This window comes from Macrotis lagotis, chromosome 5, assembly GCF_037893015.1.
Source record: "Macrotis lagotis isolate mMagLag1 chromosome 5, bilby.v1.9.chrom.fasta, whole genome shotgun sequence".
Lineage (NCBI taxonomy): Eukaryota > Metazoa > Chordata > Mammalia > Peramelemorphia > Peramelidae > Macrotis > Macrotis lagotis.
The window spans coordinates 238,535,198-238,679,376 of NC_133662.1; the positions used below are offsets into that span (position 1 = coordinate 238,535,198).

General features: G+C 40.4%; 4 protein-coding genes and 2 pseudogenes across 5 annotated transcripts; 3 read left to right on the plus strand and 3 right to left on the minus strand.

The window, feature by feature from the left end:
* Positions 1-4,981: 4,981 nt before the first annotated feature.
* LOC141488714 (galectin-9-like) lies at positions 4,982-31,293 on the plus strand. 2 transcript variants are annotated; one of them, XM_074189017.1, is made up of 11 exons: positions 4,982-5,147; positions 13,635-13,726; positions 15,984-16,185; positions 16,747-16,857; positions 21,499-21,594; positions 23,363-23,404; positions 24,716-24,763; positions 26,115-26,156; positions 26,818-26,906; positions 28,406-28,568; positions 30,346-31,293. In XM_074189017.1, the coding sequence occupies exons 1-11, from the start codon at positions 5,118-5,120 to the stop codon at positions 30,490-30,492; spliced, it is 1,062 nt and encodes a 353-aa protein (XP_074045118.1). In that variant the 5' UTR covers positions 4,982-5,117; the 3' UTR covers positions 30,493-31,293. The 2 variants fall into 2 exon arrangements, with proteins under 2 accessions (XP_074045118.1, XP_074045117.1); XM_074189016.1 differs by lacking the exon at positions 21,499-21,594 and having other exon boundaries at positions 5,023-5,147.
* A 3,158-nt stretch (positions 31,294-34,451) lies between these two features.
* LOC141488716 (4-galactosyl-N-acetylglucosaminide 3-alpha-L-fucosyltransferase 9-like) lies at positions 34,452-43,963 on the plus strand. Its single transcript, XM_074189018.1, has 2 exons — positions 34,452-36,908; positions 37,139-43,963. The coding sequence occupies exon 2, from the start codon at positions 37,863-37,865 to the stop codon at positions 38,937-38,939; it is 1,077 nt and encodes a 358-aa protein (XP_074045119.1). The 5' UTR covers positions 34,452-36,908; positions 37,139-37,862; the 3' UTR covers positions 38,940-43,963.
* A 5,485-nt stretch (positions 43,964-49,448) lies between these two features.
* On the plus strand, positions 49,449-70,006 carry LOC141488717 (galectin-9-like). Its single transcript, XM_074189019.1, has 4 exons — positions 49,449-49,626; positions 63,502-63,593; positions 69,007-69,208; positions 69,797-70,006. Exons 1-4 carry the CDS (start codon positions 49,594-49,596, stop codon positions 69,905-69,907), a joined length of 438 nt encoding a protein of 145 aa, XP_074045120.1. The 5' UTR covers positions 49,449-49,593; the 3' UTR covers positions 69,908-70,006.
* Positions 70,007-85,762: 15,756 nt separating this feature from the next.
* On the minus strand, positions 85,763-87,724 carry LOC141490145 (4-galactosyl-N-acetylglucosaminide 3-alpha-L-fucosyltransferase 9-like; annotated as a pseudogene).
* Positions 87,725-96,157: 8,433 nt separating this feature from the next.
* NOS2 (nitric oxide synthase 2) lies at positions 96,158-139,163 on the minus strand. The gene is made up of 26 exons (XM_074189020.1): positions 139,002-139,163; positions 132,198-132,282; positions 131,363-131,485; positions 129,665-129,813; positions 125,277-125,439; positions 124,208-124,299; positions 122,825-122,966; positions 122,543-122,682; positions 121,474-121,648; positions 120,786-120,887; positions 115,376-115,570; positions 114,455-114,537; positions 113,906-114,050; positions 111,518-111,622; positions 110,336-110,385; positions 110,053-110,227; positions 108,859-108,991; positions 107,983-108,061; positions 107,121-107,302; positions 104,600-104,763; positions 103,122-103,329; positions 102,376-102,463; positions 101,866-101,987; positions 100,815-100,963; positions 98,516-98,710; positions 96,158-97,962 (listed from the first exon to the last, which is right to left on the minus strand). The coding sequence occupies exons 1-26, from the start codon at positions 139,100-139,102 to the stop codon at positions 97,879-97,881; spliced, it is 3,429 nt and encodes a 1,142-aa protein (XP_074045121.1). The 5' UTR covers positions 139,103-139,163; the 3' UTR covers positions 96,158-97,878.
* On the minus strand, positions 96,472-96,588 carry LOC141490283 (U6 spliceosomal RNA; annotated as a pseudogene).
* Positions 139,164-144,179: the final 5,016 nt, after the last annotated feature.

A 144,179-nucleotide genomic window follows, 5' to 3' on the forward strand; every position in this document is an offset into this window, starting at 1 on the left:
CAGAATGATATCACAGTTCTTTGAAGAGAGTAGATAAGAAATAAAAATGGCCACATTGTCCTCATGGTTCCAAGTCCACCCTGAAAAACTGAGCCACTTCCACAATGGTTTCTGAGTGGAAGGAAATAATTGAAACACAGGTCGGGGGTGGAAAGAGATCCTTCCCAGAGGACAAATGCCAAACACAATATATGGTCATTATCATTTTAACACCTTTCCTTTGGTTAGAGAGTCTCATCTAATACTCTATTAAAGATCCAATATTGATTAAAAATTAGAAATAGGAAGTAATAATTGTCAAGGAGTTAAGAGTGAGCTAGAGACTTAGAGAGTGGCTTTTTACCAGTTTTGACCTTGTTTCTACATTTGCCAAAGGAAACGGGTTTCCTTGGAAACCCTGAATCCCCTGACCTAATCCCCTTCAAACTTATAACCAGTTAAACTTGCTTCTTATCAAAGACTTGTACCTTGAACCCTAGGAAGAATGAACCCTGTGAGGTAAAGGAGAGCTGTGGAAATGACTCAGTGTATCAGCCTGAGGTTTCTTTCCCCTATTGATTGTTGGAAGCCAGATTGCATAGCATTATTGGGAGAAATGCACATGGTATTTGGAAAGGAAAAAGAGGGAACAATTGAGATGTCACTTCCTTTATGGAAGATTCTCTGATCTCCCTGGTCCTTAATGATCTTCCCATTGTCCCCAAGGAAATGAGGCATTTATTTCTCTGCAGAGTATTGGCCTCAAGACCAATAAAAGTGGGATAAAGACTAATTTGTTATTTTTTAGTTGTTTCAGTTCTGTCTGACTCTTCATGACCCCATTTGGGTTTCACTTGGCAAAAATACTAAAGGATTTTTATTTTTATTTTTTGCCATTTCCTTCTTTAGCTCATTCTATAGGTGAGGAAACTGAGGCAAACAGGGTTAAATGATTTGCCCAAGGTCATAAGTGTCTGAGGTTAGATTTGAACTTAGATCTTCCTGATTCCAGACTGGGTACTCTATCTACCATACTACCTAGCTCCCCCTTTGTAAATTCAAAGATAAAAAAGGAAAAACAGACTCTGCCCTTAAGATAGCAGTTTCCTTTATAATTCTTGTATTTTATTTTGTGCCTGAGAAGAGACTCATAGGTTTCAATAGATGCTCAAGGGGGTCTATGACACAAGCAAGGTAAAGAGAGCTTACTTCTAAAAATACCCTTTCTTGATTTGTATAAAGCTATGGACATGTATTATCATTCAACTGATGATAAGCACAGTTCTATTCACTTTGCCACCTAGCTTCTCCTTCAGGGCATGTGCAAACTCACTTTGTGACTCTGGATAGGTCACTTAAATTTTCTTTTTCTTTTTTTAATTATATAAATATTTTATTTGTTTTCCAATTTTATACAATAGTAGTTTCCACCAGTCATTTTTTTTGCAAGGTTTTGAATTTTATAATTCCCCCCCTTCCTACCCTCCTCTCACCTCCTCCCTCTCCCTCAACAGAAGGCAATCTGATTTAGTTTTTACTATCAAAATTGATCAAAATTGAATGTGTTGAGAAAAATAACAGATGCATAAGGAAGAAAGGATCTTAAAAGATAGCAAAACTATGGAATGCATAAGACAACTTTTTAAAAATTGAAGATAATAATCTTTGTCTTTGGATAAACTCCATAGTTACTTCTCTGGATACAGATGCTATTCACTATCATGGATCCCCTAAAATTGACCCTGATAATTGCACCGATGGAGTGAGCAAGTCCATTATGGTTGATCATCACACCATGTTATCGTTAAGGTATATAATATTCTTCTGGTTCTGCTCACCTCACTCAGCATCAATTTATGAAAGTCTTTCCGGGCTTTTAAAAAAATCATCTTGTCCCTCATGATTTATTATAGAACAAAAAGTGTTCCATCACATACATATATCACAGTTTGTTCAGCTATTCCCTAATTGATGGACATCCCCTCAATTTCTAAATCCATGCCACTAGAAACAGAATTGCTATGAATATTTTTGTACATATGGAGTTTTTATATGATCTCTTCAGAATACAGACCCAGTGGTATTGCTGGATCAAAGAGTATGCATATTTTTATTGCCCTTTGGGCATAATTCCAAATTGTTCTCTAGAGAGGTTGGATCAGTTCACAGCTCCACCAACAATACATTAGTGTCCCAGATTTCTCACATCCTCTCCAACCTTGATCATTACCCTTTCTGGTCATATTGGCCAGTCAGAGATGTGAGGTATACCTCAAAGATGCTTTAATTTGCATTTCTCTAATCACTAATGATTTAGAGCAGTTTTCATATGACTATAGATAACTTTGACATCCTCATCCAAAAATTGCTTTTGCATATCCTTTGACCATTTGTCAATTGAGGAATGACATGTTTTTTTTTTATATATTTGACTCAGTTCTTTATATATTTTAGAAATGAGTCTTTTATCAGAAACACTAGTTGTAAAAATTGTTTCCAAATTTACTACATTTCTTTTGATCTTGGTTACAGTGGTTTTGTTTGTCATTAAATTTTCAATATCCTCAGGAATCTCTCTGATTATAAATCTTATATGTATTTTATAAATCTTAGAAAAGGCATCAACCTCTCAGTAGAGGAAGTTTCCTCATCTAGGTGGGAGGAGTCTTCAAAATATTTAATTTTGATGAAGTTTCTCATAGAAGATATTCTGGACAGATTGTTTTTAAGATCTTCCCATTCTTCAGGGCCCCAACTCAGTTTTACTCAGAGTTAGAATATCGCCCCCAAACCCTCTTTTGATTCTCTCTCCACTGCTTATTCCAAACAATGACACTGTTAATTCTGTACCTGGCCTGTTCTTCCTCCTCATCCTGCTCCTTTATTTTCCCAACTTCCTTCAAGATGGTTCAGACCCCTCCTTTTGCCCAAGGCCTTCTCCAACTCCTCAGCTGCTAGTGTTTTGTTCTTTGAGGTTGTTTTTATTGTTGCTTGGACATTTTAGTTGTGTTTAACTCTTTGTGACCCCATTTGGGGTTTTCCACTTTCTGGAATGGTTGTGTAACTTCACAATGGGACTGACATTTTAATATGTGAAGTACCATCTCTTCTATGAAGCCTTCCAAGAATTCCTTGTGGGAAATTACTGGTTCTGGAGTCAGAGAATCTGGATCAGAGGATCCTGACTCTACCACTTATTGCCCGACTGACCTTGAACAAACCATTCTGGGCCTCAATTCTTCACCCCCCCCAAATAAGGGGGTTAGACTTGATGGCCTCTGGGTCCCTTCCAGGTCTAAATCTAGGTTCTTCCAACTCATCTCTCCCTTATTAAATGCTTTATAACACTTCTTCATACCCAAATTATTTTATGCATGGAAGCATTTCTTTTTTGTTCCCATCTAAATTGCCTGTTTCTTGAGGGCAATGATTATGGTTTGTATTTCTTCTTCATCTCCATTTACAATAGGGTCAATCACATAGCAAGTGGGCTTAGTCATACAAATCTGTCTGTTGAATGACCAACAAAGTCAACAGTGTTGTCATAAATACCCCTCCCGAATAACACATACCCTCAGTTAGATTTAGAAATTTATCATACCCTTTGGGTATTATGGAGGGAAAAGGAGAAATAGGAAAGGAAGGATTGATAGAAAGGTGGAAAAGAAGAAGGAGAAAAGGGAAATGGGGGAAAAAAAGATGGTGGTTGAAGGAAGGGGGAATAGATTGAGGGAGGCGGTATTCAGAAACTAAGCACTGGTGAGGAGGAGTAGGGTGAAAGGAGGGGAAAAAAGTCCAAATGGAGAGAACCATGGAGGGTAACAAGGAGCTAATAATTATAGCTGTGAATGGGAATGGAATGAGCTCTTCCACAAAATGGAAGTGGCTAGCAGTGTGTGGATTTAAAACAGAAACAATATACTGTTTACAAGAAACACAAATGTCCTTCCCTTCTCTCTGTTCCCCCTGGCTCCTTTTTCTGCCTGTGCAAGCCTCTCTAGACTTGTTGTTTTTTTTATCGATTTCCTTCTTTGACATCTCTGTCCTTCCCCCCTCTTCCTAACTCTCACTGAAGCTAGAGTTGTGCCCTAAAGGGATGCAATTTAGAGGGAACTAGCCCTATTTGTATATCTATGGCAACCCAGAAATGATGGGACCTGGCACCCAGTTACCCTCTCCCTCTATTAGAGTAGAAAGGTGCCAGATGACAAGCTTGTACCACACCTCTCCCCATATCAACCAGTGACAAGCTTGTACCACACCTCTCCCCATATCAACCAGATGACAAATGGCCAGTCAGCAGTCTCAATAGTCTGATATCTTGCCCTTGAAGATAAGCATTTGAAAGTTTCTACCTCCCCATCAAAGAAAAGACACCATTCCCAGAGAACCTGTCGTCCCAAGGTCTTATCTTTAATACCCACTTCTACATCTGAATCTGTCTTAAAAATTGATTTGAGAACACATTTGAGTCTATTCGTCTCACCCCCAAACTGCCAGTTATGACTGCATTTCTAACACTGACTATACTCCCTAGTCTTTTCAGATAACACAAGGGGATGTAAGAAGATATGACCATTTCCATTGGTGTGGCATTGGGCAAGTAGTTTAATTTCTCCACACCTCAGTTTCCCCATTTGTAAAATGAAGGGGTTGGACTGGCCACCCTCTAGATCTAGAATGTTCTAAGATGAAACCCTTGCCCTTCAAGAACTTGCAAGCTAGCACATTTCATCCAGTTATATCTGACTTGGAGATCATTTTCCTCTGTCATTAAATGAGGGAGCTGGACCAACACAGCTAGGAGAAGGTGTCTCCATCTATGAGTGGCTTCCTTCAAGCATAGTTCTGATGGCTCCCCAGCCCATGGTCTGCATTTATGGAGGCTCCCATTCTTTGTCTCTGGAAATGGCTTTGCATTTCTGGACTTGTATATATGTTATAGATACGTAGGTGCCAGATGTAGAATGGCATGCACAGTGTGCTTTCACAAATAGTTTTCTGCCCTGCCCCCTTTGGCCCCACCTTCAACAGCAGCCAGCTTAATACTTCAGTTTCTGTTTCTTGGTTGGAACTTCCCCTTCCCAAGCCTTTGCTTTAATGAAAAGAGCAGCAGCAGCAGCAGCAGCAGCAGCATCATGTCTTCCAAACAAACCTACCAGAATCCGGTGAGTCTTCTTGGAGTGGGCACAATAGGGAGGAAGTGGATTGTAATGGAGTGCAGTGGATTATTTCCATGCATCCATAAGAAGCTTGCTCTGTGGACATGCATCTAGGGTACTAGAGGAAACAGTCAGAGGAGAATGGATTGTTTTAGAGAGGATGGGGACAGAGGGGGAAAAGGAACCCTCTGCCTCCACAGAGAATGTAAAAAGGTCAGAAGTTTGAGATGATCCAATCCCATGGCCATTCAACCCAGAGATGCATCCTTGATAATGATCATGCCTTGAGACCCATGGGGATGATTAAAGATGGTTCAGCTTGGTAGATGAGAAATTCCAGGGAAGAGATTGAGGATATGTGAAGCATCTAGCTATCAGCCTCAACTTCCCTCTTCTATCTCAAGACTGTCTTCAGCTTCCTTTCCTTCTGCCTTTCCTGGTCTCTGATATGGATGACTACATTTTCCCATGAAATATCCCAGAAACTTAGAAGAATCATCAATCACACTTTCCAATTTAGAGCCCCATGTCATGGCATCACCTTCTTGCTGTCAAAGTCCTTTTGAAGAAGGAAGATCAAACAAACTAAGGGACCTTAGAGATCATCTACATAATAAATGGGGTTGAATTATATCTTTGGTTTGCAAACTGTTGGTCTCAGGACCCCTTTACACTCTTAAAAATTATGAAAGATCCCAAAGAGTTTCTGTTTATGTTGGCTATGGATTTTTTTTAAGTTTTTGCAAGGTAGTGGTGTTAAGTGACTTGCTCAGGGTCACACAGCTAGGTAATTATGATGTGTCTGAAATCAGATTTGAACTGAAATCCTCCTGACTCCAGGGCTGGTGCCCTATCCACTGCCCACTGGGCTATGGATCTTTTTTTTTTTAGATTTTTGCAAGGAAAATGGAGTTAAGTGGCTTGCCCAAGGTCACACAGCTAGGTAATTATTAAGTGTGTGAGAACGGATTTGAACCCAGGTACTCCTGACTCCAAGGCCGGTGCTTTATCCACTACGCCACCTAGCCGCCCCAGGGCTATGGATCTTAATAGTTATCTTATTAGAAATGAAAACTGGTCAAATTTTAAAATGTTTTTGAATTCATTTTCATTCAAATTAATTCAGCAATTCATTTTTAAAATTCAACAAAATCCATTTTCTATTAACATAGTTTTAATGAAAAATACCTATATTTTCCAAACAGAAGTTTTTTTGAAGATCTCTTTAATGTCTTTTATTTGTTTCTGCATTCAGTCTGTTATGATACATTCTTTTGGTTGAAGTATATGAAGAAAATTCAGATTCACAGGATCTCAGGAATTCCTCCTTTCTTTCCCCCAGCCAAGGGGCCTCACACCACATTTTGAGACCCATTTGATTAGATAAACTCTAAGATCTCTCCTACCTCTAAATCTATGACCTAGGTTAAAAAATTCTCTGTCTCTCTCTCTCTCTCTCTCTCTCTCTCTCTCTCTCTCTCTCTCTCTCTCTCTCTCTCTCTCCAAATGAGGAAACCTAAGTCCAGAGGAACTGAGTGATCCAAGGAGAGGGAAAAAAAAGACATGAGATCATAGACTTTGAATGGGAAGGATCCTTAGAAGTGTCTATTCCAATTCCCTCATTTCATAGATTTAGAAATTGAGTACGAGAAAGGTGATGTAATTAACTCCAGGTCACATAGGTAATAAGTAACAAAAGCAAGACATATATATGAGTGTATGTGGATGTGGATGTGGATGTGGATGTGTATGTGGATGTGGATTTGTTTCTGTGTGTGTGTGTGTGTGTGTGTGTGTGTGTGTGTGTCTTTCCCTGCCGCTACCATTGCTTCTCCTCCACAGCTATTAACCCTCTCTGGGCCTCAGTTTCCTCATCTGTATAGGAATTAGACTAAGTGCAAGCCCTTCCAGTTTTATGAACTGTGAGTCTCTGGATCTAGGCTCCTCCCATATTCTGGGGTAGGTCAGTCTTATGCCTTCTTACCCAGGTTTCATGTTTGCCATGGACTGGACTGAATCTCAATTAAAGGAATTCTCTAGGAAGTGTTAGCTGAAGATCATGTCAGAGAATCTAATCCTAGAGGACGGGACTTGGGCAAACTGCCAAGGGGCCCAGATGTTGCCCTAACTTGGTATGCTAAGCACCCACTGCTTTTCTTTGTTCAGCTGGGGGACTAGCAGGCCATTAGGTAAGTGGCTCTCACATTTAGAAAATAAAGGTGAAAAGAAAATCAGAGCATCCAGTGATGATCTAAGGTCTGAAAAATAGCTACCTGAGCCTAGAAGGATTATGATATTGGACCTGATATTCTTTATGTGGGCTGTACTCTGACTCACCCCTAAGATTATGGCTGATGATACCAAGGTTCACAGATACTGAAAACTAGTAGTGGAATAATTGAGAACTTTCCGTTTCCTGCCTTTTCATTCATTTATTTATTTATTTTGATTTTTTTTTCTATTAACTGACAGGTGCTCTGAAGCCAAATTTGACCTTCTCTTGGTCCCAATGTACATAGCAGAGGTGGGGTGGTATTATGGAGAGTGCTGGGTTTAGAATCAGGGAGAATTCTTAAGCTCCATTTCTGAAACTTGTCAGGTGGACAGATCACTCCCTTCCTGGGCCTGACAAAGGAAGGGATTGGCCTAGATGGCTTTTCCAGTTTTCCTTTTGGACTTGAAGTCCTCTAAGTCATGGCTGCCTTATACAGAAGTAGAGATATCCCCAAGACACTTCTCCTGTGCCTGTCCTCACAATAAAGCTGTGTGAGGAGTATTGTACTTCATGGAATCATAATGTGAAGAGCCCAGTGGTCACAAGTCCAACCCTTTCAATATTCATTTATAATTGAGGAAACTGAGGCTAAGAGAAAACGATAGGTTCTTAGATCGAGGGTTGGAAGGGACCTCTGGAGTCATCTAGTTCAACTCTTTCAATGTCTAGAGAAGAAAATAGAATCACATGGAGTTGAAGCAATTTGCCGCCATCACACAGCTAGTAAGCATCAAAAAGAGGATCTGAATCCAATTCTTGCTGTTTTTAGTTCCCCCTGACTCTACACACTATTCACTGCCTCTCTGCCCCTGTTACCTCTCATTCTATTGGCTTTAGGATAGGTTAAAGAGGAGGTCTGATCAACTCCTGAGACCCCAGTTTAGACTGTGAGGAGGTGGCCTTATAGCTAAGCTCTCAATGCTGTGGGCTCTACCACTGTTTGAAGGTTGGAGTTTGAGGTCTTTGGCAAAAAGGAAAAAGTATGGAGCCCAGTTATGGAACTTTCAGGAGGGGATGTCACTTCTAATGAGGCCGACAAGGAGTATTCAGGTTCCTTGCAAGAGTGTACTGGTGGGGGGCAGCTAGGTGGCGCAGTGGATAGAGCACCAGCTCAGGAGTCAGGAGGACCTGAGTTCAAATCTGGTCTCAGACACTTAATAATAACCTCACGGCGTGGCCCTGGGCAAGCCACTTAATCCCATTGCCTTGCAAAAAAAAAAAAAAAAAAAAAAGAGTGTACTGGTACTAGCAAGTGAGTTGTTCAGTCATTTGAGTCCTGTCGATTATTCCTGACCCAATTTGGGGTTTTCTTGGCAAAGATCCTGGAGTGGTTCACTATTTCTTCCTCTAGCTCATTTTATAGCTGAGAAACTGAGGCAAACAAGATCAAGTGACTTGCCCAGGATCATACAGCTACTAAGATTTGAACTCAGGAAGATGAACCTTCCTGATTGCAGGTCTGGTGCCCTATCCACTGTGTCAGCAAGCAGCCACATGTTCTAGAAAGCAGAGATTCAGAGAGGTAAAGTCATTTATCTTGGGTCACACAGCTAACAAGCATTAAGCACAATCTGCAACCTGACTCCAAATCCATAATTTCATCCATTACTTTAATTTTTGCCTGTGTTCAAAAATGCTCAACTTCTCCTTCTCCATCCCCAAGGCTGAAATTTAGTTTTGAGCTCCTGCCAGCAAATTCAACTTTCTTTTTTGTCTTTCAACTTGACCATTTGGCCGTCATGGTCAACTTCTTACGGAACTCCTTACTTAGAAGACCTTCTGGATGATGTGAATTATTGAGAAATCAAAATAGAGACATGGGGTGAAGTGGAAGACCACAAACGCTGGGCTGAGAATAACTGCTGATTGGGTTCCTGTAAGCTTATGACCTCTCCTGCCTGAGAGTTGACCACCAGTTCCTCCTAGACTACTGTGGGCAAAGTGCTTCAATATACTGAGAGAAGAGAAGTAGAGATGGGAAGGAAACTGGCACCTTCCATCCCAGATCACTGCTAAATCTTGTATCCCATCATTCTATTCTGTTTCCTTACATCCTGCTTAAAATGTCTCCAAGGATGCCTGGAGACAGAAGTTCACCTAGCTGTGGCTTCAAAGTCACAGTTGAAAAGCTTCAAACACAAACAAATCCACACACACACACACACACACACACACACACACACAGACACAAACAGACAAACACACACAGACATATCTATGTAATAACCACATCTTGGAAGGTTCAGCCTTGGCCCCTAAAGAGGTAGGGGCTGTGTGGTATTGCAAAACCCAAAGCTTTATGACAGACTACAGATGCTAGGGTCAAAACACAATTTTGAAATGGAGGCAGGGATACTCAGGGTCACACGGCTAGTAAGTCTCTGAATTTGGCAGATTTGAACTAAAGAAAATGAGGCTTTCTAGAGCTCCATCCATCCACTGTGCCAACCACCTGTTCCAAGAACCTCAGAGGAATAAATAAATAAATAAGTACTTATCCTAGATTATCTAAACAAATCTCTAAAAATGTCTCCCATTTCAAGAACCTGCGAGAGTTGGAGGCATAATGAGCTATACTGGACTCTCTTTGCCTAGCCCCAGCCTACTTTCTGTGGGTAGAAAGCAACAAAAAGAAGTTCAGGAGATAGAAGTAAGAACATTTTGTTATTACTCTGTTACCTTCATCCAGGAAATGAGCCAATGCCTGTTCAGTTTAAACTCTAACCTCTTTCAAGAGTATTTGTGGTTTAAACATAGACTCCAGTAGGAGAATGAAAAATTTTCCTGACTGTTAGTGGAATTTTAGGCATCAAAAAACAGCTGTAGAAACTATTTCTAGGTCTTTCCAGAACCCCTGATATCATTCCATAGGAGTCTTGCTCCATTTAGCTGAGGCTGCATCTGCTCACAGTTTTGAGAGGCAGATGACATGAGTTGGTTTTTTTTTTTTAATATCAGTTTTAAAAAGAGGAAACTGAGGTCTTGGGGAGTGAGAATTTGACAGAAGTCAACAAATAGTAAGAGGTAGAATAAGGACCAAGTAGAATAAGGGGTGGCAAGCACTCCCCTCTCTCAAATATCTGTATGTTTGTGTGTTTGTGTGTGTGTATGTTGTGTGTGTGTGTGTTGTGTATCTGTATGTATGTGAAGGGATTTGACAATAATCTTCTCTAGATGAGGAAGGAGTGACAGGTCAAGGCTTTCTAGAACCTGGGTTCAAATCTAGCCTGACACTACCTACGTGACCCTGAGCATGTCATTTAACTTTGTTTGTCCGTGACCCTTATCTGTAAAATGAGCTAGGGAAGTTGACAAACTATTCCTGTATCTCTGCCAAGAAGACCTCAAATGTGTCATAAAGAGTTAAATGAGACTGAAAAACAACTGAACACACATATCTCTTCTGATTCTGATAAAAAAAATTTTAAATTTTATGGCAATAAATTTGTGTTCCCAAGGTCACACAGCTAGGTAATCATTAAGTGGCTGAAGTCACATTTGAACTCAGGTTCTCCTGACTCTGGGGCCAGTGCTCTATTCCTGCACCATCTAGTTGCCCTGTAAATTTCTTTTTTGCCTAACTTATTTCTTGATTTTGATTTAGAATAATAAAACTATTCATCCACACAAACATACAGCAGAAAATGGTATGAGAATTTTATGTTCTCTTGTTCAGAGATGGAAATTCAATTAAAAATTTTAGTCACCTAACCTAATGAAAAAGAATATCTAGTTATGATATGAAATATTTACCTTTCTACAATCACCATATTAAATGATAGAAGTAATTGAAGTGCAGTTAGATATCTTGCTTTACTTTTTTTTAGCAAACTAGAATAGTTGATAAACTAATACATATACATTTATATTATAATAACTAACCTTCATAAGGAAAGAATTCTTTCAGAAGTGACATTCAGTCCAATCGACATTAATTCGTGCCAAAAGTGGGATCTCTGGTTTAAACAACTTTTTCCAAGGAAGGACTTTTAAAAACAATAATTCCTATCATGGCATTATTAATCTGGTTACCTTTGGCATTTTAAACCCATATTAAAGTCATCAGGAATAGAACAATCACATTCAATGAAAGAGACTATAATCATGTAGTGCTCCTGAATGACGCTGTCAACCGTCACTTCATTGGAAAATCTCCCAACTAGAAGAATTGTTACCTGAGCAGAGGATAAGTTTAAATTGGTTTGGGGTGGATTAAAGATATCGAGAAAGTGCACGCCCAGAGTTTTCAGATAATCTGACATCTGTGTTGCAAGACTGCAGAAGTTAGAAACATTTTTATCACATGATTACATGGCTGATGAGGAACAATTATAAAGCAATAGGGGAAAAAGGGAGTTATGCAAGTGGAGTGTAGACAATAAGAGCATGTACATAGGTCTTATTATTAGCTGGAAGTCTTTTTTCAGTAAGAATCTTTTTTTTTTAGGTTTTTGCAAGGCAACAGGGTTAAGTGGCTTGCCCAAGGCCACACAGGTAGGTAATTATTAAGTGTCTGAGGCCGGGATTGAACGCAGGTCCTCCTGACTCCAGGGATGGTGCTCTATCTACAGCACCACCTAGCCACTCCTTTAGTAAGACTCTTAAGAGATCTGTGACTCTAGTGACTTTCTATTACTCTAGTAAAGGCAATGCTTATTCTAGAACAATGGGTCTCAAACCTATTAGTCTTAGGGTCTTTTTATGCTCTTAAAATTATTGAGGACCCCCTAAAGAGCTTCTGTTCAAGTGAATTATAGAAATCAATATTTATCATATTAGAAATGAAAATATCTTGGTATTATTATGAAAGTATTTTTTTTCCTCATATACTCCCTGAAAGAGAGTCCTAGGGGTTGCTGAATGACATTTTGAGAATTCTGGTCTAGTAACAGCTATGCATATTTGTTCACCAAAGATATGATGGAAAAGGAGATTGAGCTTGCTAGTTAAAAGTAACAGAACAGGGACAGGTGGGTGGCACAGTGGATAGAGCACCAGCCCTGGAGTCAGGAGGAGCTGAGTTCAGATGAGACCTGAGTTCAAATTTAACCTCAGACATTTAATGATTACCTGGGAAAGTCACTTAACCCCATTGCCTTATAACCCCCACCCCCAAAAGAAGTAATGTAACAACAACTGAGGACTTTTATTTTGCACAGCAGGGGAGGACTACTACTGAGGGATATAGTGATAATATTATTTAAAAAATGAAAACATTGTAAAAAATATTTTTTAAAAAAGAATTGAATTAAAGCATTTAAACTTTTAAAAATGCCCAGAAAAGAACAGAAGGAAGTACAGAAAGGAATAAAGAGAAAAAAAGGATGTGTTGAAACTGTGATGTGAAATTTAGAGTGGCATTTTTTTTGAGGTTTTTGCAAGGCAAATGGGGTTAAGTGGTTTGCCCAAGGCCACACAGCTAGGTCATTATTAAGTGTCTGAGGCTGGATTTGAACTCAGGTCCTCCTTACTCCAGGGCCATTGCTCTATCCACTGTGGCACCTAGCCACCCCATGATGTGTAATTTAATACACACTTTTACAAAAAAACAAAAAGGCTCATAATAGAATTTCATAGTGTGATGGGTGTCTGATATATGGTGAACTCCATCAGTTTTCTAAGATGGTGCACAAGAGTCCAATCCCCATTTCCATAGTTTCTTATATAATTCCTCCCTTTTCTGCTCTTCTTTGTATATTGAGCTATTCATGTTTGCTTATGTTTATTAAGGTCATAAAAAACAATAAAATGGGAACAATAAGCAATAAAATGAACAAGGCAGAAGAAAAGCAAGAAGTTCTGAAAAGGATATAAATAGGACCATTTTACTGCCATGTTAGATTTAATCTAGACTTTTTGAAAAACAAATTGCAAGAGAAATTCATGGTTTCTTATTCAATTTTATTTTTTGTTGTACGTTGAAATACACACATTTGCTAATGATTGTTAAGTTCACAATAAAAGTGAAAAACCATTTTTAAATGATTATAAAAATAATAAGAGGAGAAAGTCATGGTTGAGAGAAAGACCCCCTCCCCACCATTCCATTTGGTGCTGGTGATGGAAACTAATAAAATCTTGGGGAGCCATCTTGTCAGGTTCTGGTCTTGGTTTGTTTCACCTTTGACTCCAACCTTGGTCTTCAGAAAATAGGACCTTCCTGAATTTTTTGCTTTATGGCCTACAACTGACAATTATATCCTTCCTCTTTTCTGCAGCTCATTCCATTTTCTGGACCTATCCATGGAGGACTCCAGGATGGACATGAAGTCATTGTGAATGGGTCGGTCCTTCAAAGCGGAGGGACCAGGTACTTGTTTCCTCTTACATACCTTGTCTCTGAGTAGGCCAGGGCATCCATCAGTAGGTAGAGGCACAAGGATCCAGTTCCAGAAATGTCTCTGGCAACTGCTTCGACCTCTCAAGTTATTTTACCTGATTTCAGGAACTGAAGAAGCCCATGGGTTGGAAAGCCATATGATGATGGCATATGACAATGATATACTGGCTGACCCTCTGCAAGACATAGATTTACAGCCATGATCTAAAGAGGGGAATGCAAAAAAAAATGCACTTTCTTGGCTAAGCTTCTGGACCTGATCTTATCTGAGCCATTAAGGGAAGGGAGGAAGGGAGGGATTCAAAACCTTGCAAAAAAAGAAATGATTGGTAGAAACTACCATTGTATGTAATTGGTAAACAAATAAAATATTTGTATAATTTTTTAAAAAATATATCTTGCTAGGAACTAGGGATAACAAATGTTTTGCTTTTGTTTTTCCTAATAAGCATCTCCCCTCAGCGTGCTTAAATTATAATGGAGGAAGGGGCACAGAAACTACAGAGAACTGGATAAATACAGCATAAGGTATAATGAAATCAGAGGACACAGCTAGCAGGGGCTCATTCTAGGAAGAGTGGACTACCTTAAAGTGAATACCCAGAAATGGGAAATAGCAGGGAATGGCATTTTATTTGGTCAAACTTTGACCCTAGACCATGTAAGAATAGAAGGTGATGCTTTAGCCTCATTGTTTAGTCATTTTTCAGTTATGTCTAACTCTTTGTGATTCAATTTGGGATCTTCTTTTCAAAAGTACTAGAGTGGTTTAGCATGTCCTTCTCCAGCTCATTTGACAGAAGGGGAAACTGAGACAAACAGGATTAAGCAACTTGCCTAGGCTCACAAATTAAGTTCCTGAGGCCAGATCTGAAGTCAAGAAGATGAGTCTTTCCAGATCCAGGGCCAGTACAATTTTTTTGAAAAAAAAATGATTTACTGAAGGCAATGGGATTAAGTGACCTCCCTAAGGACACATACTAGGCAATTATTTAGTGTCTGAGGCTGAATTTGAATTTAGGTCCTCCCGACTCCATGGCTAATGCTCCATCCACCACACCACCTAACTGTCCCCCATTGAATCTTAACTACTGTGACTCCTTACCTCATTACTTGTCTACTAATCTGTAAAACTTAAGGACTACATGTATTATATGTGATCTTTATTTTGCAGTTTCCCCAGAATCTAGCTTAATAAATATTAATGAACCAACTTTGTGGGCTCCCCTAAGATACTCAGCTATTACTAGCTCAAGCTAAACTAGGAATATGAATCCAGAACATTGCCAGGACAAATAAACCATGCTATTAAATTAATTAAGCAACATTTATCGAACTTGACAAAGTGCCCATGTGGAATTTGAAGGATTTTGGAAATAATATTCTGGGTACAGAGTAGGAGGTGCTAGGTTTGGAACCAAAAGACTTGGAGTCAAATCCCAGGTTTTTCCACTGGCTACCTGTATAACCTCAAGAAAGTCACTTCTAGTCAGTGAACCTCAGTAGTCTCCTCTGGAAAATGAGAGAGTTGGATAAGATCAGAGTCTCTTAATCTAGATTTCAGGGAGTCTGTGAAACTGGATGGCAAAAAATATATCTTTATTTCATTGTATTGAAATGCATTTAAAAACAAGATCCTGAGAAGTAGGCCCACGGGCTTCATTAGACTGCCATAGGAATCTATACCTAAAAAGGTTAAGGCCTTCGGTACTAGGGGATGGCTAAGGAGAGCACTGCATGGGGAGTTAGGGAACCTGGGTTCAAATCTCAGTTCTGCTGCTTTCGTCGACTACTGGAGGAGACATTCTATGAGGGCAGGAGCTGTGTGGAGCTAAAGTGTACATCTTCCCTTCCATCTACTGCATACAACATCCCAATGGATGGAGCAGATTGAGGGAACTGCATGGAGGAGGTGGGACTTGAGTTTCTACTCAAGCTAAAAATTAGTGGACATTCCCTTCATTTACCATCTAAAGGAATAACAGAATTATGCCCCTAGAGGCAATGCAACATATTTCTAAATGCAGGTATTTGAAATAAAGAAAAAAAAAAGGGAAAAATAGCACAAAGACTAAATGGAGGAAGGAAAAAGTGTAAAGAAGAATGAGAGAGAAAGCAAAAGATTCTAAGAAACAGGATCAGCTTCTAGAAACTAGACAACATCTTACTGATCACCAGAATATACTGCATCCACCAACGGCTCTTATTTTTTTGGCTCTGGCACTAGATTTTCTGTGAATTTTCAGCATGGGTTTGATGGAAACAACATCGCCTTTCATTTCAACCCTCGGTTTGAAAATGGAGGTTTGGTAGTGTGCAACACAAAGCAGAATGGATCCTGGGGACCTGAGGAGAGGAAGATGCAAATGCCTTTCCAGAGGGGGGTGCCTTTTGAAATTCGCTTTCTGGTCCAGAGTACAGCCTTCACAGTAAGCAACAGAATCATCCCTCCTAAGTCACTTTCCTCTGAAAAAGAGAGCACAGTGGGTAATAAGTTAGAGGGCCTAAGTTCAAAAGAGTCAACTTCAGATGTAAAATCGAGTTCATTTGAAAAAGATCAGAAGGTTTTAATGGTCCACATGCTCAATGTGAATCAGTAATGAAACACAGACACAACAGTAGCTAAATGTAACCTTAGGCTTCACTGGGAGGTAGACAATAATCTTGATGTATTCTGCCCTACGCCAACTGTATCTGGAGTACCATGCTTGGTCTCTGGCATCACAATTTTTAAAAGTCCCTGATAAACTGGAAGTTTATAAACTCGAGTCCATGCCAAAGGTAGATGAAGCAACAGGAAAGGGGATGTTTAGTCTTAGAAGGAAGTGTCAATGGGAAAAACCCAATCCTGGGTTGGGGCTTGATGTTGGTCATCCTCAGTGACTGGAGACCTGATGTTAGGTGGGGGAAGATCCAATCTCAAGGACTCATATTTGTGGCTCCAAGGTCCCTCTGGTCTTTTTGTTAATGCAGCTTCCTCTTGTTGGCAGGTTATGGTGAATGGGAATTTCTTTCTCCAGTACCAGCACCGGCTCCCTCTCTACCAAGTGGACACCATTTCAATTCAGGGCGAGGTGCAAGTGTCCTTCATCAACTTCCAGGTCAGAACGGGTGGCACAGGTCTCCTCCACTGTCCTATTGAATGGGCTAAAGTCTGAGATTTCTTCAGTAGAATATTATAGATTAGAAATAGTTAAGCTGTGTGTTATGTCCCTTCTGCCCCTCCTCCCCTGACAAGCAATTTTATGTTACCTTGACCAGAATGTGGAGAGTAAGCTGACCCTGTCTTATCTGGACAAGTCCAGATGGTTCTACATTCCTTGTCCTGGAGGGGGAGAACCTGCCTCTGAATTATAGACTTTTTCTTTAGAGTAATTTACACCTATAGATTGTGAAGACCACCTTCCTCACTAGAGGATGGTTCAGTGGGGGGGGGTTCCCACTAGGACAAATGGATCTTGGATTTCCTGCTCTTTACCCCCTTTTCTCTCTCTCCCTGTTTAAGATGGAGCAAGGGGGTCCAATTCTCAAGAATTGAATCAAACTTTTCTCTTCATACCTTGAGAAATCTCTGAGTTTCCTTTAATTGCGTAAACACATCCCACACTCTATCTTCTATCCCAAAGGAAGGGTGAAGATCTAACTGAGCAGCAGCTGCCACTACCAGCAGCCATAGGCAGGGCTCCCACTTCCCTTGCTCCCTCTCCTGTATTTGGAGGGGAGAAAATCCCTGTAACTCTCCCCAGGGCTATCTCTTTGCCTCCCATTTGGCTTTGTCATTTTCCCTTCCTCCACGGGAATGATTTGCCCTTGATCTGTGGCAGAGCAGTCCCAACTCCCCTGGGGCTGACCAACCACAGTTGGACAAAAGTTCCTTTTGCCTCTAACATAGTGATGGAGTTTTGATCTTCTCCAGTAATGAACAACAAGAACCAAGTAGGTATTTAATCAATATTTGTTAAATTGACTCAGACTGAACTGGACCGAGCTGAGTTGCATTTTTGCCCCTTTGTTGGACTCTATACATCCCATTCCCACTGTCCCCACCATGTCTGTCCCCCTAAGTCCATGCTGTTACTTCTTTCTCCTTCACTGATTGGGAGGCAAAATGATAGAGTGAAAAAACCTGAATTTAAATCCTGACCAATGTTTCTGATCTCATGATCTCCTCACCTTCACTGTCTGAGGACCTTAGTTCATACCCTTGTCACCTCTCTTGAGATGCTTAAGTGAGAGATGCCTTTTGAGTTTACTCTTCACTCTAAGTGCTTTGAACTTGGTTTACCCCTCAGGTCCTTTCCTCTCCCTTAAAATTTTTTTGTTTTTGTTTTTTTTTTTTGCAAAGCAATGGGATAAAGTGACTTGCAGTTGGGTTCAAACAGTTGGGTTAATTATTAAGTGTCCAAGAGCAGATTTGAACTCAGCTCCTCCTGATGCTAGGGTCTGTTGCTCTATACACTGTACCATCTAGCTGCTCCTCTCTTAATTTTGGTGACCCTAGTTGACATTTCTCCTGACGGTCTCCCTTGTCTTTACCTCATCTCCTTTCTGTCCTTGTTTTTAATACTATTCATCTGTCTCTTCTCTTTACACCTGCCTTTTCCCTCCCATCTGGTCTTGTCTCTTTCATAAACATCTCCTATCCAAATACAGGAAATCATTAGAAGAGCTGGCAAGGACTATTCTTTCCTATCTTTTCTCTAGGTTGGTACTTCTCTAATCTAATTTAGTCATGATTCAATTCATTCACCAAACATTTATTTCTTAGGTACTTCCTAAAGGCAGGTCACTGGGCAAAAATATATGATTTCTGGCTTATTAGTAACTTACATTCTACTGGAGCATACAGAGAAATAGATACAAAACGATTTTAAAATGAGAGAGAGAAAACTAATGACTAGAGACAATCAGGGAAGGTTATCCACAGGAAACCATGTCTTACTTGAGAGATGAGGGAAACTAAGGATTCTAAGAGACAAAGGTGAGGAGAGAGGAGAGGTAAAAGGCTGGAGATGGAAAACTCAGAGTTGAGAAGGCCAGTTTGGAAAGAGACTGATATGAAATGAGATTGAAAGGCTGAGGAGGGTTTTTAGTGCCAGCAGGAGGAATTTGTATCTTATTCTAGTGGTGACAGGAGGTCCTTGAGGCAGCAATATATAACCAAACGACTGCTGATCTTGCAGCACTGACCTAATAGTCCAATTTGACCAGAGTTCAAATCTTGGCTGCGTTACTTATTATTTGTGTGACTTTGAATCGATTCATCTGTATGGGTATGAGTTTCCTTAGCTGTAAAATGAGACAATTGGAGTAGTTGAGCACTAAGAAGTATTTTACCTCAGAAGTTCCTTTCAACTGTAGATGTATGCTTCTAATATATAAAGGAACTGAAATTTTATGAGTAGGGTGTGCCATGATTGGTCCTGTGCCTTAGGAGACCTCTTTGGAACCTTTGGGGAGGATGGATTGGAGAGGGGAGCAGTTGAGGCAAGAAGTTCCATTAAAAGGTTACAGCAATTTCAGTAACTATCCAGGGGAAAGGTGAAAAGAAAGTAAACCAGAGGGCTGTTTATGTGAACAGAGAAAAGGGAGATTTGAGAGAAGTTTTAAAGGTAGACTCACCAAGATTTAGCAACTGATTGGGGTGTGAGAGAGAGAAGATTCAAAGATGGCCCTGAGGTCAAGATAATGGTGTTCTCAATAGAAATGGGAAAGTTTGAAGGAGGAGGAGTTTTAATATGGAAAATAGTGAGTTCTGCTTTGGATATGTTGAATAGATTTTGGACATGTGGTCATGCTGATGGAGCATCCAGGTGAAGATGTTCTAAAGATGTCCCTTGTCAAGATATTAGGAGACACCCTGTTTTCTAGCTAAGGCCCAACAAGGAAACTATTCCATGAGCTTGGGATAACAACATTTTTTTGTGGTCACTCTCTGGATGGATCTCAACCTCCGGCAAAATCACATAATTATTGTACTATTTTAACCAATATCAGATGTTCTCTGTTTTGGACAAGCACTGGACAAGTTTGGACAAATTCTGGTCATGAAGTATTGCTATGAATCAAACTTATATCATTGCTTTTGTCCCCTCATTGTCAGGACTACAGCTCACCGTGTAGACTTTAGTATAAGTATTAAGAACTACCTACACTAAAGTGGGTCCCCTCAGTAGGGATGCGGCCCTGGCACATGTGTCTAATTTGTGTTTTTACTTGCAAACCATTTCTGTCATTTTGAAATTAAATTTCTGTTTGATTTCCATCTCTCTTGTTTCTAGCCTGCTCTGTTTGGCTCCATTCATCCACAGGTTAGAGGTGGGTTCCGTCCAATTGACATTAATTTGTGTCAGAAGTGGGATCTCTGGTTTAAACAACATTTTTCAAGGAAAGACATTAAAAAAAGAATTCCCATAATTGCATTATTAATCTTGTTACCTTCAGCATTTTAAACCCACGTTAAAGTTAATCAAGCATGGAACAATCACATTCAGTTAAAAGAGATTATAATCATGTAGTGCTTAGCATAGTATTTTGATCCTTATAATAACACTGGAAGATGAATGCCATTCCTTATAGATCAGGAAACTGGGGCAAATGGAATAACCTGCTTAAGATTACATGTTGTGTGATCCCACTTCTGACGCCAATTAGCGGCAACTGGACTGTACTGGCCTCTAACCTGTGGATGGTCAGAGCCGAACAGAGCAGGCTAGAGACAGGAGAGTTAGGAATCAAATAGAAGTTTAATTTCAAAGTGAGGGAAAAGACTTGCAAGCAAGGAGGCAAATTAGATGCCAGTGCCAGGGCCCCACCCCAGCCGAGGAGTCCTACTTTAGTATAGGCAGTTCTCAATACTTATATCAATACTTATATAGTGAGTTAGCCCAGACAATGAGGGGTGACAGCAACAAAGTTGATTCATAGTAGGATTTCATGACTGAAATATGGGCTTTTGTATGGGCTTCTCCAATGCTTGTCTGAGCTTAGAGAACAACCGGTGCTAGTCATAGCAATGTAATAATTATATGATTTTGTCAGAGGGTGAGATGATTCAGAGGTTGAGCACAATGCATTGTTGCCACCCCAAGTTCAGGGCACATCTTGCTTGCTGGATCTTAACTCTGGACAACAGCGTGTCTCCTAATGATATCTTGATACCCTCAAGCAAGGAGATTCTCCTACTCTCCTTCACCCAATTCCAGGTTCTTAATAGTTGAGGTTGGAAAGTAAATCATGTTTCATCTAATCTTCTCTCATCACAAGCATCAGAAAAGATTCTCAATAACCAAGGTGTCCAGGAAGGTACCCTCTCTGTCTTTACCAGACAGGTTGGGGACTGAATGGATTAAAAATATAGACCAGAAAGATATTTTCAGGTATAAGGGTTATTAGCTGAGTCTTGAGCATGGGCAGTTGGGAGAATGGAAATTTTCAGCCTTGTGATGCAAGTTCATATGCTAGGCTTGCTATCCTAACCATAAGCAGCCACCTTCAAAAGAGGGAGGCTTTACTTAAACTAATCCAGCTGCTACCTAAATGTGCCTGCTCTTTGCCTATTTCCCCTCCAAACTTGTGTAACTTTCATTTTCCAAGGAAGTCCCACCTCTCTGAGGTTCCCTCACCTCTACCCTATTCCCTGACCCACCTCCAGCTTTTTCTCTGCCTTCTTTTCTCCTATTTTCTTCCTTACTCTGTTAAAACTACTAATCCAAATACTGCTCTTTTTTCTTTTTTAACAGAACAGCAGACCTGCTCCCATTCAGTCTTCCTGCTATGTCGTGCAGCATCACTTGAAATCACAACCTCCTCATAAACCCAGGGGGGGCAAACCCCAAGTGAGTTAATGAGTGAGAGGCCTAACCCTTCACTCTGTCCAGTCTGGACCAGATGTCTGTCAACCAGACAGAGCCATCTACTGGCTTAGTTACAACAGAGTCAGGCAAATCATAGAGACAAGATGGAGGTCAGTTAGAATAAAGAATCAGACTGTCCTCTCAGAAGTCAGTCACTTTGACTAGGACATAGAGCATGCCAGTTCACACAGAAGGGGAGTTGGTTAGGGGAATTAGAACAATAGGAAAGGCAGTCTGCACAGTTTAAATAGGGAGATGGAACAATTAGACAGTGGGAATTGAGTTGGAAGGAGTCATTCAGGTAAGCCCTAGCCGGGAAAGCATAAGATCACTGAAAAGAGGGAGTCAAGATAGAATATTCTGACAGCAGAACAGTTTGAGCAGTGAGATCAACCATCAGAACAGTCAGATAATCAGGACAGTTTGAGCATCAAGAACAACAATCAAAACAATTAAACAATTGATTACATCAGTTAACCATCATTCAGTTAGAATAGGGAGTTGGTCATTGTCTCTCAGGGCTGTTGAACCATGGGTGAATAAATATTTAGTCAGCAGCTGTTTATTTAACATACTAGGAAGCCTCATTGGGTGAAGGTTCTCTGAAATGCCAAGGAGTCAGCTGCCAACAGGAGAAGGCCTGAATCCTTAGGATCACCTTACCCTGGCAAGATGGATGGCATTTGTTTCTTTTAAGGCCTTGTTGGGAGAAATCCCCCTCTCTGCTTCTTAAAGGAAACTGAAATTGCTTTGAATGAAAGAGCAATTTGAGATTTGATCTCTTTGGCCCCTTCCAATTCACTGCCACCCTTCTACCTGGGAGGGTGAAGGGGCACCTGCACCAGAAATCACAACTTTGGCATCTGACTGCTTAGAGAAGCATCTGAGATTATCCCTTGGGAAAAGAGGCATCTTCATTGCTGGATATGCCCAGGATGGAGGCAGGGGAGACCTGGGGGAATCTTCCCCCAAGATTGGGGAATGGGAGTTCTTTAAGGGCTTGTGGCTTTGGGTAAGCAGAAAGGAGATGAGCAGATCCACCTTGTAGCCTTTCTAGAGTACTTTACTCTTCATCTATTTCTGTGTGTCCTGAATCCCCTGCTCAGTTTGGTGAAACCTATGGACCCCTTCTCAAAATTAAAGTTTTTAAATGTATAATGTAAGATAGGGACTATAAAGATAATCAAACATGTTGAAATAAAGATGTAATTTTCTGAAGACCCTTTAGGGTCTGTATACTCTCAGGTTAAGAATTTCTAATTTAGGTCAATCCCTGATCAGGGCCTTGGACAACAGACTGAGGAAGTCTATGAATCTCTTTCTATTTGTAAAAAAAATATTAAATTTAAGGCAATGGGGTTAAGTGACTTGGCCAAGGTCAAACAACTAAGTAATTATTAAGTGTCTGAGGCTGAATTTGGACTCAGGTCCTCCTGACTCCAAGGTCAATGCTCTTTCCATTGAGCCACCTAGCTGTTCCTATGAATCTCTTCTTCAAAGAAGTGGAATTGTATTGTTGAATGTACAAAATAAAATGCATAGGTTTACTAAGTAACTCATTATGGTGAAAGACTGCTATCAAATTTTTTTGACACATACATTCATGAACCTAAAGTTAAAAAACTCTTGAGAGAGACAGAGTGATCCCTTCAAACTCCTAGGATTGTTGGTTTCTTACTAGCTGGGCTTTGGGGTTCAGCTCCTGTTGATGCTCCAGTAATGGCATGGTTTTGTTTTTCATTCCTTTCAGCGTACTCAAAAAATCTGGCAGAATGCTGGCTCTGCTGTCATCGTAAGTCTAGTCTTTTGGGATTATTTTATTTCTGTTTCTCATTTTGGTCAGGTTAGGACCAGAGTGGGACTTTCCCCAGAGAACTGATTCAGGAATTACCTGAAGGAAATTATCCCTTTGTTGGCCATGAATGAGACTCTGTAGCCTGGTCTGTTATATTAGTTCCTGAAGGGCATGTTATCATTCATACAGCACTTTCAGATTAGTGTCATGCCTCATACACATTATCTTCTTTGAATCCCCCCCCCACAACCCACCGAGACAGGTCCTACAAGTGACATTTATCCCCATTTTGTAGATAAGGAAAGCTGAGCTGTAGAGGTTAAGTGCCAGAAAATATCAGAGCTGAAATTTGAATCCAAATCAACTTTTAACTCCAAGTCCAAAGTCTTTCTTAGAGTCTAGTTTCCTTTTTAGGCACAAGACTAGCTGAATATTGCCTCCATCCCAAACTCCCAGGCTCCCAAATCTGTCAAGAAACACCTTCAACTCTCACTCCATTTGCATTGGGAGTCATAGAAGACAGAAGTTCTCTTTTCATACTTCCTCCAATATTTGCATTCTCTTTTAAAATAATTTTTCAGTCATGTCTGACTGTGACCTCAGTGGGAGTTTTCTTAGCAAAGCTATTGGAGTAATTGCCATTTTCTTCTCCAGCTCATTTTACAGATGAGGAAACTGAGGCAAATATGGTTAAATGATTTATTTGGCCAGGGTCACGTTGCTAGTAAATGCCCAAGACCAGAATAATGTCTGTCAGTCTGTCTAAAAGTCTAGTTTATGTACCATGTCACCTAGTCATTACATTAAAATTAATTTATATTAATTTATTATCATATCACCTTCATTTAAAAATATATCCCAATCCATCCCCTACTAAGAGAGCTAGCTCATATGACAAAGAATAAAAAAAAAGAAAAAAGTCAATTTAGCAAACCAAACAATAACATGAGTTGAGGCTAACAGAAGATATAGTCAATGTTCCACACCTGTAGTCCCTGGCCTCTGAAAAGAAGATAAAAATTCTTATTTTTTTTCAGGAGATGGGGGAAGGAAGAAATTTAAAATTCTGGCATATTTGAGTGATTGAGAGTAATTTTCCCAAAGTTTTCTCAGATGATGAGGAAGAGGGCATGGTCTAAGATTTCTTAGCTCCCCTCCACCAAAGTAAAAATCCCATTGAAAATGCAAACAACCATTTCTAGCTAGTGAGTCAAGATTAACATGTGAGGTTGTTACCATGGAGGCACAGTAGGTTTTCATGGTTGATGCATTAATTGAGATTTTTTTCTCTCTTGTTTCTCCTTTCAGACTCAAACTGTTTTCCCAGGAGTCAACTGTGTTCCGCAGATGCCCAGTGTAAGACTTCAAATGCTAACCAATCTTCATTCTATGGGCCCATCCATCCAGTTTTCAGCATTCATTTGTTGAAATAGCCTGAACAGTCTAAATCATGAGGCGGAAGGGCCTCTCAGCCAGGGCCTGGGAATGCTAGACACAAGGCCATAGCTCTGGAACTGGAAGCATTCTCTAAAGCTCACTAATCCAATCATCTAAGTTAATAAACATTCATTAGGGACTGTGCTAAGTGCTAGGAATTCTACAGAGGAGAGAGAGAGAGAGGTCTAGAAAGCTGGATTCCTTGATCTCTAGGGTTTCCTCCAGCTCTAAATTTATAGAGAGGAACCATAGGGAGAGCGGAACTCAAAATCAGGAAGTCTTGGGTTCAAATCTAGCTGTGTGAGTCTGGGTAAGTCACTTGATCCCTTCATACTTCAGTTTCCTTCTCTGTAGAATAAGGGCGTTGGACTCTCTGGCCTCTAAGATTCCTTCCAGCTCTAAATATATGAGCTTGGGTTAATATGACTGGGTTTAGGTCCTATAGATAGTAAGTTTTAATGGTGGAATCTGAGCTCATTCTCTGATTACAGAACCAGTATTCTTTCCTTTTTCCTAGGGAGGAATGACCTGAGAGGCTGGAGGTGGGGGCTAAGGGCTGAGGCACTTGTCTTCCTTTCGAAGGGGGGAAGGAGGAATAGTAACATCTAATACCAAAGAAGCCCATGTCCCATATACTTTTTGTTCTGAGCGTCAAAGTCTTAGGATCATAGGAATCGGGCTGGAAATAGTAAGTGACTATCTAGTCCAATAAACAAGGAGACTGAGGCTCATAGAAGTGACTTGCTCAAGGTCACTCGGGTAGAAGGGATGATGTTTGTGCTCTTTGTCTAGCCCTATATGCCCCCCTAGTTCTGGCTTATTCTCTCCTGGCTCAGTGGTAAGTGGGGAGGTTGGGGAGATGGGTGCACATGTTCAGGTCTCAGGCAGGCTGTACTTGTGAGCAGGGGACACTGGAGATACAGTTTCTTTAATGATTTAAAGAAATTGTGAAAAGAAAGGAAAAATCTCTCCACAATACAACTCCCCTTCAGTAAGCTGGACAATAGAGAACTGACCAGCAGAGACAGGATTTGGAAGAATTTCTGTTTGAAGTTCTAGAACTGAATTGAGATTATCCAGTTTGTAAAAGGAGGGTGTGCGTGTGCATGTGTGTGTGTGTGTGTGTGTGTGTGTGTGTGTGTGTGTGTGTCTACTTGTGTGACAGGATGTGTCTGGGTGTGACATGTGTCTGTGTATGATTGTGTTTCTGTGTATACGAGACTGTGTTTTGCTGATTCTGGGTGCTTTTATTGCTTCTTCTCTTTTCTAGGCACCTGTTTACCCAACCATAGTGTTCCCCAACCAGGTGTATGTAAGTTGTTGTTTTGTGTTCATGGTGAAGGGCAGTGGGGAGGATGGTGAGAGCCTCAGGCCCTGTGATTTAAGAGAAGGTCTTCTTGGGATGAGGGGCCTGAAAACCTCAGAAAACCAAAGGTAGTCACACACTTGGTAGCCCACCAGCTCTCACCTGGGCCATGTTCCTGATCTCTTAGGATGGCCTTCCAACCTTACATTGCATTTCACATCAGCACTTCTTGTGGCCCATGTGACCAACTTCCTTTTCTTTTTATTGAGGTTGTCTTTGGCATCCTTCTCTCTAAAATGAGAAACAGTGTGGTATGGTGGATAGAGAGCTGGCCTTGGAGTCAGGAAGACCTGGGTTCAAGTTCAGCCTCTGATACATACTAGTTATGTGACCCTGGGCAAGTCACAATCCCTCTGAGCTCTAGGAAACTCTTTTAGACTCTAAGTTACAGAAAAGGTACTCGCCTGTATTGGTAAGAGGGAGTTTCTTCACCTAAGAGTTCCCTATATCAATGAAATCCCAGATTTAGTCCCCTCCTTAGCCTTTCCCAAAGGCATCAACTGTTTCCCCAAACCCTCTGTCAATTGCCCAAGTTGCTTATTTTCAGACTTACCCTTCTTGCAAAAGAAACTGCTTGTTTAACCCTTTGTCTCTTATTTCACTGCAGCCCTTACCTTACTCTACACCGATCTTTGGAGGACTCTTCCCATCCCGGAACATCATTGTATCTGGAACCATTCTGCCTACTGCTGCCATGTTAGCACACCAATCCTAAATTTACAGGGATAGCAGTTCCCTTTATCTAGTATTTTTCTCATCCCTACCTTATCACTAGTCAGTCAATAAATAAGAAGTTATTAAATATATCTATGTTGAGCACTGGAGATACAAGGAAGAACAAAAGACAGTCATTGCCTTCAAGGAGCTTACGATCTAATAGGGGAGACTATTGCAAACAACTATGTACAAACAAACTCTGTATAAGATAAATTGAAAATAATCAATAGAATGAAGCCTCTAATGTTAAAGGGGATCTGGAAAAGCTTCCTGTAGAAGGTAAAATTTTAGCTGGTACTTGAAGAAAGCCAGGAAAGTTGGGAGGTACACATGAGGAGGGAGGGTATTACAGGAGGAGGACCAGGAGATGATAGTGTCATAAAAACCTAAGGAAAAGAGAGTACAAAGATGAAAAGGGTGATTGATAGTGCCAAGGCTGCAGAGAGGTCAAGAAAACTGAGAACTAGGGAAAGATCAATGGATTTGGCATTTAAGGGATCATCAGATTTATGAAGATTGCACATATGTAACCTATATCTGATTGCTTAACATCTCATGGAGGTGAGAGGAGAAGAAGGGGGAAGGAATAGGATTTGGAACTCAAAACTTTAAGAAATGGTTAAAAATTGTTTCAATATGTAATTGGAAAAAATAATATTAACATTAAAATAACATTGAATATTATTTAAATTAAAGATTAGTAATAATAATCTCTTATGCTTTTCCAGATACCTGTTTAACATTTAATTTTGGAGAGAGCAATTTTATTTGAATGGGGACAGAAGGGAATGATAGGAACAGTTTTTCAACTAGATGTTAGGGAAGAAAAAGTGAATTCATCATCCAGGATAATCTACAGAAACAATTAGATGAACTTTAATTTGCCATTTATGCAAAGAGGTTCCTGGCACTAGAGATAGATATGACCTAGGCCCTTTTGTTCAGGGAGCTGACAATCTAATGGGGAGAATGACCTGGATACACAAAATGCTGTTACAAGGGAGAGTGACACATGGTGGTTGCATATATTCAAATCTATACATTTTTACATTTGAAGTTACAATTATATAAATGACGATGTCGTTGATTCTAGTCCAATAGAAATATGAATTATGAATTTAAATAATGTAACCACTTCATAGGATTTCTTATTCGAATCGATCAACTAGCGGTAGGCACAAAGGAGAGATCCAGGCAAAGTGAGAAGTAGGAAGGAGAGAACCCTTTCACCTGGGTTGGGTGGGTATCTTGGAAGGGTTCCAAGAGGAGGGTTTGGAAGGAAAAGGAGAATTTCATTAAAAATTGGTAGGGTGGAGGAGAGAGAGAAGAATTGATTGAATTAATCGCTCCATAAGTAGCAGGTACTCTCCTCCATGGTGGGGGCACAAAGATAAAAATAAAACAGTGCCTGTCTGCTAGGAGCTTGTACCCTGTCAAAGGAAATAACACATACGCATCTTGTTGTTCCTCTCCTTCAGGTTCACAATCAACCTGAAGTGTGGAAATGACATCGCCTTCCATCTGAACCCTCGATTTAATGAGAATGCTGTGGTCCGGAACACCAGGATAAACCTCTCATGGGGACGTGAGGAGCGCAGTCTGCCCAGTTTTATGCCCTTCTCCCTAGGCCAACCCTTCATGGTAAAGCATGAGGAGAAATAGAGAACTGGGTTGATGGGGAGAAGGTAGACCTTGAACTCTGGAGGTTCTTTCAGAATACAGTGAAATGGGAAGGAGTTTCATGACCCAGGGCACTAGATCATGCATTTCCCAGGGGTGAGAGCAGATTGCTCTCAGTCTTCTGTACCCAAAGGAAGATGAGAAGTAGGAAAGGCCTAATGTGTTATGGTTCCTGGAGCAAGTTCCAAGAGATGTTGCTATGTATGCTTAGAATGCCACAGAATGGTCTTGGCATGACTTCAAGACTACAATGATCAGAGATTTCCTCAGCCTAGATTCTCCTTCCACTGTTACAGACTACATCATTATTGGTCTCCTAGAGGTGGTGGGAGGGTGAAGCTGAACTGAAATGAGTTTTTCTTTAGCTACAGATCCTCCAATGGTGAGTTTTAACTCACTCTGTCACTGGTCACATACAAACTCTTCCAAATTTGGTAAGGGCAGTTTGTAGTTTACTATCATGGATTTTAACAAACATAGGGTCTCCATACCACCTTCAGACTTGGAAGAGGACCAAAGTAAAGGACATGTAGAAGAGCAGAAAAAAGTGTCTTTAAATACTGTCTTTAACTAGATGGATCCCTTCTTTAAATTAAAAAAATATTTTGATTTATTTTTAATCTTGAATTAAAAAAATAAGTCTTGCAGGAGCTGATGCTGAGTGACAGAAGAATCCTTTTAAGGGCATTCAGCACATGCATAAACAAATTACATTTAGAAAAGAAAGCTTAGGCTTAAAAAAGATGTTACTTTGGCCACTTCCTTTAGTAGATGAAGGAAGAATTGTCTGGTTGGGTCATAGGGGTCACCTAGTTCAAGTTCTGTCTTTTGCAGATGAGAAAACTAAAACCTAGCAAACAGAAGGTAACCAATCTCCTCCCCCGACCCCCTCCACCTTCCGACACACACATACATAGGGTGTCAGTAGAGGAGCTTGGACCTCAGTAAACTCAGATTCTCTGACTCCAAATGTAGTGTTCTTTCAATCTATCGCTCTTTCTATTGAATGATAAAGGATTATATCACCTCTGAGGCCCACTCTGTCCTCCTCCAAATCTGTAAGCCTGTGATCCTAAGGCAAGCTCTTGTAAAGATCCCATTCCAAGATTTCTGTGAAGTAATACATAATCATAATCAGTATTTATAAAGAGTTTCAAGGCTTGCATGGTCTTTACAATTATTATTTCATAGGAACCTCACAACAATCTTGGATGATGGGTGCTATTTTAGTATTCCCATTTTACAGATGAGGAAACTGTTACATGACTTTTCCACATGGCTAGGGTCTGAGATCAAATTTGAATTCAGCTCTTCTGGATTCCAAGGCTAGGACTCTATCTGTCTGCTGCCTTTGTTTATGGTTAATGATCAAATCCTAATCTGTCCTTGATGCAGTCAATTCTATTTACCCCATATCACTCCAGGATACTACAGCTTGTTGCCATCATAATCCAAAAATGATTCTTTCAGAACCCTATGTCAGAGAAACTTTTCTTTCTTGAGCTCTGAACAGTCTGAAGGAAGTAACAAATGGTTCTATATGAATGAACGCCAGTACTGTAAAGGGATGGTGCCTCACATCTCCTTTACTTGGGTTTGGTATAAAGTATACAAGTCTCCTCTGATAGGAATTGCCTCATTCTCATACTTTGGATCCCCAGTGCTTAATATGGGCCTTGGAATACAGTAGGTTGTTAGTAAATGCTTGCTGTTGATTTATTGTCCCTTTACCTTCCAGGTTCAGATCATGTGTGAATCCCACCGCCTCAAGGTGTCTATTAATGGGCAGCACCAATTTGACTATAATCACCGAATGAAAAACCTATGTTCTATCGATCAGCTGGAGGTGTCTGGAGACATCCAGCTGACCCATGTACAAGTCTAAGGAAGGCTCTCCCACCCAGGTGTCCCAATCTGAATCTTTCTTCTTATCCTTCCCATCTTCACTTCTCCGTAGTGATTGTCTTCTAAGCACCAAGCTTTCCTTCCACCCCAATCAGGGAGGAATTGGCATATGCTGCTCTCTTCTCTGGGGGAAGGTAGGGAAGGGACTTTTCCTATCTTCCTAAGGCAGGATTGTTTACTTCTCAACAACTGCAGAACTTACTTCACCTACAACCTGGTTGCTGTTACTCCAGATGTGATATTTTGATATTTCTATATGAAACAAAGGGTCCATAGATCACTACTCTCACTCCATAATGGGAGTCCCTGCCTCAATGTCTTTTGAGATTTGAACCGCTGTCTTTCTCCTATCTCCACCTGGAGTCAATTGCTTTTCTCTCATACCTTGCTACTGCTGTGGCCCCATCAACATCCCCTTTGCCCTTTCTGGTCCCTCTTAAGATCTTGGCCTACCTTAGGGCCTTATTATATGTCCAGAAAAATTTCCTATTCCTTATGAAACTCCTCCAGGGAGTACTCTCTGATAAGCAGGAACCAGCTATAGCCTCCTGCCTCTCTCATTCTGGGGGACTCAAGTTACCCTAGCCCAATCTATGACCCTATTATTAAAAAAAAAACTGTGAAATAGTACCTGCTCAATTTTTTGTATGCTCCAACTCCTGCTGTTTGGGTTCTTCTTCCCCAGGCAGGGGTTGTGTCTAACCTATACTTTGTACCTCTCCACTGCCCAACTCAGTCATATGTACACAGCAGGCGCTTAATAAAATTCTGTTATATGCAATTGAGCTCAGAACACTTGTGATTCATTAAAGTTATGCTGGGGGATCAGGGGTTGGTGATATTCTTTACTTAGAGGGTGAAACAGGGGTGGGTTAGAATTGGGGCTATGTAAAAATTAGTAAAAATATGAACTAATTTACTAAAGTACTCATTGGCGCAAGTACTTTAGGTAAAATGCTTTTTTTTTCACCATCACCTTCTTTGAGTCTCATTAGAGTGTGGGGAGGCAGGTGTGATTGACCTCACCCCCATTTTACAGATGGACAAATACACTCAGCAAAATGAAAAGACTTGCCCTAGATTACACAGCTAGTATATGTTTGAAGAAGCATTTGATTGAAACCAGAACTTCCTGACTTTGGTCCCAGCCCTCTAATTCAATAGCTGTGCAGAAAAAAGACCAAAGACATTTATATTAAACTCTTGATGCCTTTGTCCATTGGCAGAATGATGAAATGGCAGCTTCTTGGATGGGTTCAAATCTGGAAAGGGATTGGGAAAAAGAAGTGACCTGCAGAGCTGAAACTAAGGTCTGGTGCCTGGGTCTTTGCCCTAGGGTTTCTCAAGATATAAGACCCTCACAACTTATTTAACATGGCTACAAACAACTGACCTTAGCACCTGGTTAGCAAGAATAATTAGTTAAAATAGGAAGCTACTTCCCTTGGCTGTTGTGCCCCTGCTGAGCTCTCCGTGATACTTCTCACCTCTATAAGTTACACTCCTCAATTGAATTTATCTTAATGCGTTCAAGAGTAGTTTGTGAAACTAGTCTGAGTTGCACAAATGTGGTTTGTTGTTCAATTTTGCTGAGGTTAAGGGTAAGGGTAAACACATTCTTAGATGGGGTTGAAGTTGGGAAGAGTTGAGTTCAAATGCTGCCTTGATACTTCTTAGTTATGTAACTGAACAAATCATTGGCCGCTGCCTGCCTCAGTTTCCTCATCTGTAAAATGGGAATAATAGTAGCAACTACCTTCCTGGGTTGTGGTGAGGATCAAATAAGATATTTGTAAAGAATTTTGCAAACAGGTGGAGCAGTGATAGGTGGATAGAGCACCAGTCCTGGAGTCAGGAGGACCTGAGTTCAAATGTGACCTTGGACACGTAATAATTATCTAACTGGGTGACCTTGGGCAAGTCACTTAACCCCACTGCCTTGCCAAAAAAAAACCTAAAAAAAAGAATTTTGCAAACTTTAAAGCACTATATAACTCTTAGCTATATTATTACTATTGCTACTATTACTACTATTATTATTATCTTTCTCATCTGTGTATAGTCCTTGTTGTGTTGCCCTTCTGTTCTTTTCTCCCTGACACCCTCCCTCACCCTAGACATAAGCTTTTACAAATGACACCCTGAGTTCAGAGTACATTGTGCTTATAGTCAGCATACATTCAAAAAATATAGTTTGAGCCCTCATCAATGTGTTTCTTTTACCAGTCAATAATTATTTGTTCAAAATAAGGAACCCTGAAATAGCAGTGTGCATAGCTGAGAAAACTGAAGCAATTCCATTTTGTCTGCAATTCTCTTATTTCTGTGTTTCCATTGCAGCTCTTGTCTCTGCAATCTTCCTGTCTGTTGAAACATCAAGTCATGGGAATGGTCATGTCAGGTAGGTTTAGAGTTCCTTTACTGTAACATTTACCCAATCTTATCCCCCAAACCCCAGTAACAAGTTCTGTCCAAAGAAGAGGTGCTCAAGTTACTTCCTACCTAACTGAAATTTATAGAAATCTTATCAGTGCTTGTGGGTAGAAGCTACCTTGCTGGCAAACTGTCACTATACTCCCATTGGTTCCTAAACTTGGTTCTAGTTTTGGTTTGATATGGCGCTTTATCATTTTACCCCCAATCACAAGATAGTGACAAGAAGATCCCCCTCCCCGATATACTCAGGAATACATTCTTTCACAGGTTACCACAAGGGGATGAGATACATAAGAAACACACGTGACCAGGAAATATATATGGAAAGCCACATAGGTTACCACAGGGGGAGGAAACACACAAGGAACATATGTGACCAGGAAACATATGAAAGGCCACATACATGAGAAATCTCTGCTCAGTGCATTTATGTGGCTAGAAATACTCATTTTTTGGACACTGCAGAGCTACTATTATCTCTGTTGATGTCACAGAAGAAGTTGTTCTCTCTGTCCATCTGGAGTTTTTTCTTGATCTCTTCTTCCTGTCACAATTTTTTCTGCTGGGCATCTCCATGTCTGTTACTTCTAATCTTCAGTTACCCTATGGTCCCTTCCCCTCTAGGAAGAAGGGAAGCTGCTCTTTAATGGGACATCACCAAGGATCACCTTCTGTTCTTCTGGGATACAAAAGTCTATTCAATCATCTTCAGGCATATTTCTGGAAGAGCTCTATCATTTTATTTTTTTTTAGGTTTTTTTTTTTTTTTTGCAAGGCAAATGGGGTTAAGTGGCTTGCCCAAGGCCACACAGCTAGGTCATTATTAAGTGTCTGAGACTGGATTTGAACCCAGGTCCTCCTGCCTCCAGGGCTGGTGCTTTACCCATTGCGCCACCTAGCTGCCCCAGAGCTCTATCATTTTAAATGTTGTCTCTATTTTTGTTCTCTTGCTGTTCTGGGCCCTTGAGCAATGGTCCATACTTCCTCTTTGATTCTAACCCTTTCCTTTGTTACTGGACTGGTTGCTTTGCAAATTCTCCTTGAGATGTCACCTGGCAAATGTGCAAAACTGGGGTGCAAAAGAACACACACACACACACACACACTTCCCCATAATGCCTGTGGTTCTTATGCAAATTGATTTGGAAAATAAGATTGAAAAGGTCTTGAATGGAGCCAGCAACCTTAGCCTAACTTTCTACCCATAGGCAGAATTAGTCATAAATCTAGTAATCTAGTAATAGGTCGAATACTCAATCTTGGCATTATACTAGGTATATTATTATAATATAAAATATTGGTTTTGGGGCAGCTAGGTGGCGCAATGGGTAAAGCACCAGCCCTGGAGGCAGGAGGACCTGGGTTCAAATCCAGTCTCAGACACTTACTAATGACCTAGCTGTGTGGCCTTGGGCAAGCCACTTAACCCCATTTGCCTTGCAAAAACCTAAAAATAATATATTGGTTTTTATACTAGGATCTTATCATATAATCCCACAGTATGGGTGCTTGAATTGGAATTTTTTTCCCTCTTGGTGGTCTAGAACATCTCTTCTCCTTTCTAAAGCTTGAACCCTTCCATTTCTAGATTTAGGATTCTCTAATATCTCATTTAAGCTCACTAAGCTGTGGTTTCCTCATTTATAAAATGGCACCCATCATATTTGTCCATGTTATCTCCCATGATGGAATGTAAACTTCCTCCAGGCAGAAGCTTTCTTGTCTGTGTAACCTTAGTGTTTGGTGGGCACATAATAGCTACTTAATGAATGTGTATTAATTGATGGAAGAGCATTTCCATTTATAAGCACCATTCCCTTTTCTCCATCCTTTGTTGATCATCCCTTGTTCAATCTCCATTAGCTTTTCTCTCTGCTCCCTCTGACACTCAGGCTAGACTTGGGCCTCTGGATACTGAAAATCAGAGGGTATCTCATCCAACTCATGCCCCTGTATCAGCACAGAAAGGACTGAACTTAGCATCTCACTGGCTCCAGGTGGCACAGTGGATAGAGCTCCATACCTGGATTCATTGATTAAACCTGCTTGACCTGGAGGATGAGAGGGTGAAGAAGAAGGATCACCTGAACAAAGTGCTACAGTCTGGCTTAGCTTCTTGATTTCAAATCTGACCTCAGATTCTTAATAAATTGGGTGGCCCTGGGCAAGTCACTTATCCTCGTTTTTTTCTCAGTTTCCTTACCTAAAAAATGAGATGGAGAAGAAAATGGCATCTGTGACCCCAAATGGGATCAAAAAGAGTTAGACATGACCAAAACAACCAGATAACAACAATAGCCCCTAAAAGCAGTTAGACTAAGACGGTGTCAGATTGGTCCATCTCAACATCTACCCTCATCTTTGTCTGGCAATAATTTCCCTGGAGGCAGCCTCAGGAATTCTGGGGTCTCCATTTCCCTATCACAGTGTATTCCCAGGGACCCCACAAAATTCTCCAACCTCCAGAGCAAGATTTGTCTTCAAAAGTTGCTCTGAGGTGGGGCAACTAGGTGGCATCGTGGATAGAGCACAGGCCCTAGAGTCAGGAAGCCTGAGTTCAAATTTGGCCTCAGACACTTAATTACTTAGCTGTGTGATCTTGGGCAAGACACTTAACTCCCCATTGCTTTGCAAACCCCCCCCCAAAAAAGGTGCTCTGAGGATCATTTGGGTGCTACTTGCCTCTGGTTTCAAAGCCACTCTCTATGATTCTGCTTTACCAAGATATGTCCTATGTTTCTTAGGCTTCTCTAGATATCATGTATGGATATAAGGATGAATAATATGCAGGCCCTGTCCTCAGGATGTTAAAAATCTATCTGGAAATATAATGTGCCCAAGTGTATAACAGACAAGGAGTGCTCTGCATGTGGAGGTAGAGATAGTGTGACATGTGGCTAGGGCTCTGGATTTGGAGTCAGAAGACCTGTCTTTGAAACCCACCTCTGTCACTTAGTACCTAAGGACCTTTTCAGCTTCGGATCAATGATCAGCTTCCTTCAGAGCACTGATTTAGGACCTCCTCCCACATGAGGCTGGTCCTAATCCCATCCAGGTGAAAACACCACCTCTTCCTAGAAATGTCTGTATATATTGTAAGCATTCTCAAACTTTTTAATTCCAAACCCCACTTTATTTTTGTTTTTGTTTTGGCAATGGGGTTAAATGACCATATTCCATTTTGAGGCCCACCCAAAGAGCTTAAGATGGGTTATATCTATCAATATTTACCATATTAGAAATATAAACATCTTATTATTATTTTGAAAATAGTTCAGGTTTTTTTTTTTACCCTTATGGAAAGTGTTAGGGATCCTGGAGTCCTGATTATACTCTGACAACCCCTAGGATCTAGGATAAATATTGTACCTGTGACTTGTGAGGTTACAATACAGGAATTTCTTTTTTCCCTCTTCCCTCTCCTTGCTCCCCAAATGGCCATTCTTTCTACCATGAGGATCCATACCTGAAAAGGGGGAATTGAACCACATCTCCTTGATTTCAAGCCCAGAACCATGGTCACTCTTGTATCACATTGATCCATGTGGTTCAAGTCCCTTCTTTGACCTATACTGGTTGTGTGACTCCCATGCAAATCTTTGAATCTCTTGAGAGTTAATTCCTCATCTATAAAATGGTGGATTGGACTCATCGATTTTTAAGATTTCTTCCAATTATAAATTTATGATCACACATTTTCATGTATTGATTTATGTCTAAATTATGCCCCCACCTCCATGTATAGAAAGTAAAAATGTCTTGTCCTCCACTGTCACAAGGTCCTTTCCCCACCTTCTGGCTCAATTACCCACAAACCCAACACTTCCTTCCCTTTAAACAACCATCAGTCTTTTTTTTTTTAAATAACATTTCCCCCACCTCCTCTTTCTCATTTGAAGCTTCTCTCTGGATAGCTCAGGTTGTTCTGACTGAAACCTTTAGCAGCTGCATCAGGAACATGTGAGTCTACTTGGAGTGGGTATCATGGTGGAGGGGGCCTGGGAAGGACTACTACTTCCATGATCCTGGAAGGAGTGAACTCTGGGGAAGGTAGAATAAAAAAACAGCAGTGAATGCTTTACTTAGCTTGTGTTTTGGAGAGATGGAGAGAGCAGGAATTCTACCCCAGAATAGAAAAAGAAAAAGCAACTATCTTAGAGTGGATCAGTTCCATGGTCTATCCATCCTAGGGCTCTCTGATATTGATACTGAGGACTGTGCCTTGAAAATCACTGATTTAACCTGCCTAACCTGGAGGATGAGAGGGTGAAGAAGAAGGACCACCCAAGCAAAGTGCTACAGTCTGGTGTCCACAGAATCTGTGAAGGTGGGGAAGTGGTAGGTGGAACTCTTGACAATTGACCAACATTTCCTTGCCTTCCTTCTCTGTTATTATTATCTCCAAACAATCTCATTCTCCCTTGACCAATTACTGCCTGTGGGTGACTCCATTGTGCATCCAACTTTCCCAGAAGGACATCCCTCCTCCTGTGGCCCCCCTTCTGCCCCTTCCTCCTCCCACAGTAACATCTGCTTCTCAGGGCTTGAAGACGGTCAGCAAGAGCAAACACAGCAGCAGCACCAACTCTGCTGGCGCCATCGCTGAATTCCCCTTTCCTGGGGGCTGGGCTTTATGCTTTCCTTAGCACATCAATGCCTCACAGCCCTCTCTCTCTCTGAGTCAATGGCACTTCCCCCCAGGACTGGTTTATAATGTCAGAGTTCAAGGACTAGATAGCAAATTCGCATCACATAAAAACCAGCCCTCTATTTCTATGTACTTAAATAATCCATGATATGTTCTTCAAATTGGTTAATTCTTGTATACTTTTAGTTACCTCCAAACATTAATGGGTAGATTGGGCATGAATAGTCTTATGGCATCCCTAAAGTATACCTTTTGATTAAAAAATTATGGCATCGACATCCAAAGGAATTTGTCGCCCACTTTTAGTCATCTGCATTATCCTGTGTTGTTTCATGGCTTATCTGCTCATTTACATCAAGCCTACCAACACTTGGATCTTTGGCTCCTCAGAGACAGCCAGTCCTCTGAAAATGAAAAATTTCTTTCCCAGCAAAGCTTATGATTTGAATGAAACCATCCTATTGATTTGGTTGTGGCCTTTTGGGCAGACATTTCAACTTGTATCTTGTCAAGCAATGTTTAACATCCATGGGTGTCTTCTTACCACGGATCGAACCCTCTACAACAAATCCCATGGTGTTCTGATTCATCATCGAGACATCAGTTGGAATCTCATTAACTTACCCCAACAAGCTAGACCACAATTCCAGAAGTGGATTTGGATGAACCTGGAATCGCCTAGCCACACCCCCCAGAAGAGCGGCATTGAGCACCTCTTCAATCTAACTCTGACTTATCGCCGTGACTCAGATATACAAGTGCCTTATGGCTACATGACAATAAGCACAAAATCCTTTGTATTTGAAGTACCCAGCAAGAAGAAGTTGGTGTGTTGGATTGTTAGTAACTGGAATCCTAATCATTCAAGAGTTAAGTATTATAGTGAGCTGAGTAAAAGCATCAAGATCCATACCTATGGACAAGCCTTTGGAGAGTATGTAAATGACCAAAGTTTAATTCCCACTATATCTACTTGTAAATTTTACCTTTCCTTTGAAAATTCAATCCACAAAGATTACATCACTGAAAAACTCTACAATGCTTTCCTGGCTGGTACAGTACCTGTGGTGCTAGGTCCACCAAGAGAAAATTATGAGAATTTTATCCCGGGGGATTCCTTCATTCATGTGGATGATTACAGTTCTGCCAGTGAGTTAGCTAAATATCTTAAGGAACTAGACAAAAATGATAAGTTATACCTCAGTTACTTTAACTGGAGGAAGAGCTTCACAGTCGGGCTCCCACACTTCTGGGGAACACATTTTTGTTCTGCTTGCAATCATGTGAAGAGACACCAAGAATACAAATCTATTAGCAATCTAGAGAAATGGTTTTGGGATTAACTTTTATCATCTCTTGCACACTTAGTAGAAGATTCTGATGGAATCTATTTCAAACTGTGATAATCAGAGGAGAGACACCAGTCTGCGTTTCCTGCCACAGATGACTCAACCATCCTGTTTTGGGCACCTAATTTAGCTTTATGAGATCAACTTTAGCAGTCTTTAGCTCTTGATTTTAGAGTATACTGTAAACTAATTATCTGCACTGAGGCATAATTTATTGTTTACCATCATTTTAAATCAATGCGGGGCTTGTTTTTCTTCTACATTTTGATCAGGTTGTTGGACATCCAGATTTATAATTTGGTTGTTGGGGTTCTATATTGATCGACTACTTGATCTATTTTGGAAAATGAAGGCCCAGATTATTAGGGTTAGCTAAGTGGTACAGTGGTTAGAGCATTTATTGAAAAGAGCCTTATGTGAAGATAGTGGGGGTAACAATGTAGTGTCTTCTCACCCCGATCATGCGGTATTATGAAGAATTTCCATTTAATTTTCTCCTCTGTTGTTTAAATTTTCCACAATGTAGCAAGGAAGGTGTGTATCACAATTGAATTAAAAGTAATCTTTTTGTATTCCCAAACTTAACAAAGGGTATAGTTACCTCTCCTTTTATCCTATTTGCATACTATCTTTGTGAAAGCAGAGTTATTAATGTATTAAGAAGAGGAAAAAGAGCAAATTCTAACATAATATTAGTGTGTTATCCAGAAAATCAACTGACCTACCATTTGTTTCATTATAACTTGTCACTGTACATTTTTATTCTCATTATCTTCACATGAGGTTCTATCCACTGTGCCACTTAGCTGATCCTAAATGTTATCTTAACGTAAAAAAAGTTATATACAAACCAATATATTTGTATAGTAGCATATGTGAACAAAATCTGAATAAATTTCAAGATGTGTGTCAATCTAGCTAAATTATTTGAACGGGGATTATCTTTATTGTGAATAGGCCTAAGAATTGGAGCAAAAATTCTTCCATGTTTCATTGTAGCCAGAGTTTCTAATTGTGTATAGAATTACAGAGATGCCTGAGAAATAGGAGTCAAATGTAATCACATGATATGGTTCATCATCTTCGAGGTTTATAAGCAAGGAGAGAGAAAGAAGCCAAAGCAAGAAAGGATGGATTGCAGAGGAGGGACCAAAAGAATGTGTCACTGGAAGGCTCTGCAATGCTCTCATTTCATCAGTTGTCCAAAAACAGAAATGCAACTGCCACTGAAGATTCTGAGTTCTCCATCACTAGAGATCTTCAAGTAAAAATTGGATGACTTCTGGTCAGGGCTATTGCGTCACAGATGTGGCTTGATGGGACTCAATGACTTATTGTCCTTTCCAGTCCTTGGTTTACAATTCACACAATTGTATGTACTAGTTTTTGATATTTATTTTCCAATTATATATTAAGATTTTTAGCATTCAGTTTGAGTTCCAGATTTTTCTCCCTCCTCCCTTCTTTCTTCCCTCACTCCCTTCCCCCTCTTCTGGTAGGCAGTTTGATAGAGTCTATACTTGTGCTATCATGTAAAACATATTTCCATAATAGTCACAGCTGTAGAAGAAAAAACAAAGCGAAAGGAAAAGAAAAACTTGAGAAAGAATAAAGCAAAAAAAAAAATTGCTTCAAATTGCTTCCAGCCAAGTCTATTGGTTCTTTAAATATGGATAGCATTTTTCTTGATGAGTCCTTCGTACTTGTCTTGGCTCATTGTATTGTTGAGAAGAGCTGATCATTTTAATGTTGTTGATACTGTGTACAATGTTTTCCTAGCTACCCTATTCCACTTTGCAGCAGTTTGTACAAGTCCTTCCAGCTTTTTCTGAGGTCTCCCTGTTCATCATTTCTTATTGCAAAATTCTATTTCATTACATTCATATACCACAGCTATTCCCCAATTGATGGATATCCCCTCAATTTTCAATATTTTGCTTCTATGAAAAAGACTGTTACAAATATGTTTGTATATGCATTTCTTTTCTTCCTTTTTGGGAGTTTCTTTGGGATATAGACCCACTAGTGGTATTGCTGGATTAAAGTGTCTGTCCAGTTTTATCACCCTTTGGGCATAGTTCCAAATTTCTCACCAAAATGGTTGGATAAATTCACAACTCCACCAATAATTCAATTATTTTCTCAATTTTTCCTACATCCTTTCCTTATCATTTTCTGAAGGGTATGACAGGGGTCAGAATTGTTTAAATTTGCACTCCTCTAATCAAAAGTAATTTCAGGTGCTTCTTCATATGTCTATGGATGTTTTAGTTGTTTATTTTTATTTAAAAACTCCCTGTTCATTGGGGAATGAATTGTATTCTTATAAATTTGACAAGGCTCTCTATATATATTGAGAAATGAAGCCTTAGGAAATGCCTAAGAAATGTTTGATGAATTAATTGAATAAGTAATAAACCAGATTTAAGTAGGGATTATCTAAAGGGAACCTTCACCATGACTGTTTAATGATTTCCTTTGTTTGGGTCTAAGGTTTAGGGAAAAGGAAGGAACCAGAAAGGAGGAAAAAGGCAGATGAAGGGAGAAGAGACAGATGAACAGGATAAAAATATGGACAGAAAGAAGAGATTAAGAAAGGGGGAGACAAGGAAAATACAAACTAGGGTCACAAATATGAAGAGACAGGAAAGAAACTGGGGAGGGGGAGCAAACCAAGTTCAAAGTATTTAGAGTGAAGAGTAAACTTAAAAGGCATCTTATTCAAGTCCCTCAATTTATATCAAGAGAGCTAATAGGGGCCTGAACTAAGGTTCTCAAACATTGAATGATGAGAAGGATATTTATGAGGTCGGAGACATCAGTCAAGTTTTGAACTCAGGTCTTTTCACTTTATCACTTTGCCTCCCAACCAGAAAGAGGAATAGGAGTAACAGCGTGGACTTAGAGGGACAAAGACATGGTGGGGAGGGTGGGAGTGAGAAATATGGAGCCCAACAAGGGGGCAGGAATGCATTTCGGCTCAGTTCAGTTCAATTCAATTCAATAAATATTGATGAAATGTCTACTTGGTTCTTGTCCTTAATTATTGAAGACGATCAAAATGACAACACTGTGTTAGAGAGAAGCTTTACAGTTTGTCATTCTGTGACTGATCAGACCAATACAAGCTCAGAGTCTCTATCACAGGCACAACTAGCCCATGCAGAGAAGGGGAAATGACAAAGCCAAATGGGAAGAAAAGGAGACACCCTGGTGGGGGGAGGCAACACGTGTATTTGCCTTCCAAATTCAGGAGAGGGAACTAGTGAAGAGGGAGCAAAAGAGAGAAGGTGAGGAAGGGACTCCCTCCTAGCCAGTCTCTAGCCCTGACTTTGTAAGCTGGTAGTGGCAGTTCCACCCTTCCTTTGGGATATGACATAGGACAGTGGAGGAGACTTGTGCTGCCTATTTAGCCCTGGAAGTTGATGCAGAACACCTTCACTGTCCTCTTGATTGTAATGGTGTCCACTTGATGGAAGGGGATCCAGTGCCCATAATGGAGAAAGTAATTCCCATTCACCATCACCTGCCAATAGGAGGAAGCTGCATGAGCAAGGAAGTCAGAGGGAACTTGGGAGCCACAAACTGAGTCCTTGAGAATGGGCATCATGAGCATCAGGTCTGCAGTTACTGAGGATGACCAACATCAAGCCCAGTGCCCCTGGTTCTTCCCACTGCCACTAAATAGAATAAAATGGTCAGCTAGATGGAGCAGTGGATAGAGCAGTGGCCTAGGGATAAGGAAGAAGGGAATTCAAATCCAGTCTCTGTCACTTACTAGCTGTGTGACCTTGGGCAAGTCCCTTAACCCTGATTACCCTGCATCCAGGGCCATCTCCAGTTGTCCTAATTCATATCTGATCATTGAACCCAGATGCCTCTGGAGGAGAAAGTGAGGCCGGTGACTTAGCACAGTCCCCTTCCCTCCATTCAAATCCACTTCATGTGTTTGTCATGGCATGACCTCCCTGATGTCAAGGTCTTCTTCAAGAATGAGGGACAAACACTATTAAACAGAATAAACCAAATCTTTCCTCAGCGCGACAGTCCTTTCAATAGTTGAAAGCAGCAATCATATCCCTCTTAAGTCTTCCCTTTAAGGCTAAACAATCCATTGACTCCATTCCAGTTTATCAGGGACCTTTTTGAACTGTGATGGCCAAGACCAAGCACAGTTCTCCAGAGGACGTCAGAAGAGGGCAGAATACACCAAGACTATTGACAGCCTCTCAGTTCAGCTTAAGGTCACATTTAGCTGCTGTTGTGACTGTGTTACACTGATGATTCACATTGAGCATGTGGGGCGGTGGGCCATTAAAACTCTCTGATCTTTTTCAAAAAACAGTTGTCCCCAAACCATGCTTCCCATATAGTGCACATCTTAAGTTGCCTTCTTTGAATGCAGACACTCTGTCTTGTAACTCACTGTGATTTCTCAGAGAAAGAGGGATGATTCTGTACTTACCTTGATGGTTTCACTCTGGACCTTGGAAAGGTACTTGCATCTTCCTCTCTTCATCCCCGCCAGGAACCATTCTGTTTTGTGTGACACACCACATAACCACTATTTTCAAACCGAGGGTTGAAATGAAAGGTGATATTTTCCATGGACCCACACTGAAAATTCACAGCCATCCTAGAACCAGAACCAAAAAAATAAGGGCAGTTAGTGGATGCAGTGTGTTCTGATGATCAGAAACAATGATGTCTAGTTCTCAAAAGCTGATCTCTGGCCTTAAGAGTCTTTCCTTTCTCTCTCACTCTTCCCTCTTTCCTTCTTCCTTTCAATCTTCATGGCATTTTTCCCCTCATGTATTCCAAATTCTTCTCTTAGAAATTTGTTGTCTCTTAAGTGTGTAATCCTGTGATTCCTCAGATGAGAGGGATATCCACTTATTCTTAGCCCCTTCCTACTCTCCACTCAAGTCCCATCTCCTCCATAGCCCCCTTTGCTCCAGTTCACAAAGATGTTCTATGTACTAGATAGAGAAGGTTGGGATGGGAAACTGATGCCCAATTAAGACTACATACAGGGGTGGCTAGGTGGCACAGTGGATAAAGCACCAGCCCTGGAGTCAGGAGTACCTGGGTTCAAATCCGGTCTCAGACACTTAATAATTACCTAGCCGTGTGGCCTTGGGCAAGCCACTTAACCTCATTGCCTTGCAAAAACCTAACCCCCCCCCCCCAAAAAAAAACAAACAAAAAAACAAAAAAACAAGACTACATTACAGTCCCTGCCCTCATGGAATATCTTCTCCAGTAACAGGTGAAAGTAGCAAAACTGGGGGTAGCTAGGTGGCACGGTGGATAGAGCACCGGCCCTGTAGTCAGGAGGACCTGAGTTCAAATGTGATCTGAGACACATGATAATTACTAGCTGTGTGACACTGGGCAAGTCATTTAACCCTAGTGCCTTGCAAAAAAAAAAACTAACAAAAAGTAGTAGAACTGAGATTTGAGCCTCTCATGCAGTACTCTTCTTAGACATCCCCTGGTAATAGAGTTTTTAACCTTTTTCTGTAGAGATTCTTTTGGTATTATAGTGAAGTTCTTGGGCCTCCTTCTCAGAATCATATTTTTAAATGCATTTCATTATAATTCATCCAATTTCCCAGAAGCTCTGATCATTTATCTCCCTCATTTTCTTTTTTCCCCCCCTTTTCTGATGAAATAATTAAGTGACTTGCTCAAGGCCACACGGCTAGGTAACTATTAAGTATCTGAGGCTGGATTTGAACTCAGATCCTCCTGACTCCAGGTATTCTATTCACTATGTCACCTATCTGACCTTAATCTCCATCATTTTCCAAAGGAGAGTACTGAGGTTCAATGAAAATGAGGTTATATAGGTAACCAGTGGAAAATTTGGGATTTGAGTCCAAGTCATTTCCAAACCTTTTCTTCTATACCCACAATATCATCCTTCTAAAATAAAACCCTTCTAATTCCACATGGGCACCTCATCAGGTTAAATAAATATTGCTTGATTAATTTAATATTATGCTTAATTTGCCCTGAAAGTGTTTTGGATTCATATTCCTAGTTTATCTTGGGCTAGTAATAGCTGAGTCGTTGAGGGGAGCCCATAAAGTCAATTCATTAATATTTATTAAATGAGATTCTGGGGAAACTACAAAATCAAGATCAGATATGGTACCTGCCTTACTTGATTTTGACAGATTAGTAGACAAGTGATGAGGCTAAGAGGTAGCAGTGGATAGTGTGCTGATCCTACATCTGGGAAGACTCGTCTTCCTGTGTCAAAATCTGACTTCAGACATATAATAATGTTTGTTTTTTTGAAAGAGACCATGACATCTGGGAGGTGATGGAATGACATGACCATGAATTGGATTTGAGTGGGGAGGGGGCACTTTCTCCTCCAGTGCCAGATAGGAATCAGGATGACTGGAGATGGTCCTGATGTGAGGCAATCAGGGTGAAGTGACTTGTCCATCCAGCTAGTAAGTGGCAAGTGTCTGAAGCTGGATTCAAACTCTCATCCTCCTGACTCCAAGACCAATGTCCTATCCACTGTGCCACCTAGCTGCTCTCTCAGACATATAGCTGTATGACCCTAGTCAAGTAGCTTAATCCTGTTTGCCTCAGTTTCCTCATCTGTCAAATGAGCTGGAGAAAGAAATGGCAAACCACCCCAGTGTCTTTGACAAGAAGACTCCCAAATGGGGTCATGAAAGAGTTGGACATAACTGAAAAATGACTCAATAATGAGGCTAAAGGGTCACTTTCTATTCTGACTAGTCTAGGGTCAAAGCTTGATAAAATAAAATGCCTTCCCCTACTAGTTCCCATGTTGGGGCATTCACGCTAAGGTTTTCCACTATTCCTAGAATAAGCTCCTGCCTCTTCATCTCTGCTTTTTATATGCCTTATCTTTTTACCTTAAGACTCAGTAGAAGGATCTGCTCTCTCAGTTCATGACCTCTTTCTCTGCACCTCTCTTCTAGTATTACCTTTTTTTTTAAACGTTTTTGCAAGGCAAACAGGGTTATGTGACTTGCCCAAGGCCACACGGCTAAGTAATTATTAAGTGTCTGAGGCCAGATTTGAACTCAGGTACTCCTGACTCCAAGGCTGGTGCTTAATCCAATGCACCACCTAGGCACCTCTAGTAGTACCTTTTTTCTAGATATCTCCTCTGCTTTCATTACACTCTATGCTATATTAACTCAACTCTGGGTGGCATAACGTTCTTACACTACTCTTCCATTATAATATAAACTCCCTCATTAAAATAATCTTGCTAACCCTATTTCCTAGCAAAGTATCTGATACATTATAGGCATTTAAGACAAGTTAGTTAATTTGAATTGAAAAACTGTTTCTGGGCTAGACCACCTTTAATGCTGACCTCTCAAATAAGATCAGGTCCAGAAACTGGGTCAAGAGAGTGCTTTTTGAAGCATTCCCCTCTTTGGATCATGTATATAAATCCATGTCCTATGGAGTCAACCAGGGTAGCATTGTCATATGATTTGTCATCAACATATGACTTTTCTGACCCATGGACTAGTTCAGCCTCTCAAGACAGGAGAAATATTTCGAGAGATTGAAGCAATTGCCAAGGACAATTCTGGAACTGGCTTCTTGTACCTCCACTTGCTGATGGATGCCCTGGTCTTCTCAGAGAAAAGGTATGTGGGAGAAGAATGAAAGAAATAAGTATCTCCTCTCTGTCAAAAGGAACATGCCTTTGGCAACGATCTCTTGTCCCTCCTGGAGTCCATCATGGATAGGTCCAGTGAATGGAACCGCAGAAAGAAGGCAGTTAATCTTTTGGTATCCCCAAGGTTAACAAAGGGCATGCTTGCCTCTCTTTTCATATTATCGGTATTTTTACCAAAAGTATCCTGGCTGGGGTCATGAAGAGTCAGACACAATAGAAACAACTACCAGATGGCAAGCTTGCACCATACCTATCCCCATCCCAACAAGATAGCAGATTTCTGTTTAGCAGGCTCAATAAGCTCTGATGTCTTTGCTTTTGAAGATTGGCTTTCAAGGGGCTCTGCCTGCCCACCACAGAGCACCTAGTGCTACCATTCCCACAGAGCCTGTTGGCTAGAAGCCTTCCCTTTTGTACCCACTGCCGCACCTGAACTTGTCCAAAATAGTTTGAGGGAACATCTGGGTGCTGCCTACCTCCTACCCCCAAACTGCTAGTTATAACTCCATCACACTGGCTGTGCTTCCCTATAGCCTTTGCAGCTGTGATATTTTTACTGTGAATTGTTTACTCAGTGTTAGAATATCAACCCAAAACCCTCTTTTCATTCTCTCTCCACTGCTTATTCCAAACAAATGACACTGTTAATTCTATACCTGGTCTGTTCTTCCTCCTCATCCTGCTCCTTTGTTTTCCCAACTTCCTTCAAGATGGTTCAGACCCCTCCTTTTGCCCAAGGCCTTCTCCAACATCTCAGCTGCTAGTGTTTTGTTCTTTGAGGTTTTTTTTATTGTTGCTTGGACATTTTAGTTGTGTTTAACTCTTTGTGACCCCATTTGGGGTTTTCCACTTTCTGGAATGGTTGTGTAACTTCACAATGGGACTGACATTTTAATATGTGAAGTACCATCTCTTCTATGAAGCCTTCCAAGAATTCCTTGTGGGAAATTACTGGTTCTGGAGTCAGAGAATCTGGATCAGAGGATCCTGACTCTACCACTTATTGCCCGACTGACCTTGAACAAACCATTCTGGGCCTCAATTCTTCACCCCCCAAATAAGGGGGTTAGACTTGATGGCCTCTGGGTCCCTTCCAGGTCTAAATCTAGGTTCTTCCAACTCATCTCTCCCTTATTAAATGCCTTATAACATTTCCTCATACCCAAATTATTTTATGCATGGAAGCATTTCTTTTTTGTTCCTATATAAATTGCCTGTTCCTTGAGGGCAATGATTACGATTTGTAATTCTCTTGCATCTCCATTTACAATAGGGTCAATCACATAGCAAGTGAGCTTAGTCATACAAATCTGTCTGTTGAATGACCAATAAAGTCAACAGTGTTGTCATAAATACCCCTCCCGAATAACACATACCCTCAGTTGGATTTAGAAATTTATCATACCCTTTGGGTATTATGGAGGGAAAAGGAGAAATAGGAAAGGAAGGATTGATAGAAAGGTGGAAAAGAAGAAGGAGATAAGGGAAATGGGGGGGGAAAGGATGGTGGTTGAAGGAAGGGGGAATAGATTGAGGGAGGCGGTATTCAGAAACTAAGCACTGGTGAGGAGGAGTAGGGTGAAAGGAGGGGGAAAAAGTCCAAATGGAGAGAACCATGGAGGGTAACAAGGAGCTAATAATTATAGCTGTGAATGGGAATGGAATGAGCTCTTCCACAAAATGCAAGTGGCTAGCAGAGTGTGGATTAAAAACAGAAACAATATACTGTTTACAAGAAACACAAATGTCCTTCCCTTCTCTCTGTTCGCCCAAGCTCCCCTTTCTGCCTGTACAAACCTCTCTAGACTTGTTTTCTTTTTTTATTCGATTTCCTTCTTTGATATCTCTGTCCTTACCCCCTCTTCCCAACTCTCACTGAAGCTAGAGTTGTGCCTTAAAGGGCTGAAGTTTAGAGGGAACTAGCCCTATTTGTATAACTATGGCAGCCCAGAAATGAAGGGACCTGGCACTCAGTTACTCTCTCCCTCTATTAGAGTAGAAAGGTGCCAGATGACAAGCTTGTACCACACCTCTCCCCATGTCAACCAGATGACAAATGGCCAGTCAGCAGTCTCAATAATCTGATATCTTGCCCTTGAAAAAAGCATTTGGAAGTTTCTACATCCCCATCAAAGAAAAGACACCATTCCCAGAGAACCTGTCGTCCCAAGGTCTTATCTTTAATACCCACTTCTACATCTGAATCTGTCTTAAAAATTGATTTGAGAACACATTTGAGTCTATTCGTCTCACCCCCAAACTGCCAGTTATGACTGCATTTCTAACACTGACTGTACTCCCTAGTCTTTTCAGATAACACAAGGGGATGTAAGAAGATATGATCACTTCCATTGGTGTGGCATTGGGCAAGCAGTTTAATTTCTCCACACCTCAGTTTCCTCACCTGAAAAATGAAGGGGTTGGACAGGCCACTCTCTAGATCTAGAATATTCTAAAATGAAACCCTTGCCCTTCAAGAATTTGCAAGCTAGCACATTTCATCCAGTTATATGTGACTTGGAGATCAGTTTCCTCTATTATCAAATGAGGGAGCTGGACCAACACACCTAGGAGAAGGTATCTCCATCTATGAGTGGCTTCCTTCAAGCATAGTTCTGATGGCTCCCCGGCCCATGGTCTGCATTTATGGAGGTTCCCATTCTCTGTCTCTGGAAATGGCTTTGCATTCATGGACTTGTATATATGTTATAGATACATAGGTGCCAGATGTAGAATGGCATGCACAGTGTGCTGTCACAAATAGTTTTCTGCCCTGCCCCCTTTGGCCCCACCTTGAACAGTGGCCAACTTAATACTTCAGTTTCTATTTCTTGGTGGGAACTTACCCTTCCCAAGCCTTTGCTTTAATGTAAAGAGCAGCAGCAACAACAGCACCAGCAGCAGCAGCAGCAGCAGCAGCAGCAGCAGCAGCAGCAGCTGCTGCATCATCATAGCATCATGTCTTTCAAACAAGCCTCCTACCAGAATCCGGTGAGTCTTCTAGGAGTGGGCACTATAGTGAAGAAGTGGATTGTAATGGAGTGCAGTAAATTATTTCCATGCATCCATAAGAAGCTTGCTCTGGGGACATGCATCTGGGGTACTAGAGGAAACAGTCAGAGGAGAATGGATTGTTCTAGAGAGGATAGGGGACAGAGGGGGAAAAGGAACCCTCTGCCTCCACAGAGAATGTAAAAAGGTCAGAAGTTTGAGATGATCCAATCCCATGGCCATTCAACCCAGAGATGCATCCTTGATAATGATCATGGCTTGAGACCCATGGGGATGATTAAAGATGGTTCAGCTTGGGAGATGAGAAATTCCAGGGAAGAGATTCAGGATATGTGAAGGATCTAGCTATCAGCCTCAACTTCCCTCTTCTATCTCAAGACTGTCTTCAGCTTCCTTTTCATCTGCCTTTCCTGGTCTCTGATATGGATGACTACATTTTCCCATGAAATATCCCAGAAACTTAGAAGAATCATCAATCACACTTTCCAATTTAGAGCCCCATGTCATGGCATCACCTTCTTGCTGTCAAAGTCCTGTTGAAGAAGGAAGGTCAAACAAACTAAGGGACCTTAGAGATCATCTGCATAATAAATGGGGTTGAATTTTATCTTTGGTTTGCAAATTGTTGGTCTCAGGACCCCTTTACACTCTTAAAAATTATGAAAGATCCCAAAGAGTTTCTGTTTATGTTGGCTATGGATGTTTTTTCAGTTTTTTTCAAGGCATTGGGGTTAAGTGAGTTTTTCAGAGTCACACAGCTAGGTAATTGTTATGTGTCTGAAATCAGATTAGAACTCAGATCCCCCTGACTCCAGGGCTGATGCTCTATCCACTACCCACTGGGCTATGGATCTCAATAGTTATCTTACTAGAAATGGAAACTGTTCAAATTTTAAAATATTTTTGAATTCATTTTCATTCAAATTAATTTCACAATTAATTTTTAAAATTCAACAAAATCCATTTCCTATTAACATAGTTTTAATGAAAAATACCTATATTTTCGAGACAAAAGTTTTTTTGAAGATCTCTTTAATTTCTTTTATTTGTTTCTGCATTCAGTCTGTTATGATATGTTGTTTTGGTTGAAGTATATAAAGAAAATTAAGATTCACAGGATCTCAGGAATTCCTCCTTTCTTTCCCCCCCCCCCCCCCCCCCCCCCCCCCCCCCCCCGCCAAGGGGCCTAACACCTAATTTTAAGACCCATTTGATTAGATTAACTGCAAGATCTCTCCTACCTCTAAATCTATGACCTAGGTTAAAAAATTCTCTCTCTCTCTCTCTCTCTCTCTCTCTCTCTCTCTCTCTCTCTCTCTCTCTCTCTCTCTCTCCAAACTGTGTGTGAGGAGTATTGTACTTCATGGAATCATAATGTGAATAGCCCAGTGGTCACAAGTCTAACCCTTTCAATGTTCATGTATAATTGAGGAAACTGAAGCTAAGAGAAAATGATAGGTTCTTAGATCCAGGGTTGGAAGGGACCTCTGGAGTCATCTAGTTCAACTCTTTCAAAGTCTAGAGAAGAAAATAGAATCATATGGAGTTGAAGCAATTTGCCGCCATCATACAGCTAGTAAGCATCAAAAAGAGGATCTGAATCCAATTCTTGCTGTTTTTAGTTCCCCCTGACTCTACACACTATTCACTGCCTCTCTGCCCCTGTTACCTCTCATTCTATTGGCTTTAGGATAGGTTAAAGAGGAGGTCTGATCAACTCCTGAGACCCCAGTTTAGACTGTGAGGAGGTGGCCTTATAGCTAAGCTGTCAATGCTGTGGGCTCTACCGCTGTTTGAAGGTTGGAGTTTGAGGTCTTTAGCAAAAAGGAAAAGGTATGGAGCCCAGTTATGGAACTTTTAGGAGGGGCTTTCACTTCTAATGAGGCTGAGAAAGAGTATTCAGGTTCCTTGCAAGAGTGTACTGGTAGGGGGGCGGCTAGGTGGTGCAGTGGATAGAGCACCAGCTCGGGAGTCAGGAGGACCTGAGTTCAAATCTGGTCTCAGACACTTAATAATTACCTAGCTGTGTGGCCTTGGGCAAGCCACTTAATCCCATTGCCTTGCAAAAAACAACAACAAAAAAGAGTGTACTGGTACTAGCAAGTGAGTTGTTCAGTCATTTGAGTCCTGTCGATTATTCCTGACCCAATTTGGGGTTTTCTTGGCAAAGATCCTGGAGTGGTTCACTATTTCTTCCTCTAGCTCATTTTATAGCTGAGAAACTGAGACAAACTAGATCAAGTGACTTGCCCAGGATCATACAGCTACTAAGATTTGAACTCAGGAAGATGAGCCTTGCTGATTGCAGGTCTGGTGCCCTATCCACTGTGTCAGCAAGCAGCCACATGTTCTAGAAAGCAGAGATTCAGAGAGGTAAAGTCATTTATCTTGGGTCACACAGCTAACAAGCATTAAGCACATTCTGAAATCTGACTCCAAGTCTATAATTTCATCCATTACTTTAATTTTTGCCTGTGTTCAAAAATGCTCAACTTCTCCTTCTCCATCCCCAAGGCTGAAATTTAGCTTTGAGCTCCTGCCAGCAAATTCAACTTTCTTTTTTGTCTTTCAATTGGACCATTTGGCCGTCATGGTCAACTTCTTATGGAACCTCTTACTTAGAAGACCTTCTGGATTTTGTGAATTATTGAGAAATCAAAATAGAGACATGGCATGAAGTGGAAGACCACAAACGCTGGGCTGAGAATAACTACTGATTGGGTTCCTGTAAGCTTATAACCTCTCCTGCCTGAGAGTTGACCACCAGTTCCTCCTAGACTACTGTGGGCAAGGTGCTTCAATATACTGAGAGAAGAGAAGTAGAGATGGGAAGGAAACTGGCACCTTCCATCCCAGATCACTGCTAAATCTTGTATCCCATCATTCTATTCTGTTTCCTTACCTCCCACTTAAAATGTCTCCAAGGATGCCTGGAGACACTAGTTCATGTAGCTGTGGCTTCAAAGTCACAGTTGAAAAGCTTCAAACACAAACAAGTCCACACACACATGCACACACACACACACACACACACACACAGACACACAAAGATATATCTATGTAATAACCACATCTGGGAAGGCTCAGCCTCAGCCCCTAATGAAGTAGGGGTCGTGTGGTATTGCAAAACCCAAAGCTTTATGACAGACTACAGATGCTAGGGTCAAAACACAATTCTGAAATGGAGGCAGGGATACTCAGGGTCACACGGCTAGTAAGTCTCTGAATTTGGCAGATTTGAACTAAAGAAAATGAGGCTTTCTAGAGCTCCATCCATCCACTGTGCCAACCACCTGTTCCAAGATGCTCAGAGTAATAAATAAATAAATACATACATACATATACTTAATTATCTAAACAAGTCTCTAAAAATGTCTCCCATTTGAAGAACCTGCGAGAGTTGGAGGCATAATGAGCTATACTGGACTCTCTTTGCCTAGCCCCAGCCTACTTTCTGTGGGTAGAAAGCAACAAAAAGAAGTTCAGGAGATAGAAGTAAGAACATTTTGTTATTACTCTGTTACCTTCATCCAGGAAATGCACCAATGTCTGTTCAGTTTAAGCTCTAACCTCTTTCAAGAGTATTTGTAGTTTAAACATAGACTCCAGTAGGAGAATGAAAAATTTTCCTGCCTGTTAGTGGAGTTTCAAGCATCAGAAAACAGCTGTAGAAACTATTTGGAGGTCTTTCCAGAACCCCTGATATTATTCCATAGGAGTCTTGCTCCATTTAGCTGAGGCAGCATCTGCTCACAGTTTTGAGAGGCAGATGACATGAGGTTTTTTTTAATATCAGTTTTTTTTTATTTTTTTATTTTTATTAAAGATATTATTTGAGTTTTACAATTTTCCCCCAATCTTGCTTCCCTCCCCCACCCCCACCCCCACCCCACAGATAGCACTCCATCAGTCTTTACTTAGTTTCCATGTTGTACCTTGATCCAAATTGGGTGTGATGAAAGAGAAATCATATCCTTAGAGAGAAGTCTAAGAGGTAACAAGATCAGACAATAAGCTATCTGTTTTTTCCTAAATTAAAGGGAATAGTCCTTGTACTTTGTTCAAACTCCACAGCTCCTTATCTGGATACAGATGGTACTCTCCTTTGCAGACAGCCCAAAATTGTTCCCAATCATTACACTGATGGAATGAGCAAGTCCTTCAAGATTGAACCTCACTCCCATGTTGATGTTAGGGTGTACAGTGTTTTTCTGGTTCTGCTCATCTCACTCAGCATCAGTTCATGAAAATCCCTCCAAGTTTCCCTGAAATCCCATCCCTCCTGGTTTCTAATAGAACAATAGTGTTCCATGACATACATATACCACAGTTTGCTAAGCCATTCCCCAGTTGAAGGACATTTACTGGATTTCCAATTCTTTGCCACCACAAACAGGGCTGCTATAAATACTTTTGTACAAGCAATGTTTTTACCCTTTTTCCTCATCTCTTCAGGGTATAGACCCAGTAGTGGTATTGCTGGGTCAAAGGGTATGCATATTTTTGTTGCCCTTTGGGCATAGTTCCAAATAGCCCTCCAGAAGGGTTGGATGAGTTCACAGCTCCATCAACAGTGTAATAGTGTCCCAGATTTCCCACAACCCTTCCAACAATGATCATTATCCTTCCTGGTCATACTGGCCAATCTGAGAGGTGTGAGGTGGTACCTCAGAGAAGCTTTAATTTGCATTTCTCTAATAATTAATGATTTAGAGCATTTTTTCATATGGCTATGGATTACTTTGATCTCCTCATCTCTAAATTGCCTTTGCATATCCTTTGACCATTTGTCAATTGGGGAATGGCTTTTTGTTTTAAAACTATGACTCAGTTCTCTGTATATTTTAGAAATGAGTCCTTTGTCAGAATCATTAGTTGTAAAGATTGTTTCCCAATTTACTACTTTTCTTTTGATCTTGATTACATTGGTTTTATCTGTGCAAAAGCTTTTTAATTTGGTGTAATCGAAATTATCTAATTGGTTTTTAGTGATGTTCTCCAACTCTCCCTTAGTCATAAACTGTTCCCCTTTCCATAGATCTGACAGGTAGACTAGTCCTTGATCTTCTAATGTGCTTATAATATTGGTTTTTATGTCTATGTCCTGTAACCATTTGGGTCTTATCTTGGTAAAGGGTGTGAGGTGTTGGTGTAATCTAAGTTCCTTCCATACTAACTTCCAATTATCCTAGAAGTTTTTATCAAAGAGGGAGTTTTTATCCCAATGGCCAGACTCTTTGGGTTTATCAAACAGCAGATTACTATAATCATCTCCTGCTTTTACATCTAGTCTATTCCACTGGTCCACCACTCTATTTCTTAGCCAATACCAAACAGTTTTGATGACTGATGCTCTACAATACAATTCCAGATCTGGTAGTGCCAAGCCACCTTCGTTTGCATTTTTTTCATTAAGCTCCTGGCAATTCTTGACTTTTTATTTCTCCATATGAATTTACTTACAATTTTTTCTAACTCATTAAAGTAATTTTTTGGAATTTTGATTGGTAGGGCACTAAACAGATAGTTTAGTTTTGGTAGAACTGTCATTTTTGTTATATTAGCTCTCCCTATCCATGAGCAGTTGATATTTGCCCAGTTATTTAAATCTGATTTAATTTGTGTGAGAAGTGTTTTATAATTGTTTTCAAAAAGTTTCTGAGTCTGTCTTGGCAAATAGACTCCCAAATATTTTACACTGTCTGAGGTTACTTTGAATGGGATTTCTCTTTCTAGCTCTTCCTGCTGTTTCTTGCTAGACATATATAGAAAAGTTGAGGATTTATGAGGGTTTATTTGATAACCTGCAACTTTGCTAAAATTGCTAATTGTTTCCAGTAGTTTTTTAGATGATTTCTTGGGATTCTCTAGGTAGATGACATGATGATGTCATCTGTGAAGAGTGAGAGTTTTGTCTCTTCCTTCCCAATTCTAATTCCTTCAATTTCGTTTTCTTCTTTAATTGCTGATGCTAACATTTCTAATACAATATTGAATAGTAGTGGTGATAATGGGCACCCTTGTTTGACCCCTGATCTTATTGGGAATGCCTCTAGCCTCTCCCCATTGAATATAATGCTTGTTGATGGTTTCAGATAGATACTGCTAATTATTTTAAGGAACAGTCCATTTACTCCTACACTCTCTAGTGTTTTTAATAGGAATGGATGCTGTATTTTGTCAAAAGCTTTTTCACCATCTATTGATATGATCATATGGTTTCTGATAGGTTTGTTATTGATATAATTGAGTATACTAACAGTTTTCCTAATATTGAACCAACCCTGCATTCTTAGAATAAATCCTACTTGATCATAATGTATTATCCCAGTGATGACTTGTTGTAGTCGTTTTGCTAAGATTTTATTTAGGATTTTTGCATCTATATTCATCAGGGAAATAAGTCTATAATTTTCTTTCTCTGTTTTAACTCTTCCTGGTTTAGGTAACAGTACCATGTTGCTTTCATAGAAAGAGTTAGGCAGAGTTCCATCTTTCCCTATTTTTCCAGAGAGTTTATATAGGATCGGAACCAATTGTTCCTTAAATGTTTGGTAGAATTCACTTGTGAATCCATCAGGCCCTGGAGAATTTTTTTAGGGAGTTTATTAATGGCTTGTTGAATTTCTTTTTCTGAGATAGGGTTGTTTAGGCATTTAATCTCTTCTTCATTTAACCTGGGCAACTTATATTTTTGTAAATATTCATCCATTTCACTTAGATTATCAAATTCATTGGCATAGAGTTGGGTAAAATAATTTGGAATTATTACTTCAATTTCCTCCTCTTTGCTGGTGAGTTCACCTTTTTCATTTATAATACTAGCAATTTGGTTTTCTTCTTTCTTTTTTTAATCAAATTGACCATGGGGTTCTCAATTTTATTGGTTTTTTTCATAATAACAACTTTTGGTTTTATTTATTAATTCAATAGTTTTTTTGCTTTCGATTTTATTAATTTCTCCTTTAATTTTTAGAATTTCTAATTTGGTATTTGATTGGGGATTTTTGATTTGTTCTTTCTCTAATTTTCTTAGTTGCATGTTTAGTTCATTGATTTCCTCTTTCTCCAATTTATTCATATAAGCATTTAGAGTTATAATATATCCCCTGAGAGTTGCTTTGAATGAATCCCATAGGTTTTGCTATGTTGTTTCATTATTATCATTATCTAGGATAAAATGGTTAATTCTTTCTATAATTTGTTTTTTGGTCCACTCATTTTTTAAAATGAGGTTATTCAGTTTCCAATTTGTTCTGGATCTATATCTCCTTGGCCCAGTATTGCATATGACTTTTATTGCATTGTGATCTGAGAAAGATGTATTCACTATTTCTGCCTTTCTGCAGTTGATCATTAGGTTTTTATGTCCTAGTACATGGTCAATTTTTGTATAAGTTCCATATACTGCAGAGAAAAAGGTATATTCCTTTCTATCCCCATTCAGTCTCCTCCATAAGTCTACCATATCTAATTTTTCTAACAATCTATTTACCTCCCTAATTTTTTTCTTGTTTGTTTTATGATTTGATTTATCTAGATCTGATAGTGGGAGGTTGAGGTCTCCCACTAGTAGAGTTTTGCTGTCTATGTCTTCCTGTAATTCTTTCAGCTTCTCCTCTAAGAATTTGGGTGCTGTCCCACTGGGTGCATACATATTCAATATTGAAATGACTTTATTGTCTATGGTACCTTTTAGGAGGATAAAGTTTCCTTCCTTATCTCTTTTAATGCTATCTATTTTTGCTGCTGCTTTGTCTGAGATAAGGATTGCTACACCTGCTTTTTTTACTTCAGCTGAAGCAAAATATATTTTGCTCCAGCCTTTTACCTTTGCTCTGTATGTATCTCTCTGCTTCAAATGAGTTTCTTGTAAGCAGCATATTGTAGGATTCTGGTTTTTAATCCACTCTGCTATTTCCTTACATTTTAAGGGAGAGTTCATCCCATTCACATTCAAGGTTCTGATTACTAATTCTTTATTGCCCTCTGTGCTATCTTCCCTCTGTTTGTATTTTTCCCCCTTTCCCCCCCCTTTTATCCATATTACCCAGTATTTTGTTTTTGAATATCACCCCCTTCAGTGTGTTTGCCCTCCTATATCACACCCTCCCCTTTCTTTCCCCTTTCCCTTTTTCCCTTTTCCCTTCCCTTCCTTTTGTTATTTCCCATTATTTCCCCCACTCCCCTTCCTTTTCTCCGTCCCTCCCTCCCCTTTTCCCCTTTTAATACTTGAAAGGTTAGATGTTTTATAAGTTAACTGAGTCTGTGTAGGTTGACTTTAAGCCAAGTCTGATGAGAAGAAGATTCAGGTGTTTCTCCTCTTCTCCCTTCTTCCCCTCTATTACCATAAGTTTTTTGTACCTCTTAGTGTAATGAGATTTGTCCCATTCAGTCCCCTCCCTCCTCCTGTCTCTTTCCTGTCCCCCTTTTGTAGGGAGGTAGTGTATTTTTTTAGATCGTTCTTTCTAGGTCATAGAAAATTCTGAGTGTCTGTCCCTTTTAGTTCAGTATATTCTATTGAATAGAGTCAAAATTCCTGAGAGTTGTTAGAGTCTTTCTCCCAAGTGGGGTTAAAGCCAGTTACATCCCATTAGATAGCACTCTCATGGATAGGTCATGGATGTCCATCATTTCTGGCTAGGTATATTCTTTCTGTTAGAGTTATATTTCTCAGGATTTGTGAGAGTCTCTACCCCCCCCCCCCATGCTGGGATATAGCCAGTTTCAACTTACTGGATCGCATTTTTTTCCTTTTACTGCCCCCTCCTTTTTTTACCTTTTCATGTGTCTCTTGAACCTCCTGTTTGATGTCCAAATTTTCTGTTTAGCTCTGGTCTTTTCATGAGAAATTTTTGGAATTCTTCCATTTCATTAAATGTCCATCTATTTCCCTGGAAGAGAAGGCTCAGCTTTGCAGGAAAGTAGATTCTTGGCTGCATTCCAAGCTCCCGTGCTCTTCGAAATATCTTGTTCCAGGCCCTTTGATCCCTTAAAGTTGATGCAGCCAGGTCCTGCGTGATCCTTACTGTGGCTCCTTGATATTTAAATTGTTTCTTTCTGGCTGCTTGCAGGATTTTCTCTTTTATCTGATAGTTCTGGAGTTTGGCCACAATATTCCTTGGTGTTTTCATTTTAGGATCTTTTTCTGGTGGGGATCAATGTACTCTTTCAATAATTACTTTGCCCTCCAATTCCATGATATCAGGGCAGTTTTCCATCACTAGATCCTGTAATATTAAGTCCAGGCTTTTTTTCTCTTCAATGTTTTCAGGAAGTCCTATAATTTTCAGGTTGCCCCTCCTTGATCTATTCTCGAGGTCAGTGGTTTTGTTGATGAGGCATTTTACATTTGCTTCTATTTTTTCTATTTTTTTGATTTTGTTTAACTGACTCTTGCTGTCTCATGGAGTCATTAGTTTCTGTAGACCCCGTTCTTTTTTGGGGGGAGGAGTTTTCTTCATTAACCTTTTGCAACTCCTTTTCCAATTGGTCAATTCTACTTTTGAAAGAGCTTTCCATTTGACCAATTGAGGTTTTGAGAGAATTAATTTCTTTTTGCATTTGCTGATTTGAGGATCTGAGAGATTTATTCTCCTTTTGTGTTTGTCCAATAGTACTTTCTAAGGTTTTGTTTTCTTGTTGCAAGGTATTAATTGTCTCTCCCAAATTTTTAAGCTCCTTCCTTATTTCTTCAAGGAAGTCTTTCTGTGCTGGAGACCAGATTGTATTCTCCTCAGAGGTTCCAGGTCTCTCTGAGTTGGGGTCTTTCCCTTCCAGGAATTTTTCTATGGATCCACCTTTCCACTGACCCTTCTTCATTATGCTAAGACCTTGCGTTGGGGGTGGCTGGTTCACCTGGGCTTGGGATCGCCAAAGGCTTTACTGAGTGCAGTTTCTCTGGATGCCCAGTAGGAGGTGCTGGTTGCTTTCTCCGGAGTGTCTGTGACCTTGGTTGAGAGGCCTTCTCCCTTTGCTTGAGGGAAGGAATTGGAGCTATTGAATTTTTTTGCCTCCAATCAATGGTGGGCTTTACCCTGGCCTGAGGTTATTCCTCAGCTGGGCTGGTTCTTTTGCTCACAAACCTGGGCCTGAGGAAGAAGTAGTTTGCAATTGTTTGTTTTGGAGGAGGCCTCAGTGCAATGGAGGGGCAGACTCAGAGTTTCTCAGACCTGAGGAGCCCAGGGATGGCGTCCGCAGCTCTCCTGCACCAGACCTCTCCCCGCGGCCCCTTCCCCAAGCTCCAGGGGGACAGCACCAACACCAGCACCTCTGCTTCCCCACGGACACAAGCCCCTTTCATCCAGCCCCACTGCTGATCCAGCAGGTCCGGCTCTCGGGCCCTCAGACTCCTGGTTCCAATTCAGCTGTTAATCTGGCTGATCCCGGGCTGATCCTCCCTCAGAGCCCAGACTCCCCTGCCCATACTCAGCCAAGGCTGCTGTGGGAGACAAATCCGGAGGTAGATGTTCCTCTCCTGGCTTTTCTTTCTGGGTTTCCTGGTTTGGATTTCTTTTAAGAGGTTTGTTTCATGTGATAGATGGGGAAGAGATCAGGAGACTTTAGAACTGTGCCTGTCTTCTCTCCGCCATCTTGGCCAGAACAATATCAGTTTTAAAAAAGAGGATACTGAGGTCTTGGGGAGTGAGAATTTGACAGAAGTCACCAAATAGTAAGAGGTAGAATAAGGACCAACTAGAATAAGGTGTGGCAAGCACTCCCCTCTCTCAAATATCTTTGTCTGTTTGTGTGTGTGTGTGTGTGTGTGTGTGTGTGTGTGTTGTGTGTGTGTGTGTCTGTATGTATGTGAAGGGATTTTACAATAATCTTCTCTAGATGAGGAAGGAGAGGCAGGTCAAGGCTTTCTAGAACCTGGGTTCAAATCTAGCCTGATACTGCATGTCATTTAACTTTGTCCTTGACCCTTATCTGTAAAATGAGCTAGAGAAGTTGACAAACTATTCCTGTATCTCTGCCAAGAAGACCTCAAATGCGTCATAAAGAGTTAAATGAGACTGAAAAACAACTGAACACATATATCTCTTCTGATTCTGATAAAAAAAATTTTAAATTTTATGGCAATAAATTTGTGTTCCCAAGGTCACACAGCTAGGTAATCATTAAGTGGCTGAAGTCACATTTGAACTCAGGTTCTCCTGACTCTGGGGCCAGTGCTCTATTCCTGCACCATCTAGCTGCCCTGTAAATTTCTTTTTTGCCTAACTTATTTCTTGATTTTGATTTAGAATAATAAAACTATTCATCCACACAAACATACAGCAGAAAATGGTATGAGAATTTTATGTTCTCTTGTTCAGAGATGGAAATTCAATTAAAAATTTTAGTCACCTAACCTAATGAAAAAAGAATATCTAGTTATGATATGAAATATTTACCTTTCTATTAGCTAGTGATGATCATCATATTAAAAGATAAAAGTTATTGAAGTGCAGTTAGATATCTTGCTTTAATTTTTTAGCCAATTAGAATAGTTGATAAACTAATACATATACATTTATATTATATTAACCAACCTTCATAAGGAAAGAATTCTTTCAGAAGTGACATTCAGTCCAATCGACATTAATTCGTGCCAAAAGTGGGATCTCTGGTTTAAACAACTTTTTCCAAGGAAGGGCTTTTAAAAACAATAATTCCTATCATGGCATTATTAATCTGGTTACCTTTAGCATTTTAAACCCATATTAAAGTCATCAGGAATAGAACAATCACATTCAATGAAAGAGACTATAATCATGTAGTGCTCCTGAATGACGCTGTCAACCGACACTTCATTGGAAAATCTCCCAACTAGAAGAATTGTTACCTGAGCAGAGGATAAGTTTAAATTGGTTTGGGGTGGATTAAAGATATCGAGAAAGTGCATGCCCAGAGTTTTCAGATAATCTGACATCTGTGTTGCAAGACTGCAGAAGTTAGAAACATTTTTATCACATGATTACATGGCTGATGAGGAACAATTATAAAGCAATAGGGGAAAAAGGGAGTTATGCAAGTGGAGTGTAGACAATAAGAGCATGTACATGGGTCTTATTATTAGCTGGAAATCTTGGGGTTTTTTTAGGGTTTTGCAAGGCAGTGGGGTTAAGTGGCTTGCCCAAGGTCACACAGCTAGGTAATTATTAAGTGTCTGAGTCTGGATTTGAACTCAGGTCCTCCTGACTCCAGGGCTGGTGCTCGATCCACAGCATCAACTAGCCACCCCTTTAGTAAAACTCTTAAGAGATCTGTGACTCTAGTGACTTTCTATTACTCTAGTAAAGGCAATGTTTATTCTAGAAAAATGGGTCTCAAACCTTTTGATCTTAGGGTCTTTTGATGCTCTTAAAAATTATTGAGGACCCCCTAAGAAGCTATTGTTCATGTGAATTACATCAATCAATATTTATCATATTAGAAATGAAAATATCTTGGTATTATTATGAAAGTATTTTTTTTCCTCATATACTCCCTGAAAGAGAGTCCTAGGGGTTGCTGAATGACATTTTGAGAATTCTGGTCTAGTAACAGCTATGCATACTTGTTCACCAAAGATATGATGGAAAAGGAGATTGAGCTTGCTAGTTAAAAGTAACAGAACAGGGACAGCTGGGTGGCACAGTGGATAGAGCAACAGCCCTGGAGTCAGGAGGAGCTGAGTTCAGATGTGACCTGAGTTCAAATTTAACCTCAGACATTTAATGATTACCTGGGAAAGTCACTTAACCCCATTGCCTTACAACCCCCCCCCCCAAAGAAGTAATGGAACAACTGAGGATTTTTATCTTTCAGAGCAGGGGAGGACTACTACTGAGGGATATAGTGACAATATTATTTAAAAAATGAAACCATTGTAAAAAATATTTTAAAAAAAAGAATTGAATTAAAGCATTTAAACTTTGAAAAATGCCCAGAAAGGAAAAGAAGGAAGTACAGAAAGGAATAAAGACAAGAAAGAATGTGTTGAAACTGTGATGTGAAATTTAGTAGTGGCATTATTTTTTTTAGGTTTTTGCAAGGCAAATGGGGTTAAGTGGCTTGCTCAAGGCCACACAGCTAGGTCATTATTAAGTGTCTGAGGCCGGATTTGAACTCAGGTGCTCTTGATTCCAGGCTGGTGCTTTATCCACTGCACCACCTAGCTGCCCCATGATGTGAAATTTAATACACACTTTTATAAAAAAAACAAAAAGGCTCATAATAGAATTTCATAGTGTGATGGGTGTCTGATATATGGTGAACTCCATCAGTTTTCTAAGATGGTGCACAGGAGAACAATTCCCATTACAATAGTTTCTTATATAATTCCTCCCTTTTCTGCTCTTCTTTGTATATTGAAATATTCATGTTTGCTTATGTTTATTAAGGTCATAAAAACAATAAAATGAGAACAATAAGCAATAAAATGGACAAGGCAGAAAAAAAGCAAGAAGTTCTGAAAAGGATATAAATAGGACCATTTTACTGCCATGTTGCATTTAATCTAGACTTTTTGAAAAACAAATTGCAAGAGAAATTCTTGGTTTCTTATTCAATTTTCTTTTTTGTTGTACGTTGAAATACACACATTTGCTAATAATTGTTAAGTTCACAATAAAAGTGAAAAACTATTTTTAAATGATTACAAAAATAATAAGAGGAGAAAGTCATGGTTGAGAGAAAGACCCCCTCCCCACCATTCCATTTGGTGCTGGTGATGGAAACTAGTAAAATCTTGGGGAGCCATCTTGTCAGGATCTGGTCTTGATTTGCTTCACCTTTGACTCCAACCTTGGTCTTCAGAAAATAGGACCTTCCTGAATGTTTTGCTTTATGGCCTACAACTGACAATTATATCCTTCCTCTTTTCTGCAGCTCATTCCATTCTCTGGACCTATCCATGGAGGACTCCAGGATGGACATGAAGTCATTGTGAATGGGTCAGTCCTTCAAAGCGGAGGGACCAGGTACTTGTTTCCTCTTACATACCTTGTCTCTGAGTAGGCCAGGGCATCCATCAGTAGGTAGAGGCACAAGGATCCAGTTCCAGAAATGTCCCTGGCAACTGCTTCAACCTCTCAAGTTATTTTACCTGATTTCAGGAACTGAAGAAGCCCATGGGTCAGAAAGTCATATGATGATGGCATATGACAATGATATACTGGCTGACCCTCTGCAAGACATAGATTTACAGACGTGATCTAAAGAGGGGAATGCACTTTCTTGGCCAAGCTTCTGGACCTGATCTTATCTGAACCATTAAGGGAAGGGAGGAAGGGAGGGATTCAAAACCTTGCAAAAAAAAATGATTGGTAGAAACTACCATTGTATGTAATTGGTAAACAAATAAAATATTTGTATAATTTTTTTTAAAAAGATATCTTGCTAGGAATTAGGGATAACAAGTTTTTTGTTTTTGTTTTTCCTAATGAGCATCTCCCCTCAGCGTGCTTAAATTATAATGGAGGGAGGGGCACAGAAACTACAGAGAACTGGATAAATACAGCATAAAGTATAATGAAATCAGAGGACACAGCTAGCAGGGGCTCATTCTAGGAAGAGTGGACTACCTTAAAGTGAATACCCAGAAATGGTAAATAGCAGGGAATGGCATTTTATTTGGTCATACTGTGACCCTAGACCATGTAAGAATAGAAGATGATGCTTTAGCCTCATTGTTTAGTCATTTTTCAGTTATGTCTAACTCTTTGTGATTCAATTTGGGATCTTCTTGTCAAAAATACCCGAGTGGTTTAGTATGTCCTTCTCCAGGTCATTTGACAGAAGGGGAAACTGAGGCAAACAGGATTCAGCAACTTGCCTAGGCTCACAAATTAAGTGCCTGAGGCCAGATTTGAAATCAAGAAGATGAGCTTTTCCAGATCCAGGGACAGTACAATTGTTTTTTAAAAAATTATTTATTGAATGCAATGGGGTTAAGTGACCTGCCCAAGGTCACACTCTAGGCAATTATTTATTGTCTGAGGCTGAATTTGAATTTAGGTCCTCCTAACTCTGCAGCTAGTGCTGCATCCACCACACCACCTAACTGTCCCCCCATTGAATCTTTTTTTTAAAAAGTATTTTAAATTTATTTATTCTCATTTTGTACAAATTTTTTTTATACATTAATATAATATTCTTGTTTAAGAGTAAACAAAATACCCCCTCCCCCCAAAAATATAGACTCGCTTGAGCAATAATGTAAAGGGGAGAGAAAAAAATTAAAATTAAAAAAATAATAGTAATAATTATAGGTATGGTCAGGTGGCACAATGGATGGAGCACCATCCCTGGATCCAGGAGCACCTGAGCCCATATCTGGCCCCGTACACCCAACAATCTCCCGGACATGTGACATGCAAGCCACCCCAACCCCACTGCCCTGCAAAAACCAAAAAAAAGAAAAAAAAGCCCCAAAATAAAATAAAATAGTAATAATAGTACCGGCGGCTGTGTGGCAGACAGAACATTGGCCCTTGAAACAGGAGCACCGGGTCTAAATCCAGCCTCAGACACCTAATGATCACCCTGCTATGCGGCCCCAGGCAGGCCACCCAGCCCCATTTGCCCTGCACCCCCCCCACACAATAATAATAGTAATAAAAAATGTGCTTCAGTCTTTGTTCCAACACCAACAACTCTATCTCAGGTGGAGCACATTCTTTAGGATAAGTCCATCACAAAAGTTACTTCCATATTTTTCCACCTTTGCCATTGCTGATCACAACTCCCTCCTTTTGTATTTCTCCACTACCATGTATTATATTTTCTCTCTCCTTTCACTCTGACTCTGCTGTAGGGTCACTGAGTGGCTCAGCAGACAGATCCCTGGTCCTGGGGCCAAGAGGCCCTGAGCCCCCCACTCCCACCCCTTAAGCCCAGCATCCACCTGGCCCTATGGTCCTGGACAGGTCATCCAATCCCAGCCCCTTGCAAGAAGTAAAAAAGAAAATGTGTTATATCTGACCACTCTCCCCCCCATGGTCCATCCTCTCCTCCATCATTCACATCCCCCCCTTCCCCCTGTCCCCCACTTCTTACTCCAGATGTCTATACCCCATTGAGTATATTTGCTGTTTCCTCTCCTAGCCACCTGTGATGAGAGCGAAGATTCCCTCATTCCCCCTTGCCTTCCCCCCTTCCATATCACTGCAATAGCTCATTGTAATGAAGAAAAATCTTATTATATGAAATATCTTGGCTTATTCCCCCTCTCCTTTTTCTTTCTCCCATTACATTTCCCTTTTTTCTATTGACTCCATTTTTATACCAATTCAGCTTTCTCCTGTGCTTCATCTATAAAATCTCCTTCTACCTGCACTGTTAATCGAGAAGGTTCACATGAGTATTATCAGTGTCATTTTTCTGTACAGGAATACATGCAGTTCATCATCAAGTGCCTCATATTTTCCCCTTATCCTCCATTCTCTATGCTTCACCTGAGTCCTGTATTTGAAGATCAAACCTTCTGTACAGCTCTGGCCATTCCAACAGGAACATTTGAAATTCCCCTGGTTCATAGAAAGTCCATCTTTTTCCCTGGAAGAGGACATTCAGCCTTGCTGGGTAGTTGATTCTTGGTTGCACTCCAAACTCTTTTGCCTTCTGGAATATTATATTCCAAGCCCTATGAGCTTTTAATGTAGTTGCTGCTAAGTCCTGTGTGATCCTGACTGCAGCTCCACAATATTTGAACTGTGTCCTTCTGGCTGCTTGTAATATTTTCTCTTTGACTTGGGAGTTCTGGAACGTGGCTATAATATTCCTAGGGGTTGGTTTTTTTGGGATCTCTTTCTCAGGGGGAATCTGTGGATTCTCTCCATTTCTATTTTGCCCTCTGCTTCTAGGATATCAGGGCAATTTTCCTGTGGTAATTCTTTGAAAATGATGTCAAGGCTCTTTTCTTGATCATGACTTTCAGGTATTCCAATAATTTTTATATTATCTTTCCTAAATCTGTTTTCCATATCAGTTGTTTTTTTCAATGAGATGTTTCACATTTTCTTCTAATTTTTCATTTTTTTGGTTTTGAAGTAATGAGTCCTGATTTCTCATAAATTCATCAATCTCTCTGAGTTCTATTCTTTGTCTGATGGATTTGTTTTCCTCAGAGAGTTTTCTTATCGCTTTTTCCATCTGGCCAATTTTACCTTTTAAAACATTCTTCTCCTCAATAACTTTTTGAACTGTTTTATCCATTTGACCTAAGCTGGTTTTGAGCATGCTATTTTCTTCAGCATTTTTTTGGATTTCCTTGACTTGGTTGCTGACTTCATTTTCATGTTTTTCCTGCATCTCTCTCATTTCTTTTCCCAATTTTTCTTCTAACTCCCTCATTTGATTTTTCAAAGTCTTTTTTGAGCTCTGTCATAGCCTGAGCCCAATTTCTGTTTGTTTTTTTTTTTTGGAGTCTTTAGATGCAGGAGCTCGTGCTTCCTCATCTTCAGACTGAGTATATTGACCCTTCTCGGGATCATAGATAATGTATTTCTCAATGGTGTTCCTCTTGTTTCTCTGCTTGCTCATTTTCCCAGCCCAAGCCGGCTTTGGGGTGCTTCCTGAGCTTTTGGGACACTCCCACAAGGGTCTCAGTGTGTGAGGCTCTGTCCTTCCTCCTGGTCTGTGAATGACCGTATGGTGGGGGGCTGTTCTATGGGGGAGCCTAGACTGCAATAGGATCTGAATGTGTTCAGAGCCCCAGAGTCCTCTTCTAGAGGCAGAAGATAGAGCTTGGCAGTCTCTGTCTCTTCACTCCCCTCCCTCAGCTCAGTGGGCTCATGCCCTGGGGGCTCCTGCTTACCTGCTCTGCCTGCTTCTGTTCCTGGACCTGGGCTGTGGTGGCCACTGCTTGCTGTGTGCCCTGAGGGCTAGGCTTCATGTGCTTGCTCTGGCAGAGTTCCCCCCACTGTTCCCCCAATTTGTGCCAGGTGCTCCCCGGGGACAAGCTCAGGAAACTGCCCCACTGCTGTGAGCCACTGCTCCCAACACCCTAGGGCTGTCTCTGGGAGGCTGAAGTTCTTTTGCTCTGGCAAGCTGCCCCTCTGGTGGGCCACCCCTCCAACCCCAGGGAGCAGAGTCTTTCTGCTCTTTTCCAGGTTACCTTGAGTAGGAGAATTGCCTCACTGTGTCCCTCTGTGGGTTCTGTCTCTCGAAAATTTAGTTAGAGTCCTTAGTTTCAAAGATTTATGAGAGAGCGCCTAAGACATGATCTCTCTTGTCACCATCTTGGCTCTGCCTCCCCCTCCATTGAATCTTTTTTTTTTCCCATTGAATCTTAACTACTGTGGCTCCTTACCTCATCACTTGTCCATTAATTTGTAAAACTTAAGGACTACATGTATTATGTGTGATCTTTATTTTGCAGTTTCCCCAGAATCTAGCTTAATAAATATTAATGAACCAACTTTGTGGGCTCCCCTAAGATACTCAGCTATTACTAGCTCAAGCTAAACTAGGAATATGAATCCAGAACATTGCCAGGACAAATAAACCATGCTATTAAATTAATTAAGCAACATTTATCGAACTTGACAAAGTGCCCATGTGGAATTCGAAGGATTTTGGAAATAATATTCTGGGTACAGAGTAGGAGGTGCTAGGTTTGGAACCAAAAGACTTGGAGTCAAATCCCAGGTTTTTCCACTGGCTACCTGTATAACCTCAAGAAAGTCACTTCTAGTCAGTGAACCTCAGTAGTCTCCTCTGGAAAATGAGAGAGTTGGATAAGATCAGAGTCTCTTAATCTAGATTTCAGGGAGTCTGTGAAACTGGAGGGCAAAAAAAATATATCTTTATTTCATTGTATTGAAATGCATTTAAAAACAAGATCCTGAGAAGTAGGCCCACAGGCTTCATTAGACTGCCATAGGAATCTATACCTAAAAAGGTTAAGGCCTTCGGTACTAGGGGATGGCTAAGAAGAGCACTGCATGGGGAGTTAGGGAACCTGGGTTCAAATCTCAGTTCTGCTGCTTTCACCGACTACTGGAGGAGACATTCTATGAGGGCAGGAGCTGTGTGGAGCTAAAGTGTACATCTTCCCTTCCATCTAGTACATACAACATCCCAATGGATGGAGCAGATTGAGGGAACTGCATGGAGGAGGTGGGACTTGAGTAGAAGGGAGCTAAAAATAAGTGGACATTCCCCTTTATTTACCATCTAAAGAAATAACAGAATTATGCACCTAGAGACAACACAACATATTTCTAAATGCAGGTATTTGCAATAAAGAACCAAAAAAGGGAAAAATAGCACAAAGACTAAATGGAGGAAGGAAAAAGTGAAAAGAAGAATGAGAGAGAAAGCAAAAGACTCTAAGACACCAGAATATACTGCATCCACTAACGGCTCTTATTTTTTTGGCTCTGGCACTAGATTTTCTGTGAATTTTCAGCATGGGTTGGATGGAAACAACATCGCCTTTCATTTCAGTCCTCGACTTGAAAATGGAGGTTATGTAGTGTGCAACACAAAGAAGAATGGATCCTGGGGGCCTGAGGAGAGGAAGATGCAAATGCCTTTCCGGAGGGGGGTGCCTTTTGAAATTCGCTTTCTGGTCCTGAGTACAGCCTTCAAAGTAAGCAACAGAATCATCCCTCCTAAGTCACCTTCCTCTGAGAAAGAGAGCACAGTGGGTAATAAGTTAGAGGCCCTGCGTTCAAAAGAGTCAACTTCAGATGTAAAATATAGCTTGTTTGAAAAAGATCAGAGGGTTTTAATAGTCCACATGCTCAATGTGAATCAGTAATGAAACACAGACACAACAGTAGCTAAATGTAACCTTAGGCTTCACTGGGAGGCAGACAATAATCTTGATGTATTTTGCCCTATGCTGACTGTATCTGGAGTACCGTGCTTGGTCTTTGGCATCACAATTTTTAAAAATCCCTGATAAACTGAAATGTATCCACAGGAGGTCAACCAAAATGGTGAAGCATCTCGAGTCCCTGCCAAAGGTAGATGAAGCAACAGGAAATGGCATGTTTAGCCTTAGAAGGAAGTGTCAATGGGAAAAACCCAGTCCTGGGTTGGGGCTTGATGTTGGTCATCCTCAGTGACTGGAGACCTGATGTTAGGTGGGGGAAGATCCAATCTCAAGGACTCATGTTTGTGACTCCAAGGTCCCTCTGGCTTTTTTGTTAATGCAGCTTCCTCTTGTTGGCAGGTTATCGTGAATGGAAATCCCTTTTTCCAGTACCAGCACCGGCTCCCTTTCCAGGAAGTGGACACCATTTCAATTCAGGGCGAGGTGCAAGTGTCCTCCATCAAATTCTAGGTCAGAAAGGATGGCACAGGTCTCCTACACTGTCCTATTGAATGACCTAAAGTCTGAGATTTCTTCAGTAGAATATTATAGAAACATTATAGAAATAGTTAAAGCTGTGTGCTTTGTGTGTTATATAGAATATTTTAGAAATATTATAGAATATTATAGAAATATTATAGAATATTATAGAAATATTATAGAAATAGTTAAAGCTGTGTGTTACATAGAATATTATAGAAATATTATAGAATATTATAGAAACATTATAGAATATTATAGAAATAGTTAAAGCTGTGTGTTTTGTGTGTTACATAGAATATTATAGAAATATTATAGAAATAGTTAAAGCTGTGTGTTTCGTGTGTTACATAGAATATTATAGAAATATTATAGAATGTTATAGAAATATTATAGAAATAGTTAAAGCTGTGTGTTATGTGTGTTATGTAGAATATTATAGAAATATTATAGAATATCATAGAAATATTATAGAATATTAAAGAAATATTATAGAAATAGTTAAAGCTGTGTGTTATGTGTGTTATGTAGAATATTATAGAAATATTATAGAATATCATAGAAATATTATAGAATATTATAGAAATATTATAGAAATAGTTAAAGCTGTGTGTTATATCCCTTCTGGCCCCTTCTCCTCTGACAAGCAATTTTATGTTACCTTGACCAGAATGTAGAGAGTAAACTTACCCTGTCTTATCTGGACAAGTCCAGATGGTTCTACATTCCTTGTCCTGGAGGGGGAGAACCTGTCTCTGTTTGAATTATAGGCTTATTCTTTAGAGTAATTTACACCTATAGATTGTGAAGACCACATTCCTCACTAACGAGGATGGGACAGTGGGGGGGGGGGGGGGTTGGGGATTGCCCTAGGATAAATGGATCTTGGATTTCCTGCTCTTTACCACCTTTTCTCTCTCTATGTTTAAGACAGAGCAAGGGGTCCAGTTCTAAAGAATTGAATAAAACTTTTTTCTTCATACCTTGAAAAATCTCCGAGTTTTATTTAAGCGCGTAAACACATCCCACACAGCTGGGGGCTCATTCGGGATTATATGCCCATTGAAGACCATTGCTCTCTCAGAATCTGGCGAAAAGGCACTGCTGCCCAGAATTTGGCAGTTTGTCATTTTCTGGGAGTCTTAGTTTCCCCTCTGTGCAAGTGACCTGAAGCAGAAAGACTTGGTTAGAAGAGAAAAGTAAATCCGCAGCCCAAACTGATCGATCAGTGGGACAGCAGCAGTTGGTAACTCTGTGCGCAGGCCCGAAGGTACGACCTTGGAATCTACTAGATTCCTGGAAGGTCAGGACTATTTGGGTGACTGAGGGTTGGGGGTGACCCCACCATATTGGGTGTAAGAGACTTGGATCTAAGGGCACTTGATCCTGAGAGGTCTCTGTCAATATTTAAAATGGGAAGAGCTCAGTCCAGGCCTTCCCCCACAGAAAATAAGGGAAATAAGGATATAGGAGATGGAACACATTTGGAGGGCCTTTGGGAGGGAGAGACTGTTGGACACAACACTAAAATCTCCCCTCACAGCATTCCTGAGAAGTCAGGAATTTGCCATTGGCCAGTGTTTGTTTATATGTGTTGAAATTGTCAGTTTGGAAAATTCTGTTGTGTTTGTGTGATCTGTGCTTGTGCCTTGTCTGTCTTTATGTGTACAGATTGTCTATTTACTTGTGCGTTTGGTTCCTCCATTGAGTTGTTAAAAGGAGGGAAAAGGGGGAGTCAGTGAGTTCCCCTAAAAATTTCCTGGGGTTGCCTCATTTAAATTGCTGCTCTTTATTTTGGGGCAGTATTCATCTAATGCCCTCACTGGCTCTCCCCTTGAGCCTGCTTTCTGCCTCTGTTACAATGGGTAATATGATCCCTCCCTCCTCATCCCTGCGTTGTCTCTTGAGCACTTCCAAGAGGGATTTTTTAAAATTTTTATTTAAAAAGGAATGGATTTTGGTGTTAAATTGACTGAGGCCAAACTACTCATCCTGTTATTTTACTGTTATGAGAAGGGCCCCCCCCCCATTCCTTGTTTATGTTTCCTTCTCTTTCCTGTTCTCCTAGATTCTGGGCTGCTAGAGTGTTTCCCCCTCCCTCCCCCCTTTCAGGAGAGAGAGTTACTTCATGAAGAATTAGTAAGATTAAGTGTTAAAAGGGATCTTATTCTGAAGTTAAAGAAACTGGAAAGAGAGAGTGAGAGAATTAACAAAAATGTAAACAAAGAAATCATAGAAAGAAATGCTATTTTAATTTGAAAAAGTTAGGGGAAAATAAAAGTCAGAATGACAAGAGAGTCAACTTAATCCTAAAGCATATAATGTGGTTACCAAGATATGCCAGTATAGGGGAAACTAAATAGTTAATCTTTTTCCAGAATGATATGGCATCATTAGAGTTCCAAGAGTTTATCAATATAGATTCAGATATTGTTAATTAATACAGAAAATTATGGGACATGTAAGGATTGAAGAATAGAAGACCAACCCCCCCCCCCCCCAAAGAATCTAGGATGATCTCTCTATAAAAGTTATTCAGTTTACTCTATTTGAAGAAGGGGGGGGGGCAGGGAATATTCTGATTAGGTTAAGGGATTTTTGAATGACTGTTTGCCTTCTCCAGGATTTTAGCAGTTATAATCAAGAAATGTTAAATATTAAAACCTTGGAATGGAAAATGTATTGTGAAAAGTGGAATCCGATCTGTGATTTATATAGCTGTATAAGCTGTGATTCTAGTTCAGAATAATATGAATTAAAGTCAAGAAGAGCTAATGAAAAAGAATGGTGAAACAGTATATCAAGGGAAAATGTGAGTTGTATAGTCTGAGTAAACAGGTTTTGAACTGGAAAGAAAATCCAGACATAGAGACAATTGGGATTTTTTTTTGAATCATTTGTTAAGTATGGAAATTAGTAAAAGCCTGTAGACAGAAGGTTTGAGCAAGTTTGACTTTGTACACCAAAGATGGATTTGGGAAACTTTGGAAAATGGTTTACAAATCATTGTAAGAAAAGAAGAAAGTATAGAGCTATATAAGTCTATAGGGAGATATGTGTTTACATGAGTTTGGGGTGATTTAAACATTGCATTAAATTGGTACTTTTTGCAAGTTTGGCGGTGAATTGATTGGAGAAGTAATAAACCCTGCAAAATGAAAAGTTTGATAATATGCTAATTTAAGGATACATGTAAATTGAATTAAGGGGTTTGTAAAAAACTGTTTGAGGTTGAATTCTGATGTTTTATGGCCCCTCCAGAATCATGGGAGTCAGAACAGACTTGTGAGTTAGCTTTAAAATAACTAAACAAGGGGAAGGTAATATTTGACACTGATTGGAATGTAGTTCATGTATTTGGGGAAAATCTGGAGTGAGTAAGTAATGATAAACAGTAAAGGTAAAGAATTAGTACATATAACTTTGATATCTCAAATTGTGGGGAATCTCCAATTCCAAGAACATAGAATGTTCTAATATTAAGAAATGTTGGTCAGTGAGGATAGAAAGCTCTTATAGGTGAGAGCATTGAGAAGTTAGAATTGTACTGTTTAAGATAAGAATTTGCAAACTTATTTAGGCTTTGAAAAGAAAATGATTTAAAGCTAATTTGAATATGACTTTTGGAATTTAAGAGAAGTATGAAGAAGGGATATTTTTTAGCAAGAATTGGTCTTAAGAATTCTTTGTATTGTAAAGTTTTAGGGAGTAAAGAAAACATACATGTAATTGAAATATGCTTTGTACTATTTAGTAAACTTTGTATAAGAACAATTTAAGTTATACTTTTTGAGATTTTAATATTGTTTTGTAATAACAAATTAGGAATGAATTGAAGTTTCATCTATCACATTCGTAAAGATTTTGTTATGAGGGAAAAAACTAGAGAATATCTTGCCAATGGGTTATAGTTCTCAAGGTCTTTTTGGCCCAGAAAATTTGTGAAAGGCTTTGTTTTGCACCTCCTGTTTATGAAAGGGAATACTGATAGGTGAGATCAATGTAGTTTATTTATTACCTGTAAAAAGAGGAAATTGTGCATATAACTGTAACACTATCATGGGTAATAAATGTACATTGGGCTTTTGAAATTATTGTATAAAACTAACTTTGATAGAGGATCTTACTTTCCTTGAAAATAGAAATGTATTTGGAAGAAAAGATAAAATAAGTTATAAAGCAAAAATTTAGAAGAGGTTTGCATGTAAAAGGTACTTAATTATAAGGTTAACCTTAAGAACCCATTGTTTTATGTTGCTTTAAGAGAATGAGATGTCAGCATGTTCTGTTTCATGGAGGTTAAAAATTTAATGTTTACATTATCTCTTTTTTTTTATTTTTTGGTTTTTTGCAAGGCAATGGGATTAAATGGCTTGCCCAAGGCCACAGTTAGGTAATTATAAGTGTCTGAGGTCGGATTTGAACTCAGGTCCTCCTGACTCCAGGGCTGGTGCTCTATCCACTGCACCACCTAGCCACCCCTACATTATCTCTTAACTACAAGATACCCTTTCCAATTATATTGAATAAACCTGAGGGGCTTCGGGAAATGATTAGGAAATTAAAAATTATGTAACCCTAATTAGATGACTTCTCAATAAGTAAGACTGAAGGGTGGTGTCAAACATGTGATCTTCTTTTGGAAATGTAAACTATCTTACTGTAATGACGTCAAAGCTGAAATTAATGATTGTTAATGAGGGAAATTATCAAAGCATGACCCCTGGGTTCCCTAAAATTTTAAATGATGTGTTGGACCTTGCTCCAGATCTGTAGATTCAGGTATAAATGTAATAATGGAAAGATTATTTTGTGAAATCTAGTTCTTAATGTGTTACACTTAAGACTGTTTTGTTAAATTTAGAGCCCTCAGCCCCTGAATTTCCAAACCCCATCCCCCCCTCCACCCCTCTGTTCCCCCTCAGAAGATTCCTTCCCTGAATAAAACGGGGAGAGGAAGGCAGCAGGAGGATGATGGGGAACTGGCAGGAAAATCCTTATCTCAAAAACAATAGAAAGAGTAAAAAGCCTGCAGCAGGGTTTGAGTATCTCTTGGTTTTTGTTGACACATTTTCAGAACAGGTAGAAGCTAATGAAACAGCCTTGGAAGTAGTTTAAAAATTCTAAATGGGCCCCTCCCAGATTTGATCTGCTAGGAATCAGGTCAGACAATGGCCCTGCCTTTACAGCTAAAATTTCTCAAGGAATACTCCAGATCCTGTGAGAACTTGACTGCTTTTGAATGTTTAGAAAGTAACCCTATTTAATTTATTCTGATGACAGGAACAGTCAGAGTACATATTTGTGGTATATGTTTAAGGAAGGGAGCTGATTAATTATGACCCCCCCCCATCTAAATTGTGATGTGGATTCACTTGGAGATCTAATTAGGTAAAACAACTAATTTAGATCATGGGACTTTTAATCAATTTTCTTTTTATATCAGATACCAGGATGGTGAGAAAAGGAAATGCTACTGGGTAAATGTCGTGTTCTTGGAACCAAGGAAGCCAAGATGTCAGGTGACAGGAATGTGCAGCCAAAGGAGCAGTTTCTCAGTATGGCTGAGGTTGGACCGTTTTGACTTGATTTTCCCAAAGTGACATTTGTATAATGTCTCACTTGGAAGAATAAATCTGGCCTAAGACATTTGACTAGCCACATGACCTCTGCCTGGACACTGATATTCAGTACCTATAAGGGAATTTTCCTTTGATGTCCTGGATCTCTATGGCATACTAAGCAAAACAGAAAAAGAAATTTTAGGTGAATTGGATCTAATAGTCAGAGATAGGCTAGGTGTGTTAGGTATGTGGCTCTGACACCTGCTAACAGCTACATGTTAAGACAGGAATTAAGTTTCTTTAGTTTTATTTAGAAGGGATATTTAGGGAAGAAGAAGAAAGGGAAATTCTTAGGATAATTACAGTTTTAAGACCTAGCTTAAGGAAAGGAATGTGAGTCAGATAAGTATAACAGGAAAAGGAAAATCAATGATACATTTGGAAATATTTTGAAAATTTTCATTTTGGTTAAGGATGTTTTATTTTTGTATTTTTAAACCATGTTTAAAATGCTGGGTACTCTGAACTAAGGTGATTGTTGAATGTATGTTACAAGCTTAAGTCAGTATGATCATTCTCACTGGGAGTTTGCTCATAGAGTAAAACACTAGTGAAAGTTTATTGTGTTAAAGTGAAGTATGTGCATCAATATGGCAATAAGGCAAAATGTAAATTGCAATAAGCTCCAAAATCTCATTGTCTCGTGAAGAAAACATGTGCTTTGATCTGAGTAAAAATGTTAAGCAGTTTCTTTACCAGAAGACAAAGTCTCAACCAGTCACCTGATCTGGAGAGGACTTTTTGGAACAGATTTAATAGTTTGAATTATAGGCTTTTTCTTTAGAGTAATTTACGCCTATAAATTGTGAAGACCACTTTCCTCACTAGAGGATGGGTCAGTTGGGGGGGATCCCACTAGGATAAATGGATCTCGGATCTCCTGCTCTTTACCCCCTTTTCTCTCTCCATGTTTAAGACAGAGCAAGGGGGTCCAATTCTCGAGAATTGAATAAAACTTTTCTCTTCATACCTTGAGAAATCTCTGAGTTTCATTTAAGTGGGTGAACACATCCCACACTCTATCTTCTATCCCAAAGGAAGGGTGAAGATCTAACTGAGCAGCAGCATCCTTCTCTCTAAAATCTAAGAGGAGAGACAACATGCAAACAATTATGAACAAACAAACTGTATGTAGGGTAAATTGGAAATAACAGAAGGAAGTCATTGATGTTTTAAAAAAAAAGGATCTGGAAAAGCTTCTTGTAGAAGGTAGGACTTTAGCTGATATTTGAAGGGAGCCAAGAAACTCAGGAGGTGCAGATAAGGAGAGAGGGCATTTCAGGAGGAGGACCAGGAGATGATAGTGTCATAAAAACCTAGAGAGAAGTGAATACCAAAGAGAAAGGGGTGATTGACAGTGTCAAAAGCATCACAGAGGTCAAGGATGAGGATTGGGGAAAGATCAATAGATTTGGCATTTAAGGGATCATTAGGTTTTAGGGGATTGCCCATGTCTAATCTATGTCTGGGGTAGAAGAGGGAAGTTGAGCCCAATAACAAGATCTTTCATATATCCTCAACCACTTCCCAGGATTTCTCATCCATCAGGCTGAAATATGTTTACTCATTACCATGTGTCTCAAGGCATGACTGTTATCAAGGAGACATCGCTGGGTTGAATGAACTTTGGATTGGATCATCTTAAGCTTCTGACCTCTTTACCTTCTCTGTAGAGCAGGGTTTCTATTCCTCTTCTGTTTCCTGTCCTCTCTAAAATAAGCCATTCTCCCCTATTTCCTCCACTGGCCTAGATGCATGTCTCCCTGCTCTCCATTGCAGTCCACTTCACCCATATGATGCTCATCACAAGAAAACTCATCAGATTCTTGTCGTTGGGTTGTTGGGAGACATGCTACTGCTTCATTAAACCAAAAGATTAAAAAGGGGAGGATCCAACAGAGAAATAAAAATGATACCAAGTTAAGCTGGCAGCACTTCAAGGGAAGTAGATGGAAGAGGGGAGCTGTTGAGAGGGAGTGAGCAGTTAGGTGGCCATGAGCACACTTTGCTTTCCATTCTGCCCCTGAATAGAGCACCTCCCTGTATATAACATGTACTTAAGACCAGAAATCGAGAGTCATTTCCAAGGTAGAGAATGGGAGCTGGGCTGGGAAGTCATCCAAACTGTTTGAAGAAAGCTTCTCATAGATGGAGTCATGGAAGGAACTTTCTTCTAGTATCCTAATCAAACACCTCATTTGACAGTAGAGGAAACTGATCTCCTAGTCAGATATACCTGGATGAAACCAGTTGTTTTGAAAGTTCTTTGAAGACAAGGGCTTCATGTTAGAGTATTCTAGATCTAGAGGGTAGCCAGTCCAATCCCTTCATTTTACAGATGAGGAAACTGAGGCCCAAAGAAATTAAACCACTTGCCCTAACACCACACCAATCAAAATTATCATGTCCTCTTGTGTCACCTGCAAAGGCTACAACCCCCTCTTCTTACCATCCCCCCACTTCTTGCCCCCACTATAGACAGCTGGGCATCTCAGTGGCTAACTTGCTGGACTTGGACTCAAGAAGATCTGAATTCAAATATGGCCTAAAACAATTATGACCCTAGGAAAGATTAATTAATCCAGTTTGCCTCAATTTTCTCATCTAAGAATGAGGTGGAAAAGGAAATGACAAAACAAAGCCTTCAATATTTTTGCCAAGAGAATCCCAAATGGATTCTAACTCATCTAACAAATTAGTCTTGAACCCAGGTATTCTTGATTTTGAGGTCACTGACTATTATCTTCAGAGAAATAAAGGCTTTATTTCCTTGTGGACAGTGGGAAGACCATTAAGAATCAGGGTGATCAAGGAGTCTTCCATATAGGAAGTGACAACTCTACTGTTTCCTCTTCTTCCATTTCAGTGTCCAGGATGGTACAGTGGGTCGTTTCTCCAGCCCTCCCTCATCCCTCAGGGCCCATTCTGCCTAGGTGGACTACCTAGGTAGTCTGAGTCTGTTTTTGAGATACAAGTCCATAATAAGAAGCAAGGCCAAGAGCTATCATTTCCATGAGAGCTGCTAAGGCAATGTGGGGGACTCACTTGTAGTCATTGACTAAGAATTTCTGAGTAGATATCTCAAGGAAAGAAAGTCAGGACAGTGGAATTTTCTGAAACCCATTTTCTTTGACAGATGTAGATACAAGATTAAAACTGGTTACAGGCCTATCTCTAAGTCTTTCTTCTCAGTAACCATTGTGGGGGAATGGCTTTCTTTTTCAGGGAGAAATTTGTACTGTGGGGAGAATGTGACTATTTTTTATTTGATATCTTCTCTGTATAAACAATGTGATAGCATTCTAGGAATGCTAGCATCATTACCAACTCTTTGAGATCTCATAGACCATTTTGAACATGGGGTTTTCTTGGTAAAGACGCTGGTGGTTTGTTAAGTAAACAGTTGCAGAGGGCCACAAGACAGTAGTAGATGTCTGAAGCTAGATTTGAACTTAGGTCTTTCTGACTCCAGTGCCAGGAAGCTAACCACTGCAACCCAACTGTCTGTGGTTTAGGGTGAGAAGAGTGGGAGGAAAGAGGTTTGTGGAATGTTGTATGCACTTTCAGATAAGGTCACTGTATTGTTATTGCTGTTCAGTTGTTCAGTCTTTGGTTTGCCATTTCCATCTCCAGTGTGTCCTCATTTTATTAATGAGGAAATGAGGCAAATAGGGGTTAAGTGACTTTGCCCAGGGTCATACAGTTAATAAATGTCTGAGGTAAAATTTGAACTCAGAACTTCTTCCTAATTTCAGGTTGGATAGCACCTGTCTTCTCTAGGAATACTATGGGCAAAAAAATGAATAACAAACTCTGCCCTCAATATAATAGCTTTCCTTTCTAATCCCAAGTATTTTATTTGGGGAATTTAAAACCATTATTTCGAGCAAAGGCTCATAGATTTTACCAGATTGCCCAAGGCTGTCTATGACACAAACAAGGTAAAGAACCCCTACTTTTAAAAGCACCTCATCCTGATTCCCATAAAATTATAGACATGTATGGTCATCAACTAATGAAAGATAAACAAATAAACTAAAGAAACAAATGACTTTGAATTGAAGTGAGATGGTCTCTTCTGAGGACTCAAATGTGAAACTGGTATCTATCATTTCAGTCTTTTAAATCTATTCTACTTCTCAAACCAATTTCGATTTTGATTCACTACTCAATCTCAGATAGGGTGCTCATTTCCAGGAATATCAAGATAAATGGAACCTTGCTCTTGTCCTCAAGGTACTTACTTATATTAAAGCTCATAAAGACATTAGGGCTCTGAGTCCCCCTTTTTTTCTTTTTTCATATTCTTTTTTATTTTTGGAATATATGTTGCCAAAGCAAGCATCTCCCTCCCCCCCCTTAAATATAGAACTAGTTGTGATCATCAGATTTCATATTAAACTTTCCTTGTGTTTAGGGAAGCTAGCCCCTCATCATATCTCTGATTTCTAATTTGCCTCCCTATTAGCTCAGGAGAGAATTTTTCCATGGGTGAAGTCAAGGTCTCTCTTGTGGGTTCTAAGTCATGGAAGGAACTTCAAACTCCTCATTTGACAACAGAGGAGAAACTGTATTTCTCTCTCAGAAGTCATGAATCAATCACTCACTACAGGTCCCCTGTGGCATGGCTTTCAGTAGGCTCTCTACAAATTAAGAGTACTCTTCTTTAGGATAGACATCCTCACTCAAGTTTGGTTGAAAACCTGTTTCCATGGATCATCTTTAGTATTCCTGTTTTTGTTTTTTTAGATTTTTGCAAGGCAGTGGGGTTAAGTGGCTTGCCCAAGGCCACACAGCTAGGTAATTATTAAGTGTCTGCGGCCAGATTTGAACTCTGGTACTCGTGACTCCCAGTGCTTTATCCACTGTGCCACCTAGCCGCCCCAATCTTTAATATTCCAAAAGAAATTGGGGCAACTTAGGTGGCACAGATGGAAAGAGTGCTGACCCTGGAGTCAAGAGGATCTGAGTTCAAAATTGTCATTTGATACTTAGTTGTTATATGTCATAATGCTTAATCCCAATTGCCTCCCAATAAAAGAAAAAAAAGAAAGAAATCTGTGGAAACTTTATGACCCTTGTCCTTGGAACTTTTTATTTTTTTTTAGAAGTTTAACCTAAGCTTGGACAATATCAGTTATTACATTGTCAGGATAAAATGGGTCCTGGGGGACAGACACACCTCTAAACCTACTTAGACATAAGCAACCCAGGCCAGGTTTCTGAGCCTGTAACATCTATTACCTAAGTGATCTGGGGACAGTCACCCAGGCCTTTGTTTTATCATTTGTAAAATGAGGACGTTGGTCTCCATGGCCCATGAGGTTGCTTGAACCTGAGGAGGACCCAAAGAACCTCCCCCTTCTGAGGCTTAGAACTCTCCTCATTTGTTGATTATTTCCCTCTCCACAATGCTTCCTATTAATAGTCTGAAAGGTTATATTGACAAAAGGTAATTTGTATCCACTATTTCTTCCGAGGTGTACATCAATCATGTTAATCATTGGTGCAAATATCATCACAATTATATTTCAAAAGACCTGCAATTTCAATTGTAATTATACTCCTAATTTTTTTATTAAATAAAAGCTTTCAAAAGCAGGAGAGGAAGGAGTCTGCTGCACTTAAGGGAGTATTATATTGTCCGTAAGCTTTTCAATTGAGCTAATTATTATAATAGAGTATGGTTGATTGTTGTTTTTCCACTCGTGTCTATTATGTTTCAGTGGAAGTGAAAAAAAAACCAGGAGTAGCGATCCTGATCTTAGACAAAATAAAAACAAATTAAAAGAGTTAAGGAAGGAAACTACATCTTCCTAAAAGACACTATAGATAATAAAGCGATATCATTATAGTGTCTCCAATAAAAGTTTCATTTATAAAAGAAAAGTATCAAATTTATAAGAGTACAAACCATCCCCCAATTGATAAATGATCAAAGGATATGAACAGGCATTTTTCAGATGAAGAAAACAAAGCTATCTATAGGCATATGAAGAAGCACTCAAAACCACTTCTGATTAGAGAAATGAAAATTAAAATATCTCTGGGGTACCATCTCATACCTTTCAGATTGGCTAAGATGACAAAAAAGGTAAAATAATAAATGTTGGAGAGGATGTGCAAAAAATCAGGAAAATAATTGAATTGTTGGTAGAGTTGTGAACCAATCCAATCATTCTGGAAAGCAATTTGGAACTTGTCCCCAAAGCAATAAAACTGGGCAGACTCTTTAATTCAGCAATACCACTACTAGATATGTATCTCAAAGAGATCATAAAAAAAATGGAAAAAGATGTACAAGTGCAAAAATGTTTATGGCAGCTCTTTCCATGGTGGCAAAATATTGGAAATTGAGAGGATGCCCATCAATTAAGGAATGGCTGTAATATATGAATATAATGTATAATTCATAATACTATTATGCAATAAGAAATGATAAACAGGCAGATTTAAGAAAAACATGGAAAACGTGCACAAACAGATGCAAAGTGAAAAGAACAGAAGTAGGAAAACATTATATGTAGAATCAACAACATTAAAATGATCCAGCTCTTCTCATTAACACATTAATTCAAGAGAAATACAAAGGATTTATAAATTAAAATGCTATCCATATTCAGATAAAGAACTGCTGAACTCTGAATGCAGATTGTAGAATTTTTTTTTTTGCTTTATTCTTTCTCATGATCTTTGTTTCTCTGGATATGTTTCTTCTTCCTTAACTGTAACCACTATGGAAAATATATTTCCTATGTTTAAACTATAATGAACCATCAAAAGAGGGGATGAGAGGGAGGGAGGGAGCAAAGGAGCAAAATCTGGAACTCAAAATCCTGTAAAAATGAATGCTAAAAACCTTCTTAATTTATAATTGGAGAAAAATTCTCTCAAAAGTAGTAAAATTTTTTGATAATATCAAAAATACTATCCAAAAATAGTGAACTAGACCAAGATGGTGGTGTGAGGGCAGGAATTCCCAGAAACCCATCTTCCAAAAGTTCCAAAACCATAAAATTATGACTCTAGCCAAAATTTAGAGGAGCAGAACCCACAGAGAGACCATTTAATACAATTTCCCATTCCAGGACAACCTGGAAGATCCAGGGGAAAGGTCTGTTTCACCATAACCAGGGGTTGGAAAGTGCTACAGCGCAGCCCTGCTGCAGCCATGAAGCTCCAGTCTTCTAGGAACAGGCTGTGGGGCTCCTGGGTCCCTGGGGGTGCCTGGGTCCATGACAAGGGGAGCAATTTCCAGATTTCTTGGCCCAGGGATCTCCAGGGACAGCTTGAAGAGGCAGTGAGAGAACTCTGCCACACCAGAATGAGTACAGAGCCTGGGCCAACACTGGCCCTGGAGCAGCCCTGTGGCCGGAACCTGCGGAGTCAACTAGTAGCTGCTTCCAGAGCACTCAGTCCACAGATGATAATGGAGTGGGGAGAGACTGCCATATCCTGGGGCAGATGATAATGGAATGGGGAGAGACTGCTATTTCTGGGGCAGATGATAATGGAGTGGGGAGAGACTGCTATCCCTGGAGCAGGCCTCTGCTGCTTTGTCCATACTCAGATCCAAGTTGCAGTCTGGACCCCATACTATCATAGAGGAGTAGAGACTCCCCTCACAACTCCAGGGCAGAGGGGAGGGCCTGTGGTCATCCACAGGTTAGAATACAGGCAGGAGAGTAGTCAGAGCCTCTCATTAGACATTGAAGGAATTGGGGTCCAGGGAGATATCCCCCCAAAAGACCCCAAATCTTTGGAAGTGTGGTAAATCAGTCTTAGGTTGAGGAAATGAGCAAACAACAGAAAAAGAAGAAAATTACTTTGGTTTCCATGGAGGAAGAAAGCACACACTCAGAAGATGACAAAGTCAAAGCTTCTGTATAGAAATCCTCCAAAAGAAATAAGAAATGGGTTCAGGTTGTGGAAGAGTTCAGAAAAGATTTGAAAAGCAAGTAAGGGAGGTAGTAGAAAAATTGGGAAGAGAAATGAGAGCAATGCAGGTAAGTCATGAAAATCAAGTCAGCAGCTTGTTGAAGGAGATACCAAAAAAAAAATGCTGAAGGAAATAACGTTAAAAAACCAGTTCAGGTCAAATGGACAAAGCAGCCCAAATGACAAATTAGGAGAAGAATGCCTAAAAAGCAGAACTGGTCAGTTGGGAAAGGAGATAAAAAAGCTCTCTGAAGAAAATAACTCCTCCAAATGTAGAATGAATCTGAAGGAAACTAGTGACTTTGTGAGAAATCAAGAAACAATAAAACAAACCCAAAAGAATGAAAAACTAGAAGAAAATGTGAATTATCTCATTGAAAAACAACTGACCTGGAAATAGATCCGAGACAGATAATTTAAAAATTATTGGGCTTCCTGAAAGTTATGATCAGAAAAAGAGTCTGGACTTCATTTTTCAAGAAATAATCTAGCAAAAATTGCTCTGAGATCCTAGAAGCAAAGAATAAAATAGAAATTGATGGAATCCACCGATTAATCACCTCTTGAGATTCCCCCACACACACCAAAAAAAACTTCCAGGAATATTATAGCCAAATTTCAAAACTCCCAAGTCAAAGAGAAAATATTACAAGGTACCAGAGAGAAACAATTCAACTACTGCTGTGCTTCAGTAAGGATTATTCAGGATTTGGCAGCATCTACATTAAGGGTTTGTAGGGCTTAGAATATGGTATTCTGGGAGGCAAAAGAGCTTGCTTGACAACTCAGAATTAACTACCCAGCAAAACTGAACATCCTCTTCTGGGGAAAAGATGGACTTACCATGAAATGGGAATTTTAAACTTTCTTGTTGAAACTACCAGAGCTGAACAGAAAGTTAGATCTCCAAGTACAGCACTTAGGTGAAGCTTAGAGAGGGTGGATGGGAAGGGCAAATTATGAGGAATTTAATGATGCTAATATGGGAAGAAGATACTGATAATTCATATGAACCTTCTCACTGATAAGAAGCCCATAAATTTCACATACAAAAGGAATATTTGAATGAAACATGGAAGAATTTTGCTCAGATTCTTAGCCTAGTCACAATAAAGATAATTCCCATTCAAATAATTTACTTACATTGACACATATCTTTAAATTTATTCAGATGTTATAAAATATATTGGTTTGTATTTTTTTTACATTAAGATAATATTTATCAGCAGCTAGGTAAGCTCAGTAGATAGAGCCCTTACTGAATATAGCCTTATCTGGAGATAATGAGGGTAAAAATGTACAGTTACTGTGTTGTCATAATGAAATAAATGGTAGATCAGTTGACTTTCTGAATAACATACTGTGTAACATTATGTTAGAGTTTATTCTTTTTCTTTACTTAATATGTTAATAACTCTGCCTTCATAAATATAGCATGTAAATAAGATGAAAAGAGATGGGGCAGCTAGGTGGCACAGTGGATAGAGCACCAGCCTGGGAGTCAGGAGTACCTGAGTTCAAATCTGGCCTCAGATACTTAATAATTACCTAGCTGTGTGGCCTTGGGCAAGCCACTTAACCCCATTGCCTTGCAAAAAAAACAGCTTAAAAAAAGAAAAGAGAGGCAACTATGCCCTTTGTTAAACTTGGGAATTCAAAAAGATTGCTTTTAATTCAATTGTGACACACTTCTTCCTTATTACATTGTGGACAATTTAAGCTACAGAGGAATTAATTAAATGGAAATCTTTTATGATACAATAATCTGGGCTTTCATTTTCCTAATAGATTAAGCCATTGATCAGTATAGAACCCCAATAACCAAAATAGCAATTTATATTTCTGACAACCTAACCTGAAAGGGGAATAAAATATTTCATTGGGGTGGTTAGGTGGCGTAGTGGATAAAGCATCAGCCTTGGAGTGAGGAGTACCTGGGTTCAAATCTGGTCTCAGACACTTAATAATTACCTAGCTGTGTGGCCTTGGACAAGCCACTTAACCCCATTTGCCTTGCAAAAACCTAAAAAAAACTTTCATTGATTAAAAATAATAGACAATAAATTATGCTCCAGTGCAGATGATTGGCTACATACAGTGTAATTTAAACATGCCAAAGACTGCTGATTTAATCTCTTAAAGTTCTGACAAAATATAAATAAGATACCAAAGACAGGATGGTTGAGTCATCTGTGGCAAGGAACACAGACTTGTTATCTCTCTTTTTTAGAGTCACAACTTAAATTCTATTAGAATCTTGTAAATGTGCAAGAGATGATAAATATTAATCCCCAAACCATTTCTCTAGATTGCCATCAGACTTGTACTCTTGATGTCTCTTCACACGGTCACAAGCGGATCTAAAGTGTGCGTGCCAGAACTGTGGGAGTCTGACTGTGAAACTCTTCCTGCAGTTAAAGTAACCGAGGTACAGCTTATCAGTTCTGTCTAGCTCCTTAACATATTTCGCTAACTCATGGCAGATCTGTAATCTTCCACATGAATGAAGGTGTAAATATGTAATGGAGAAAAAATACTATCAAAAATAGTAAAATATTTTGATAGTATCAAAAAATACTAGCAAAAAATAGTAAACTACCATATTTCCCCAAGTATAAGATGGACCCTTTTTCAAAAAATTTGGGGTCTAAAAACTGATAGCATTCTACATTGTGGTTGCAGATTTTTTTACTTGCATTTCCTGCTTTGCATTCATTGTTTTGCATTTGTTACCGGTATATTAGCTTATGTTTTGCCATGTTCTGCCCAGAAATGGCTTAGAAAAGATTTTTGTACAGTGCTGAATTCAAATTCAAAGTGATCCAGTTTGCAAAAGTGAATGGAAATCGTTCTACTGAGCATCAGTTTGGTCCTCCTCCAACTGAGAAAACCATCTGAGACTGGCTACCAGAAGAAGAAACCCTACTGAAAATGCCATGACAGAAGAAGGCCATGAGAGTTAAGTCAGTCAAATGGCCTGGTTTTGAGAGGGAATTTGGAGAGATGGATTGAAGAGCAAAGGACAGTTGGAATTCCTGTGTCCACAAAGATGGTTCAGCATGAGATAGTAAGAATTGCTGATGAAAAATAAGTGACTAATATATGTGAAAACAAGGGAGTGGTTAGGTGGCGATAATTACCTAGCTGTGTAGCCTTGGTCAAGCCACTTAACCCCATTGCCCAGCAAAAACCTTAAAAAAAAGTGACTGATTTTAAAGGAGGACTGAATGGATTAAGCATGTGTCTATGCACCAGACTTGTCCTAAAGATGCCTGAAAGCTATGAGCAGAAGGTCCTTGAATTTCATGATGAATAAAACTTGAGTTCAATAACTTTATTTGATGAATTTTTTTCAAATTTTGGGCCCAAAAGTAAGGTGCATCTTATATCCATGGGAATGTCTTATACATGGAAAACACAGTACTATCAAAAACAAGATAAAATTCTCAAAGTTTTCTCTTGTTGGTTCTAGCACAACAAGTATTGTACCAGTCAGGAAAGCATTGTAGAGTTTTTCAGTGAAGGTGGATTGAATTTTCAAAGGAAACGTAAGACAAAAAAGATATGAGGGGAATCAAACCTTTGGCATTTACAGACTCTCTAAAGGTTTGTCCGTGGATATGGGTCCAGTGCTTTTACTCAGTTCACTATCATATTTGACTCTTTCAAAAGTGCTTAGGATTCCAGATTCCAACCCACCAGCTTCTTCTTGATGAGTACTTCAAATACAAAGGATTTTGTGCTTATTGTCATGAAGCCATAAGGCACTTATATATCTGAGTCATGGCAATAAGTCAGAGTTAGATTGAAGAAGTGTTCAATGCCGCTCTTCTGGGGGTTGTGGCTAGATGATTCCAGGTTCATCCAAATGCACTTCTGGAATGGTGGTCTAGTTTGTTGGGGGTAAATTAGTGAGATCCCAATTGATGTCTCGATGATGAATCAGAACACTATGGGATTTGTTGTAAAGGGATTGATCGGTGGTAAGAAGACACCCATGAATGTTAAATATTGCTTGACAAGATAAAAGTTGAAATGTCTGCCCAAAAGGCCATAAGCAAATTGATATGCTGGTTTCATTCAAATCATAAGCTTTGCTAGAAAAGAAAATTTTCATTTTCAGATGAGAGATGACTGTCTCTATGGTGCCAAGGATCCAAGTGTTGGTAGGTTTGATGTAAATGAGCAGACATGCCATGAAGGCGATTAAAAGTGTGCAACAAATTCCTTTGGATGTTGATGTCATAATTTTTTATTCTACAAGGTATACTGCAGGGATACCATAAGACTATTCATGCCCAATCTACCCATTAATGTTGGGAGGTAATTAAAAGTCCCAGGGGGAAAGTGTCATTGACTCAGAGAGAGGACGCTGTGAGGCACTGGTGTGCTAAGGAAAGCCCCCAAGGAAGGGGAATTCAGTGATGGTGGCCACAGAATTGGTGCTGTTGCTATTTGCTGCCCATTTCCAAGCTCTGGGAAGAAGATGCTACTTGGAAGAAGGAAGGAGCAAAAGGGGAGAACAGGAGAAAGGATCTCCTTCTGGGAAATCTGGATAGCAGATGGAACAACTACATGTATCAATATGTCAAGGGAGAATGAGAATTGTTTGGAGAAACTAATCCAGAAATGGTGAGGAAATATTGGGCAGCTATCAAGAGTTTCACCTACAATTCCCCACCTCCACAGATTCTCTGGACATCAGACTGTAGCACTTTTTTAGGTGGTCCTTCACCCTAGGTTGGATAGACCATGGGATTGGTCCATTTTAAAATTGTTGGGCTTTTCTTTTTGTCTTCTGGAGTAGTATCCCTCCTGTCTCCATTCCTCCAAAACACAAGCAAAATGAGGCATTCTCTGCTGGTTGTTTATTCTACTGTTCTCAAAGTTCACTCTTTCCTGGGTCATAGAAGTAGCCTTCTCCAGGCCCCCCTCCACCATGGTACCCACTCCAGGTACACTCACAGGTCTCAGGTAGGGGATCTGACCACCCCTGAGTTTCATGTTGCTGCTGCTGCTGTTGGAGGTTTTCAGTTAGAATAACATGAGTTGTGCAGAGAGAAGATTCAACTGAAAGAGAAACTGATAAAAATAAACCCTACCAGTCATTCAAGGAGAAGGAAGTGTTGGGTTCTGCCAGTAAATGAGCCAGAAAGTGAGGAAAAAGCTTGTAATAATGAAAGACAAGTCACTTTACCCTCTATTTGTTGAGGTATGAGGCATGAAAAACACATAAACAAATACATGTAAATGTGTGATCATAAATTTAGTGGTGGAAAAACCCTTGAAGACCAATGAATCCAACCCACCATTTTATAATTGAAGAATTTACTCTCAGGAGTTTAAAAGATTTGTTTGGGGTCACACAACCAGTATAGGTCAGAGGAGGGACTTGAGCCAGGTTTTCCTACTCCAAATCAACATGGATCAATGTGATCCAGGAGTAGCCATGGTGTTGGACTTGAAGTCAAGGAGAGAGGGTTTAAGTACCCCCTTTTCAGGTTCAAATCTTCATTGGTAGAGTCTTTCACAGGTTCCTCAAAAATACCCACTTATTTTCATAATTTCTAATATAGATATATTTCTAGATATAAACATAAACAAAAGTCCTTTGGAATGGTGCTCAATAATCTTTAGGAGTAGTCCCTGGGATCAAAAAGTTTAAGAATGACTACATTGTACAAAGACATTTCTAGGAGGAAGTGATTCTTATAACTGGGGATATCAGGACAAGCCTCATGTAGAATGAGGGCCCTAATTTGTGCTCTGTAGAAAGCCAGCTATTGATCTAAAGCTGGAGAGGTCCTTAGGTAGCAAGTGATAGAAGTGGGTTTCAAAGGTAGGTCTTCTGACTCTAAAGCGAGAGCTCTAGCCACTATGCTGCACTGTCTCTACCCCACATGCACAAATCCTCAGTGTCTGTTATTCATTTGGGCACATTTCACAAAATCTAACTAGTCTAGGAGACTCATATTTCCAGGTAGATTGTTAACCCCTGAGTACAGGGTCTGTATGTTAATCATCCATATAGCCACACACAATACCTAGAGAAGGGTAGGGAGCACAGGAGATGTCTTAGTAAAGCAGAGCTGTAAGGAATGATTTTGGTGCCAGAGGCAAGCAACAATCAAATGGAGCCCTTGGAGCAACTTTTGAAGGCAAATTCTCTTGTGGGGGAATTTTGGAGGGACCTGGGAATTGGAAGACCACTCTGTGATGGGGAGATGGAAACCCTAGAACTGTTTGAGACAGCTTCTAGGGAAGCTGTTGCCAGGTGAGGATGAGGGTAGGTTTTGAGGGCAAAGCACCCTAACACTTTCCTAGTCTAATTACTTTTAGGGGTTATTGTTTTTCAATCACTTTAAACATGTCCAACTCTTCATGTCTCCATTTTGGATTTTCTTGACATTTCCTTCTCCATATCATTTGGAGAAGGGAACTGAGGCAAATGAAGTTAAGTGACTTGCCCAGGGTCACACAGCTACTAAGACTCTGAGGTCAGATTTGAACTCAAGAAGATGGACCTTCCTGGCTCCAGGCCTGGGACTCTATCCACTGTATCACCTGGGGCTAGTGAGGTGCTAAGTTCAGTCCTGACTGCTGATAAAGGACTATGAGTTGTATGAGGCACCCTCTAATTTTCAGTATCCAGAGTCACAAGCCTAGTTTGAGTATAAGAGGGATCAGATTGGATTCTGAGGCAAAGAGAAAAGCTAATGGAGATAAACAAGGGATGGTTTTGGTCAATGGAAATGACCTGTCAATCAGTAGGCATTCATTTGACACCTACCATATTTCTAACTCCAAAGTGAGTACTAAGGATACACAGACAAGGAAATGGGAGCTAGCATGAACAAATATGATGGGTGCCATTTTATAGATAAGGAAAATTAAATTAAATAAGATATTCTAGAATCAAAGATCTAGAAATGGAAGGACACAAACTGCAAAGAGGAGCAGAGATATAGCTAGACCACCAAGAAAAAAACCCAATTCCAATTCAAATCCCCTTAATGCTTGATTGTGTCATAAGATCCTAGCATCATATCACAGGATTTAGAATGAATCTATATCTTAGCCTCTGTCTTATTGTGGGGAATGAGGCCATTCTGCTTACTGGTGGAAAATTAGGCAAAGGTCACCAGTCCTTTTCAATCATATTTCCAGATTTATTTGGCTAACAACCCATAGCATTATGGGTGTGTGTGTGTGTGTGTGTGTGTGTGTGCAATCCCTTCACCTCAGTTCTTTTGCAAATTTGCCATCTCATCTCAAGGAGAACTTGACTACCAGACTACCAGACTAGCAACAATGGAGAAGGTTAGGATCAAAAAGGGGTCATGAACTATGACTCAAGCAAAGGGTTTAAACCAAGAGAAAAGTAAGAGAGGCAAAAAAGACCAGTTTTAAGATTCTTAAGGTTCTCCTATCTGGGGATAATTGGTAGCCTTTTGTATCTCAGAATAATTAAAGATGAGCCTTGGGGCCATTCCATTAAAGAGCAGTTTCTCTTCTAATAGGGAAAGAGGTTATACAATAATTAAGCTAAAAAGAGGGGGAAAAAAGAGATGGGGAAAGGAAAAACTCCTTTCCGTATGGTGAGGTTTTGTTTCCATAATTATAGTGGATGATTAGAGATAACCCTGACTATGATCCTTCTCACTGTAAGCCATTGTCCAAATAGTTGAACATATATTTTGTTATATAATTAATGAATTATATAGCCAATAGCATCAATATTTAATTGTCTTTGAGATGAGAGAAGGAAAAGAATCTCCTCTGACCACCAAAAACACACTTGCATTGACTAACTTGTCTCATTTTCTTAGCTCCTGGACCAAGAATCAATTCTATGTGGGTTTATGGTGTGGGAACAGGGGAAATGACCGTGCCTTCCAATTCCTGGTTTCAAGATGGCAGCTATGTAGAGTGCCACACAAAGTAAAATGGTTCCTAGGGGAGGGAGGAGAGGAGGCCGATGTTTTTTCTGGAAGGGGCTACCTTTTGAAATGCGTTTTCAGATCCAGGGTACAGTTTTCAAATCTAAGTAAAGCACCCTATGAAATCATAGGGCAATTCTGTAAGGGAAAAATACCTCAGGCTACAAGTCAGAGTACCTAAGTCCCTACCAACCAAAACCCCAAAAATCAGTCTAGGAAGAATAGGTCAGGAAATGCCTGACTTTATTCAGTAGTTCTTTTATATGCATAAATATATATATATATATATATGTATATGTAAATAGAAGAATGATGTATATATGAATTTATATATGTGTGTATTTATGAAGATTTATGTATATATATTTACATATATAAAAGAATGATGGCAGCCAGGGAGGGATTTGGTTTGGAAAGCAAATCAGAAATGGTGAATGGAGTCACAGGACAGATTTTTTTTTTTTCTATTCCAGTGGCAGCATTGCTTTAATTATGGTTCCACGGCTGAACTGGAGGTAGAAGTAGGGGTGGGGAGAGATGAGAAGGAAGCATCAGCAGCTTGCTGACAGTCAAGAAATATAGGATATGCACTATGTAAATGGAAACAGTTTCAGGGTTACTCATCACTTGGGTTCATCCATGTCATTGTTGCTATCCATTGGTATGGATGCTGGAGGCTCAATTACACTTCTCCTTTCATGAACTGACCTACAAGTCAGAGCTGCTTTTAGGACTTAGAGGAACAATGAATATTAGATTCAATCTCTAGGACTCATCATTTTGGCTCGTATGGTCCCACTGGATTTCTAACCAACGTAGCTTCATCTGGTGGTAGGTGACTGGTGAATGAGAACCCTTTTTATCAATGATCAGAACAGGATCCCTTTTCTCAATGTGCAGACACCATTCTGGTCAATGGCATAGTATGACATGAGCTTCCAAGTAAGAACAAGTAATATCAGACTCCCCCATGCTCTTTTTTCTCTATTCAAGCTGAAAGGCCATTGGGTAGCATCCATCACTACTAGTGGTCATTGCCCTATGTATTTCAAGGCTGAGTTTGGGACTAAAGTCTGGCCAGACAGAGTTCCTTACCAAATTTTATTCCTCCAACTCCATCAATTGACTTTATATCAAACACAGGGTTTCATGGACGAAGGTTGCATAGACCAGGTATTTTCACAGGTTCATTTCACCTAACAAATATCTCTACTCCAAGGAGCAAGGATTGGCATATCAGGTCATTCATCCAGAGGTAGATGTCCCACAAGGGTTTCCTTTCTGATTCTTGCTTCAGACAGGATTTCTGCCAAAGTAGTTTAACCAATTCAGTTCAGCAAGCATTAAAACCTACTGAGTATAAGGACTATCCTTGGCACTATGTATACAAAGGCTAAACCCAAACATTCCCAGTCCTCAAGGAACTTTTCTGGGGGGGGGGGGGATAAAATATGTTTGTAGACAAGTAATTAGAAAATAATTGAGAAAGGCAAAAAGAACCACTAACTGAGAGGACCCAAGGGGGCTTCCTAATGAGTTTATAAGGAAACTAAGGATTCTAAGAGACAGAAGTGAGGAGAGAACCTATTTCCGGTGTACAGTCAACATGCTGGACCAGTTTGGAAAGGCTTGATATGAAATAAAGTTGGAAAGCTATATTAAAGACAGGCTATACAGGGCAAGAAACAGCAGGTCAATAAACCCTAGAAGGGAATCAGGAATCATGATACTGCCAGACCGAGATCTCTGTCTTAGCAAAATAATTTTGGTAGCTGTGTAGAGAAGGGGTTGAGCTCCACCCTGTTTTATGATGCAAGCTGAATAAGCTACTTTTTTCCATATGATTTCACTTGACCTCTAAATTTTAAATTCTCTCATCTCAAAGACAATTAAATATTGATGCTATTGGCCATATATTTCATTAATTATATAACAAAATATATGTTCAACTATTTGAACAGTGGCTTACAGTGAGAAGGATCATAGTCAGGGTTATCTCTAATCATCCACTATAATTATGGAAACAAAACCTCACCATAAAGGATGGTAGTTATTCAACAATTCTCTTCAAGAATCTTTTCACCAGATGAGTTAAATTCCATATCTCAGAAATGAAGCGCTCTTGGACCCTTCTCTCTGCTTTCAAATAGTCTTTGGCCATGATAGTTAATCTCTATGGATGATGATTAAATTGTCTATCCCAAGATTCTCTTGTTATGGTTGTTTAGTTGTGTCCTGCCTTTTTGTGACTCCATTTGAAGTTTTCTCAGCAAAGATGCTGGAGTAGTTTGCCATTTCCTTCTATAGCTCATTTGACAGAGGAGAACTGAGGCAAATAGAATTAAGTGACTTGTCCAGGATCACACAGCTAAATAATTTGATTTCAACTCTGGAAGATGAGTCTTTCTGTCCCCAGACCAGCCACTTGATCCATCACAACTCCCAGCTGCTCAAGATTCTATTCCAACTTAAAGATACAATAACATTATCCATGTCCATTTGATTGGGAAGAACAGGAATTCAGGCAGTCACTAACTGAAGAAGAGATATGTCATTTTCCATCTCTGTCACCTACTGGTGTGACCGTAGACAAGTTATTTAACAAATGAAGACCATGATGTTCAGGAAGGAGAAGTAATTTGCCAAAGGTCACTTAACTTACTGTCAGAGGTGGGATTTGTACCAAGGTCCTCTGACTCATATCACATTTTCTCTTCTTTTCCACTTGAATCCTCCCCTGAACAGTAAGTTATTTCCAGGTGGAAGGAAGTGTGTGTGTGTGTGTGTGTGTGTGTGTGTGTGTGTGTGTGTGCAGGAAATGAACCCTGTACTTCAGTAGTACTGCTACAAAGTACAATGAGCTGTGAATCAGGGTTCAGTGAGACAGCGATTCTTCATTTTCTGCAGAGACCCTTTCAGGGATGAGGAAAGAGTCCTCCCAGGCCCTCTGTACCTTCAAGGAAAGTGTTCATTGATCAGATCAGATCCAGGGGAGCTTCTACGCCTAGTGTGAGGAGCAAATGCTAAGTAGTGACCTGAAGGACATAGATTGACCCGAGCATGACTTCAACACGATAACATTCAGGGATTTCATAGATCGGACTACTTCCACTGAGCTAGCATATAATCAGTAGGCACGATAATTGATGTGAAAGTGTTATCCTGAGCTTATGTTTATTGAGTTTTAAATTCATACCTACAATTATTGATGTTATTTTTTTATTTTTAATTTTAATTTTTTTTCTCTCCCCTTTACTTTATCACTCAAGTGAGTCTATATTTTTGGGGGGAAGAGGGCATTTTGTTTACTCTTAAACAAGAATATTTTATTAATGTATAAAAACATTGTACAAAATGAGAATAAATAAATATTAAATAAAAATATTAAAATTAAAATTAAGAAAGAGCTCTCCTGCCTACAACTGTGGGAGGCAGGTCTCGAAAACATTATATTAAAGAGAGCCAGTGTGGCCAACTACCCAGAGCTAGGGAAAGCTGACATTTACTATCTGTGTGACTGTAGGCAAATCTTGTGACCTCTCTCTCAACTTCAGGTACCCTACCTAAAAGAGGAAATGATAATAATGCCTCTGCACCCCTCTCCTAAGGCATCTAGGAAAGCTCAGATGAGAGAATGGATCTAGGGACTTCCCCCATTTTAAAGCATGATTTTCAGGTTAACTGATAGAGGCATATCCATAGAGAATTGAGAGCCAGCTTCAAAAGTCAAAAGGACTGGGTTCAAGTCCTGCTGGAAGCCCTGGGGAAGTTATGGAACCACCTAGGGTGCCCTTGGACAAGCTTCTCTGACTGTATAGAGCAGCACTACACTGGGACAAGTAGATACCATAGGGACTTCCCTTTATCATTGAAATCAAAGACTCATTTTCCATCTCCTCTTTTCCAAAAATAAGGTCGCATTTCACAGATGCGGAGACTGAAGTACAGAAAAGTGAAACCATGCCAATGTCAATCTCTCTTTTTTTGAGCCCTGCCCAGAGGGTGGTCTGAATGGTTTGTGGGCTTGAACTTTTTGTCTTCCAAGGTGAGGATTACCTTGGAAGCTCACTGCTTCAAGGTGACTGTCAATGGGCACCACCACTTCCATTGACCATCAAATGAAGGACCTGACATCTTTCAACCAGCTGAGATGACTGGAGACATCCATGTGAATCTATTTGATTCCATGAAGCATCTTCCACCTGTTTTGTCCTTGCCCTAAGATGCCCCTGTTTTCTCTACCACCCCTCATTCTCCCAGGCTCATCCCCATGCACCCTAAGGATCAGAGATCCTTACCCCCCAATTTTCCCCACTAAATGCTCAACAAGGAGTTGCAAATGCACCTCTTGTTCTAGGGGAAAGTAGGTCAGGGACAGATCTTTATTTCTCCTCAAATGTCTAGTAATGGACATAGTATATAGTAAGTGCTTAATAATTGCTTGTTGTTTGATTGGGGTTTGCTTCCATTCTAGTAGAGTGGAAGATATATGAGGACAGGCACTGCTTCATTTCACTTTGCCTATAAGCTCTGTATAGAACAGTGTCTAGTGTGTAGCAGGTGCTTATTCAATGCAAGGCAGTGGTTGAATGGATGGACAGTACCATTCTCACAAGTAGGGGAGTCTAGATAAATTGCTTTCAGACATTCGTTAACAAAGATTAATGTACTGATCAGTTCAAGGCCCATCCACCCACCTTCAAAAACCACTACGCAGACCTTTGGTTTTTTTACCTAAGTGCAAAGTCATTTATTGGTAAAGTGAGAATCCAAGCCGACTCCATTTCATTCGTCTTCTTCCTTAGCATTGGCATTGTAACAGAAAAGAAACTACCCATTTAAAAAAAGATTAGAAAACACTGTTTGGTGAGAGACAAAACCCATTTCTCAACCACATCGCAAATAAACCCAATGTTTCCTCTTTCTCACCCTTCCCCCTCCTTCCTCCTCATTTCTCAGGGTTCCATTTCACAGAGACTTGACCTTTCTCTCTTCTGATTCCATATATAGCAGTTACTTCAGCACTGCAGAATGAGTCAAAGGTCCCAAGTTCAAGTACAGGTGATCTCCTGCCCGCCATTCTCTTCACGAATTTACGTGTCATCCTTGCACAGGGGCCGTGCTAATCTTCTCTGTGTCATTTTGGTATATGTGCTGCTGAAGCGAGCACCTGCCTTCCATTCTCAAAGTCCTCTTCTCTAAAATGAGGGAGTTTTTTGGATGACCTTCAAGCTTCCTTGCCACTCTAAACAGAAGCTCCCATGATAGGGATCCCATGATAGCAAGTGGCCTTGAGAATGACATCTCTGTCCCAATTGAACCTGGTGCTGGTTGGGACCCAGCCCAACATCAGTTGTCATATGAAGGGTCTGAATAGCCACACAGGTCACAATTATCTGAGATTCAAGGTGAACTAACTTATTCTTCCCACAGTTACATAGCTAGGAAGAGGTGGGACTTGAACTCAGGTCTTATAGCCTGAGTTCCCTGTACCTCCCTTGTTCCTCTATATAATGCCTAAGAGATAGAATGAATAGATAGATAAGATCAATAGATAAGATAGATAAATAGATAGATAAGAGAATGAACCTAGGATTCATTGAAAGAGAGAGTTTGCAGGGAGTAAGTTCCTTCCATAAATGCATGCTAGCACCTTCTCTACAGATCAGTCTGAAAGATTTGCCCAGAGCAATGAGAGGTTAAATGACCTGTCTGCATCATACGCTATGGGTCAGAGATTGGACTTGTCTGAGTATCCAAATTTCATTTTTTTTTTTAACAAACTATCTTTATGGATTATTCTGAGTAAGCCCAAGAGTCACTTAGGAGCAGAGTTTCTCCCGGGTGGGGTTAAGGGATTTTAAATAAAGACAATATAAATAACTGTACATACTAGTCAGCTTGCCCTCAGCCCCTTACAGTAGCATAGCTCTCGGCCAGTCTGAGGATTACAGTATAATGCACCCATTGTAAACAGAATAACCTTGTTGGCCCTAGCCAGGACTACAGAAAAAACCTGCCTCCCTTTTTGTAATCTTCCTGGCCAGTGTGGCCACCTAGTCTAAAAGGGTACAACAGTTACTGCCCAGTCTTTGCCCAAAGACTGGGGAATGAAGATAGCCAACTCTCAATTATCTGGGGTTGGGGGAAGGGGTGAGCCGTGGACTTGGTTTAAAGGGGTGGTGGGGGTACAATCCTTCTTTTCTCCATTGCCCACCTTCACTGGCAGGTTGGCAACAATCAAAGGGGGCAGGTGGAGCAGGAAGAGGAGATGCGGAATGAGCCAACCTCAGTCTGTTCCCCCAATAGCAGACAAAGGTCAGTGGAGGCAGTAGTGTGGGGTGGGGGAAAGGATAGGAGGAGGAGGTCCAATCTTCCCTTTGTGGCCACAAATAATGAAGAAATGGCTATATCCTTCACGGCAGCTCTGACTGTGTCCAGCTTTAGGGATCTTGACCTCCTAAGGTTTTGATGCTTCTGGATTAGTTTTCACTTCATAAGGAAAGACAGCCCCAAAGATATCTTCATGGTATCGCTTCTGGCTCTTAAAGAGAAAGTGAGAGACAAAGAGGAAATGAGTTCCATTGGTCAACTGCATTAAAGGGAGTGATGTTGGTAAGGCCAGCAAAAGTATCATAAACCCACAATAAGAAAGCCTTTTGTCATAATAAATTTCTGTCAACAAAACCATGGCCCCAAGGAAGAAGTATAGGGCTTATTATGGCAAGAGAACTGAGGGAGAGACAGAGGATCTGAGTTCAGAACCAATCTCTGTTATTTCCTTGGGTCTCTCTGATGGCATAGAAGTTAGATGATAGAACCTTGAAGGTCCTTTCCAGTTTACAATCCATGATCCACTCCATTCCTTTGTATTTCTATAGCACCTCTCTTACTCAAAACATTTTGTCTTCTCTGAAATGAGGGAGGGGCAAAAGAGTGGAGGATAGAAATTTCTCTTCCTATTTTAAAGTTGAGAAAGTCAAAGGTTGCATTTTGGGTCACAAAGTAAGCTAGTAGCAGAGGCAATCTAAGCCCTTACTCAGATCTCTTTCCTAGGGATGGCATCATTTGCCTAGCATTCTTGGCATGGTCCCTACCTTGAGTTGGAAGAAATAGTTCTCTGCCTGTTCTTCGTTCATCTTCAGTCTGGTGGCAAAGAGATCTTTCAGAGTCTGGGCCACATCCCGGGCCATCCTCACATCTCCACAGACATATAGGTGCCCCTTGTCCTCATGCAGTGTCCGGATCACCTCATCTGCCAGTCGTTGCCTCAGGATATCTTGAACATAGATCTGGAAAAAAATAGTTGTGATTTATAGAGGATGCTTTGCTGCCAAGTGAGGTCCCAGTTGGATTTGACGCTGCCCTTCTGGACACACTTTCAGCTGGAATCTGTTTCCCTAGTGTAGTTTGAATATCCCCAAACAGGTCCTACAGAAGGACATGGCACCTAACATAAAATATATTGAACATGATTTTACATATATAATCTATATTAGATTACTCACTTTCATGGAGACGGGGAGGGAAGAGCGGAAGGTAGAAAAATGTGGAACTCAAAAGCTTACAAAAGAGATGAATGTTGAAAACTATCTTTGTAATTAAAAATAGAATAAAATAACATTAAAAAAAGGATATGTTGCCAACTATGTATTTGATAGTAAGCCACCTAGGGGAAAGGACTGAATGTTTATGCTACTTAGATACAGAGTATTCCAAAAGTCTTGGTGCAGGTTTAAATTTATTAAAATTTAAGCTTTAATAATCTTGGAACAACTGGATGGTGCCATAGAGTACTGGGCTTGGAATCAGGAAAATTGATCTTCATGAGACACTTACTAGCTGTGTGACTGTGGGCAAGTTACTTTAACCCTATCTGCCTCAGTTTCCTCACCTATAAAATGAATTGGAGAAGGAAATGACAAACGACTCCAGTATCTTTCACAAGAAAACCTCAATAAGATCACAAAAATTCACATGTGATTGAAACAACTGAACAACAACCAAAAGCCTAAGTCCACACCAAGATTTTGGGATGCCCAATATTTCCAATGTCTAATTTAGAGAGAATTCATTTTGTGGTCCGAGACAGTGGAAAGGGCCCTAAACTCAGACACAGAGAGTTAGGATTTGAGTCCTGGCTATAATACTTCTCAGCCCTGTGACTAAGTCATGTTGACTTTTTTGAACTCCATTTCTCATTTGTAAAATGGGAACATACACTACTTCCCTTATAAGGTTACTGTATTAAAAATACCATGCGCAACTTTTTCAATGGAGTTCAGAATTTAAAAACAATTGAGGCAAGTCTTTAATCTGCTATTATGCTCTTATATTTAGTTGAACCCGGGATCTTCCAATGTGTTCTGGTTCTCCTACTCACACCTGGTCAGACTATCATTTTCTCTTCTTTTTTCTTTTATTTAAGGCAGTGGGGTTAAGTGATTTGCCTAAGGTCACACAGCTAGGTAATTATTTAGTGTCTGAGGTCAAATTTGAACTCAGTTCTTCCTGACTCCAGGACTGGTCCTCTATCCACTGCGCCACCTAGCTGCCCCCCAGATGATCATTTTCAAGGAGCTTTAATGAGAAGTTGATAAATCTTGAATGACCAAGGCCATTTTAGGGAGAGGGAAACTCAGACTCTAAGAGGAGAAGGGAGGTGATTTGTCCAATTTTACTCAATTAATCAGTGTCAAAGACAGGACTTGAATCTGTGTCTCCTGATATTTCCTTAGAGAAGAGGGTTGGAAGAATTCCCTCTTTTTTCTTCACCAATTCTCCAGTAGAGGGATTTTGAACCCATTTTCTGGGAAGTTGGCTTTTAAAAAAATGTTGATGCATAGCTGTGTGACCCTGGGTAACAACTCTTACTTCCCAATTAAATAAATAAAAAGCTTTTGACGACTATATTTCAACATAATTAACTCTCTTTGTGTCCTATTATTTTATTTGACCTACCCATAAACATGATTCTGTTGATGAGGTCCCTAGGTTTCACCAGCCTGCTACTCAGGGAGTCTATGACACAACAAAAATGAAGCCTCCTTGGGCTAGTGCCAATGCTCTTTCATTCGAGGTCAGCTTCATGCCAGGCTAGGGAAGCTTGTCTAATAATAGGCGTGGGACTAGAGGGGTGGGTGGGGGTGGGAGTGGAAATACTATTGGTTTTTAGAGATCTGGAGTGGGGACCTTGGAGACCATCTAATTCAACCTTTCATTTTAAGGAGGAAACTGAGTCTCAGGGACATTGGAAAGATTTCCCAGGGTCACAGAAGTAGGATTTGAACACGGTTCCTCTGGTCCCAGTGACAGTATTTCTTTCACTGTATCTTGCTCTGTCTGAAATATAAAGGGAATGCTTGGGCTCCAGCATTCACAGAAAATCCAGCTTACTTTGGCCTGGCCAGGTTGGCGAGAGTAGGCTGTGTAGACATCCCGGAGCACGCCCTTCTGGGTCATCTCCTTCATCTCTTCTCGATACAAGTGGTCCATGTCAGGATGTCGGCATCCAAACACCAAGGTCATGGTGCCTGTCTTGATACCTATGGGGAGGCAACAGGCTGCAGTTACCAAGACAGGCACAAGAGGGTGCTGTGCCCTAAGACAGATTGCCCAAGGTCTCCTAGTCTAGGTTGGAAATAGAGACATCAGGGTTTGGGAGAGGGAAGGGGAAAGAGAGTGGGAAGGCTTGCAATGCTGAAATCCAGTTTTCTAGACACTCTCTGAGCTGGAAGAGACCTCAGAGTCATGCTAGTCATAGATAAACAACCTTGGGGAGGGCATCAAAAACTATTCTTTCATTCCACAAAAGAAGAAACTGAGGCACAGGGCGGTCTAGTGACTTGCCCAAGGTCTCCCAGACATTAAGTAGCAGAAGTAGAATTTGAATCCAGTCCCTTTGACTCTAAGGCTATTGTTCTTAGGGGTACAGGAGGTAGAGAAGGAAGTGGTGATGTTTTGGACTGGGAATGGGTAGGGACAGGCCTAACAATTCCAGAATGGGATCTGAATGGTCTGGTTCATGTAGATCCCTTGGGAGCAATGAGATTGGAGAGTGCTAGTGTCCATGTAGACCTGAGCCAACACCCTGAACCCAGTAGGTATACAGTAAGTCATTGGTGCTGCTCTGGTTGATGATGATGATCACCTAACCCTGCTTCTTCTCTCAGGGGCTCCTGAGAAACTGGCGTAGTGGAAAGAACCAGAGAGGAAGTGTGGCATCGCCACACATTAGAGGGCTTGCCTTAGGGTCAGGATACCTGGGTCCTTGTCTTAGTTCTAACTCTTACAAGCTGTGCTTCCATGAACAAATCAATGCACCTCTCTGGGTCTCAACTACCTCCTCTGTAAAATGGGGATAATGATCCTCTCCCTTCCCCAGAGGGCTGCAGTGACGGAAGCAGTGTCTAGCTGCTACTAGGGAAAAGGTCCTTGGGTCCTTTACCTTTCTGCTCTCTGTCCACCAGTCGCTGTTGCCAGAAACTCCTGAAGGGGGCAATTCCAGTACCTGGTCCCACCAGAATGCAGGGGTGGTTGGGGTTCTCTGGCAGCTGGAAGCCACTGGCACTAAAGTTGGGAAAATAAATTTGAGATTACAAGCTTCTCACAGCCCATGTCCCCTGGTAGCATCCCTGCCATCCCTCTCTCCTTGCCTGGTTCTCTATTTCATTAAATTAAGAGAAGAGTGAAGAACTTTGAGCTAGTGACATTGTTCCATAACTGAAAGGGACCACCAGACTATCCTATGAAAATCCTAGCAAAAAGGACTAAGATGGGGATGAGAGAGAGAGAGAGAGAGAGAGAGAGAGAGAGAGAGAGAGAGAGAGAGAGAGAGAGAGAAAGAGAGGTGTAGGTGTGTCCATTCCTCCAGGTCTGACCTATCTGGGTTTCTAGAGGGCTAGCACCAGGACAAGTTTCCTTCACCTGGTGCCTCAGTCCATGTCAGGGGCCTCACCTGCGTATAAAACAGGGGACGGTCTCCTGGAGTGCCAGATTGCTGAGCCACGTGCTGCAGACTCCATGGTGGAGGGGGCCCTGACCATCTAGGAGAAAAGAGGGAAAGTGAGTGGTGAAATCATGGGACTCCCTTCACCTTTCCACACAGTCAAGGAATCCAGAATGGACAGAAGGTTTGCTTGGCTCCCACACTATTTCTGACCCTCCCAAGACCAACTGCTCACCTCTTTTTAAGCTCTTTTATTTGCAATCTTTCCTACCCAGAGTTGATGCTTTTGACCAGTCAGAAGGAGAGTACATGACATATTGCAAAGGAACCTTCATTGTCAAAGAATTCAGAAGAACTGTATTCAAGTTTGCCACTGTCACTTGAGCAAGTCATTTCCCATCTCCAGTCTCAGTTTCCTTTTCTAGTCTATAAGGGGTCTGGACAAAATGATCTCTAGAAGTTTCTTCCAGCTCTAACATTCTGTGATCTAAGGTCCCTTCTCTTTGTCATTCTTCATTCTAGCAGCCTGTGTTCTAGGTTCCCTTCTCTCTTTGGCATGCTCCATTCTAATATTTTGTGTTCTCGATTCCTTCTCTTTGGCACGCCCCATCCTAACATGCTGCATTCTAGAATCTTTCAACCCCTGGATCTAGTGAAATTCTCTAATGACCTTAAAAGCAATGTCTATTTTTATCTTTCATTTTGTAGTTATGAGAAGTAGGGCTGCCTTTGTTCCCCGTCCTCAGGGCCCTTACCTCGGGTCCGGTAGTTGAGCACAGCCACAGTCAGGTGGATCTCCTTGGGTGTGAACTCTCGAGATGAGCTTATGGAATAGTAGCGGGGCTTCAGCAGGGGCAATTGCGTGAGCAGAAAAGTAGCTGAGATCTGGATGGAGGGAAACTCTTCCAGCACCTCCAGGAATGTGGGGCTGTTGGTGAACTTCCATTTATTGTATTCAGAGGTCTAAAATCCAAAGATTGTGTTAGAGATTTACAGGAATTCCCCTTGGGATTGAGAAACTACTGGTCAAGGGTCATTTAGAACTGTAACTAAGCCACTGCAATGGGAACTTTGCCTCAAGGTGATGAAATTTAGAGGGTGCTATTAGTCTAGGTGGCCTATGTCTTACCTAAACTTTGTATCTCTCTTGGGACACAGCTGTATATGTTGATCATTTAATAAATTCTCTAAATACTCTATTCTCCTTCCATAATTCCTATTAATACCACAAATCCAAAAGCATTTATGAGTCTACTATGTAGGCTTATAATGTACCTATTATGTGCTGGAGATAAATACAAAGACAAAGGTCTTATATCTTATCAACTCCTTAAACTTGCTTCAAATATCTCACTGTGCTCACTCTCCTCCCCCCTTAAGTACTATATAAATTCAGGCCAGGCTTGCAACAACTTTTCTTCCTTTTCTTCCCCTAAGAATATCAATATTCCCTTTAGGATGTTTTCACTTCCTTCCTCCCCATCCCACTTCACAAAAAAAAAAAAATAAGGCTATAGTCCACCCAGGTTTGTTTCCTGTATCTGTCTTGTCTGCTGTCAGCAGTAGCTCCTGGGAAGAGGAACTGTGTCCCTGCTTTGTAAGCAGCTTTGTAAACCAAGCCTTGGATTTGGGCAGACTTCACTGTAGTGCTTGCTTCAAACTCGGGGTCTCCCCAGAGAACTCCTTGGTCATCTTCAAGAGGCCAGACCACAGAGCATGAGTCTCTCTTGGTCTTAGACCCCAACTTCTCCCTCATATCTTCCTGAAAAAGGGTCAAACAGGAAAGGACCCCTGCTAGTTCACTGATAGATATTTGCCTTGTGTCTAGTTAGTCCCTGCAGAGAAACCCACGATACTGACTTCCTATCAATACAGAGCACAGGTTGACTATTAATTGAGAAGTCCAAAACTTATAGGTTCGAAAATCCACTTAATTTTCTCAATCTCTTTACCAAGTTTCCCTCTTCTAAAGACATTTATGAGGTGTCCTAGTACAGCGGTTCTGTACTTGGATTGGGGAAAAAATTACATTTTTATTTTTACAAATTCAATTTGTGAAATTTTCATGATTATTCTGACAAGGCTTTTCCTAGGCTTCACCAGCATGCCAAATGGTCCAGAATCCAGCAACGGTTAACTACTTATGTCTTAGTGGAAGTAAGGGGTTAAAGACCAGCCCCAGAGTTTATTCCTTCCCCCATGCTTCCCTTGCTGCCCCCAATCCCATCAGCACCTGGCACAGTGCCTCCAACCGCCTCTTTTCCTCTTCTGAGGTGGTCAGCAGAGCCAACTTTCGGAGCAGCAGCTGGGTTGGGGGGGTGGTGACATCCAGGAAATACGTCAGGGCCTGGTTGAGTGAGCAGGGGGGAAGCTTCTTATCACTTATCCAGTAGTCACCTGGGCAAAGGAGGAAGGAAACCCTCAGAGATGGCCAATATGTGACTCACCATAGGACTTCTGAAGACCCCATAGAGAGGGATGGGGCTGCTGGGATGGGGCCATCTTGGTAGATGGGAATTAACCTCCACATTTATTTAGAGGAAGAGTCTGTCAGAACTTAAGCCCATCCCTCAGAAGGGTCTGTCTTAATTCAGATACCTATTGTGGAGTCATTTTCAGTTATGTCTGATGCTTTATGACCCCATTTGAGATTTTCTTGGCCTTTTAAAGACACTGGAGGAGTTTGCCATTTCCTTCTCCAGTTCAGAGGTAATCAGGGTGAAGTGACTTGCCCAGACCCATATAGCTAGTAAATGTAAGAGGCTAGATTTGACCTCAGGTCTTCCTGACTACGGGCTGGCACTCTATCCACTATGCCATGATGCAGATCCAAAGTCATAAGCCACTGACACATCCCCAAGTTTAATACTACTTTGAAGAGAAGAAACTTTCCAGTCTGTAGTCCTAGAAGGATTTTGCTCTAGAGAAATAGCGTCCCTTGTTTAAGAAGGGGACACTACTGACCCATTACAGAATGGGGAGTTCAAGTTGGTTTTTTTCCCCTTGGTGGAGGGGTCATAGGATAATTGGCATAGAACTGGAAAGGACCTCAGTATCTAGTATCTAGTTCAACACTTTCGTTTAATAGATGAAGAACTAGAGGCTCAGGGAAATTGAAGGACTTGGCCTGGGTCTTTTGGGAAGCTTTGGAAGTGACATTTGAACCCAGCTCATCCTTTCTCTTCTCCTCCACTGAATAGTATCCTGATCTGGGCCGAACTAGTCACACCCTCAAACAGCCTTCCTTTTTGACAAGTAGCCTACATTTATAAGACAATAGGTTAGGGACAAGGTGAAGTCCAAGACTTGGAAAAAACAAAATGGTTTCCCCATCTGTAAAGGGGGAAGATTCATCTCTTCTCCTGCCTACGTCATATGCATGAGACAATATGATGGGAAAGCAATTAAAACCTCAAGTACTAAATTTAAAAAAGAAACCTTATAATTTTATTAGTGTAGGGAGCTTGCAGTCAGGAAAATCCTTTTATCTATGAAATTTAAATTTAAAATAAAATAAATTAAACATTTATTTATATTTTAAAACCAAATATAATAAAATGCTATAAATTATAAATCCAAAAAAGAGAAAGAAACTGCTCTGCAGTTTGCCAGATTATCTGACTTGCCTAGGGTCACACAGTCAACAGGTATCCGAGTTTGCATGTGAACTCAGAACTTCCTAATGCCAAAGCCAGCTCTCTATTCACTGTCATAAATCTTCTCAATCAGTTGAATGGAAAAAATTGATCCCTGTGCTCCCCCCCTCTCCTAAAATGTTTTTGAGGATCCAGAAGGACTACTGAGATATGGGGTTTTGTAACTGAAGTATTAGATGAGCATAATCTGCTTGGAAAATTATGTGGTTGGTTCAGTTCAAAAGGCAAGTGATCTAGGGGACAAAGTGAAGCATTTAGAAGCAAGAATACTTGGGTTCAAATTGCATGTCTGACATCCCTAGATGGGTTGCCATGATAGAGGGAGATTGCTTATCAGGAGTCTTCCATGCTCAAAGATCCTTTTTATATTTGCATACCTTATTTCTTGCTGAGTCTTCTTTAAAAACGACATGGCACCATGGAAAGAGAGTTGATTTTAAGGTCATGTTCTAGGTTCAAATTGTGACTCGGTATGATCTTAAAATAATGAATTTTCAAGGTGCTTTCCATTTAACATCTCATGCTTTCTATCCCCCAACAGGCAGGGGGAGGAATGATGCTTTCTATTTTAGAATTGGGAAATCATTTTGTTGATTCCACAGTCAGAAGCCATGGATGACCACTGGTTAGCAGGCTCACAGAGTAAGAATGGGTGACTAGCTCAGTCTAATCTGGGACTCATCATAGTGCAGTAGAAAGTTAAGTGGTCTGGACTGAAAAGAACTCAGGCCCCTTATGACCTTTAGCCCCTAGCTTCCTCCTAGGTAAAAAAGAAAGCATTTGGACTAAATCTATGATCCTATGAAGACCAGGGAAACATAAATCTCTTCCCCAGTTCTCTTGGGCAGGCAGGGTGTTTCAAAAGGGATATGCTATCTTTTGTTAGCCTTCCAGTTTTTTTTTGCTAAAATTTTAGTAGGTGGTTATTTACAAGGTTGGTCTACAAACCCTACTTGAGTCACCAATGGGAAATATTCAATGAAGCCTTTGGGCTGAAAAACCAGTTTAGATATCAGAGTGATAGCTTAGAATTCTTGGATGAGGAAGGGGAGTTGGAAAGGGGCTGATCTTAGATTTATCCCTTGGGAAAGAGCTTACCATTCTCATCACGGGTTTCTAAGCGAATCGATTGGTGAGGTGATGGGAGGTCCTTAACTCGCTCTATAATGCCCTGAACTAGGTTGGGCTGATTGCCAGGAAAAACCCCAAGATGCTCTCCTGGTATATAATTCAGATTCTGGTTTCCTTCACAGGAAAGTTTAATGAGGAGGGTTGCCCGGCTATAAGAGAAATGAGAAAGTCATGGTGACATCAGTAGGATTTCCTTTGTGGCCTGGGGATGGGTGGATGCCTCTGGCTCCAGTTTCTCCAGGAAATATGCCCATCCCTCTACCCATCAACCTGACCCCCTAGACTAGGAAAGTCAAGAAGCTTCTTCCACATATTTTGCTGAGTCTTAGAGATTCAGGATGTTTCTCCCAGAAAGTGGGTACTGCTTGGGTGGGTTTTGGGATTCTCAGAAAATCATAGTCCATTTACTGGACATTCCCCCCCCCATGTCTTGATTCACAAGTTTTAGGAACAGCTTACCTCACCCTACCCAGTAGAAATCTCTTCTTTTACTGATTGATCCCATTTATTTATTTATCTCTTCTCTTTCTATTTATTATATATATATATATATATATATATATGTATGTATGTATACATTTCTATATGTACTTTTTGCCTTCCCCATTGAAGTATAAGCTTCCTGAGAGTAAGGAATGTTTCACTAAATTTTGTGGCCCCAGTACCTAGCACAGTAATTCTCACTCTCAATAAATAGTAGGCTCAGTAACTGCCTGCTAATTGGTTGACTAACTTGATTTCTCTTTGCTTTTGTACATGAAAAAGTTAAACTCCTTGAACATCCTTGTTGGTAATTCTGTTCTATATTTGAAAGTACTGCCCATCTTACCTGGATTTGAGACTCTGAAGATTCTGTCTTGATTTGAGCCTCATGGAAAACACATTCTTGGCATGCATACTGCTAAGGGCTACAATGGAAAGAAGTATAATGAATGCAGAATTTTCATTGTGTTGCCTTAGAGTGGGGGACTGGGGAGGGTCAAGGGATTAATTATCCTTTTTTGAATCTATTTTTGAAGACTACTCTTAAATGAAGGGTCTTGGTCTTGGGAGAAGAAGGCAGGGGGAAATAGAGGCTCATGAAAGAGGCCCAATCACCTAGAGATTGCAGATTGTCATCATGATGGTTTGTGTTCTATCACACACCTCCTTCCTAAAACCTTGCATTTTTCATATAGTACCAGGGCTATGCTAGAGCTAATTCAAACCCATTTCAAGAACCAACAGTTCAATTTTCAGTGTGAACATTTACACCACAGAAATCAATAAATGTCATGAAATCAGGGCTCAAGTATTTTGTTGATTGTCTTGACCTGAGAAAGTGAGGGAGAAAATGCCAATGATATGGAATAAATTTAAAAGTGTGTCCTGTGAATATTTCTTCCCCTAGAAAGGCAGTTGTTAAACATTTACCAACCTCCCACTGGTATGGTTCTTTTCTTTTACATCAATTCCATCACCTTTCCCCTTTATCCTGACAATGTCTTTCATAGAGATGGACAGTGAAAATTTCCTGAAATACTACTTAACTTGCTCCTATGGTTCATTGATTTGGTTATTCTCATCAAAATTATGCCAAGTAACCTCAAGTTGACTAGAATACCTTGGGTCCTGGGACCCTTAATTTATGACCCAGACCCTCTAAAATTCCAGTACGAAAAAAAAGGATGTAAACTCATTGGAAACCAAGAAACCAGACAGATACCTTTGTTGAGGTCCAAGGGCTGGGGATCCTGTACAAGGCGGTAATTTTCAGGGTTCCATGTTTCATTGGTAGTATATAATTTAGGTATCTGAATGGTTTGCCTGGCTTGGATGTCAAAGGTCTCACAGGCCACCTGGTACAAGAGAGGGAGAAATATTGGCAACCTTTCCTAGTTCAATTCACTGGCTCACTGGTGTTAATGAGGGGGTCAACAAACATCAATTGAGGATCTACTCTAAGCCAGACACAATGAAGGAAAAGAGATGTTATGTAGGTAAGGAAAGAGATGTGGGATGATTTTTCCCAGAAAAGAGAAGGCCAGAGAAGAGAAGAATGATGACTGATACAAGAAGGATATTCTAGGTTTTGAAGTATACATGGCGGAGCTGTCCTGTACACATATGAAGAATCAGATATTAGTACAAGAGTAAAGGAATGACAGAAGAGAGGTCACACGTCAGGATAGGATAACAACTAAGAGAACAGAATCAGGTTGGTCCTATAGGAATTCAGAGGGAGGGAGCTGGGCCACTTGGGGCTGTCAAGGAAGGTTTCCCAGATCAATGAACAGGTATTTATTAAGAATCCTCTTATGTGAGGGAAATTGTGTTGGCAAAGGCATGACGTATTTGGGGGGCTCTGATGTCCAGTCTAAGTACTGGAAATAATTAGAAGAACTAGATTATTTGTATTTAAATTTAAGCAAATTGATGGCAAATTATAAGGAGAAAAACCTCCAAGCTATCTGAAGTTGAATGGATTACTTCAAAAGAGAGTGAATTTCCCATTACTTGGGATCTTTAAGTAGAAGCAAGATGGCCACTTGCTGAGGAAGGTAATGAGAGATCTTATTCCATAGGGGATATCAGTTGAAATCCTAGATATCTTTTTCATGTCTACATCACTTTTAAAAGTGAAAATAGATTTTAGAACCTTATACCTTGTCATGAGAATAATTGTTTCCCAAGCTCCACAAACTTTGCTCATTATGGGACTTTCCAAAAAAGCAATGGGGAAAGTACCCAGAGTCTTGTCTTCCTCTAGATGGAGGATGGAGGACCCCAGTTGTCTAAGCCTAATTATGGCTAGATATGATGGCAATGTGCCTAAGCAATAGTCCCACCAACGTGGCACTCTGGGCATCTCCTACAAATTCAGTTTATTCTTTTCTCCTAACTCCACTTAGGAAATTACCTTGAAGGTGTTCAGGGCCCAGCTGCGGTAGGCTTCATCTTGTCCACTGAGTTCATCTCCTTCTCCGGTTGGCGCAAGTTGAGTGGCCCCCAGATGCAAAAACTTCTGGTCGATATCATGAGCAAAGGCACAGAACTGAGGGTACATACTGGAACCGAGACCAAAAACAGCATATCTGCCCACAAAAGAGACATGTATGGGGGAGGTAAGCAGGAGGTGAGAATTTGGGGCACGATTCACCAAGGGATATCAGGCAACAGGGGGAGGAGGGAAAAAGACCTACTTGAATTTATTTTTCAGTTCCTTCAGGAGAAACAGGGACTTCTTCAGTTTCTAGAAAGAGGGAATATCACAAAATTCTCAGACCCCAATATCAAATAAGCTAGGGCTTTCCAGTACATCTTAAACTCACTATGCCCAAACTTAGGCTCATCATCTTCTTCTCTGCCCCCCAAATCTGCTTCTCTTCCTTATTTCTCCATTTCTATTTAGGGTGATGTCATCCTTGGACCTTCATTCTTCCACAAATTGCGGTCAAATCTATCTCTACAAATAAGCTCCTGAACTGGAAGGAACCTTAGAGACCATCCTGTTCAGCCACTTCATTTTACAGATGAGGAAACTGAGGCAAACAGAATGAAGTGACTTGCCCAAGGTCACAAGACACCAGAGGCTAGATTTGAACTTATGAAGATGAGTTTTCCTTATTCCAAACCCAGAACTCCATGGTGATACTTCGCTGCCTCACATGGGTCCTTATGTTTGGGTTAGTGACCCCTGTTTCTATTTAAATCTGATGCCATTGCTCTAATCCCTCATCTCTTTCCTTCCTATTAGCACATTGTCCTGCCTTCTGCAAGAGACCCTACTTAGTCCTTCCATTTGCTAGTCACTGCTCTCTGATTATCTTCAATCTGTCCTAAATAAATCTTACATGGACCTGGTTATTTACATATTATTGTCTTCTCCATTAGAACGTACACTCCTTCAGGGAAGGGACTTTTTAGCTTTTTCTTTGATACCTCAACACTTAGTACAATGCCTAACATGTAGCAAACATAATAAATGCTTGCTGAGTAAACAACTATTTGAACAGCAATTGAACCCTCTCTGGGCCACTGCCACAGTCAGGAATCAATACCATGAGAATCATCCCTCTGTATAATTAGGGGCATAGGAATGGACCTCTTAGAGGAAAGACGTGTCCACAAAAAAAAAAGCCATTTCCTGCTCTCTCACCAGTGGAATATTATCCACTAATAAGACCTCTTTAAAACAAATGAATCATTAAGAAATCAAAAGCAGTATGTCCCTCATTGACCTCAAATTAAGAAAGACCAGGACTCAAGTCCCACCTATGATATGTACTGACTGTGTGAATCTGGAAGACTCTAATGCTTTCTGGATATGTCCCATAATCCCACTGGAATGAAAGAATTCTATTTTTCATTTTGGTGAAACTTACCTCACCATTTCCAGGAGAATCTCCATTTCCAAAAGTGCTGGTAACCACCAGAAGTAGCTTCTCTTTTTCAAGGTCACTCAGTATGTATTCATCCATGCAGAGGATCTAAAAGAAACAATGACCTTAAATTTAGCCTTCAAGGGGCCAACCTTGCCAGAGTTGTGTTTTTCAATGAGAAGCAAGGCACAAGAGGTTATCAGGAACTGGATCCAGTTTGGGGCTCTGAGGTGGCCCTATATGGGAATTGGTGAGAGGAAACAAAGCAGAATCTGGAGGGTAATGGGGCACTAGGAAAGACTAAGTAACATCCAGGCAGGAATTCTAAGAGCTTTTGATCTAGATATCAAATCATGCTTGACATGAATATTCAAAGAAAAATAGAATTTGCTCCATCATCAATGACATCCTAGTTACTGATGCCATCACCATAAATGAAGCTCCAAGAATCCAGAATCTCAGAGTTGGAAGTGACTACAGAGGTCACCTGGAGCAAATTGGACTTGAATGGGTGTCATTTGGCATCTTTAGAACTCAAACATTCAACCTAAAGGCAATAATATGTTGGGCAGAGGCCCAATCTAACCAGTGAGGAGTGACTTTCTTGCTGTTCCTCAGATATCATAGACTCTTAAAACCATAAGATTTCCTGGACAGATTCCCGGATTTGAATTCAGGAGAACCTGAATTCAAATACCATTTCTACTACTTACTACCTATGCAACTTTGTTAAATAGCCAAGTTCTTTAATCTCTCTGGACCTCAGGTTCCCCATATGTCAAATAAAGGAGTTTGGCCAGTTGAACACTAAGCACCCTTGCAGCTTGAAACCCTGTGCCTTGGTCTAGACCTGGAAGGGAGCTCAGAGGCTATCTGGTTCTTATTTTATAGATGAGGAAACTGAGGATCAGGAAGTTAAGCAGTTAAGAGGTAGTAAACATCTAAGGAAGAGTTTGAATTCAAGTCCTTTGATTCTAGAGCCAATATGCTTTCCCCTGAAGCATTCCTCATAGTGTCTTAAAAGACATAATAATGATCTCTTGAGAACACAGTATTCATAAGAAATGAATCCCATTCATAGTAATAGATCCCAAAGAATAATGATAAAACATGGTCCCAATCTTGGTGCCCAAGAATAATACATCCTTAAGAAATGGTCTCCAGACATAGTAATAGTTCCCAGAGAATGATGTGTCCATATGAAAATCCTTCTCTTCCTTTTTTACTTGTAAGGTGTGGCCCACAATTAAGTTCTTTAAAACAATTTTAAGGGGCGGCTAGGTGGCATAGTGGATAAAGCACTGGCCTTGGAGTCAGGAGTACCTGGGTTCAAATCTGGTCTCAGACACTTAATAATTACCTAGCTGTGTGGCCTTGGGCAAGCCACTTAACCCTGTTTGCCTTGCAAAAACCTGAAAAAGAAAGCAATTTTAAAAAGAAATCTTTTTTTCATTGGTTTGCCAATGTCTCTCACAAAACTCAAGATTTTGAGAGATTTTTCTCAGACATCTGGTCCAAGCTCAAAATGTTGAGGTATTTTCATGAGAAAGTGTAAGAGGCACTGAAGGCCACTGAAAAAGAGGCATTCCAAGAATACCTTGGAGCATTGCCATCGGCTAAGTTATGAAACAAATGTTTAAAAATATTAAAATCAGATTCATTTTTTGATGATCAAAATGTTTATCTCATTCTGATTGGATCCTTATTCACTTGCTTGTCCTGGCCCCAGAAGATAGAACTGGGCCTCAATGGGTGAAAGGTAAAGGAAAGTCCATTTCAGTTCAACATAAGGGAAAATTTCTGCACAATTAGAATTTTCCAAAAATGATTTTCTCTAGATGTAGCAAGTTACCCATCAGTAACAATCTTCAAGCAGAGGCTAATGACCACTTGGGGAGGTTGTAGAATAAATTCAGGATTTGAGTAGAGGATGAATTCAGAGGCGGCCAAATTCAAGGCCCAGAGGACTGCAAAACTCCCGAGAGCAGTTCAAGTCAGATTAAAATGGAATTGGCAAATGCTTAACAATATAAATAAAAATACAACAGATAATGATAATTTGTGTTTTTCTAAATCAACATATAATCGACAGGGATCCCTTTCTATTTGAGTTTGAAACCATTGGATAAGATGATCTATGATGTCCTTTTGCAAGTCTGAATTCTATGATTCTGTTTGCAGAATGGTTTAACTCCTGTATGCATCCTATAAGGTTGCCTCAAAAATTAGCTGATATAGATCTCAGATTGAGCTTCTTAGAAGATGAATAATACAAATCATCCCCTATATCTTCCCTTCTATATACTCAGGAAAGATAATCTGACAGGTTGGATGAACTCTAGGGTTGAAAAGAATAGCCCTATGTGGGTTTAGCAAGAACTAAAACTTTACCTTGGTGTTGAAAGCACAGCTGAACAAGTCTCCCAAATCCCGGGCCAGAGTTTCTGATTTGCCTGTCTCCGTTGCAAAGAGCACTGTGACTTTGATGCGGGCTGCCATGGTCTTACGCATCAGAACAGAGACAAAGAAGACAGCTCTGTGGAAATGAACACATAAATTGCCCAGATGAAGTAACATACACAAAACAGGGAGAGTTTGGAAATGGGAGAGGTTGATGGAGAAAGACAAGTATTGGGGTCATAGGAGTAAGTAAACTAAAATGATTGCTCACCTATCAACTTTAACTATTATTCCCCTCTCCTCCCCCTTCTCTTACACCCTTCTGGCTCCCCTTCCTACTTCCTTCTCTTTCTCTTTGGAGAAGAAACAAAGAGAGAAGACATATGAGATGGTGACTCCAAAAGTGAATTATACCCAATAAAGCTGAATTTAGTAGCCAGACTTGGGAAGTGGAAAGAGGTGAGAGAAGAGACTGGTAGGAATTGTTTGGAAGGAAATACTATCAATCAGATTTTTAAAATACTGATCTCTCATACTTACTTGACCAAAACTTTTAATTTGATCTCTCTTTTCTTGGGTCTCTTTTTCTCATCATGCCAAACATGGGTTTTCCAGGCTTCCACCTAGAAAAAAAAATTAATTAATTCAAGGGAGAAAAGGTCATTGTTCTGGATTTACTTAGACTAAAAACTTGGTGGGAAAGTTCAGGAATGGGCTGTTTGAAAGATTAGTTCAAGGCAGTTTTCAGAAAAAGAAATCAAAGCACTATATAGTCACATGGAAAATTGCTTCAAATCCCTTTTGATTAGATAAAGCAGCACAAGGTTATTTCATAAGTATTAAAGATTATATTTGAACTTGGGTCAGTTGGGGAATCTAGGTCTTCCTGATTCCTAGTCTGATTCTTTGTCTACCAAGACAAACCACCTTTATTTAGTTATTTCATAGTCATTAAACGATATACAACAGACAGTGTAAAAAATGAACTTCTATATAGGAGAGATGATTGAATAGAATACAGCATTGGCTCTACTATTTAATAATAGCCTTCTCTGTTGTGGACACAGTTTGAGAGGGAACTGGGGTGGTTGTTGATCTTTTTAATAATTTATAATCACAGATTCACTGTTCCATTTTTGCCTTTTGATATTCACATATCTATATCTATCTATATGTATGTATGTATGTATGTATGTATGTATGTATGTATGTATAGGTTGCAGGTTGCTTCCTCCCCATTAGCATATAAGCTTCTTGAGGACAAAAATAATTCCATTTTTTGTTTTGTAGCCCCAGTATCTAGAGCAGTGCCCAGAACCATAAGCAGTCAATTAATAAATTCTTGTTGGATAAATGACACTCTATTGACCTCTTTCAAGTTTAGCGAAAGGGGAGGCCAGAAGTGAACCCAGCACTAATCAGTACTCTCAAGACTGGAAGTGAATGTGAGGGCCTGTTTACCTGGTAGTAGTAGAAAGGAGAAAGAATGTAGTTGAGCATCTCCTGATGAAATACAGGGGTGATGCTCCCAGAGATGGGTGGGACCAGCCAGACCCAATCTGCCGGGCAGCCGCCTCGAGATTTGTATTCATTCTGCATGTATTTCATGAAGGATTCTGCTGCAGAGTGGTGATCCATGATGGTGACATTTTGTTTCTAAAACCAAAAAAAAGAAAGAAGGGAATACAGTGAGGTGGAAGGGACAAAGAATAAAGGCAGGTCTCATTTTTCACTAGCTTTAAAATGGCGATGACAATCAGCCTTGGACCTATTCTGTACTATTCTGCAATTAAATGAACCAAGCATGAGACAATTCAACAATTGGGGAAATAAGTGGGAAATCAATGGAAAACACTTTGTTAGGACTAAAAGTATCTTCAGAGATATCGCTGTTAATTCTGACCATGTTCTATACAAATATGCAAAGAAGCTGTGTGATTATCCACTGTGGGAATTCCCTCTACTAATGGAGCAAAATCCAGTGGAAAATGTCCTGGTCCTGGAGTCAGTCAATGGATCTCAGTCTGCCAAATGCCCTTGGACAAATTATTTTAACCTTCTTGGCTCCAGTTTATTCATCTACAAAATGAGGGGATTCTACGAGATAAACCACCATCAACAATAATAATCACTAAAATACGAAGGGTTTCATCATTTGCAAAATGTTTTATATTTGTTGCCTCATTTAATCCTCACAACAACCCTCTAGGAGTCATTGTTATCTTCATCTTACAGATGAGAAAATGGAGTCTCAGAGAAGCCAAGTGATTTTTCCCAGCATTACACAGTTAGTGTTTGATGTTCAATTTGAACTCAGGTCTTTTGATTCCAAATCCAGTCTAAGCACTATAACACCTAGGAGGCCACAGGTGGTTTCTGAGGTGCCCCACTGTGATCTGTTTGCTAAGACAGAAGACAGAAAGCCATGAATACGTCACTTCAACTTCCTCATTTAGTCAGATGGCATAGTAGGTACAGTGCTATACTTGGAATCAGGAAGACCTGAGTTCAAATCTTGCCTCAGAACACTTACTAATGGTGAGATGCTAGGAAAGTCACTTGACAGACTCAGTTTCCTCATCTGTAAAATGAAGGAGTTAGATTTGGTCAGCTCTAGAAGGCCCCTTCTGGCTATAAACCTATTATTCTATGATTGACAACTTTAAGAGTTTCAGGTTCAGTTGCTACTTGGGGGCATGGCCCTAGCCATAAAAAGTAGCTAGGTGTCACAGAGGATAAAGTTTGGAATGAGGAAGACATGAGTTGAATCCTGCTTCTAATGCTTCTAACATTTACTAGCTATGTGATCCTAGGTAAACCATTTCATCTCCACTGGCCTCAGTGTCTTCATCTATACAGTGTGGAGGTCGGCTTCTAAGGTCCCTTCCAGATCTAAATTCATAATTCTTTGGTCCTAACATGGATGCTGAAGTCTTCGGACACTTTTGAGAAAAGAGCTCAAGTACTAGGAACTCATTATACTTGGAAGAACGGAAGTCAAGGAAGTTGTCTCATTGAATTCCTGTTGAATCCAATTGGATTTAATTACGTGAGTGAAGGGGCCTAGCTCCAACATCTCAGTATGAAGCTAAGGGGGCAGAACTATTTTCCCATCCTCATCCCCAATCTTCCTGTTTCACAAATGGGCTTGGGATTCCCCAGACTAGAAATTCTGCTCACACAGTCCTTCCTGAACTGGGTCAGCTACCAGATGGCCTTTTTTTTCCTGTTTGTTTCCAGGTTGTTACTTCTGCTGAAACCAAATACCCTGCCTGGCTTTAGAAACCCCTAGGGAGGTCATGAAAATAGAGTCCCAGGAAGTCATAATTCTAATTAGGGCAGGGACAACCAGGACTTTGTCCCAAGAATTCAAATTTAGAATTTAGAAGGACATTTGCACTCACCATCCTTCAGCAGCATAGAGGAGTTTAATTAGAAAGATTAGTTAAATGACTAATATGTTAATTATGTTTTAAATGATTGAATATGTTTAACCTATATCAAATTGCTTACTGTCTCAGGGAGGGTAGAGACGAAGGAGAGAGACAAAATTTTTTTAAATGAATGTTAAATTTTGTCTTTATATGTAACTGTGGAAAATAAAATATTATTTATAAAAAGAAAGATTAGTTGAAATAAGAAACTCTGAGCTCCAATTCTAAGTGAGAGCCTCACTGACAATCCTACTAAGACTGAAACCTATTTTGCACCACTTGCCCCATATCTAAAAAAAATAAAATAAAATCTCCAAGTATGACTTTATGCATGGGACCCTAGACATCATCTCCTATGACTCTCTCACTTTAGGAAGTAGAACTGAGAACTACAAAAGTGAAACTCAGCTCCGATAAGTCTGGTTTGACTCACTGGTGCCAACTTCTCATCACCAGATGCCATCAGCACCCTGGAGAGAAACCGTTTGATAGAGAGCTGGGTTTGGCACATATTTTTCCCTCTCTGTCGGGATGTCTTAGCATCTTTGGCTGTTATTTGTTGCCCCAGCCGTGGAGAGCTGGTGTGAGAAATGTCTCTAATTTGTTTTAAACACACTTCTCACTCAATCTGCTGCTGTTTCAAGAAGTGTGATCAGTGGCAGAACTGCTAATGAGACGTCTGAAGGGGCTTGTTAACTGTTAGCTTCACGTCTTGAATTGGGTCCAATGGAACTTGTCAATGGCACCATTTCCCCAAAGAACAAATGACTCTATCTCCAAACTCAGATCATAACTTCCAAAGCTGGAGTATCTAATGAAGAGTTAACTGAGGCTCAGAAAATGGAGGAGATTTCTTTTTGATGTATTTGGGAGAAAAAAAAATCTCTCTCCAGGAAAATTCTAAACACTTTGAGTTTTTCCCCCTTTAAAAGTCTAAGGGTGGGGTGGCTAGGTGGTGCAGTGGATAGAGCACCGGCCCTGGAGTCAGGAGGACCTGAGTTCAAATCTGACCTCTGTCACACCTAGCTGTGTGGCCTTGGGCAAGCCACTTAACCCCATTGCCTTGCAAAAACATTAAAAAAAAAGTCTATGGGTGATAATTTATCTTTTCACCATGAAGGGCCAGAGCCTTTGATTTGGTAGTCCAGGCTTCTGGTATTTGAAGGTAATACAGTAATGGTTTGTGGCTTACTGTCTGGCTCAAAGGAGACATTAGAAGCCACTTCCTTTCAGGGCTACTAGTCATTGGTTCAGAGAATCATAACTCTCAAGCTGGAAGGGTCCCGAAAGGCCATTGAGTCCAGCCCTCTCATTTAATCAATAAGGAAATAGAGATAAAGACAGTTTATGAGACATGCTCACAGTCACAAAATTGGCATGTAATGCAGAGTCTTAGAACTGGAGATAACCTCAGAGCTCACCTGATCTCACACCTTACATAGGAGGAAGCAGAAATCTAGGCGTGTCAAATGATTTATCTGCTATCACACAACTACTAAGCATGTGAAGCAAGCTTTGAACCCAGGTCTTTCTGACTCTCAAGGTACATGGTTTTCATGATTTTCCCAACTATGCCACAATGGCCTTAAAGGAAGAGGAAGGGGCAGGAAAATGAGCAGGACTTTAAGGTTTCACCATTTGATACTTGGCTGAAAGAACAGGGATTATTCAGAGAAGACTTTAGGAGGATATGACGACCTCCTTCAAGCATTTGAAGGGCTGCCACATGGAAGAAGGATTTGACTTTTTCTACTTGGTCTGAGAAGAAAATACCATGATCTCTGGAAGAAATTGCAGAGATTAATTTAGACTAATGTAAGGAAACATCTAGCAAGGAAAGCAAGTATGTATGTCTTGGGAAGTAGTAATCTGCTCTCATTAGAAGACTTTAATCAAAGCTTGGAAGACAACTTGCTGGATCTTTCCTAAAGGAAATTCTTGGCCTCTATGGTACCTTTCAACTTTGAGATTATATAATTCTCTGATAGGGCCTCTTTCTGGAGGACAAATAGACTGGTAGAGTCATAGAAGTTCAAAATTGGGAGGACAACCCAACTTCTTTCATCTTACAAGAGAGGAAGCTAGGGCTGACCCAGGTTACAAGACTTGTTCAAAGTCTGAATTTCTCAGCTGAGCCAACTCCCATCTATGGTATGAGACTCTAGTCCCACTAGGAGATGAAAAAAGGAGTTAGAATGATTATGATTTGTAATGGATAATTCTCTCAAGGACTGGAAAGTTCTTTGAAAGCAAAAGTACTAGGGGGAAAAGAAGGGATTTTTAAAATCTTTGACTCATTCAAAAATAGAATAGGCAGAAGGAATGAGCTACTCCACAGAGCACTGATCTAGGAAGTCAGTACTGGCAGATTGATTCTGTACTTTAGGATAACCTTGGTCAAATCATTTAAACATTCTGGGTCTCAATTTTCTCATCTGTAAAACAAAAATTTTTTCTTCTAAAATGACATCAAAGCAGGTCAATTAATCAGCTTACAATTATTTATTAATCCTTACTAAATGGGTGCTAAATGATGGGCATGCAAAGAAAGGGGGGAAATGGATCCTGTCTCTAGAAACTTCCAGTCTAACATTGTCAATAAAATAAAAGCTTTAGAACATTTCAGTTCATTTCTCAGTGTGGCATGGAGTATAGAATACTGGTCCTGTAACCAAGGAAATTCTGGTTCAAATCTTGCCACAGAAGCTTGCTCCCTATTTGATCAAGTCGCTTACCTTCTCTGGGTCTCAGTTGTGTCCTAAGGTCCTTTCAGTTCTAAATCTACATTCTTTTTTTTTTTGCAAAGCAGTTGGGTAAAGTGACTTTCCCAAGGTCACACAGCTAGGTAATTAAGTGTCTGAGGTTGGATTCGCACTCAGGTCCTCCCTGACTCAAGGACCAGCATTCTATCCACTGCGCCACCTAGGTGCCCTAGATGTATGTCCTAATGTGTTATGTAGCCTGGGGACTGGGAAGCAAGCTGTCCTGTTTCCTTCTCAGGGAGGATGAAATCACAGTGACCAAAGCCCCTGGGATCCCTGCCCAGAGGCCTCTGCTGAGAATTTTCCAGGTATTTGATTGGAGGGTGAGGCCAGGCTGAGAATGGATCCAGATGCTTTATTCTGAAGGTTCTCCAGCATGTTTTCAACAGCTTGGTGCATGTATTTATACTCCAGACAAAACCCTAGTTCAGGAATTCTTCCTGAGAGTTGCTAGTCTTTCCCTCTCTGGCTATTTTCCACCTACTCTGCCCATAGTTTCCATGTACTTCGAGAGGAGCCGTCTCTCCCATGGAAACATAAATTCCTTCAGGACTAAGCTGTGTTTCTGTCTTTCTATATGTCTTTTGGGCATATAGTGAGCTTAATAAATATTTATTATTGAAAAAGGAAGGAGAATGTTTACCCCGGAGAATAATTCATAAATGTTTGACTTACTTGGAAACTATGTAGCACAGCCACATTGATCTCAATCACTGCCCTGTCCTTCCAGAGGGAAGCTAATTTGTGGGTTTCCAGACCCATCCTCCTTCCAACTTCCTACAGGGAGTCAATAGAAGAAACCCAGTTAATTCCTTTACAGCAAAGACATCAAGGAAAGTGAGAAAGGGGTCCATGAATACAAAAAAACATTACTAGCATCTCTTTTTTGTGAGGTATCCATCAGCTGGAGAATGGTTGAACAAATTATGTTAGATGAATGTCATGAAGTATCATTGCTCAATGAGAAATGGAAAAGGGGACAGATTCAGAGAAACCTGGGAAGACTTGCATAAACTGATGCAGAGTCAAATGAGCAGAACCCAGAGTACAACTCAGACATTAATAGCATGGTAAAAATGAATAGTTTGGAATCATTTTGAAATAATAGCATGATAAAAATAAATAGTTTAAGAACTCTGCCCAACACAATGATCAACCATGATTCCAAAGGAGCAACGCTAAATACCAACCATCTCTAGATAGAGAAAAGACATAATCATCATACAGAATGAGATAAACATTTTGGGACATGGCCATTGTAGGAATTTGTTTAGCTTGGCTATGGATGTTTGTTACAATGGTTTTGTTTCTTATTTTTCCTTTTCCTTTTCTTTCTATTGGGTATAACCATTTTTTCTCTTACCTCCAGGATATTGTATCTCTGGACATCACAGAAATCTCGGACACCAATCTCAGTTCCCATGTACCAGCCATTGAATGGGCACCCAGGGAATTCTAGTCCACCCACTTCCAGGAGCATGTTGGCCACAGCTGGCAAAGCATACCACTTTAAATTCAGTTCCTTGAACCATTCGTATCTATTGAAGGAGAAGATGTTGCAACTTAGGGCTCTTAAAGAATGATGAACTGGGAATCAGATGACCTGCCTTCAAATACAGCTTAGTCGACAATGCTCTCATTTTCTGATTTGGAATCCCTGTTTCACAGAATCCTTGAGATGCTCCAGGGGAATACTGTTGAGCAGAGTTAGAGTACTGTCTATATAAATTAGCTACTATTAAGGTCAGGTCAGGAGATTTTCACTTCCTGAGGGGAATTAAGACCACTAAGTTGCTTCTCTTTCTTTCCTTTTTAAAAATATTTGATTCCTTTCTATCTCCCCTTGGTACCCAGGATAAGGTCATGTACACGATCACTCAAACAAGGGCAGTGATGGGATGGTGAATCCCTGAGGTTGGATCCTCATGGAATTGCAAGAGTCAAGGAGGCACACCCCCATATTGTCATGCTGGAGGAAAATCCCAGTGATTCTCATCCTAGTTACAGCTCTGAGAAGACCTGACAAAAAGGAAAAGCCACCAACTGGGGTCCATGGAGGGCTGAATATGAACAAAACTGTCTTCAAGGCATTCTTGGAGAGAAGATCCAGGAAAGGGTGGTGGGTGAAACAATAGAAATGACTATCTAAAACTCTCCTCATCTTCCACCACTCCCTCACACATCGACACACTTTCATATGTCTTCACTCCAAGATGAAAGCATGGAGTTGCCAGAGAAGGTAACCACTAAATGGCAATCTATGAAAGGAATTCCCTCTTGGTTCTAAATGGATGGATGGAATCTCAGTTCTATGAGATAATCATTGCAAGGTGCTTTGGGGTTAGAGACTGCAAGTTTATCAAAGAGTGCTGGTGGGGGATGGGGCATTCAGTAAAGACCATACTTCCAATCCCTCTGCCCAATTCACTTACTTCGGATGTTCTATAGGCACCTCAAGGACAAGGTCTTTTGGGATGTCAAAGAATTCTGGGTCCTGACCATTGGCTTGTAACACCAGAGGCAAAATATCAAAGCGTCCATATTTGGGAACCCATCCCAAGTCTATGCACAGCTGGAGAATGAGAACAACATAGTGATTGACATTAGTGGATATTGAGACTCCTCTGGGGCCCTCTTGCTGCTTATCCTGGGAACTTCCACCCCTGGCCCAGTCCATTAGATTTCCCACCAGAATTTGAAGAGCATAGACTCACCTGGGTGAACTCAATGCTGGCAGCATCACCTACAATGGAGCCATCTGGCAATAAATAGCCAGCATATCGAAGGAGCTGAGCATTCCAAACTCGGAAGTCATGTTTCCCATCAGTCCGCTGAGGGAAGAGAGTAATAGCTGACCTGCCCAAGGAAAGGGGAAAATGCTTATTTGTCAAATAGCTTTGGTCTCCAGTCAGATCTCCTAGTAAGTGACATAACTTATGGGGATGCGGGAAGACAGACACTCAAGAGAGCTATGGTCCTTCTTGCCCTTTGCAAGGAGGGTGGGATTCAATGGCAGGAAAGGAAATGACTTCTCAGACTGTTTCCATTTATTGCTCCCAAGATTTCACCATCCAGTGACACTGACTTGACTGGTCCTTGAACAAGACACTCTTTCTCCAAGCTATGTTTTCATTGGTTTGGGATTCCCTCCCTCCTGGCTTCTTCTATTTTTAACTAAAATTCCACCCTTCTGCAAGAATCCTTTCCTGTTTTACCTTCATGTTGATGCCTTTCCTCTAACAATACCTTCCATCTATCCTGTACATACACTATAGGTATGTGGCTATTGGCATGCTGGTGCCTTCATTAGATTGTCAGCTTCTTGAGGGCAGGGACTGTTTTTGCTTTTCTCTGCATGCCTACTAGGTACACAGTGGGTGCTTAATAAATGTATGTTGACTGACAGACAAAAGTTCATACAGAAAACAGATAACCTTTAGCTTTCAAATGCCCTCCACAGTTATTCCAAAAAGAATATATTGGAGCAACATGGCACAATGAATACAGGGCTAGATTTGGAGTTAGAGAACTCAAGAAGCAATCTTGGCACTTCCATTTAGTATTTCAGGTAAGTTATATGACTTTCCTCAGTTTCCTCTTTGCAACAAAAAAACAGGGTTGGACTAGAAGACCTTGAAGTTTCCTTCCAGTTCCAAATCTATAAAGATTCTATGGCTAAACATCCTCAGAGTCTTCTAGTCTAAATTACTAAATAGAAATTCAGACTATAAGTTGTTCTCTTTCTTGCTTTCTTCTTTCTTTTTCTTTCTCTCTTTTCTTTCTCCTTTCTTTCTTTCTTTCTTTCTTTCATTTCTTTGTTCCTTCCTTCCTTCCTTCCTTCCTTCCTTCCTTCCTTCCTTCCTTCATCCCCTCAAAAGGACTCCAATCTGGATAGAGACAAAGGAAGCAGACCTGAAGGTGGGGAATGCCAGGGCAAAGCTAAACACCCTACTTGTCAGGGAATCTTACTTTCTTTTCTTTCTATCTTCATTTCCCCTATAACCCTGGATGGTATCCCTGGGATGTCTTCCCCATAAACATCTTTAATGGCTTAAAAGTTGGAAGTTACCTAGAAGTCAATGGAAAAGAGACCTTACCTGATGTTTCCATTGTTGGTTGCATAGCGAATGTGCCGACAGATATGCTCAAACATCTCTTTGGCTGTTGTGCAATTCCGAGCATCAAATACCTACAGAACCCACCAAATCCCAAGACCAAAGTCTTCAGTGAAAATATAAATCTAGGTCCTCATCTATTTATTGTCAAAATCCTAAAAGTCACTCTGAGGTGGGCAGCTGGTTAGCACAGTGGATACAGCACCAACCCTAGAGTCCAAATCTGGCCTCAGACACTTAATAATTACCTAGCTGTGCGACCTTGGGCAATTTAACCCCAGTTAACCCTATTGCCTTGCATAAAAACAAAACAAAAAGTTACCCAGGGTAATTTCAACAGCTGAATATTTGTATTAAATTACACCACTAAAAGCTTCCAAAGCAGCAGAAGTTTTAAACTGCTGGAAAAATGAAAATCTTGTTCCATTCTCTGCCCCCGCCCCCCAGCACATCCCATCTCATTCCTGATCATCGTCATTCCTTTCTATAGTTTCTCCTAAATGGAGAAATAGATACTGTGATTTCATTGATATCAGAAACTTCCAGATGAAGAAAATTTCTAAATGCAGGTCATTAGATTCCCTTAGAAAGTTGCCTGGGACACTAAGGGTTTAAGTGACTTGTCCAGGGTCATACTAGCAGGATATGTAAGAGGTGGAATTTGAATTCAGATCTTGTCTCTCATTTTCTATTTAGTAAGCACCTAATGAATGTTCTATTTTTGGACAGTTGTGGAAGGGACAGCAGTATTAATATATAATATTATAAATCAATTACAATATTGATGTATCTATGTTAACAACCAACCAATGACCCACATGCAGTCAGAGGTGCTGGATGGCATAAGGAAGTCAGAGTGAGGAAATACTCTTTGGGAGGTGAGATTTTAAAACTCAGAACCCAGGACTTTTGAACAATGATCTAGGTAGTTCTGCTATCAGCCACCAACTGCCTGGTGTGTCCCAGGGGAGTTATCCCAGGGAGTCTGAGTGCCTCCCTCCCCCTTCCCATTGAGATCATAACCTCCCCATCTCATTCTTAGGAAGTTCACCTGTAGGTTTGACCACTGGATCCTCCCAATACATCGAGGGGCATTTCTCCAGGCCTGCTTGGTTGCATAGATGAGCTCATCTTCCGTCAGCTGGTAGGTTCCTGTTGTTTCTATCTCATTTGTTACCGCTTCCACTCTGGCTAAGTGCTGCACTATTTTCGCCCTACAGAACAGGAAAAGATCAGGAATAGAAACAATAGGAAATGACTTATGTTCCTCCCTGGAGATCTGTGATTTCAACCTTATGGGAGAAGTCCCTGTGTGGAAACTCCCTTCACCAAAACAGGTGTGCAACTTGCCTGCAACATAAGTCATGGAGAGTCAACAGAAGCCCTGAGAAATTCAGTGAAAGGTAGTGAGGAGGGGTCTCCATGATTTAAAGGCCTGCTGCCCTCACTAAAGGAATTACCTTTAACTTTAGATGAATTCAATCCAAAAAAGCCAAGTATGAGTTCTATAATTTGAACCAAAATATAACTAGGCAACGTGTGCTAGTCAGTCAATAAATATTTATTGTGGTTGTTGTTCAATCCTGTCTACCTCTGCATGACCCAATTTGGGATTTTCTTGGCAAAGATACTGAAGTGTTTTGTCATTTCCTTCTCCAACTTGTTTACAGATGAGGAAACTGAGGCACAGAGTCAAATAGATAGCTAGTAAGTGTCTTAGGCTAGATTTAAACTCAGGTCTTTCTTCCTCTAGGTCCAGAACTCTATCCACCTCACCTCCTAGCTGCTACAAATATTTATTAATGTGTGCCAGACTATGAGGGGATACAAAGAAAGGCAAATGACATTCTTGATTCTTGAGGAGACCCTAGTTGACTGAATCTCATTACTTCAACCTTAGCATATTCACTTAGTGATTTCCACAAACACCAAAATCCATTTTTTTTTATGCAGCATACAAAATTGGTGAGTGAACCAAGTATAGCTTCAGGATGAGTTGGCATTTTTGACAGATTAGTGGAAAAGGAGAGAGGGGGATCAGCTCAGCCAAGCCCTCAGTTTAAAATCTGGGGTGCTGAGAATAAAGATGGGTAGTGAGTAACCCAAAGTCACATAGCTGCCAAGCCAAGAGTTGAACCAAGAGACTCATACTGCAAATTCAACAACATTTCCACTCGACACTAAATTGTCAGTCATTGAAACTTCCCTTTAGAACAGTAGAAAGCAATACTTCCTCCCCACCCCCATTCCTTCCTTTGCAGCCATCAGTCAGGATCATAGGGTCATGGATTATGAGTTGGAAAGGACTTTGAGGCTATCCACTTCAACCCCAGTGCTCTTTCCATGACAGATTTCACAGGGTTTTGAGTTGGAAGGTGTCTTAGTCATGGAATCTAACTCCCATATTTTACAGATTAAGAAAATGAGACACAGAGAAAGAAAATGGCTTGACTTGGGTCACATAGGCAAAATTTGAAATGAGTTCCTCCAAATCCAAGTCCATTGTTTTTTGCCACTGAACTATACTTCATCTTCCTCAAACTTCACAATCCTGGCTTCTTGACTTGAAACCAAATATGAATTGTAAACTCCTTGAGAAGAGGGATCACCTCGCCTATCTTTGTATTATCTTCCAGCAAGCAGTGGATAGACCACTGGTCCTGAAGTCAGGAGGACCTGAGTTCAAATCTGCCCTCTGGAGCTATGATCCTAAAAATCATTTAACTTCTTTGGACCTCAGTTTCATCTTTGGTTAAAAAGAGGCAATTGGATGCAATGGACTTTGACATCCCTTCCACCTCTAAAGCTATGGTACTCCCTCTTCCCTGTAACTCAGTTTCCTCATCTGTAAAATGAGGGGGTTGGACTAGATGATCTCTTTCAGCAATTAATCTCTGAAGCCAAGGATGAATACCTTGGATTGTGATAGCCCTGAGTTTCAGTAAGTGTTTAGAAAAGGGGTTTAAGATTGTTTTAGTTACTTCCTTGCTGCAGACATCACGAAAGAAGGGATTCAGAATTGAAATGTTTCAACAAACACACACACACACACACACACACACACACATGCTTGCACTCATACACCATCACTGTAATCTTGAAGTTTCCATTCCTCACACACACACAAAAAACAAACTTGAAATGGAAACAAGGAAAAGTATTTAAAGAACAAAGTCAATTTTGATTATGAATAGAATGGACAAGTCAGGACAAAATGGTCTTTTAGTCAATGAAGATGGTCTTGACAACCCTCTTTTTCCTTGATAAAAAGGAGGCCAGAGACAAAACACTTGAAAATATTTATCCCCAAGGACACAACTGGAACATAGGCTCCCAACAGCATACAATAGGAAATCAACTCCAAAACAGGACTCTTGGAGGACTAATAATATCTCTTCTTCCCGCCTCCCCTCCCCCATATGCATTACACAAATACACAGACCCAAGTCAGACCCAGTTGATGGTGGCAATGATAGAACACTTTTATTATCATCCAAACCTAGGATAGATGAATAAAAAGTATTAATTAAAAACTATTGCCAAATACCAAGCTAAATTCTTGGTATTTGGAATGCTTCCTCCCTTTCCCCAAATAAGGGAGACAGTCAGTGTTCTCAAGGAACTCATTCTAATCATAGAAACTAAGCTGTAGATGTAGAAGAGAGCTGAGAGTTGAGACCTGTAATCCAACTTCCTCAGTTTACCTATGAGGACATCGAGGTCTTACAGAGACAGAATGACTTGCCAAGACCTTTCATGCCTGCTCATACTGAGTGACTTTTGTGTATTTCCTCCCATCAGTCCACTGTAGGGTACTCATCCTGGGACCCCTTCTTCAAATTTTCTCCCTATATCATAAGGAAAACTTTGGCTGTCCACCTACCATCTTGTACCATAATTATTATTACTACGACTTCTACTAAGAATAGCTAGTACTGTCCTATTTTCCATTTGCATAGTGCTTTATGCTTTTCAAAATGTTAATACCTACATAATCTTGCTCTAAAGAATCCTAGACCTAGAGCTTGAAGAAATATCAGAAGCAATCTAACTCAATAACTTCATTTTCAGAAGGGGAAACTGAGACCCAAAGTGGTTGTGTTGCCCAAAGGAATAGGTGGTAGCATCAGGAGCTGAACCCTCTGACCTCCTTCAGGTGTCTAATGTCGAACAATGAACCAAGACTCCTGAATCTCAAGGCAGAATGCTATTTCTAGCGTCCAGACAGATGAAAGATGGTACCACTCATCATCAGTAGGATGTACCCATTTGGGTGGCTTTTGCAATAAAAGGCAAGAATTAAGTTGCCTTAAATACATTTTTTTACCCACTCCCCTTTGGGCTATTCTAGATAGGCAATCTGTTACCACATAATTGACAGACTCTGACAAATGCAGACAAACTCATAGTCCTGATCCGCCCCGTGACCTGGTCTCACTGGGCTTCCTAATAATCCATATTAACCACTTGACCAACTGAAGAAAGACTAGCAGGACCTCTAAATAAGAAGTATGGGGGGGGATCTTTGTGGATGAAACATAAAGCAACTAGATGGTTAGGTGAATAAAATGCCAGAGTTGTCGTCAGGAAGACTCATTTTCAAATCTGGCCTCATACACTTATTAGCTATGACTCTGGGCAAGTAACATAACCTTGTTTGCCTCAATTTCCCCATCTGTAAAATTAACAAGGAGGAGACAAACTAACTCCAATATCTTTGCCAAGAAAACACCAAGAGTCAGACATGATTGAAATGACTAAATAACAGCAACAACAAGAAAAGCAACAAAGCCTAACCAATTGAGCTGGAAATCTACAGAATATTCTATAAAAGTCTTGTGTGGGGCGGGGCTGCAGCTAGGTGGCACAGTGAAAAGAGCACCAACCCTGGGGTCAGGAGGACCTGGGTTCAAATATGGCCTCAAACACTTAATTATTACCTAGCTGTGTGACCTTGGGCAAGTCACTTAACCCCATTGCCAAAAATAAATATTTTTTTAAAAAACGTCTCAGAGAGGGAGGGTGGGACAGTGGAAAGAGCCCAGAATTTGAAGTTAAGGCCTTCTATCCAGTTTCAGCTCTGACCTTTCCTTCCTGTATGATCTTGGGCAAGAAATCACTTCTAGTGGGCCTCAGTCTTTCAAAGAAGGAGGAGATTAGACTCAAACTCTAAATCTGTAATCCCATGACCTTTTGATTAATTTTTCCCCTCTCAGTCCTAATCTAGCTCAGGTTCACTCATTTGTAGCACTAAATGATCTTTGTGAGCTTTGAGGAGGAAATACAGAGCATTTTGAGCATCTTTGTCCTAAGCACATAGTGGGCACTGGTTGTTTACTCTCCTACATACACACACACACACACACACACACACACACACACACACACACACAAACATATGGAAGGAAGGGGAGGAGCTGCAAAGGGAAGTGGTCTTACTCTTTGAAGGAATCATAATACTGGTTGATGAAGTTGATGGCTTGAGGTAGAAGCTCTCCTGGAGGGATCGGTCTGTCTCTAGTTCCTCTTGTCATACTCTTGGGGGTCATGATTGACCCCCGGCAAGCCTTGGACTGGCAATCAATCTCCTAAAAAAAGAGGATGGAAGATCATAGATGTAGAGTTGGGAGAGACCTTCGTGTTCATCTGTCCAGTGTCTTCATTTTACAGATGAGGAAAATGAAGCATACAAAAGAAATTGCATGGCTATTACATGTCTGATCAGTCAGTCAATCATAAATATTTATTAATCACCTACGACAAGCCAGAGATATAAAAAAAGAGGCAAAACAAAGTCCCTGAGGCAGTTTGGAGCCCATCATCCTGATTCCAAGTCCCATCAGAATGCACCTAGAGTGTCTGAAGAAGCCAGAAAAACGATCCAAAGGTGTTTCTGCTCTGCTTAAGTTTCTACCAGATATCTCTTGGATGTCACCCTTTTCACCAAACACACCTCCCTCGTCTACTCACTCCATTTGCCTGTACCAGACGGTCTGTTCCTTCCCCTTTATATCAAGTTTTTCTCATTTGTTGCCTCTAGGGACACCAGCCCCTCCACTCCCACCTAATTTTATAGTCTCCTGCCCTCCCTGTGAATCCTACCACAGGTTGAACACAAATGATAATAACAATAGTAATAATGGCTAACATTTATATATCATTTAAAGGTTTGCAAAGCATTTTACAAACATCTCATTTGACCTTCACAACAACTCTGGGAGGGAGGCATTATTATAATATCCATTTTCCAGATGAGGAAACTGAGGCAGGCCTTGGTTAAGTAACTTGCCCATGGTCTCACACAACTAGAAAGTGCCTTAGGCTGGATTCGAACTTGGGTCCATAACTCTGCCCACTGCAAACTAGTTGCCACAACTAAAAGAATGCAAGTTGCTGTCATCTGCATCTGTTCTGGGCCCTTGAGACATAACAGGTATAATGGAAATAGTACTGGTTTAGGACCAAGAGAACCTGGGTATGAATCTTAGCTCTTCCACTTACTGCTTGTGTGACCTGGGAGCCTTGGTTTCCTCATCTGTAACATAAGGGGGTGGTACCTAGGGGACCTCTGAAGTTCCTTCAGGTTTTAGAGCTAAAATCCTTGTATAGTCATCCAATTTATCCTCTGGTACAGTCTCAGGTTCAGAACAGATATGAATTTATGCTTATTTAGTGCCTATAGTTGAACCACTTCTCATTTTCAAATGATTATGTTGAAGTCCCCACAATCTCCTTCTTGCTCCCAGTCTGTTTGAATATGTGGGCTCCAGAAGACCCTAAGAGTGGTTTAAAGTAAACTTCAACAGGAGTGAAAATCTACTGAGAAGAGACAACTAATCACTGAATGCAATCCCACAACCTGGAGATTAGATCCAGGTCTGGGTGATTCATTCTCCATCAGCACGCTTTCCTTAAAATATGCTAATTAACATTTGCTTCATCCTCGAGCTCCTTATGGGATGTAAGTCTCCATTGATCTTCTGGTCATTTGCAACAGGTTGAATGACACAAGGCCATTAAAGTGAGGGACTGTGTCTGTTTGGCTGCCTTCAGAGGGGTAGTAAGCACAGGGTAGGGGACCCTCCTTCAGTCCTTTTCCAAGAAGGATGATTTTAAAGCCTTGGGCTACTCACTCACCAATTGGGCTTTGTGGTGCAGAGTGTCTTGGAATGTCATTCCACTGCCCCAGTTTTTAATCCTCACATGTCTTGGACAGCCTGATATGGGTTGGAGAACTTTGGCTTGGGGTTCAGGAGACTTCTGGATAGGAAGAAACAAGGGGACAGGTTAGTTAGGGCTTGCCAGGTGAATTCCATCTAATGAGATGATATGAGGGTCCAAGTGTCCTGGACTTGTAGGAACAACTGGTACCTAATACTAGACTTTGCACAAAGATTGTCAGTGATTATTAATCAAATTAATGAATGACTATCAAGAAATCCTTTCCCCTTACTGATAGGTCTTGACAGGAATAGTGATAAATATTGGGATTGGGATACAGATTTCATATGGCATCATCTCTTTCCCTGAAACTTAGGATACCTGTACTAAGTTCCAATTAAGAGCTCCAGGTCCTTGGGACCCAGGGTGGCCATACCAAAAACTTCTTCATTGGATGATTTACAGTAGCAGAAATTAAAGAAACTAATCTAAGAGCCAATATAGTTTAGATTTGAAATTGGAATCGAGGAAGACCCCTTGAGATCCATCCCTAGAGACCTTAAAGGACTGTTTCCCCCCCCATACCCTATATCATGGTTTGGGAGGGCCAAGATCAAGAGCACTTGGAGCAGAGGTTCTACCAAAAGATAGACGTGAATGGCTACCATCAAATCCAGAAATGCTATGTCTAGAATCCCAAGGAGCATGTTATTATGGTCTAAGAATTCCTAGAATAAAAGATCAAATATAGGAGTAATGGTCTACACCCTGGACCGGGGATGGGGTAAGAGTTGTGACCCCCTCCACTGACCTTTGTCTCCACTATGGATGGTTGTTGTTGCTCATTCCAGGGCTTGCTCAGGCTGTGAGGTTTAGCATCATCCTCCATCAATGGACTGAGAAATCAATGAGAGTAATATTAATGATGACAGTAACGATAATAATTATAGCTGACATTTATATAGCACTTCACAGTTTACAGAGGGTCATCACAACTTGATAAATGCAAGTATTAGCATCATCATTTTACCAATGAGGAACGTGAAGCTTAGCAAGATGATGACTTGGCCAATGTCAACACCAGTACATTGGGGAAACCAGGTAGCTAGATGGCAGAGTGGAAGAAGTCCCGGATATAGGAAAACCTGAGTTTAAATTCTCTCAGTCACTTACAAGTTGTGGGATCTTGAGCAAGTCACTTGACTTCTGTTTGCCTCCGGTTCCTCATCTAAAAAATGACTAGGTTGGATTGGCAGTTTCCCTTTAATCCTAAATCTATGGTCCTTAGAATACAGGTCTTTCTCATTCTGGGTCCAGAATTTTCTACTACAATAGATAAGATAATCTAAGAATAACAGTCTGAGATTCAGAGAAGGAAAGTAACTCATTTGCCCTAGTGTCATAGATGGAGAGCAAGCTGGGAATTTTGTGGGGGCTGATGAAGACAACTGATACAGCCTGTTCCAGCTCTAAATCTGCCATCCTGAGGTCTGACCCCAAGTTTTCATATTACAGAGGGGGAACTGAAGCCCAGAGAGGTAAAGCAATTTGTCTATTTGCTTGGCTTGTGGCAAAGCTGAGACTAGGACTCAGTTAATAGACAATGAATATTTATTAAATTTCTATTGTGTGCTCAGCACTATGGAATGCACCAGGGATACAAAAAAGAAAGATGATCCCTGCCCTTAAGGAGCTTACAATCTAGGAGGATTTCATTCTTCTCTCCTCTAAAAACTTCAGCTATACTTTGATATATAAAATGGGGAAGGGAGAAAAAGGGGCAGAGAACCAAATCCAGTGGGCAAAAATAGCAACCACCAAGTGCCAAGTGACGTAGTGAGGGGAAAAAACCCTCAGATTCTCTCTCTAATTCTCACTTCCTGGGTGACCTTAGATGAGTCATTTTATTTTTCTTGGGTTTCAGTTTCCTCTTCTGTAAAATGAGTGGATTGAAATAGATGTTCTCCAAGTCTTTTCCAGATCTTAAAGCCAATAATCCTATGAAGTCTAGATTTTTTGAATGGTCCATCTGCTATTGTTGTAGTTAGTTAAGAGCTGTATGTGTCTAATTGGACATGAGAGGGAATTCATTATTTGTCTCATCAGTTGACTGTTTTACAAGATTCACCTTAAAAATTTGAATCTTAAGCACCAATAAAGAGTTTGACCAGGAATGGCATTTATTTCTTATTAATTAGAATGACAATAGCAATAATAACCCAATGACATCCTACAATGCCTCATCATGCTGTGAAATTGACCTTGACTTCTCAAAGGTTGTAATAATAATAATCTTCAATATTTCAAGAATCTGTGATTTTATCAGAAAGTATGGGTACTCTAACCACCAATGTAATTTGTAACCTTTCAGTGACTTAGTAAACAATCTTAGCTAGTTGCCAAGGCTGAAAAAAAAAACCATCTCCCTGGAGAAGAGCTTCTCAGAATTAAGCTAAAATGGCCTTCAGACAAAAGGCAATCTGGGAATAGCTCTGCATCTGCATCAGAAGCCTTTCTAACACGATCCAGCTCCAGGTGGGGCTCAAACTGAGCTTAAAAAGCCATTTGGAATCCTCAGTTATCTGTATACCAGTGGAAGGAAGTGTGTAGTAGTGGAAAGAGGACTGATCTTGAAATTAAAACTTAGGTTCAAATCTCAGCTCTGTCACTTGGGCAAAAAGTGAGGAAAGGAACCCTACTCAATCAAAAAACATCCATCATAAACTGTCAAGTAACAGATTAGAGAATGCTATTTCTGGAGTCTGAGGACTCGGGTTCAAATCCTGTCTGTCCCTTTATACATTCATGCATAACATATACATAATATATTTAATATATGTGTATTATATATTTCATTCCATAATATTACATCTATATTTCATCTGTTCATGTGTTCAATTTATTTCATATATATGTAGCTCAGTTAAATAGAGATCAATTCATAGATTCTTTTCTTATTCATTAAAAATGTCAGCTTCTTGAAGTATGAAACAAATGGTACCTATTTCAGTATTTGTGTCTGGATCCTTAGCATTTTGTAAATGCTTATCGATTGAATGATTTTTTTTTAGGGTTTGTTTTTTTTTGCAAGGCAGTGGGGTTAAGTGGCTTGCCCAAGGCCACACAGCTAGGTGGTCAGATTTGAACTCAGGTCCTCCTGACTCCAGAGCCACCTAGCTGCCCGATTGAATAATTTATGAAGATCATGGGGTATTATCAGGGGCTGTGAATAGCCTATTGAGAGAGAACCTAGACCAATGAAATCAGAGTATTTAGCTTACAGAGCAGCATCAGAATAATCACAATAATATTAACTGATATTTAATATTAATTGATATTTAACAATTAGTCAGTTGTAGGAGGGGTTCATAACCTGGGGGGGGGGGGGTCCCTGAACTTGCTTTTTCTTTTCTTTTTAAATTTTGGACACTACTGCAATGCAATCATCTTCCTTAGTAATCCCACATAGCTTATTTTATGTATTTAAAAACTGGATGCTTCCCCAGACTGCTGGCCAAGGGATCCATAGCACAAAAAGATTAAGGATACCAGATTTATATAGTGAAATACATTTTACCAATTCCTTCTCCCTAGGAAATGTAAATTGTCCAGTCTTCTTTCTTGAAGAAGGAAATAAAATTAGCATGGTATGATCTGTTTTTTTAATGATATAAATTTTTAAATTTTTATTTATTTATTTATGGAATAAGTAAAATAAAATTTATGGAATAAAAAATAAAACAAAAAATTTTAAAATAATTGATGTCTTGCTTTCAATGTCATTGATTTTGGAAAATCTTTCTTTTTTTTCTTTACCACCCTTTGGATAACAGGGTTTCTTAAAAGAAAAGGAAAAAAAGAGCAATTCTACAAAGCAGCACAAATTGATTGAAACTGACTGTGTAGAGAATAATTACATACCCATCATTTCCCATCTGGACAATAAAGGGATGGAGGCAGACAGGCAGGGAGGTGCATTTTCTCATCTCTTCTCTGGGCCAAGGTTGGTCCTCACCCTAGTACTGCCCTCAATCTCACTAAGTCAATCTTTCTGTTTATGTAGCTATGATCATTTTGTCTCCTATTCTGGTCCTGCTTCTTTCCCTTCAAATGACCTCCTGGTATTCCCTGATTTTTTTTTACAAAACGAACCTTTTTTTTTTCAGAAGGCTTTTAAGAGTTTCTTCTGTATGAGGCTGGAAATGCTACCACATTCATGAACTTTTCCTTTTGAGAAGGGAGAGGAAAGTTACGGCTTCTAAAATCTTTATGGATAGAATAGGTTTGAGTTTGTGATTTCAGGTTAGCTTTCTTGGCAAAGAGAGGTCGTAGTGATATAGGCAATAAAAAGGACCCCAATTTCAATCTTGCCTCTAATACTCTGAAATTCCACCCCCCCTCTGGGATGAATACAATTCAAGAGAATAAATTAAAGACTTGTCGCAATCAGTGATAGCAGAGGTGAATTTTTGCCGTTGACAGTATCCTGACCAACCCGACAAGAATTTGTCATATTACTTCCTCTTCGTATCACCTACATGAATATCAAAGACTTCAGATAATGAGCTCTGTTGAACATTTAAATGATTCCCTTTGTGTGCTGTACAGTCCAGCCATATTGGTGGAATTCTTGCTATTCCTCACAAGGAGCATTCCATCTCCCATCGTTGGACTTTCTATATACTATGTCCCCCACCTGGAAAGTCTTCTTTCTTTACCTCTGTCTCTGAGAATTTGCAATTTGCTTCATCAGGCTATCAGTAATGTAGCAATCATTTAGGGCATTGAATGCTACAATGAATGAGTTATTGGTGCTATTGTTTGAGGACTTGGATTCAAATCCCACCTTGGACAGTTACTGCTTGTGTATCATCCTTCATTAGGATCCAGGTGTGCCCCCACATGAGGAAAAGCCAATACAAGAAAATCCAGCCAGAGATCAGATATTAGGAGTTGATTTGTGATTCATCAAAGTACTCTTTTCTTTAATAATGACTCATTTCCAAAAAACTTTAGAGTTGGGAAAGTGTCTATCTCGTAACAACTTAGAGGTGAAGTGTGTATCCCCATTAGATAGATGTGGCAAATGAAGGTCAAAGATATGGAGAGACTTGCCCAGACTTACAGCTAGTCTGGGGGTAGGATTTGAACTCAGGTGTTGAGGTTTAATCCTCTGTTTCCTATATAATGTATTACAAAGGAGGGGGGGCATCAGTAAAGTTTTTAGGTGGCATAGATCACTGGACTGAAAGCTGCCAAGATATGAATTCAAATTCAACCTCAGATTTATTAGTTATAGGTGACCCTGAACAAGTCACTTAACTTCCTTCTACCTCAGTTTCCTCATTTGTAAAATGGGAATAATAATTTTACCTGTCTCTTAGGTTTGTTGTAAGGTTTGTGGAAGAGGAAGATGAATAGTACCATGAGTTTGGGGGAACACTCTCCAGATAAAAAAAAAAATCTTTGAAGCCAAAGAAAGAGAGGTATAAAGTTGTGCCAAGTTTCTTTCAGCAATTAGAGGGGATCAACCCATTCTATCTAGAAAGAGGCCTTGACTATCTTTTTGTTGTTGAGTTGTTCAGTTATATTCGACTCCAGGATGCCATTTGAGATTTTCTTGGCAGAGATAATGAAGTGGCTTGCCATTTACCTCTCTAGCTACTTTACAGATGAGGAACTGAGGCAAATGGGATTAAATGATTTGCCCAGGGTTTACACAATTAGGAATGGTCTGAGATGGAATTTGAAATCAGGTCCTTATGACTCCAGGACTGGCGCTCTAAGTTGTGTACTATCAAGCTAGGTGAGAAGGCAGCTGTGAATTTTATTCAAACCTAGGAATTTAATTTGTACCCTGGTAGTTCAAGTAGTCTCTCTTATCTTTCTAATAATTAATATTTTTTCAGATTTTTCTGTTCAAGTTAATTGAACCCTAGGCAGCAGATTCAACTAGTGGGTGAGATTCTCCCTTGACCCCCCAGGACCTCAGGATGAGAAAACCCCCACAATAGGAACAAAAGAGATAATATTTTTACATAAATTCTAGATATTAATAATAATCAAATACACAGAAGACAAGTTGCAAATAGGGCAATGCCACTGCTACCTTGTGAAATTTAACATAGTAAGTAGAGTAGAAGTTAATGGTCCTGTAAACAATCTTTTGTAATCTCTGTATTTTGAAATGCTTGTGTTTGTTGCATTAAGTTTGCAATGAAAAAAGAAATTTAAAAGATTTCTAAAACAATAAGCTTCCCTAGTGCATTTAAAATGCAGTGCAATTTACAAAAAAAATTAATCTTATCAATCAGTCAGGGACAGTGTTATTGCCCAAAGCAAACAGGTTGTTAGGGTACCTGAAACCTAACTGATTTTTTGCATGCATACTAAACAGTCATACAAATAAATCTATATAAATGCCCCATGGGCAGTTAAGTGGCACAGTGGATAGAACACCTGGATTAGAGTCAGAAAACCTCCAGTTCAAATCTGACCTCAGATATTTGTTAGCTATGTGACCCTGGTCAAGTCACTTAACCCTGTTTACCTCAGTTTCCTCATCTGTTAAATGAGCTAGAGAAGATAAGGGCATCTACTCCAGTATCTGTGCCAATGAGACCCCCAAATAGGGTCACAAAGAGTTGGGAATGACTGAAATGACTTAAATGCCTCCTTCATGTTAGGGGGATATCTTCCTGTCCCACCAGCTATTTCGGTCTAGTAGAGGGGAGCGATTTGCTCCGAGCCATCCACAGACCCTTGACTAACCCTTTTGTGACTCAGAAACAGCTGGCCTTTGGGATGTTGTCTGTAGCCATGAAAAGAAGGTTTTGCCCACGAGAAAACCACAAATAGACCAAACCAGTGATTTTGGCTTATTAGCATCTAGCACCAAGAAATAGGCCACAGGTACTACCACTTACAGATGTATATGAAACACTTGCAAGAAAGAAATGCTCCTAATTTTTGCAGCACATTTCTCTTTTGCTTTTCTGACAATGCCCCACCTAGAGAGATTGTTTTTCACCAAGCTAAGAAAGCTTCAGGATGCTGAAGTGATTTCATTTCTGATCAAACTTGAATCTAGAACCACATAGATATGTAAGGGAGCCATGTGTGATGATCACAATAGATTTTATCTTGACAAAAAGGAAGATCTCTTCAGTTCAAGTTCTGACTTTGGGCAAATCATTGAATCTCTCTGGGCCTCATGTTTTAAAATTCATAAATTCATAGAATTAGAAAGAGAATAAATTAGATTGAGATAAAGTTGTGATTTTTTTTCTAAGTTGATGGACCCCAAATCAAGAACCCTTACTTGGAGATAGCCCAAACCTTTATTGCTGAAGTTTCAGCACATTCAATTGACTCCACTGTGTGACTTTGGGTAAGTCACTATCCCTTTCTGAGCTTCAAATTTTGGTCCTAAAGTGAGGGGGCTCATGCTGGGTGATCTAAAAATTCCTCCCAGCTTTAAAAATCAGGTCCTTTTCTAGAATACCTATGCCAGCTCATGCCCCTTTTCCCTGTCCACGCCAGATCTGAGACTCTGGGCAGCTCAGTAATAGCTTGTGAGCTCCCCAGAGACAGATCCTGGAGTCTGGAAAAGTACCTGGATCCATTTGGACAGCACACTGGATGGCTCCCAAAGATCCTTTTAATCAGCAGGCATATCCTTGGCATGGCACAGGCAGGGCTGACCCCTTCCCTCATGGTCCCCTGTGACTGCAGGAAGCTGGGCTGAAGCAGAGCAGCTAAACTTGGCTCAGGAGCACACTGGTTCACTCTTGTTTCTGGGGAGCTCCTCCTATTCTCCAGTTTTATATTTTCCATAGGCCCCCCTCCTCTTTCCTGGGAGGGGGGTGGGGGGGGAGTGGTCAGAAAAGGAGGAGTGGATAGAGACTAAGGGAATTGTCTGATTTAACTCCCCATTACCCAGGTGGGAGGAGAATAAAATAGTGTGGGGCTGGCTTCTGGATCCTCAGCTAGCCTGGAAAATCTCAGATGCTATTTAGTGCTAAAATATTCCTTGGCAATTGAAGGAGAAAAGTTTATCTGAGAGGAGGCTAGACTGACCTGGACAAAAGCACAGAACCACTCGGTCATTCCTCCCCTGAAAGAAATAGGGATGGGGTAGAGAGGAATAAAGAAATCTGGTACTGGGAGGGAGGTGGGAGACTCAGAGATCTAGTTGAAAAGGAGGCAGGAGAATCCCGGGTCTAACCCTGGAAAGAAAGCAGAGAATTGTTGATGTAGAACTAAAAGAGAGTTGAGAACATCAACAGTCTAGAGGCAAGGAGGAGGCAGGGGAATAAAGGATCTAAACCTGGGTGGAAGTTGGGAAGATGTGGAAGGTTCTAGAACCAGGAGGGAGGCAGAGGATCATAAATGGAAGATTGAGAGAGAGAGGTAAGGAGATTGTTGTTCTAGAGTTGAGGGGAAGCAAAGGATCATGGATCTTAGAACTGGGAGGAAGGTAGGGAAATTATAGCTGTAGAGCTGAATGGAGAGTTCATGAGCCTAGAGCTGGGAGGGAGGCAGAGGATCATTGTCCTAGATCTGGGTTGCAGAGGATCACAGATCTAGAGCTGGGAGGAAGGCAGGGGATCATTGTTCTAGATCTGGGTTGCAGAGGATCATGGATCTAGAGCTGGGAGGGAGGCAGGGGATCATTGTTCTAGATCTGGGTTGCAGAGGATCACAGATCTAGAGTTGGGAGGGAGGCAGGGGATCATTGTCCTAGATCTGGGTTGCAGAGGATCACAGATCTAGAGCTGGGAGGGAGGCAGAGAATCACAGATCTAGAGCTGGGAGGAAGGCAGGGGATCATTGTTCTAGATCTGGGTTGCAGAGGATCATGGATCTAGAGCTGGGAGGAAGGCAGGGAGATCTTTTGCACTAGATTCAGGTGGGGAGATCATGGTTCTGGAATTGGAGAGACACAGGAGATCATGAATTTAGAAATGGGGAAGGAGGCAGGAAAGTATCAGTCTAGAGCTAAAGTTACCTGTTTCAACCCTTCCTCCTCCCATTTATCATATGTCTAAACTGAGGCCTGGAGAACCTCAGGGGCTTGTCTTATTACAGACAGCAAGAGACAGAATCAGGATTTGAAGCCAGGTCCTCTGATGCCAGAGTCCGAATTCTGCATACAGTAGGTGTCTGTTAAAGTTTTAGGAAAGCAAATTTCCTGAAATGTTGGCAACAGAAAGGGAAGTTATCTGGGCATCAATAATAGAGATTTTTTTGTTTCAAATCCTACTTCAGCTCTCTGTTTAATCTTGGGCAAGTCACTCTCCCTCAGTCACCCGACCCAAGTCTGGGGGCTCCACTTGATCTAAAGTCCCTTCCAGTCCTCAGTCTGTGGTCCTATGACATTAAAGTTCACCTAGTCCAATCCTCCTCCCCCATTTTACAGATGAAGAAACTGGGGTCCAGAAAAGTTAAATGACTTGCCTAAGATCATATAGATAAAAAGTGTCAGTCAGGCAATGGAGGGGAAAACAAATGAACCTGAACACTGGAATTCGGGGAGAAGTTATGAGGTCAAATGAACTGTGAGCTCCTTGAGAGCAGGGATGATATTTCTGCCTGCCTGCTTAGCCTGCGGCAAAGTTGAAGCTTAAGCATTGCTTATGGACTTCAGTTACCTCATCTGAAAAGTGGACAACCACCTTACAGGGTAGCTGGAAGAATCCAGTATGTTTAGTGTTGTTACTGCTGCTGTTAATAATCAGGAAGGGGGGCAGCTAGGTGGCACAGTGGATAAAGCACCCTGGAATCAGGAGGACCTGAGTTCAAATTTGACCTCAGACACTTACTAATTACCTAGCTGTGTGACCTTGGATAAGTCACTTAACCCCATTGCCTTGAAAAAATAAAAAAATAAACAGGAAGGGAGAAGGGGAGGAGGAGGAGGGAGAGGAGAAGGAAAATAAGGAAGAGAAGAAGGAGGAAGAGAAGGAGAAGAAAAAGGAGGAAGAGTTGGAAGAGGAGGAGAGAAGGACAAGAAGGAGGAGGATGTGGAGAAGAAATAGGAGGAGGAGGGGTGGCTAGGTGGTGCAGTGGATAGAGCACCAGCCCTGGAGTCAGGAGGACCTGAGTTCAAATCTGGTCTCAGACACTTAATAATCACCTAGCCATGTGGCCTTGGGCAAGTCACTTAACCCCGTTGCCTTGCAAAACTAAAAAAAAAAGTCCCACCAGAAATAGAAGGAGAAAGATGGGGAAGAGAAAGAGAAGGAAAAGGAAGAGGAAAGAAGGAGAAGAAAGAGAAAGAAGAGAAGGTGGAAGTGGAAGGAAGAAAAAGAGGAGGAAGAGGAAAAGAAGTCCTTGGTTAGAATCATAAAATAGATCAAGAAGAAACCTTAGAGATCATTGGTTTACTTGTTACTGCTACAAAAGAAGAAAAAAAATCACCGGCCAAGTCAATCTCTCCTAAGAGACTATGGACTGCTTAAGGATAGGGCTGCCTTATCACAGACTTCTTTTGTCAGTTAGCCAATAAACATTTATCAAGCACATTGAGGATATTAAAGATATTATTAAGGATATTAAGGGCAGCTAGGTGGCACAGTGGATAGAGCACTGATTTGGAGTCAGGAGGACAGGAGGTCAAATTCAGTCTCAGACATGTGACCTTGGGCAAGTCACTTAACCCTGCTTATCTCACAACTAGAGGCTCCTGTCATCTTGATTCATATCTGGCCACTGGTCCCGGATGGCTCTGGAGAAGAAAATGAGGCTGGTGACTTAGCATAGTATTCCCTCACTCAAATCTAATTCATGTGTTTGTCATGGCATCACTGCCCTGATGTCAGGATCTTCTTTGAGAAAGGGCAAATGTATCAGGGACAGTCTAGGTCCCAGGTTTGGTGCTAGATGGGGTTGAGGGGAAGAAACAAAATATAGTCCCTGTCCTTAAGGGGCTCACAGCTAATGGGGAGACAACATGAAACAAGCCTAATATTGAACATGTGTAAAGTGGTTGCTTTTTTTTCATAAGCAGGAAACCAGATCTGTAATTTTATCCATTTGTTGAATTCCATAAGACCAGTGTGGAATCTCCATCCTCGGATGCACATCAGTACTTCGTCCGCCACTTATCCCCTTTAGGAGTTGCCTAGGGTCTTCCAGGTTTGGAGACTTGCCCAGGGTTACAGGAAGGACTGGAAGTTAGGTCTCCTTGACATCCCTGCCTGCCCTCTTAACCACTATCCAGGTCCCTTCTTCTCAGTGAGAACATGAGAAGTCCTGGGAAGCTAAAGGAGAAATGCCCTTTGGTAGCTAGACATAGGTACCAAAGAGGAAAGATCAGGTGTGGAGAAATAAAGGTGAGTCATGGATAAATACGTGCCAATTTCAGACCAATCAGGAAAGCAAGAAGGGGAAATCTCACCTGATAGATTTGATGCTGGCTTTCCCCATGTTGTTGTTGATATCTTTGTCCTCCTCAAAGATATATTGAGAGCTTTTGGATCTGAACAAGAAGGCCCACGGGCAGGTCATTTTTGAGACTGGAACACAAGTTTGTCGGTTTCCCAAGTCTTACTGCTGGTTCTCTACTTTCAGGTAGGAGAGGGTGGAGCTGAGGAAGGAAAAGAAGATTTGAGTACAAGATGGAGAAAAGGTTCATAAATAATTCCATCTCCCCTTAGGACAATGGGCTTAGAACCAGAAAAAATAGCCAACATTTATTCCTTTTTACTTTGTATTGTAAAGTTTACAATGTATGTTAACTCATTTCATCCTCACAATAACCTTGTGAGATAGGTAATATTATTATTCCCCATTTTACAGTTGAGCAAGCTTCGGTTGAGACACATTGACTGACCCAGAGTCACACAACTAGACAGAATTTGAACTCAGGTCTTCCTGATTCCATGCCTAGCACTCTAGCCACTGAAATGCCTAGCCATCTAGAAATATCCTTAGAGGGAATTCAGGCAAACCCTTTATCCGGTAGATGAAGAAATTGAAGTCCAGAGTGTACCCAGGTAGAAAGGCAGCAAGGAACAGTCAAGGTTCAAATTCAGATCCTCTGACTCTTAATTCTGGCAATCATTGCTTGTAAAATGCTCTTCTCTCTCCCCCACCCCAAACGCCTAAGGAAATCATATTGTGACTAAGAAAAAATATTTTTCTTAAGCTTTTATTAAATTGTCACTTCGTAGGTATTTTCTTTTTTAAGACTGATCTCTTTATTTTTCCAAGGCGAAAAGTACAACATCCCTCTTGGGGCAACCCCAGTGCAGCTTGGACAACTGGTTCTCTACCCCTTAGGTTGGTGTCTGTTCTCAGCGGGCTACCATATTGGTTCTGAACTTAGTAAGGACTCCAATTGGCATTCTTCCTACTTAAGTTCTAAACTTCTTGAGCTCAGTCTCCCTCCCATCAGGAATTAGAGGTATTTGCTACCCTGCCTGATTCACAAGGATTCTTTTAAGATAACTTGGAAATCATGAAGTCATGAAGACCCAAGCTTAAGTTCTAGAGAGTAACAAAATAACCAACTGAAATCAACCTACTGGAAGACAAGCATCGCTACTGACAAAGAAAAAGAAATGAAATTCTTCTGGTATCAAAATCAGATTTTTTTTTTGTAGGTAAAGAAAGATCTATGATTTCTCTCTGAATGGGGGAACTCCAAATGAAGAAATCCTCTCCACTGATCCAGAAAGGCAACTATAAGTTGCATGTATGAGTTGGTTGAAAAATTGGTGAGTTCTTGCATAATTTATCAGAGAATGACAAAATTAGAGATGTGAGAGGTTATCTAGTCCAATTCACA

What these genes read in the sequence shown, in the direction of transcription:
- NOS2 (XM_074189020.1), bottom strand. Translation starts at nt 139,102, where the DNA reads ATGAGGGAAGGGGTCAGCCCTGCCTGTGCCATGCCAAGGATATGCCTG. An exon ending in GCTGTGCTTTCAACACCAAG is followed by an intron (nt 111,623 to 113,905) that starts GTAAAGTTTTAG and finishes TGTTTCTTTTAG; the next exon opens with ATCCTCTGCATGGATGAATA. An exon ending in GCTCAACTACCGGACCCGAG is followed by an intron (nt 102,464 to 103,121) that starts GTAAGGGCCCTG and finishes CTTTTCTCCTAG; the next exon opens with ATGGTCAGGGCCCCCTCCAC.
- LOC141488714 (XM_074189017.1), top strand. Translation starts at nt 5,118, where the DNA reads ATGTCTTCCAAACAAACCTACCAGAATCCG. An exon ending in GTGTTCCGCAGATGCCCAGT is followed by an intron (nt 24,764 to 26,114) that starts GTAAGACTTCAA and finishes TCTCTTTTCTAG; the next exon opens with GCACCTGTTTACCCAACCAT. An exon ending in TGTTCCCCAACCAGGTGTAT is followed by an intron (nt 26,157 to 26,817) that starts GTAAGTTGTTGT and finishes ATTTCACTGCAG; the next exon opens with CCCTTACCTTACTCTACACC.
- LOC141488717 (XM_074189019.1), top strand. Translation starts at nt 49,594, where the DNA reads ATGTCTTTCAAACAAGCCTCCTACCAGAATCCG. An exon ending in CTTCAAAGCGGAGGGACCAG is followed by an intron (nt 63,594 to 69,006) that starts GTACTTGTTTCC and finishes CTCTGGCACTAG; the next exon opens with ATTTTCTGTGAATTTTCAGC. An exon ending in TCCTGAGTACAGCCTTCAAA is followed by an intron (nt 69,209 to 69,796) that starts GTAAGCAACAGA and finishes TCTTGTTGGCAG; the next exon opens with GTTATCGTGAATGGAAATCC.
- LOC141488716 (XM_074189018.1), top strand. Translation starts at nt 37,863, where the DNA reads ATGGCATCGACATCCAAAGGAATTTGTCGCCCACTTTTAGTCATCTGC.